At 46.8% G+C, this 143120-nt stretch overlaps 2 protein-coding genes across 7 annotated transcripts; both read right to left on the minus strand.

The window, feature by feature from the left end:
- Nucleotides 1-15406: 15406 nt before the first annotated feature.
- Nucleotides 15407-46604, minus strand: LOC142488014 (tyrosinase-like). The gene is made up of 5 exons (XM_075588342.1): nucleotides 46539-46604; nucleotides 37972-38790; nucleotides 24136-24349; nucleotides 23570-23711; nucleotides 15407-15676 (listed from the first exon to the last, which is right to left on the minus strand). Exons 2-5 carry the CDS (start codon nucleotides 38764-38766, stop codon nucleotides 15484-15486), a joined length of 1344 nt encoding a protein of 447 aa, XP_075444457.1. The 5' UTR covers nucleotides 38767-38790; nucleotides 46539-46604; the 3' UTR covers nucleotides 15407-15483.
- Nucleotides 46605-87028: 40424 nt separating this feature from the next.
- Nucleotides 87029-101446, minus strand: LOC142488015 (tyrosinase-like). Of its 6 annotated transcripts, none has more exons than XM_075588346.1 (6): nucleotides 101265-101446; nucleotides 96668-96820; nucleotides 92141-92959; nucleotides 89830-90043; nucleotides 88630-88771; nucleotides 87029-87988 (listed from the first exon to the last, which is right to left on the minus strand). In XM_075588346.1, the coding sequence occupies exons 3-6, from the start codon at nucleotides 92933-92935 to the stop codon at nucleotides 87808-87810; spliced, it is 1332 nt and encodes a 443-aa protein (XP_075444461.1). In that variant the 5' UTR covers nucleotides 92936-92959; nucleotides 96668-96820; nucleotides 101265-101446; the 3' UTR covers nucleotides 87029-87807. The 6 variants fall into 6 exon arrangements, with proteins under 6 accessions (XP_075444461.1, XP_075444459.1, XP_075444460.1 ...); XM_075588344.1 differs by having other exon boundaries at nucleotides 101262-101446; XM_075588345.1 differs by having other exon boundaries at nucleotides 96668-96831; nucleotides 101262-101446.
- Between the last annotated feature and the right edge of the window lie 41674 nt (nucleotides 101447-143120).

The following is a 143120-nucleotide window of genomic DNA, read 5'->3' on the forward strand; positions in this document are numbered from 1 at the left end:
GCCATGATCTCACCGCCACCACTGCCTTTCGGCGTCTGGCCGCAGTCAGCACTTCTGGTCTCGGTTGTCCGGGAAATGCAGACGCGTCTCCTCAGTTCTCCCTGCCGACCAGGAAATCTGGAACATGTTTCGCGGATTCACTCGGCTTCCTCAGGAGTTTAAGTTGTCCCTTGCAGGTAACCCTTAAACAACCTGGGTTCTCAGCTGTTCCATTATCCACAACTAGAATGTAATTACAATCATATGAACTAAATAATAGCAGTGATGTGTGAAATCACCTAAACCATTAGTCAGGCAGAAATGGATAAGAAGGGAGAATTAACCCATTCAATTCTCCTTGTCTTTCTGAGATATCTAGGTGCAGATACAGAAGCAGCCACCAGCATCCGATCAAAAAACTAAGACATGTCTCAACCTTTCTGGGAGATTCTGCTGCCAGACTAATGGCCCATCGGATTAACACAGCGGGGGTCCCTTCAGTCCCATTCAGTTTGATTCAGTTTGAATAGGACGGCAAGGACCCCCCGCTGTGTTAAACCGATGGGCCATTAGTCTGGCTGCAGAAATCTCCCAGAAATGTTGCCGTTTATTGGTAAATTGCCCCAGATTTTCCAAGGCAAGTGATCAGATACTGGTGGCTGCATCTGTACATGACTTTGATAAACACAATACTGCACCGACACACTTTATTCGAGCAAATACCCGGTATGTACCTGGCAGATACCTGGAATGCGCCGCTCCTAACCTCTGACAAGCCCCGTTGCATTTGCCTTCCCAGCCTGGGTTCGTGCCTGGCTGATGGGCGGCTGATCTGTTAAATGATAATGATTAGGATTTAATAGGCTGCAATGCTTCGCGTGTCTACCAGATGGCATAAATTCATGAATTGTAATGCAGTTTATATATATATACTGTGCAGTATTGCAGCCAGCGGGAATAAAATGCTTCAATCCCTGCTTGGAAAATAACTCAATGTACTCGGGCAGAAAACAGTCACAAACCTCAATACACCCGGGTATACCCGAATTCGAGGGACTAGCCAAGCTCGAATAAAGTGTGTCGCCAGTGTACATGGATGATGCAATTACACATCATACATATGTAACGGTATTTCTGAACCGGCCTGACCCACCCAATCTCACATTGGCCCCTGTGGTCTAACCGGCCCCCATTACAGTGTGGTAGTGTCTGGTGGTGCACCTGTTGGCAACAGGACTCCTGAGTCTCCCGCATGATGGTGTGTGGGGAGGACCCATCCAGACAGGCAGCTGAGGTAGTGTGCTGAGTCTCACCTAGTTCCAGTGCAGCGCCTCCACCTCATCAGGGTCCCTGCGTCCGCATGGGGATGATCCTGTTGAGGAACTCCTCCGTGGTGCTCCTCTCTGTACAGTCACTCCACACATGTACACGAGAGGGTTTGTGATTGAGAACATCTTTATTGCCTGAGTGGGCTAGCTGCCCCTCACAGTAGATATCTAGCCACTCATGTCCAGTCAGTGCCTCCCTTTAAAAGGTGTATCTCTCCTTAGATAGGGATTCCCTATCCCCGCAGGGATCACCGCCCTGTGCCAGGTCCCTGGACACAGTCTCCTCTTCAGTTACTATAACATAACTAGAACTCTCAGTAACTCAGGCTAGTACTAGAACTTGAACTCCTGCCAGAACTCCTCCTCCTCTTAGCAGAACTGGACGCAAATCTAACTTTAGACTCAGTGCTGTGCCTTATGTACACTCTGGAAGCTGACACACCTCTGACATCACTAACCATGGAGTCAGAGCATGTGACTACTCCCATCCATACACAGGGCACCCCACCAGGGTGTGAGGGCAAACCTCCATAATTACTGCTGGCATGCCCACAACTTACCAGGCCTTACTGTCAGCAGGAGAGATGACTGTAGCCATTTTACATGACCGCTACATTCTCCCCCTGGTGAATCCCATCGTCCTCGCTGGGACCTAAATTTGTATACCCCTTTTCCAGGAAGCACTGAAATACAACACATAATTAGGTTAACTTCACATACAAATTTCCATGGTACATAACAAAATGTCTACAGTACAATCCGCCAAGCCCGCCCCGACCAGCAGCCACGAACCCGCGTAATGTAGTAGTACGCCCTAAAAATAGTGACTCGGGTCAGGTTTCTTGACCTCTCTACCGCCCATGTCTATGACCGTGACGTGATAGTGCCTAGGCAGTCCCCTCTCAGGCCTATATGTCACCCTGTGTTTATAAATGTTTCTACCAATGCCCCATACACGCACTAAGTGCTCTATCCGCTCCTCGGCCTTCTTCCCTACTACTGCACTTCCTCTTCCTACTAAATGCATTTCAATGGCCTCCCTAAGCCACCTATCTCTGTTTTCCTCTATTTCGTCCATAAGAGGCTCAGGGACATACGGGTACTCCAACCCGTGGGATGATTTATACCGAGCCATTATGGTCCTCTCGGCCCTACTTATCCTGGTCAGGTCAGCCTTACCTGCCCTCCCAGGTAACACCCATGATAGGGGCTCATCAGGGTCCACGGGGTCTGATAGGATACTAGGACCCATGGGTTCTATCTCCCTATGCTCAATCTGCAGCCACCGCTCTTGCAACTCTCTGTCCCTTTGCTCAGGTGTAAATTCTCCCACAGCCCACCAGTAATCCACTACATCTTCTCGCCGGATGAGGAACCGAGTGCGGTCCATCCATGCGGAGTACCCTTCGAATAGTGGGGCCCACCAACGGTTCTCTCTAAATTTATGTGACCCCCCCTGACTCCCTATCATCTTCAAGGGAAAATACCCCCGACGACCGTTCAGATCGCGGTACAGACCACCTATAAGATCCCGGGGCCTTTTTCACCGTTGCAGGAACTGCAGGGGGCAACCACCGGCCTACCGCGGCCACTCTCAACTCTCCCCCTCCCCGAGAATCGCCCTCCGTAGCGCCACTGCGCTGTCTTTCCCCAGTCCGTCTCTCCTCCCCCCCCCGAAGGTATGTCCATGAGTTCCAGGCTAGGCGGGGATCCCGTGGAACAGGTGACAGGGGCAGGGGCTTTATCTAGGCCAGGGGATGGGGCATAGGGGCGAGTGATAGGCCCCCACGGGGTTACGACCCGTTCCTGGCTGTCCGTAGACTGGTCCAATGAGGATATCTCACCCTCCTCAGTCCTCGGATCGCCCATCCAACTTCTGGGCCTTGGAGGTGATCGGGGACCTTCCCCCGATCGCCGAAGCGTCGCTGCTTTGTTCCCAGCGGTTCCGCTGTCGCCACCGGAAGTGATGTCCTCCCCGGAACCGGAAACACCGTCATCGCGGGTTGGACCCTCATTCGGGATCTCTTCTTCGATGACGACATCCGGAAGCTCTGCCGTCGTCTTCACCGGAAGTGATGCCGTCTCTCCACGTGCGCCTCGGGCCTGGCACGGCCCTTCTGCTCCTACACCGTCTGCTGGGGCAAGGTAAGTGAAGGGACTCCTCTTACCCGTCCGCAGGGGTGCCGGCGTCTCTCGTCCGTCGCCGCCACGTTCTGAGGCGGAGGGACTCCGTCTCTCGGCTCGCCGATCTGCGGGGGACGTTCTGTCTTTCTGACAGCTGCCACTCACCCCACGGGGTGTCGTCCGTCCTGGGTCCCTCTTGGATCCCGATTTCGCCACCGCTAGTTCACGGAGGTCCTCGTCTGAGTAATCTCCCTTCCCGGATCTCGGGGTCACTGAGCGGGGCGAAATTCTTGTCTCTGCACGGTCGGGAAGCGACCCGACCGCCTCGGTCGATACTGACCCAGCCGACTTGGTCGACTCCAGTCCCCTTTCTCCGGGACTCGCACGGTTGAGCCATAGTGTGCCAGGGGACTCGGCGGAGCGCTTAGCCATGTCCCCCGGGGGGTCAGCAGGTTGAATGGGTATAAATGTGGGCATGGGCCACAGATATAATGTCCCGCAATGTGGGCAACGTGCCGCCGTGTTGACAGTGCCTCCGGGCAGCCCGCATTGTAGGCAGAGCCCGACCACCGTCTCGGTGTTAGCCACCCTTACTACTAGTAGCCCGCCGGGTACTGAGTAGGGCTGGGTGGAGACCATAGTTCCCACAGCGGAGGGGCAGGCCATTCTCTTTGTGGGGACCACTTTCAGTGTGGGTCTCTCCAGGTCAGTGGTTCCTCGTGACTGACCGGTAGAAGCTTCTGGGCCAGCCACTTCCTGCTTCGGCTCCTCCTTCCGCTGACATAGCTGAAACCCGCCCCCAGGGGTTGCAATTATGGGCGGGTCCCACAGGGGAATAGCATGCCCCTTAATTAAGGCCGCGCCTCTCTCAGTCCTGGTGGGCGCGGTCTGCGTTTTCGCGCCAGTTTCCTCCTCAGAGCTGGATTCTTTTCCCGCGGCTAGTTCCCGCCTTCTCCTTGCAGCGGCTTTGCGTGCAAAATATCCCTCTTTCTTGCAAATCATTTCCGCGGCCGGAACTACTTTTTGTAGTGGCGCCGTCTGGATATCAGTCCCTGGGCCCAGTGGGTGCATTCCCACAGGCCATAATTGAAAGTCACTCCCCCTGGTGGAAATCAGGGGAGGGTCCCATAGACTAAGCGGTTGACTCAGCACAGGGGCCGAGTGAGTCACTGTCCATGAAGGCGCAGCCATAGCTATCGCGCCATGCCCCCCATCAGGGCGGGGCTCTGCTGTTCGCGCCATTCCCGGCCAGCTCTTTGCAAGTTCTGCATCAGCCATTTTCTCTGTGACTGCCCCATGCGGTTTCCCTAGCAAGCGGGAACCGCCATTTTGGTTGGCTTTTAAGCCCAAAAAGTCAGTTTGTTTGCTCTCCTCGCGGGGTTCTCCCCCAATTATCACAATTTCCTCACACTCTTCAAGGGTGGCCCCTCGGTGTCCCAGACAGGATAAAAACGGGGCAGCCACGGCCTTGGCTCCGCTCCAGAGCAGATTGGTTAACGATAACTCGGCGACAGTTTGCTCTTCAGTGGGGCGCACGCCACGGATGCCCTCCCCATCAGCCTCTGGTCGCCATTTTGTGTTCTCCGCACCACGCGGATCCTCCATTCTCTCGTAACAGTTATCGTACATGGGGCTCCGCTCTGCGGGGCAGCCTCCACATCAGTACAATAAAGATTGCTCAGATGCACCACCACATGTGTACCTGATCTAGGCTGGACTCATGTTGCACTACCTCAGGCTAGGCTCACTCTCTCAGTGTCTGCTGTGACTCCTTCCTCCCAGTCTGTGCTCCCTATGGTAAGTGTCTGGAATGGGCTAGGTACTCTGGCTCTGCCATGGAGTACTTGGGGCATCTACCTCTCTTGGTCAGCCTAGCGCAGACCCTCTCCAGGATTCCTGACCAAGGCTATCCCTTCTGGCGTCCTACCAACTAGCACTACCTCAAGGTGACTCGGTCAGCTATAGCCCGGCTCCAGACCCCTCACTCCTTTCAGGCCCCTAGGTCGTCCCTGCGAACTGACAATATCCCGTCAGCCCCTTGACCAACCCTAGGTCCGTCCCTACGCAGCACAGAGTGGCAGCAGACTCTCTCCCTGTTTCCCAGTGTGCCTAGCTAGAGCCTGTCCTGATGACAGATCTGATCTCAGCAGCTCGCCTCCAAATGTAACGGTATTTCTGAACCGGCCTGACCCACCCAATCTCACATTGGCCCCTGTGGTCTAACCGGCCCCCATTACAGTGTGGTAGTGTCTGGTGGTGCACCTGTTGGCAACAGGACTCCTGAGTCTCCCGCATGATGGTGTGTGGGGAGGACCCGTCCAGACAGGCAGCTGAGGTAGTGTGCTGAGTCTCACCAAGTTCCAGTGCAGCGCCTCCACCTCATCAGGGTCCCTGCATCCGCATGGGGATGATCCTGTTGAGGAACTCCTCCGTGGTGCTCCTCTCTGTACAGTCACTCCACACATGTACACGAGAGGGTTTGTGATTGGGAACATCTTTATTGCCTGAGTGGGCTAGCTGCCCCTCACAGTAGATATATAGCCACTCATGTCCAGTCAGTGCCTCCCTTTAAAAGGTGTATCTCTCCTTAGATAGGGATTCCCTATCCCCGCAGGGATCACCGCCCTGTGCCAGGTCCCTGGACACAGTCTCCTCTTCAGTTACTATAACATAACTAGAACTCTCAGTAACTCAGGCTAGTACTAGAACTTGAACTCCTGCCAGAACTCCTCCTCCTCTTAGCAGAACTGGACGCAGATCTAACTTTAGACTCAGTGCTGTGCCTTATGTACACTCTGGAAGCTGACACACCTCTGACATCACTAACCATGGAGTCAGAGCATGTGACTACTCCCATCCATACACAGGGCACCCCACCAGGGTGTGAGGGCAAACCTCCATAATTACTGCTGGCATGCCCACAACTTACCAGGCCTTACTGTCAGCAGGAGAGATGACTGTAGCCATTTTACATGACCGCTACACATATTTATTCAAATGTATGTTTTTTTTAATGTATTTTATCTGATTTTTTATAAATATGTGTGACGGTAGGGGGTAACCAGGCTCTCAAATAACGGTTAAACCCGTTTTGGTTACCCCTGACCCGAGTGTAAGAGTCCAAGAGAGTTAGCTCTTGGTCCCAGTAACATTGCACCATTCCAAGGTATTGTATGTGTAGCCATGCATAATAATGACTGCATACATCTTCCCTGTTGGCAGTAAGTCCTGGTAAATACAGGCCTGCCAACAGTAGTTATGGAGGTTTTCCCTCACACCCTAGTGTGGTGCCCTGTGTAAGGAAGGGAGTGGCTGTACGCTCTGAGTCCCTGGATAGTGACCTCAGAGATGCGCCTGCCCCTGAGGTATAAAGGGCACAACACTGACAGTTAGTGTTGTTGTTGGTGGAGAAATAGTAACCAGAAGGTACAGAGATTGAAGAACCACTTTTGTGACCCTAGTGCAGTAACTAGCGGTAGCAGAGTGGTCAATCAAGTTTGTCTATGCCATACTGTGTCCAGGGACCTGGCGCAGCGGTGATCTCCCTAGGAGAAAGGGAATCCCACTTCAATACGGGAGGGCGTACCTGGCAAAGGGACAGCACGGAAAGATGTGCGGCTAGAGCCGGCAGCTGCATGGGGCAGTCTGCTACATCCCTGTATTCAATAAAGATGTCCTTGAGAAAAGAACCCCACTGTGTGAGTGTGAGATTACTCAACAGTGGATGGCACCAAGAAGGAGTTCCTCAACAGGACCATCTCCCTGCGGAAGCACAGATCCTGATGAGGTGGAGGCGCTGCACATGATGTAAGTTGGACTCGTACCCACTATCTCAGCTACCTGTCCTGATGACATCCCCTAATAACACCAAGCGGGAGACTCAAGAGTCCTGTTACTTGCAGGTGCACCACCACACACGCCTTGTAATGGGAGACTGGTTAGACTACACGGGCCAATATGAGATTGGGTGGGTCAGGCCAGAGGGATACACCCGTTACAATTGGAGGCGCTGCTGAGATACCTGTCAACAGGACAGGATTTTGCTAGGCACACATTAGGAAAGAGAGAAGTGTCTGCTGCCACTTTGTGCTGCGTGGGACGGAGCCAGGGGTAGTCAGGGAGATGCTGGAGCTGCATGCCGCAAAGACGCCTTGGGTCCGTAAGGGGTTAGTGAGTCTGGAGCCGGGGGCTATTGCTGTTCTAGTCGCCTTGAGGTAGCGCTAGCGGGGGACGCCTAAGTGGTAAACTGGTAACTGAGAGCAGGAATTCTGGACGGGTCCGCACTAGGCTAGCCAAAAGTAGGTCGACGCCCAAAGTACTGCATGGAAGAGCCAGAGTACTCTAGTCTCCATTCCAGATCACTTACCAAGGAGCACAGACTGGAGGAACGTGTTACAGTAGACACAGAAAGAGTGAGCCTAGCCTGAGGTAGTGCAAACACGAGTCAGATCTACGTTAGGTACACAAGGTGGTGCACAAGGCATGTTTATTGTACAGATGTGGTAGCTGCCCCGCAGAGCGGAGCTCCACGTACAGAAAATCGGTGTTCAACGATCACGAGAGACCTGTCAGAATGGAGGATCTGTACAGAACAGAAGGTCCAGGATGGCGGAGAGAGAGAACCACAAGAATGGAGGATCTGCATAGAGCAGAAGGTCCAGGATTGCGGTCAGAGGAAGAACACGCATTTGAACTGTGCGTGGATGAAGAACAAGCTACAGAAGAGACTTTTGTGAGTTTGTTGTGGAATGGCGTGAAAGCCGTGGCTGCGCCGTGTTTGTCGTGTTGTTGTTCTCGGGATGATACCTCTGAGAATAATGAGCAGGACAGTGTAATCCGATGGGAGGAACGAAATGGACTTTGTTATACCCCAATTAACAAACAGCCAGACGCTGCCTTCAATGAAAGAAAAGACAATGCTTACCAAGATGGCGGTTCCCGCGTTCCCGGGACGCCGCGTGGGCATGCTGCAGAAAGTCTTGCAACTTTGCAGTCTGCTAAATGTTGGCCAGGATTGGCGCCAACCAGAAAACTCCACCCCGCTGAGGAGTTTGGCGCGAAAGCTGGAGCCGCGCCCTCATGGACTATGACTCACTCCGCACCTGTGCTGGGTCAGCCTACAAATCTACGAGACATCCCCCTAGTTTCAACCAGGGGGAGTGGTTTGCGGTTACACCGGATGTCGACAGAGAAAATGGGAGGAAGGGTTGCTACATCAGCCCATGCCTTTCAGTTGCGAAGAGCCATTGATCAGTATAGACCTCTGAGACGAGTGCCTCCGCTGGTAAAGATGGCTAAAGCTGCTGACAAAGTGGACCAAGGTCCTGTGATTTCCACTCACCCTTATTCGGCTCCAGGAGGCTTCCTGATAATCCGGGTGGAGGGTGTGGAGACTGTGGCGTGTCTTTGCCTGCAGTGCAGACTGCCGGGCGGAGCCGTGGGCAGCGAGGCCCGATGCCCCACTGCGGACTGCAGTACATGTGGCCAATGACCACATTCGTACCGGTGCAAGCTGTGGGAGTGGCCGGGAATGTCCCGATTCCAATACAAGATCAGCCGGGAGCTCTCTGGAACAAGAGTGCCAGTCCCGCAGAGTCGGAGTCAGCTCTGGGGCTTCCGACGGAGAAATTCAGTCATCGGAGAGGTGATCACCGAGGAGCCCATCGCCGGTCTCCTACTGGGATGCCTCGGCCGAATTGCAAACTGGAATCCTCGGACGAGGAGTGTGCAAGGCTGGCGAGTAAGACAGTCATCAGACGAGATTGTCATACCATTGGTACGCCATGGAGGGACGAACTTCCTCGTGGTGTGGAGACGCGGAGTCGAGTGTCTCCCGTACCGTGACCATCCGATCGCCGGAGTCCCACTGCCGTGGTGACTAGTGGATCGGATGCGGGTCGATCAACCCCGACCCTGCGAGGTACTAAGACACCGTGCCTGTTGCAGAACCGAGGGGAGGAAGAGCCGGAGGAGCGAGTCCAGAGCCAGACTGGATCGCGCAGCAGACGGGCGTTGCCGGATGTCATGGTGGAAGAAGAGATCTCGATTGGGGATCCATCCCAAGATGGCGTCGCAGCACGTGCGTGTGCGGAAGTGGTTCCGGAGGATCAGAGCGGCACCGAGTGGGAGATGGTGGCGCCTCTGCGGTCCAGCAGCGGGAAACGATCCCCTACTATACGGGGGAACGGGCGCTCGAAGTGCAGAACCAAAGGCCCCGCTGAAGGAGACAAGAATGGACTTTGTGGCGACGTTAAGACAGGTATCGCTGGAGAGCAGGTCGAAACCCTGTCAGTACCTACTGTTCGGTCCCGTCCCCAAACCCCGTCCACACCCAAGGTTAGCCCCAAGGCCCTAGTTAAAGCCCCTGTACCCGTCACTATTTTATTTGGGTCCAGTTCCAGCTTAGGGTTGTCCGGGGAGTCACGGGGTCCTTCCGATGATCGGACTGGAAGCCTGGACTTGGGTACGTCGGATGATGGGTCGGAGGGAGGAGGGAGTATGTCCCGGCAAGTGTCGGTATCCAGCGATTGCCCTAGTGGGCTTAGTATCACCGTACGAAACCTCTCTCAGCATAAACGAGTTAATGAGAGATCTGAGGGTACATCTGGGGTCTCTTCTGGTGGGCCTGAGGAGGAGTCCATAGAAGAGAGTACAGACCCTAGCTCCGAGGAACGGAAGGAGACTAGGTGGTGGGCCCCATTGTACGAGGGGTATGTACCATGGTTTGACCGCACCCGCTTTAATTTAGAGAGGGAGGGGGTGGTTGATCACTGGTGGGCTGCCGGTGACTTTGACGACGAGTCATACCTTAGGGCCCTAAGGGTAAGGTGGGATCGAATCCAGGCAGGCCTTATTATTCCTAAGGGGTCCGCAGGGTTGGATGATCGGTAGAAACGGATGAGCCCCTGTCATGGGTGTTGCCCGGGGCTGCTGGGCAAGGTGGCTTGACCAGGTTGTGTCGAGCTGAACGGGCTATTGCGGCGAAGTATAGGAAGTCCCATGGGCTTGATTACCCTTATGTCCCTGAACCTCTAATGCGAGAGATAGAGGAGAATAGGGAGAGATGGCTCAAAACTGATATACAGTATTATATCGTGGAGAGAGGGGGAGCCATAAAAGGGATACAGGCCGAGCAGAGGGTAGCTCAACTGATGAGGGTATGGAAGATAGGGCGCAGTGTATATATGCACAAGGTGGTATACTGCAATGAGCGAGGAGTACCCAGAGAATACAGCGTGACTGTACATGATGCCGCGGGGCGAGAGGTGAAGAAGCCCGATCCTCGGCATTATTATTGAGTATCCAATAGAGTGGTCTGTTGTTTTCTTTAGCGCTCCTTGCTGGTCAGTGAGTGTACTAGGCTTACATTATTATGTTCATGTGATGATGTTTGCTATGTTATTTGTGTGTTCTTTTGCAGTGTTTCCTGGCGCAAGGTACACCAAATTTAGGTCCCAGCCGGGACGGTGGGTATCAACCAGGGGGAGTATGTAGCCATGCATAATAATGACTGCATACCTCTTCCCTGTTGGCAGTAAGTCCTGGTAAATACAGGCCTGCCAACAGTAGTTATAGAGGTTTTCCCTCACACCCTAGTGTGGTGCCCTGTGTAAGGAAGGGAGTGGCTGTACGCTCTGAGTCCCTGGATAGTGACCTCAGAGATGCGCCTGCCCCTGAGGTATAAAGGGCACAACACTGACAGTTAGTGTTGTTGTTGGGGGAGAAATAGTAACCAGAAGGTACAGAGATTGAAGAACCACTTTTGTGACCCTAGTGCAGTAACTAGCGGTAGCAGAGTGGTCAATCAAGTTTGTCTATGCCATACTGTGTCCAGGGACCTGGCGCAGCGGTGATCTCCCTAGGAGAAAGGGAATCCCACTTCAATACGGGAGGGCGTACCTGGCAAAGGGACAGCACGGAAAGATGTGCGGCTAGAGCCGGCAGCTGCATGGGGCAGTCTGCTACATCCCTGTATTCAATAAAGATGTCCTTGAGAAAAAGAACCCCACTGTGTGAGTGTGAGATTACTCAACAGTGGATGGCACCAAGAAGGAGTTCCTCAACAGGACCATCTCCCTGCAGAAGCACAGATCCTGATGAGGTGGAGGCGCTGCACATGATGTAAGTTGGACTCGTACCCACTATCTCAGCTACCTGTCCTGATGACATCCCCTAATAACACCAAGCGGGAGACTCAAGAGTCCTGTTACTTGCAGGTGCACCACCACACACGCCTTGTAATGGGAGACTGGTTAGACTACACGGGCCAATATGAGATTGGGTGGGTCAGGCCAGAGGGATACACCCGTTACATATGTATTAAAAGTATTGTTTGTGTTTTTCCCTTTCCGGGCGTGCAATCACACAGGGATTTCTGGTGCCGGAGTTTTAAGGGGGCGTTTGCAGAGAAAGTGGGGTCAGAATGTGCATATCAGGTCAGGGACCAGAGTTACCGGTTCCCCGATAAATGTAACTGACAATCATGCCTGATTTTCGGATACATGTAAACACATTGCCCTGGCAATATCTTCCCTTAAAAACGTAACCGCGACTCACCCATGGGGTACCCTGCTTCAGCATAGCTCAGAAAGGTGCATGAGGCACGGGGCTGAACAGGTATCCCTGTAGCTGAGGGAATCCCTAGGTTAAGGGGGTACCCCAGTTAGTGCCAAGGAATCCCAGAACCTGTATTGGGTTTGTGGGTGCCCCAACCGAATATAAGGTACCCCAAAATGTATGCTGTAATAAAGTATGACTTATGGTGTTTTTACATTTACTATAAGGCTCTATACAGGCAGCTCGGGCATATGTTTAAGGTGAAGGCTAGTCTGCATAGAGTCCATAGTTCAAAAAGGTGAGGATGTCCAGCGCTGGGAGAACCATTTGGTGAGCAGGGAAAGGCTAGGTGCCAGTTCCAGAGAACAAGGGGCACCCCACTGGGCCCCTGGTGTGACTGCAGATTTAGTGAAGCCGACAATGGGTTAGCTGGGGGGAAGATGCTGCTTGTGGGCACGTTTCCCATTGGCTAATTCATATTTCCCGCCCATTGACAACCTGGTCAGGAACTACAACTCTGCCTTATCCTCCTCTCTTGATCTACATGCCCCGCTTTCTCTCTGCCGTCCTCGCCCTTCTAACCCCAGACCGTGGCTAAATTCCCACACTTGCATGCTGCGTTCCTCCACTCGCTCCGCTGAACGCCTCTGGAGGAAATCTCAAACACTCGCAGACTTGGTTCACTACAAATTTATGCTGTCCTGTTTCAAGTCTGCCCTCTCTCAAGCTAAACAAACCTACTTTTCTTCACTAATCAACACGCACAAGTCTAACTCACGCCAACTCTTCTCTGTCTTTGACTCTCTACTCAAACCACCCTCGGCTGCCTCCTCTTCTTCCTCCATCTCACCTCAGGACTTTGCTGACTTTTTTAAGGAAAAGGTGGAATCCATACGTCAGAACATCCCATCTGTTGAAGCCTCCCATCCCACACCACTTCCTAACTCTCCTCCAGACTTTCTTGACTCTTTTTCTGCTATCTCGGAGGAGGATGTGTCACTGATGATCTCCTCTTCTCCCTCTACCACCTGCCCTCTTGATCCCATTCCTTCCCATCTCCTAAAACCTCTTGCTCCTTCTATAATCCCTATTTTCACACAGATTTTTAACTCTTCCCTCTACTCTGGTACCTTTCCATCCTCCTTCAAGCATGCAACCGTTATACCATTACTCAAAAACAGCTAGCTTGACCCTACCTGTCCTTGTAACTATCGACCTGTCTCCCTCCTGCCTTTTGCATCCAAGCTCCTTGAACGTCTTGTATTCTCTCGATTGCTCCATTTTCTCAACACCTATTCTCTTCTAGACCCTCTACAATCTGGCTTCTGCATTGCTCACTCTACTGAAACAGCCCTCACTAAAATAACCGACGACCTCCATGCTGCCAAAGACAGAGGTCATTACACTCTGCTCATATTGCTCGACCTCTCTGCAGCATTTTACACCGTGGACCACCCTCTTCTCCTCCACATTCTCCATACTCTTGGTATTCGGAACAAAGCTCTATCCTGGATCTCCTCTTACCTCTCCCATCGTACTTTCAGTGTCTCTTTTGCTAACACCTCCTCCTCCTCTATTGATCTCTCTGTGGGGGTACCCCAGGGCTCTGTCCTGGGACCCCTTCTCTTTTCTCTTTACACACTCTCTCTAGGTGACCTAATCACATCTTTTGGGTTTAAATATCACCTCTATGCTGACGACACACAAATCTACCTTTCAACCCCTGACCTTACACCTGCCATACAGGCCAAAGTTTCTGAATGTCTCTCCGGAATATCATCCTGGATGGCCCTCCGTCACCTTAAATTCAACATGGCTAAAACAGAGCTCCTCATACTTCCTCCCAAACCTGGCCCTACTACCTCCTTCCATATTACTGTTGGAACTACGATCATTCACCCAGTAGCCCAAGAACGCTGCCTAGGGGTCACACTCGACTCCTCTCTCACATTCGCCCCTCACATTCAAAACTTTTCTAAAACTTGTTGCTTTTTCCTCCGCAATATCACAAAGATACGCCCTTTCCTCTGTTACTCGACTGCTAAAACTCTGACTCAGGCCCTTATTCTCTCCCGTCTCGATTACTGCAACCTCCTGCTGTCCGGCCTACCTGCCTCTCACCTGTCTCCCCTACAATCTATCCTAAACGCTGCTGCCAGAATCACGCTACTCTTTCCTAAATCTGTCTCCGCGTCTCCCCTCCTGAAATCCCTCTCCTGGCTTCCGATCAAATCCCGCATCTCACACTCAATTCTCCTCCTCACTTTTAAAGCTTTACACTCTTCTGCCCCTCTTTAAATCTCAGCCCTAATTTCTCGCTATGCACCATCCCGAATCTTGCCGTCTTCTCAAGGATGTCTTCTTTCTACCCCCTTTGTATATAAAGCCCTCTTCCGCCTTAAACCTTTCTCACTGACTGCCCTGCACTCCTGGAATGCCCTTCCCCTCAATACCCGACTAGCACCCTCTCTGTCCACCTTTAAGACTCACCTTAAGACACACTTGCTTAAAGAAGCATATGAATAGCACTGTGGATATTCTGAACACATGATACATAAAGCTTGGCCCACTGCAGACGCACTTACCAGAACTCCCTCCTACTGTCTCTGTACGTTCTCCCTACCTACCAATTAGATTGTAAGCTCCTCGGAGCAGGGACTCCTCTTCCTTAATGTTACTTTTATGTCTGTAGCACTTATTCCCATGACCTGTTATTTATATATTATTTGTTATTTATATGATTACAACATGTAGTACTACTGTGAAGCGCTATGTACATTTATGGCGCTATATAAATAAAGACATACAATACTCGTTTTTTTTCAAGATGGCTTGGCACGCCCCCTCCTCTGGCATCATTAGCCAGATGAGCCCCACTCTTATTGGCTGTTGGGACGTGTTCTCATGCTCTGAGTGACTGAAAGGCTTTGTTCATGTTAAAACAGAGGGCCCTAAATGGGTCTGCTGCAGATCAGAGCTCGTCTCTCTCAGTCTTTTTAGACGTATAGATAATCTCGGGACTGGTCCAGTGAAGCGCTGGTAAGGTTCCCAGGGGCATTGCGGTGCCAGGGTATCCTAAGCCTAGCTGAGGGCTGGTTCTGAGGAGTAAAGGTACCTGTTCCAGGCTTATTCCAGCTGCGTGGAGTGAACAAGGTAAGCCTTTGCTGAAGCAGGCGCCATGCAACTAGGAAAGTCTAGTCCTCAAACCCCAGACCCCCGTGTGTATATTCTCTGTATTAAGTGGAAACAGGAGGCAGGTGAGCCCCAAAAGTAAAAGGGAGAGAGAAGAAAATGAGACGTCTCTACAGGTTGGGTGCAATAGCAGACCAATTTATTAGCTGTAAACTCGGTTATCCCTGCTGTAGTTCTTCTGGCTGCTGTACTTGCTGCTGCTGCTGCTGTTCTTGTTACTGTTCTTCCTTTGACTGTTGTGGTTCTACTTCCTGCCATGGTTCTTGCTGAGGTTCTTCCTGTTGCTGCTGCTCTCGTTGCTCTTCTAACTTTGCACTTTTCTGATACTGTATGTTGAATATCTGTATCCAAAATCGGTTGACTTCCGGAGGAGATCTTTGTTCCTATAACATGGGAAGTACGGGGTGGAGCACTCGTTGGGGCCTTGTCCCGGCTCATTGTTATCAGGATATGTATTAGGAGTTCCACTATATTTGGCTATCCATAACTCAAAGATCCTGCAAAAGAAAGACGAGAATATCTGATATGTCTTGTTATATGTGTCAAATAAATTCAATGTTCTCTACTAACCAACTCTCCACAAACCCACTGACAACCAGCCTGTTCTCCACTTAACCTACCCTAATCCAATCATTCAGCCACCTACTCTCCAGTAACCCACCCTCCAATGACCCGCTCTCTACTAGTCTGTTTTCTACCAACTTGCTCTCCTCTTACCGTCTCCACCAACCTGCTCTCCAACCTACACTCTATACTTTAACCAATCACAAGTCCTCTCATACTCTACTTTGTTACCTAACGTATACTGTATGCTCTAAAATTCATACAACCTGCTGTTTCTAACTTTCTCTGCTCTCATCCAAACCTCCCTTTGCAATCTACTATCTTCCCGTCTTTCATCCTCAATTTGCTCCTAATCCTGACCTATAATCTCCTAAAAACATAGAATTTGACAACAGAAACACTCTCACTTAATTTGCCCATTTTCCTGACTGCAGTAGAAGCATTGTATGCTGTGGGATAATGGGTTGCAGGCCTGTCTGAAACATGCACATGTACCCACCGGTGTTGTTTTTTATTTGCTGCTTCATACTTAGAAGAAGTAGAAGAATGAAGAGTATTGCACAGCCAAAAAAGGAGCAAGGAGAGGATCTAATAGGTGCAAAAAGGTTTATTGGAATAACAAAAGCATAGAGGATAACCTCCGTTTTGAAGTATAAGTTCTTTGTCAAGGAGTTATAATCACAATGTCCTGCAGTCTTTTTAAACCTTAATTCCGTACTCCATTTCACGCCCTAATTACTGTACATCCCAAAGCGCATGCGCACTGATCAGTAAAGTCCCTTGACGTCAGCACTGCTCTGGGAGAGAAAGGGAGACGGAGCAACAAAAGGATCAAAAAGAAAAAGGCAAAGCTGTAAATCACATACAAATCCTCCAAACACAGGACTGCAGTCATTACCCCCCACCCTCCCATCCCCCTGCTACAAGGGCAGGCAGAGAGGCGAAACGTCCACTATCACTAGTCATAAGGAGACCCAATAGAAATAAATCAAACAAGCAGATACCAAACACTAAATTATGCCATATATTGTGGACATGGCCCATATTTGGTGGTCATGTCCAGAGATTCAGAGGTACTGGACCATGATCCAGACACATCCGTGAGACCTCGGGGATCCTGCTCCCCCTGGATCCTTTGACCTTTGTGCTGAGCAAACCCATTGATGGCCTCCACCCGCCACTTTCCAGGCTGATTTCCGCTTTTCTGACAGCGGCCAGATGTTCGGTCGCGGCGGCCTGGAAACAGGTCAAAGCCCCGGCAAGAAGCACGGTAATCAGAAGGATAGACAAGGTAATGTCTATGGAGAAGCTCCCAGCCATGCTCCACAAAAACATGCCGCAGTTCTGGAACACCTGGGACCTCTGGCTAGGGCCGCAGTGTCCGAGCATTCTCAGACCTAAGGTCTGAAAAGACCAACTAGGACGGGAGCAGGAGGCACCAGGACTACCTGCCCCCACCCCACTGGTCCCCTCCCATCCACCCTCTGCCCCCCCGCACCCGTGCCTTCCTCCCCCGCCTGTATGTCTCCCCCCCCCCTCGTTCCTCGTTCTTCTCACTTTTCTCTTCGGAAAATGGAAAATGTATTGGTCAACGAAGTTGTGTGCCCATGACAACTCTGTATGTACATTTGTATTTGAGTGTTGCCAATAAAAAAAAGTGATTAAAAAAAAATTATGCCATATAGTAAAGGCCACATAAACATAATATAAACAAAAACTAAATCCCTATAATAACATTAATGACAATAAGGACTGCAGAGACATACAGTAGACTACACAACAAAAACTTAAAGGCATTGAAAAGATAAAAAATAAAGAACAAACTAGTTAAAAACAAAATGTGTGTATATAACTATATACCTGAAGCTTAATCTTGATGACGTATCAATTAATTAATAAATGTAAATCAATATATATAATGTGTATTTAATGCGTACATAAGATGACTCAGAAAAAAAAGAATATTATTACTATTAAATATAATGTTAAACCTTAATGAATAAAAATAATCTGAGAAAAAAATATATACAGTATATACTGTATATAAATGCAACACGGTTCCCCCCTCCCCCCAACCTCACTTAGGGACCAGTGTTTGGGAGATAGGCGTATTGCCAGGTGTGTGGTGCTCTACCTGTAGGCTTGCAGGAGTTCTGTGTGGTCTGCCAGATGGTAAGGAGACATGGCTCGAACAGGTCTCTGGGTTCTTCTGGGTTGGTGTTAGCGCCTCCAGCGGTGATGGAACCCATGGGGTGTGGGTGTCAGCCCCCATCACTGCACAATCATATCCCTCCTGCCCAGGAACTGACACCAGAGGCAGAGGTATCTTTGAACGGACTTTATTGCAGGGCATGCTGCATCAGCTCTTCTTTGCAGCACATCTCATTCTTCACTCGCCCCAGGCTTTCTAGACGGTGCATACCCATTAGTAGGGCTCTGATCCTGGTGGTCTCTAGGCAAGCCGGCCTAAAGTGAGCGTGCTTGCCCTGCCATGGGGAAGGCTGACAGCTCTGTCCTCCCTCACTGAGGAGCAGGGGACAAGGACCTTCTCTCCTTCCTCACTCCCTGAGGAGCTCAGAGGAAGCACTCCCTCACTCCCTGAGGAGCTGAAAGGAAGAAGCTCTTCACTCTCTGAAGGGCTGAGAGGAAGACCCTTCCTCACTCCCTGAGGAGCTGAGAGGAAGAACCACTATGCTCCGCGGTCACCCGGGGGCCCACTCCCAACACCCCTGGGGCAGTCCACTTACCCCTATTGTAGGTAGGTACTGGTCCTAGGCCTGGGACCGATGGTACCAGCATTGAAGGCTGCAACTGCCGTTGTAGGGCCCACGAGCCCACAGCATGCTTCGAAGCTGAGGTAGTGGTTGTAGCATAAGGTGGCACAGGACCACCGGAGCCTCCAGCCACATTCATAAGGGCACACGGGCCTGCAGCATCGGTGATGGAGGGGAACTGGAATGAGGCCGCACCGGTCGGGGTAACAGTTTGCGCTGGCGACAGACACATCTCTGCAGGCACTGGGCTAGCAGGCCGCAGATAATAGGTGCCACAGTGTTGGCACCGTGCTTCCAGGCTAAAAGGCCCTCCAGGCAGGCGACAATGGGCACACAGACATCGTAGGTGATATCTTCCTCCAACTCTCACCACCAAGCAGCCGTCTGGGAGAGAGTTGTTAGAGGCCTCCAAATCAGCAACTTCAGAAGAGACAGCCATCAGGGTACAGTGAAGCCTCACTTGTAGTCAGTTACTCCTCTCTCTTGCTCTGCTCACAGTACAATGGGCTCTGAGGTCTGATCTGCAGACTCCTCTCATCCAGCACAACAGCCTTGATTGGCTGTTCCTCTACAGCTCCTCCCCTGGGTGAATCTCAGAGCTGGGGCTATGATCGATAGCGTGACTTGGCTCTGTCCTAGGCCAATAGCTTACTGGGCGATACCCTCTGCTTGGCGCCGAAAGCTTGCAACTGATGTTTGCAACTTTCTGCAAATTTTGCACTGCAGCCCACGCGGTCCCATTTTTCTTGGAGTAAGCCTGAGGACTTCAGTACACACACACATGGTTCCACCACTGCGCAGTGGATGCCATCTTAGAATCTGGAACAGGCTCTAAACTGCAGGCTAGAGCTCTGCCCCTGGAACATATATTAAACTGCAGGCTAACATAATGTTCCACAATCACAGGTACACATACTGCTGGAGAAGGGTCTTCACGTTCCCTGGTAACATACCTTCATGGTATGCCCCAACTATAGAACTATACCTGCTGATGAAGGGTATCCACGTTCCCTGGTATCATGCCCTCAGGGAACGCCCCAACACAGTCTCTTTTAATGGATAGGTTCTGGGCTGATCGCCTCCCTGGTGCTGCTTCAGTGAGAGACTCCCCCCTTCCTTAACTCGGCTGGGTGCCCAAGGTCCCTGATGTAGCCTCAAGGGCCTGACCCCTTTCTCTTGCTGCTTTCTGCTGCTGCGTTCTGCTGCTGCTAAAAGCGTGTCTAGTCCCATCTCAGCAGCACCTCCAAATGTAACACGGTTTTCCCCCCCCCAAGCTCACTTAGGGACCAGTGTTTGGGAGTAGGCATATTACCAGGTGTGTATGGTGCTCTACCTTTAGGCTTGCAGGAGTTCTGAGTGGTCTGCCAGATGGTAAGGAGACATGAACAGGACTGGCTCGAACAGATCTCTGGGTTCTTCTGGGTTGGTGTCAGCACCTCTAGCGGTGATGGAACTCACAGGGTGTAGGTGTCAGCCTCCATCACTGCACAATCATATCCCTCCTGCCCCGGAACTGACACCAGAGGCAGAGGTATCTTTGAACGGACTTTATTGCAGGGCATGCTGCATCAGCTCTTCTTTGCAGCACATCTCATTCTCCACTCGCCCCAGGCTTTCTATTCGGTGCATACCCATCAGTAGGGCTCTGATCCTGGTGGTATCTATGCCAGCCGGCCTAAAGTGAGCATGCTTGCCCCGCCATGGGGAAGGCTGACAGCTCTGTCCTCTCTCACTGAGGAGCAGAGGACAAGGACCTTCTCTCCCTCCTCACTCCCTGAGGTTCTCCTGAGGAAGCACTCCCTCACTCCCTGAGAAGCTGAAAGGAAGAAGCTCTTCACTCTCTAAAGGGCTGAGAGGAAGACCCTTCCTCACTCCCTGAGGAGCTGTGAGGAAGAACCACTAACTTTTGGCTACTCCCCATGAAACTTCTGGAAAGAGCGGGCTCATGGACTGTACCCACCTACAAGTAGCTGTACACAGGACATGAGTCACCAGCTAACTTACTTCACTTTCAAGGGAAGCAGAAGAGGGGAGGGGGGGGAGGGGGGTCACTGGTCCATAGATTAACCTGCTAATGCCTGGAACTTATCAGGACTTACATAGCAGATACACTATGTGGAGAGAAACGGGTACTATGGAACATACCCTGTTATATAAAAATAAAGATAAGCAAAAACAACTTCAACATATGCAAAATATCCCAAAATCAATACAGAATACACATATACATGCATCAATACAGAATACACATGCATTCAATGAAACACCAGTAAAACAGACTGGGAATCCTCTGGATCAGCATGTACCGTGTATGCTCTTTGATAAAGTGCGATCCCTCGCGCGAAACATGTCAGAGCGGACATTTTTTGCCGTTTAATGTGCCAATAAAAGTATAGTTTGCTGATCCAGAGGATTCCCGGTCTTTTCCACTGACGTAGGCAGCTGCACCGCCTTCTTCTCTCCATTTGTTCTTTGCCAGCACCTCAGTAGGAGCACGCCGACAGCGCCAGGATCCCACACACCAACAGTGAGTCATGCTTTGATTCGTTCCGGTTTCTTCTTGCAAAGTGTTCCTCAGTGAAGAGGTTATAGAGGGTCCGGATACCACTGTGTTATAGAGTGTGGCCACGTGGGATTTCTCTTACATTGCGTTGTGTATATACGTCTCAATATTGTATCTGATCTAGTCTGAGTAGCATCGGTGAGGGAAGTGGTGTCCCCATTTCTCCTGATATTCAATTAAACACATACACTAGTGAAGGGTCTTCCAAAAATAAAATTAAATTTATCATGATTCTCATTATTTAAATATTTGGATGAAATATATATAAAGTTTTGATAATTTAAAAAAATAAAAATAAAGACAATACAAGTAACAATATTGTAAATACTTGTTAAATCTATTTGAGAAAGTGACCAAGATTCCACTCTACATTCATCCCAACAGGGAAGCGTGTTCTCAATGTAAAGATCCAAAACGCTTCCCTGTGGTCCAGTAGGTTCACACGGTTTCCCCCTCTTGTCTTCCTATGAACCTGCTCAATCCCCAAAAAGGAAAAGTTCTTGACACCACCAGAATGGCACTCAGAAAAATGCTTTGATACCGGGTGTGTCAAGTCCTTTTTGTGGTGGGCCGGAAAGAAAAACCGTGGAGGGTTTCATGTGTCGAATTGAAGAATGATAAATTGCTGCACACTATTATCAGAAAAAAAGGGGATACAACTACCGGTGCTCCTGGTTCAGGATTCTCTGTATCAATCCAGGGTATAACGAAGGGAAGAAAATCAGGGCTCCACGGATTTGCTCAATAAACTAATTTATTGCCAATAGACTTAATGTTTCGGCCACACAGGCCTTTCTCAAAAGCAGAAATGGCACCTGCTTTTTGAGAAAGGTCTGTGTGGCCGAAACGTTAAGTCTATTGCCAATAAATTAGTTTATTGAGCAAATCCGTGGAGCCCTGACTTTCTTCCCTTCGGGTTTCATGTGTCTACATATAGATATTACATCTAGTGTAACCCAAATGTATTGGTTGTCCCAATGGGCTTCTTTTAATTTAGCCAGTAAATCTCCTGAGTCCAAAATGAATGAGGGAAGCCTCCTGACAAATGGTTGTAAAAAATCATTGATATATCTTGAGAGCCCATCTCCCAAAGATCCAATACTAGAGACAATTGGCCGACCAGGAGGGTTGACCAATGTCTTATGGATCTTTGGGGGATGGTGGAAGATAGGGACAACAGGGTGAGGGTTGACAATAAATGTAAACTCTTCCCTGGACAAAACTTCTGTAGCCACTCAATAAGATCCCTTCGACTCTTCATATACTCAGAAGTGGGGTCTGAGGGTAGTACAGAGTAGGAAGACAAATCCTCAAGTTGGCGTAAAGCCTCCCTGAGGTAGTCTGCCCTACTCTGGACTACCACATCACCCCCTTTATCAGCACTTTTGATGACCAACAAAGAATTATCTCGTAAAGATTTCAAGGCCATTCTTTCATCCTTGCTTAAATTGTCATGATCAAAGTGTGAAAATGAAAACCTCTGTGCTAGAAGACGAAGGTCCCCGATAACTACATTTTCAAACATAGTCAAGAAATGACCCTTCAAGTGTGTAGGATAAAAAACAGATCTGCTTTTTAAACCTGAGTTCCATTCAGAAAAAGAGGGAATGGAGGATGTACATTAATGGCGCTATATAAATAAAGACATACAATACAATCCCCCAGGAGAGCCCCCCTGTTCAGACAAGAGATCATCCATATCTTGAATCATACAAAAATCTTTAAATGTGTGCAACTTCTCAGAACCAGACAAATCAACGGGTAATGGAGAAATGTCCCCCTCCAATGAGGGTTGTTCAAAATCCCCATTATCCCTTGAGTCACAAACCCCTAAATTGTCAGATTTACCAAAAAAATATTTTCAAGGATAACTTCTGTACAAATTTGTACACATCGATGGGGGTACCAAATAAATCGAAATCCATAGTGGTTGAAAATTGAAACCCTTATTAAGGAGACAGATTTCTGTGGGTGTGAGATCAGGTCCTGAAATGTTAATAACATTAGTTGATTCTTTCGAAACGTCTTTCTTTTTGTCGCAGATCTGTAGCCGTTTCCTCCTTTTCCCTCTTATTCTGTTCTGCTTTTTTTTTTTCATACTTAGAATAACCTTATGTCTATCCCAATAAGTTTTTTAATTCCCTGACTGAATTTGTCTCGATTTCCTCTGTTAGGAGATTATTTAACAAATCCACCCCCTTTTCTGTACTTCATCCATTTCCCCTAACTCTGTCACCCTCCCGCTTCAGCGCAGTGACCTCTGATTCTAGCACTTCTTTTTATGAAACATGCTTTCCTCCTGTACTTTGTTAATACCCCTCTTTCTCTTATCTTCCCTTCTAATATTTACCCTCTTCCTGTCCTCATGGCATCAACTGTGCCTCCCTCAGGCAAATAAGGCTGAGGAACATTTCCATACATCCAGCTACAGCCGAGGAAAGTATCTACAAAGGGTTTAAACAGCAGAGTTGATTTGTGCAGAAACTTACTTGTCAATGTAACAATGGTGCAGGATAAACATTGGGTCATTGGCAGATATTGGGACTTGACCCATGGTCCCTCCCATATACACGTGGATTAGATTATGCATGTTTCTTTCTAAGGTCAGCCCATCTGATGCCCTCAGGAAACCTGAGCAAAGAGAGAACATAGAGGCGTCAAAAGCCTGTTTGTATCATGTCCCTCTCTTACTGAAAGTAGTTGAAGGAACACAGGGCACAAACGGTTTTGGAATAACTAACTCATTTATTGAGTCAAACACACTCTCTTACTGATCCCATCCCAGTCACTGGATCCCAGCTCTCCCTATTTCTGTCAGTAGGTTTATAAAGGAAGGTTATATGGGTCCAGGAATACAATAGATATATAGATGGATCAATGTACAGTACGAGCTGCTAGAAACATTACATGGAAGTAAGAATCCATGACACATTGATTACAATTGGTGAGTTTTCACATATTCCAAAATGTACAGGGGAAAATATATGTATAATTTCTATAAAACGTGTTTAATCCTGGCACATATATTCAAACAGATTCAAAATGAGTATTGCACCTTCTAGGGCATTACGGAAGCTCCGTCTTGCTCTGCTGTTATATGGGGGAGTGTCAAAGTCTCTCCACTTGAGTGTGTCCTCCACATCTTGGAATGAGGGCAGCCTGTCAGCCAGAGGGTCGGTACCAGGTTTCCTGTGCAGTTTTTCCATTTCATATTCATTCTCAACCACCGGACAGTAAGCATCATCGTAGTTATACCCGCTGCAGATGGACTGAGGAACAGAAGACACAGAGATGGTAATTCTCCTGTTGCCTATTTGCTATTGCTGTAAATCTGAATGCTGCAGACCATGTTAATGCCCTAATAGGGCCAGCATAGGAAGACATCACAGGTAGATGCCAGGCATTGATTTCCAGTAAATGTAATTACAACTTTGAGAAAAAAAAACAGCACTCCATCAGGATTTGAGAGATAGAGATACTGGGCCTCATGCAGTAAGCCCCGATAAGGCTTTTTCGGCATTTTATAGCCGTTTTTTGCCCTCCTGATTCAGTAAGCCCCGATAAGTGGGAATTATCGGCAACTTTTCTTGCGAAAAAATTTTTTTCGCCACCCGGCTGCCGATAAGCCACTTATCGGGACTTTTTTTTCCCGCCTGAATTCAGTAAGCCCCGATCAGCTTTTTGGTGCTGATCGGCAGGCCAGATTGGAGATTTTATGGCCAATCCAGCCCGCCAACTAAAGTTGGCAACTTGCTGAAGGAGAAGCATCGGCAAGGGCGACACTTAGGAAAAATCAGCCCATTTTCCTGCTTGTGATTGATGCCGGGGGTCTCCGGAGCTGATACCCGCACCGGAGCCCCCCGGCATGCATCCGAGGCAGGAAAAAGGCATTTAAAAGCCACTACATTACCTTAGCGGCTAACCGCTAAGGCAATGAAGGGGTTAACCCACCGTGCCAGCGTTATTGTGGGTAGCGGGGATGGGTGAGGGGGGTATTTGGCCCTGGGTGTGAGTTTAGGACTTGCGGGGGGGTTGCGAGGGCACTTAACCCCTTCACGACCGTAGCAGTTAATACCGCTACGGTCCTGAAGGGGTTAAGGCCTCCCGCTACCCACCCGCAAGCCCTAAACTACCACCGTTGGGGCTAATACCCCTTTCACCCACCCCCACTAGCCACAATATTAAAAAAATACACACCCCAGCCCCACAATAACTACATAAATAAATAATTATATTATATATATATATATATATATATATATATATATACCCAACAACACCTATACCCCCCTAACATACTGTATAGTAATTGGTACAATGACTATTATCCACAAAAGGATAATAGTGCAGTTGTCCATTTACAATACATACACAACAATAAAGACTTTAAATACATATAGCACTCACCCATGTCCCACTGCCACGATGAAGGCCATCCTCATCTTCATCCTGCCCATGCCCCATCCGCTTCTGCAAAACAAACACAAGAATTACAACATCCAAATTAATGTCCCCTAACCCCTTAATCACCATAGCGGTTATTAACCGCTACAGTTATTAAGGGGTTAAGCCACCATCACCCACATACCCTCCCCCACAAAGCCCCCCAACCACCCTCACCCAATACCCACAGGGGAGTCCTACCAAATACCCTTGGGCCTAATACCCCCTCCCCCAGCACATACAGTACAATAATGTGCCAAATAACTATTATCCACATAGGGATAATACATTATTTGGCCATTATTAAACACATTCAATAACGTTAAAATGTAAATAAAATTGTACTAACCTCATCAATAAGAAGTCTCCGTCGCCAGCATCATCCTTGGGGTCCGTTGCCAACATTAGAAATAGCCACAACATTTCAATATCATTAACATAACACTGAACCCCTTAATCACCTTATCGGGTACTAACCTGAAAGGTAATTAAGGGGTGAAGCCATCCTGCAATGCCTACAACAGTTATGCATAACATCTTCAGTGAAATAAAAACCAATTGCCTAACCAAATTCCATTTAATCATTCAATCTGTAGGCTCACATGCCTCATAAAACATTGCATTTACAGTGTATACATGTAGCATAACATGTAAACTGCATGTACACGCTGCAAATCAATGTTAACAATACAATAATGCCACTCAAATCGCCATACATCACAAGAAGTATATTATTTAATACAATAAACTCACCATCAATGAATTACCACACATCAATTACATCCCTAAACAATTAAAATACCATCCATACCAATTACACAATGAACTAAAGCTATCCTAACAGAGAACCACTTCAAAACATAGAAAAAAGTACACCAACAAATACAATATACTAAAGCAAGGCTTTCCATATCCTATTGTACGGCCTGGAAGCCCAAAACTTACATCTGTCTAAAAATAAAATACATTTAGCACACATCAATGCATAGCCACAATGATTAACAATACAGAATTAGAAGCTTTAACAACACTATCATTTCTTACCCTGTATATATATCTGTACACATACATACAGACATACATACAGTGGGAAGAAATGATATGCATTATAAAAAATGAAAACATGAAAAAGCAACACAAAAAACAGTTACATTAAGTACATTTCTTTATTTAACTTACCATTACTTGCCCCCACCGACTCCCGTTGATCAGCTTACTCACGAACCAATCCACGACACCATCCACGACACCATCCAGGAACAAATCCACGACACCATCCAGGAACAAATCCACGACACCATCCAGGAACCAATCCAAGAACAAGTGCAGGAACCAATCCAGGAAGCAAGCCACGAAGAAATCCAAGAAACAATCCACGACACGATCCAGGAACAGGAACCCATAAAAGAAAAGAAAAAAACAAATTAAACATTAAAATAATAAAACATGACAATCAAAGGTTGTACTAGTTTTATTCTTAGTGAATCTGTATTACAATACCTTGTTCCGGGGTCTTCTTGACATCCGGTGCCACGCCCTGGTCTTCAATCTTCAGGAGGAGGTCCGTCCTCCTCGGCATCTGCCTTCAAAATGAGATGACATAGGCTTTTATAGGCCTATGACGTCACATTTGTCGTCATATGGTTCCCACGGCCCTGATTGGGCCGTGAAAACCATGTGTTTTGGCCGATGTAAAAAAATTGATGACGTCACTTAAAGGCAATGCCAGCACAGCCAATCAGAATGGCTTTGCTGCTATTGCCTTTAAGAAAACGTCATGAAATGACACATGGCCGGACTCACATGGTAAGCCAGCCAATCAGAGCGTGGGAACTCCATCCCTACTCTGATTGGTTCAAGTACCATGTGAGTCCGGCCATGTGTCATTTCATGACGTTTTCTTAAAGGCAATAGCAGCAAAGCCATTCTGATTGGCTGTGCTGGCATTGCCTTTAAGTGACGTCATCAATTTTTTTACATCGGCCAAAACACATGGTTTTCACGGCCCAATCAGGGCCGTGGGAACCATATGACGACAAATGTGACGTCATAGGCCTATAAAAGCCTATGTCGTCTCATTTTGAAGGCAGATGCCGAGGAGGACGGACCTCCTCCTGAAGATTGAAGACCAGGGCGTGGCACCGGATGTCAAGAAGACCCCGGAACAAGGTATTGTAATACAGATTCACTAAGAATAAAACTAGTACAACCTTTGATTGTCATGTTTTATTATTTTAATGTTTAATTTGTTTTTTTCTTTTCTTTTATGGGTTCCTGTTCCTGGATCGTGTCGTGGATTGTTTCTTGGATTTCTTCGTGGCTTGCTTCCTGGATTGGTTCCTGCACTTGTTCTTGGATTGGTTCCTGGATGGTGTCGTGGATTTGTTCCTGGATGGTGTCGTGGATTTGTTCCTGGATGGTGTCGTGGATGGTGTCGTGGATTGGTTCGTGAGTAAGCTGATCAACGGGAGTCGGTGGGGGCAAGTAATGGTAAGTTAAATAAAGAAATGTACTTAATGTAACTGTTTTTTGTGTTGCTTTTTCATGTTTTCATTTTTTATAATGCATATCATTTCTTCCCACTGTATGTATGTCTGTATGTATGTGTACAGATATATATACAGGGTAAGAAATGATAGTGTTGTTAAAGCTTCTAATTCTGTATTGTTAATCATTGTGGCTATGCATTGATGTGTGCTAAATGTATTTTATTTTTAGACAGATGTAAGTTTTGGGCTTCCAGGCCGTACAATAGGATATGGAAAGCCTTGCTTTAGTATATTGTATTTGTTGGTGTACTTTTTTCTATGTTTTGAAGTGGTTCTCTGTTAGGATAGCTTTAGTTCATTGTGTAATTGGTATGGATGGTATTTTAATTGTTTAGGGATGTAATTGATGTGTGGTAATTCATTGATGGTGAGTTTATTGTATTAAATAATATACTTCTTGTGATGTATGGCGATTTGAGTGGCATTATTGTATTGTTAACATTGATTTGCAGCGTGTACATGCAGTTTACATGTTATGCTACATGTATACACTGTAAATGCAATGTTTTATGAGGCATGTGAGCCTACAGATTGAATGATTAAATGGAATTTGGTTAGGCAATTGGTTTTTATTTCACTGAAGATGTTATGCATAACTGTTGTAGGCATTGCAGGATGGCTTCACCCCTTAATTACCTTTCAGGTTAGTACCCGATAAGGTGATTAAGGGGTTCAGTGTTATGTTAATGATATTGAAATGTTGTGGCTATTTCTAATGTTGGCAACGGACCCCAAGGATGATGCTGGCGACGGAGACTTCTTATTGATGAGGTTAGTACAATTTTATTTACATTTTAACGTTATTGAATGTGTTTAATAATGGCCAAATAATGTATTATCCCTATGTGGATAATAGTTATTTGGCACATTATTGTACTGTATGTGCTGGGGGAGGGGGTATTAGGCCCAAGGGTATTTGGTAGGACTCCCCTGTGGGTATTGGGTGAGGGTGGTTGGGGGGCTTTGTGGGGGAGGGTATGTGGGTGATGGTGGCTTAACCCCTTAATAACTGTAGCGGTTAATAACCGCTATGGTGATTAAGGGGTTAGGGGACATTAATTTGGATGTTGTAATTCTTGTGTTTGTTTTGCAGAAGCGGATGGGGCATGGGCAGGATGAAGATGAGGATGGCCTTCATCGTGGCAGTGGGACATGGGTGAGTGCTATATGTATTTAAAGTCTTTATTGTTGTGTAAGTATTGTAAATGGACAACTGCACTATTATCCATTTGTGGATAATAGTCATTCTGCCCATTACTATACTGTATGTTGTGTATTGCTGCTATGTTTATTGGGGGCATTTGTCCCCAATAAACATGCTACTATGCGTTAACCCCTTCATTGCCTTAGCGGCTATCCGCTATGGTAATGAAGCAGCATTAATGTATTTTAATAATATTGTGCGGAAGCAGGAGGCCCCCTGAGCTGAAGCGCATTTATTTGTGGCTCAGAGACCCCCTGCCTCCCGAGTTACAGGCCCCGGTTTGGGCCATCGGTTACAGTGTGGACGCCATGTTTATTGCGGGGACGCTATAAACATGGCGGCGACACTGCCACCCGATGACACATACCGGGGCCTGTAACTCGGGAAGCAGGGGGTCCCTGGTCCACAAAGCAATGCGGTTCAGCTCAGGGGACCCCCTGCTCACTGTACAGTATAATTAAAAAGACATTCATGCTGCTTCATTACCGTTGCACATAGCCGCCAAGGTAAGGAACGAGTCTTTATTGATGTGTGTGTGTTTTATTTATACTATACATGTGCAGAGGGTCTCCGGAGCAGAACAGCGTTGGTTTGAGGTCCGGGGACCCCCTGCCCCCCGAGATACAGGCCCCTTTATGGGGTGCCGGTATCCCTCTGGTTTGTTTACAGGCCGCGGTCACGTGATCGGGACCTTTAAACGCCGAGGGATACCGGCACCTCATAAAGGGGCCTGTATCTCGGGGGGCAGGGGGTCCCCGGACCTCAAACCAACGCGGTTCAGCTCCGAAGACCCCCTGCACATGTAGAGTATAAATAAAAGTTGTTTTTAAATACTTTTTTTGGTGCCGAAGTTTGCGCTGAGAGAGCGGCTTGTCTCTCTCAGCTGCAAACATCTATCGGCACCAAAGGCTTATCGGGAGCCTTATCGGGAGCCAGGCTGTATCGCCACAGCTCATCGGCAGCTTTGCTTTCGCAGTGCTTCAGCAGGGATCGGAAGGATTCGGCCCTTACTGAATACTGCGAGGGCAAATCGCCCAAAAAATACATTTTCGCAATTCGTGCCGAAAATTTTGTATCGGGGCTTACTGCATGAGGCCCACTGTCTGTTAGGACCAGTACAGTATGTCAGGCCAGAATCTGCATTTGTGTTAAGCATCCATGTTGTCTGTTTATAACTAGTTAAGTTCTGTAGTCAGCCTTTTGCTGAAATACAATTCCTAATGCACTCTGTTTCTGCCAAATTACATTTCCTTTCTTCCTGCTCAGGATATTGCTAAGATACTTTTTGTATGGTCAGTCTCCTGCTCTTTTAGTTAGAATACAAAGGCTGGTTCTCTGAAAGACGCAAAATAGTATAATTAGTTGCTAAAGATTCAAGGTCTCTTTTGATAACAGACAATGAATAAGCTATGTATTCAGACATTGCTTGTATTGGGAAAGACACATCCCAAAATCATGCCACTAATATGTTCTGCCCCTAAATCACGCCTCTAATCAAAGCTACGCCCAAGACACACCTAGGTTACGCCTATGTTATGCCTATGATACGCCTATGTTACGCCTCTAACCAATATCTTCTTTTTTCTGTATAAAAGTCATTACCCTATGAGTAATAAATTGAGACAAAGGATTTGAAACCTGGCTTGCGTTACGTTTCATTTCTTTCGTATTCCCGGGCCTGTAAGTTCAACAAAAATCGGAGATAACAAGTGTCAGGGTGTGAAAGCTTCCTGGGGAGTCTGCTGCAATATGGTGCAGAATGTGTATCCAGTCACAAGGCCTTCAGCTTTCTTGGCAGAGGAAAGGTTCCTCTCAGTTCTGGAGCCTAGCCAAGGAAGAGGTTTTTCCTTCACTGTCGGACACGCCAAACTCACTAGAAAAGTACTTCTTCCCAAATGGTAGCATTCCCATTCAGAGAAACCGGGGGTAGCTCCAATTTCTTTTTTTTTTAGAAATAGCGCTCTTCAGGTACCTCCGATATGCAGATCGTGGCTGCAACTTGCAGATTCTAATCTCGTCACCTGAAGGGCGAGATGGGATCCACGATGTGCATCTGGTGGAGAAAATGTATTCTTAATACAATGGATTGAAGCCGGGGGTCTCCAGGGCTGCCCTGCATTAATACCAGCTCCGGAGACCCCCTACATTAAGGATATGTAATAAAAAAACATTTACAGTCAGCTTCATTACCTTTGCGGCTAACTGCTAAGATAATGAAGGGGTTAAATACCAGTGTCCGGTTTGTTGGTGGTAGAGGGTGTGGGTGAAGGGGGTAGTTGCCCCATGGTGGGCAGTAGGCATGCTTGGAGGGTTGTGGGAGGAATTAACCCCTTCATTACCTTAGAGGTTACTACTGCTAAGGTAATGAAGGGGTTAACCACTCCCGCTACCCACTTGGTAGGCCTAAATATCCACCCGAGCCAAATACCACCATCATAGTTGCCCCAGGGTAGGTGTTTAGGCCTCCTGGGAGGGATTAACCATCCCATACCTTAGCGGTTACAACCACTAAAGGAAATGAAGGGGTTAACCCCACCTGCAAGGCCTAAACACCAAACCTGGGGCAACTACACTCTTCGCACCCCCCCTCTACTACCAACATCACACAGGAATGGGCAAAAGTGCTATTAGCCAAAGATGAATTTTCCCCCTTCAAACAATCATTACAGTGCAATACACTCGCATACTGCACATTGCTATAAAAAAACACATTACTACAGTATAAAATAAAACTTCAGCCATTTCATCCATTGATTGTCACTGTGGTAATTTATGCCCTCAATGGGTCAGAGATAGCCAAATTGGCACGCTATGCCCCCCCCACCCCCCATAACACACTCTGTATTGGGCAAAAGGCCTATTATCCACATTTCGATAGTAGCGCATTTGTCTATTAAAAATAAAACATTAACCAGTATATAGTAAATTAATGTTGTACTTACTCCTGCCAGGCTGAAGGTCGTCCTTATCTTTGGCCTTCTGTTCCTCCTCATCCTCCACATTTTCCATGGGCAGCAACATGAAAATAAAAAAAACGAACTAATGGCCACTAACCCCTTAATTACCCGTAGGTACCTAAGGGTACTTAAGGGGTTAACCCCTCACCCCTCTCCCCATGCTACCCACCCAGGAGGTCTAAGCACCCTCCCTGGGGCAACTATCACATCCCCCACCCCCTCTACTCCCTTGACCACACATACAAATGGGCAAAGCACCAGTAGCCAAATATGGCTAATAGCACGTTTGCCGATAATTTTTCAAAACAAAGTAAATACACAATAAAATAACATTTTCATAACGATACAATACATTACACAGTAAGCAATAAACCCACTGATTGTCACTGTGGTAAACTATGCCCACAATGGGGGCAAGGATTAACACAATGGCAATAAATATGCAACCTAAAAAAACATCCAAAATATAAAATACAATGAGCACAGATAAACACATTGCCAATCAATGGGCAACCTAAAAAAAATGCACACAAATAAGATACAATACAAGGGTTTCTTACCTTTGCCGGGATGAAGATTCATCCTTCAAATCCAACAGCGGCACCAACTCTTTACCCACAATGCAATGATCCTCATCAGCATGATCTGCAGAAGTCCACGATCCTCAGTTGCTTGCAGAGGAGGCCCCGGTGAGTAGATCTTCTTTCTTTTCTTCTCGTTGTGATGGTAGGGGTAGCCAGCCTCCCATAATAAAGCTGAAGCCTGACTGGCTGCCCCAATACCGTGTATAATGGCCACCTCTGTGAGGGTGATTTTGGCCAGTGTGTGACATGTTTTGTGTAACCACTTTCAGAAAAGAGCTAATCACTATCTGATGTCTAAAAGGGGGAAAACTATACAGGGATTGTACAATAAAGAAAAGCACTTTATCCCCCATTTTAGAGTATAGCATGTTCCCCATACATTAGTCAGCAAGCCAGAAATGTGATTTATATGTTATAAGCATTTATCTGTATCCAGACCCAGTAATTCATTTATCTGGGCTGTCTACAGAGAAATACCGGATCATGACCAACGGCTGGGGGCAGCTAAGTGCTGGGACAGATGGTGAGCAGGAAAGGGCTGTGTACCAGGTCCAGGGACAGGCTCTCAGTGGGGTAGAGCCTTTGTTCCCCACAGACACTGAGGCTCTTACCCAGCGGGAGATACAACACTTGCCAATTGAACCATTTGCCGGGTCTGAGCCTCGTAGGTATGATTCCCTACGTACAAAAGGTAAGTTTGAATTCCCAGCTTCCCAGCAGCACCGTCATCCAGGTGCGGCCCTGAGCACCTAAACCGGCTTCCTCCTCCCATTGGTGCAGCCGGGCGAGCCCTCGTCCTCTGATTGGCAGCACAGTCATGATCCTCGCTGTGATTGGCTGGCGGCTCCTGCTCAATGAAAAGTATAGCCAGCGGGGGCAATGTAAGGAGCACGGCCGGAGCAGGGAACCAGACTAGTGTTGGAGTCGATCGGAGACATGGCTGGCGAGAGATTTGAAAGTGCTTTATGGCAAATAGCACTGATCTCAGCGGAGAAGCGCCGGAGAAGCATGGGACGTTAAGCGGACAAGGTAAGCCTTCGGAAGCAGGCTCCTGCACCTAGTTGAGGCTTCCCCCCCAGACCCCTAGTTGGTGAGTGTTTCACGGTGATTTTGTATGCTTGCTGGTTTGCCAGAATAAACCTTTGTTTATTCAATTATTGTGTCCTGTCTGGTGACAGTGTTCCCAGTGGTTAACTCCCTGTGACACTCTTCTTTCTTTTCTTCTTTCTTGTCTTTAACAGGTCAAGGTGATTGTGATCCGCTGCCTTCTTGGGGTGAAATGAGACATGACAGGCCTTATATAAGGCCTGTGATGTCACATTTGACTGTCAAATGGTACATCCACCAATCCGATTGGTAAATGTACCATTTGATGGCTTCCATTTTTTGCTTTAGTGACGTCATCTTAACAGAAGGGAAGCATATGCTACCTGATTGGCTGGCTTTCCTCCCTTTAAGGTAACGTCACATAAAACAAAAAGGAAGCAATCCCATGGTACATCCACCAAACTGATTGGTGGATGCGCCATTTGACAGTCAAATGTGAAGTTACAGTTCTTATATAAGGCCTGTCACCTCTCATTTCACCCCAAGGATGTAGCAGATCAACATCTCCTGCACCCGTTAAAGACAAGAAAGGAGAAAATAAAGAAGAAAGAAGATCTATTCGCCAGAACCTCCTCTGCAAGCAACTGAGGATCGTGAACTTCTGTGCATCATGCTGATGAGGATCATTACATCGTGGGGCAATGAGTTGGAGCCGCACTTGGATGAGAAGGATGAATCATCACCCTGACAAAGGAAAGAAACACTTGTATTTTATTTGTGCCTATTTTTTTTTAGGATGCCCAATGATTGGCAATGTGTTTATCTATGCCCCTTTCAGGGTATAAATAACCAATTTGACACTCAATCCGATTTTTGGAAAATGTTGGTGTTTATGTAATTGTAATGTATTTTATTCTTTGGATTTTTTTTAGGTTGCCCATTTATTGCCATTGTGGTAATCCTTGCTCCCATTGTGGGCATAGTTTACCACTGTGAAAATCAATAGGTTTATTGCCTACTGTGTAATGTATTGTACTTTTATGTAAATGTTATTTTATTGTGTATTTATTTTGTTTTGAAAACAAATGGGCAAACATGCTATTTGCCATATTTGGCTGCTAGTGCTTTTGCCCATTTGTATGTGTATTGATGGCGGTAGAGAGGGTTGGGGATGGGGTAGTTGCCCCGGGGAGGGTGATTAGACCTTGCGGTGGAGGTTAGCTCCTTCATTACCTTAGCAGCTGTATCCACTAAGGTAAGGGAAAGGGTAATCCCTCCCGGGAGGCCTAATAAAACTCCCTGGGGCAACTATAACCTACACCCACCCCCTCTACCAACAAACTGGGTAGTGGTGGAACCCATTTGTGACGGTAGGGGGTAGCCAGCTTTCACAATAAAGGTGGAGCCCGGCTTGCTACCCCTAAAACCATAGTTCCCTGTCCGCTTATCAGCACCTATAAGCCAGGGACAATGTGTGTGTTTTAACCCTTTATGTGTTTTAGCTACAAAACTGGGATTTCGGGAACAGGACCCTAATAGTGGATACTGGGAGGCAAAAAGTGTTATAATGTGTGTAAAAGGTTTCTGGACAAAGTTACCGGTTGTCCCATCATTTTACCCATGAATCGCACTTGATTTGCGGGTACACGCATGCATTTTTATTAAGTTATGAACCCCTATGACATATTGCCCAGCCAGCAAGTTCTCAGAACTTGGTTTTAAAACTTGACTGCAAGGACAAGTTTTACCACCCAAGTTCCCGAGCCCAAGTTGTAGAAATGTAATATCCTGAAAATGTATATTCATCTCTATTGAGGCAGCCCTGGTAATTCTATTAGTGGGAATGACTGCATGCAGATAGTGGACCAAAGGGCAGGATGGGAGTAGCAAGGTGTTGGGCCATCTGGTTGAGCAGGGAAGAGTGGAGAACCAGGTCCAGAGACAAGGCTCCCCACGGGGAGACTCTGTTATCTTAGACTCTGTGGAGCTTAATCAGCGGGAGGTACGCAGCTGGCAAAGGGAAGTCATTGCTTGTAGGCATGGTTCCCTTTTGCCAGTTCAAATTTCCCGCTCGCCGGCTACCTGAGCCCCTCGGTACGCCCCTTCCTCTGACGGGTGTAACAATCCAAGCCTCCCGCTTGTGAGTGGTTGTTACATTATGATCCATACTCTCATTTGCCGCCAGTCTCTGTTCCATGTTTGACATCCAGTTCTATGTAAGGGGACTGCCCGATCAGAGTACCAGACTTTTCCAAGGCTTGGTCCGGTGAAACGAGGTGGGCTTTTCGAAGGTGCTTTGCTCGCAATAGCAAAGCACTCAGCATTGAGGTACCGTAGAAGCCTAGCCAAGCGGAGGACAAGTTCTAGACAGGGACAGCCCGTATAAAGCTCTAAATAACTGGCTTAGAAATCAGCACCAATCATGTTGTATGCACACTCACGGTTCAGTAGTCCTCTGAATGAAAACAAACTCCTCCTCCCTTGGCGGAAAGGCGGTGATCTGTGAGTGGTCCGCGGTACTGGCATGCGGTGTATGTCCGACGGGACTGTATCCCAAGTGGCACGGTCAGCAAACCGGAATGCTCCCTGGTAAATGATAGACAGCGAATACCCACGATGTGGAAGACCGGTGCACCGCCAAAAAGCAAGAGCTGGACAATTGACTGTTGTAAAAATGTATTGGTAAAACAGCATCACAGTAGAGTCCTGGCGGATCCTCTAACGTGTTTCACGCCGAAGCCCTTTGTCAAAGAGTTCGCTGTGTTTGTGTTTGTGATTGGCTGGCGAATTACACGTGACGCAAGAACGCTGCACTTTGCCGCCGGGGGTCGTTTTCTGTTTGAAAACTCCTAGAAAACTCCCACGTAAGCGTGCGCACGTCGCCTCGCGTGCTTTTTGAGCGAAGCCTTACAGTATGCTGCAGGCAGATCTCATGGACAGAGCTCTGAAAAAGAAATTGCTAACTCGATCGGTACGACAAACGATATCTGACTTGCGATAACTCTCTCTGAATACGGTGATAACACAAATGTCCGACCGTGAGGTAGGAATATGCCAACCCGATCGATATAGAAGTGCTATTATCGAAGCTACCTGAATAGGCCTCACAAACTTTTCCACTTTGTTTAATCCTTGCTACATTTGCAATCTTAAGAGGACAGCGAGTCCTTCTTTGTACAACTTCCTATATTTCTTATGGCTGGAAAAACAGAGATAAGTGAACAGTATCCATCTGGTACCTGACCTTAGAAGTTAAAGATGACGTACCTGACTGAGTGCAGCTCAGCAGCAGGTTACAAATAAGGTCGTTTGTCAAAATGAAACCAACTAAGATGTTACTGGACTCTCCATCTATACAATATAACTGTGAGGGTTCTAGAACCAGGGTTTTGCTGGAACTAATACTGTAAGGTTTCCAGTCCAGGGTTTTGCTGGAACTAATACTGTATAGTTTCCAGTCCAGGGTTTTGCTGGAACTTGCCCTTACGTGGCTGTTGTGGCCATCTTTGTTCTTGGCATATCTCTTCCTGGACTTGGTAATTGGATGCATCTGTTTCAGGGCTTAAATAGCCGTCAGGGACTCCCAGCCCCTGCCTGAGCAAAGTAGGCATTCCTATGTGTTCCTGAGTCTTGCTTGTTATTTTGAATTCCCTGTTGCCGACCTCAGCCTGTGACACCGACCACCGCTCCTGTGCCGCCTGCCTTGACCTCTGACTGGATCACGACTACAACTACTTTAACAGGACTCTGTCCACTGACTCTGGTCAGTGATCATTTACCCCAACCTCAGCCCTGCGGTCCGCTTCCTATCGGAGACGAGTTCCATTATAATAACTATGGAATTAACTAATTAAATGCCTCATGTTTGGTATTCATGGACACATAGGCAAACATTGGTTTAATATCTCTGCTTTCATCTTATCACTAATAATCTTCTTGCTGATTGAACCCTGAAAGGGGCCTCTGTTCTAATACTTTCAGTATTCATGTACTTGAGATTGATTTTACTTTCCATTGCAATCTTTCTTTATTTCTATTTATGCCGTTCTGATGGCCCTTTTGCAATTTCTGTTTGAATTTGGGAATTTGAAATAAAACATCACTCACCCTCCAGGAACCAAAGTAGGAATATGGGTTAAGGATCGCCTGCACATCGTTATCTCCCAGGAAGTCGTTAGTACAGATTGAGCAGTTCTTCTCTCCGCGCCAATCATAATATGGAAGAGCAAAGTATTCATCACTGGTCAAGAGCTGAATTTGTCTCTCTAAAAAGAGGAGACCTAGACGATGCCAGCCAGGGAAAGCAGGGCCTTGATGGGCATAGCTACGTGAGCTATCAAAGGAGCTGTCCATCATGATTGGCTTCGTTGAATAGTAATGAATCCAGGAGAAGACATTATAGATTGTAGCATCCACAAAGCGATACGTGTCTCGGTGATGTCTGTCTCCAGTGGTCAGGACAACAAAGTCTTTGCTCATTGTGGTCTTCGCTAGTGCCAAGAAACTAAATATTTTTTTCCTCTCCAGTAATGACAGCTCCCGGATCTCTCTCCGAACCACAGTCTTTTTCCGATCACATTTCTCTCCATGGTAGCCGTATCTGCAGTCACCGCAGTTGAAACCGCTGTATTTTCCGTTGCATTCACATGTTTTGTCATAGTAGTGATGGGGCCAACCCAGGCGGTCATCATCATACTGGGGAACTTTACCAGCTGCAAATGGGACAAATACCACCCAGTCCCGACATTGACCCCTCCCTGAGAGGGAACCACAGGGGCTTCCATCCTTCCAAGCCGGGCAGCAGCTCTTTGTCTTTAATGCTTCATCTGTGGTGCAGGCTCTGGGGAACTGGCTGTGCACTGCGCTGAGGCAGAGGGTGAGGAAGGTACAGAGGAGAATCATGTCTTCCTACAGTTACCAGCGATCCTATGTGTGGAGAGAGAGAGAGCGAGAAAGAGCAGGTTATAGATGACTCTCTGAGACCAGGAAACAGAGAACATGTCTGAAGCCAGTGGTGGAGAATTGGGCATTCGTGAGAGGAAGGATATTTTATTTATTTATAAAAATGTTTTACCAGGAAGTAATACATTGAGAGTTACCTCACGTTTTCAGGTATGTTCTGGGAATAGAGTTAAGTTGACAAATAATACATGGTTACAAATACAGTTAGATAAGTGAACAGGGTATACATTATATACAAGACATTGCATCCACAGTTAAAGATAATATATATTATGGGCGTATGTAACAGTTACAGACCAGATTAAAATGTGAGACAGCCTTAGTTTTGAAAGAACTTAAACTGGTGGTGGATGTGAGAGTTTTGGGGTGCACGGCAAGAGAAGGAGGAACGGCCGGATATTTTGTTGAGCCTTGGGACCATGAGCAGTCTTTTGGAGTCAGATCTCAGATGATAAGTGCTGCATGTGGTAGGGGTGAGGAGCTTGTTCAGATAGATGGGTAGCTTGCCCAGAAAGTATTTGAAGGCAAGACAGGAGAGGTGAACTTTGCACCTAGACTCAAGTGATGACCAATCTTGTTCTTTGAGCATTTCGCAGTGATCTGTGTTGTAGTTGCATTGGAGAACGAAATGACAAATTGAATTGTAGAGGGTGTCAAGTTTGCAAAGGTGGTTTTGGGTTGCCGAGCCATATACTATATCTCCATAGTCTATAATTGGCATTAGCATCTGCTGTGCGGTACACTTTCTGACCAGCAGGCTTAGGGAGTATTTGTTCCTGTAAAGTACACCTAGTTTGGCATAGGTTTTGGATGTCAGGGTATCAATGTGCATTGGGAGTTAATTGGGAGTCAAACCATATGCCCAGGTATTTAAAACTAGTAACAGGAGTTAGGGTGGTGTTAGTGTTATTTCTGATCTGGAGCTCAGTCACTGGAAGCTTTAAAATTTTAATCTTGGTCCCGAATACCACTGTTACAGTCTTGTCAGTGTTTAAAAACAGTTTGTTTTGGGAAATCCCATTTTCGAGTCTCAAAACGTCAGACTGAAGTCCGTGTTCAAGGTTGGAGAGGCTATGGCTGTGTGAATATAGGATTGTGTCATCTGCATACATGTGTATTGAGGCTTCCTTACAAGCTATGGGAAGATCATTGATGAACAGTGAGAAGAGTAGGGGCCCCAGAACAGAGCCTTGCTGGACACCACAGGTGATATCCAAGGGGTTGGAGTTAGAGTCTGAAATGGACACATGTTGGGATCTACCTGATAGGTAGGACTGAAACCAGTTTAAAGCATGCTTCCCTATTCCAGAGCACTGGAGCTTGTTAAGCAGGATAGCATGATCAACAGTATCAATCGCCTTTGCAAAATCTAGGAATATTGCACCAGTGAGTTGTCCTAGTTCCATTCCAAACTGGATTTCATTGCAAACTTTTAGCAGGGTAGTTACGGTGGAGTGTTTGGGGCGAAAGCCAGATTGGAATTGGCTAGGAAAATTTGACTTGGTATAGTAATCGCTTAATTGGAAGTGAACAAATTTTTCAATGACTTTGGATAGTATTTTGAGAAGAGATATTGGCTGTAGCTTTAGACAGTGTTTTTGTCCCCACTTTTGAAGATTGGAACAACTCTGGCAGTTTTCCAGGTCTTGGGAATATATATAGAAGCAATTGGTTTGGCAATGGCTGGGGCACCAAGTCTTAGGAACTTAGATTGTAGTAAGTCAGATCCACATTAGATGCTTAGTTTTAATTTGAGGAGCGCTTGTGTAATCTCCTCTTCGGATACTGGGACAAATTGAAAAAAATATGGTATTGCAATAAATATATGCTAGAAAAAAATGTGCAAATAGCACACAGCAGCGCACTGTCAAAAATAAGGAATACAGGTGTATAAAAAGTAAATGAGGATTTATTGCCCAATCAAATTGACAAACGGGGTAAGGACCCTCCTATGCGTTTCGCACAATTGTGCTTTATCAAGGTGTAGAGGAGTACTCCTTGATAAAGCACAATTGTGCGAAGCGCGTAGGAGGGTCCTTACCCCCTGTTTGTCAATTTGATTGGGCAATCAATTCTCATTTACTTTTTATACACCTGTATTCCTTATTTTTGGCAGTGCGCTGATGTGTGCTATTTGCACATTTTGTTCTAGCATGTTGACCTTCATTGGTGGCTGGACACGCCACTAAGAGACTCCATTTGGTGTTAAGAGTGGGCAAGACACAAGAAGAATTTCTGGATTCGCAACAAGGGCTACTTATTTGGGTGAGTGTTTTTCAGAACTTTATTTATTATTGTCTCCAATGAGGCACAGTGGAGGGGGTTTATCTTCCATCCACTGTTTCCTTCAGGAAGATATTTACAGGTTCATTGGAATTACTACCTCACCCAGTAGCTTACCCACGCCCATAGAAGCTTATGTCTCTTCACAATCTGGGTATATTTGTACTTTGGTTCCGGGCTTTTTAAGAGCACACATTTTCCCATATATGTTTTGCAATAAATATATAAAAGTTATAAAAGTTATGTTAATTTAATAACTACCTATTAACATATATTTACATCTGTTTATAAATTAGTTCGTTAGAATTTGGTTTGGGTCAAAGTGACCCTATATGTAGAGGTGCTGTGTGTATGTAGAGGTGTTGTGTGTGTGTGTAGAGGTGCTGTGTGTATGTAGAGGTGCTGTGTGTATGTAGAGGTGCTGTGTGTATGTAGAGGTGCTGTGTGTGTAGAGGCGCTGTGTGTGTGTAGAGGTGCTGTGTGTGTGTAGAGGTGCTGTGTGTATGTAGAGGTGCTGTGTGTATGTAGAGGTGCTGTGTGTATGTAGAGGTGCTGTGTGTGTGTAGAGGTGCTGTGTGTGTGTAGAGGCGCTGTGTGTATGTAGAGGCGCTGTGTGTATGTAGAGGCGCTGTGTGCATGTAGAGGCGCTGTGTGTATGTAGAGGTGCTGTGTGTATGTAGAGGCGCTGTGTGTATGTAGAGGCGCTGTGTGTGTGTAGAGGTGCTGTGTGTATGTAGAGATGCTGTGTGTATGTAGAGGTGCTGTGTGTGTGTAGAGGTGCTGTGTGTATGTAGAGGCGCTGTGTGTATGTAGAGGTGCTGTGTGTGTGTAGAGGTGCTGTGTGTATGTAGAGATGCTGTGTGTATGTAGAGGTGCTGTGTGTGTGTAGAGTCGCTGTGTGTATGTAGAGGTGCTGTGTGTGTGTAGAGGTGCTGTGTGTATGTAGAGATGCTGTGTGTGTGTAGAGGTGCTGTGTGTGTGTAGAGGTGCTTTGTGTATGTAGAGGCGCTGTGTGTGTGTAGAGGTGCTGTGTGTATGTAGAGGCGCTGTGTGTATGTAGAGGTGCTGTGTGCATGTAGAGATGCTGTGTGTATGTAGAGGCTCTGTGTGTATGTAGAGGCGCTGTGTGTATGTAGAGGTGCTGTGTATATGTAGAGGTGCTGTGTGTGTGTAGAGGCACTGTGTGTATGTAGAGGCGTCGTGTGTATGTAGAGGCGCTGTGTGTATGTAGAGGCGCTGTGTGTATGTAGAGGCGCTGTGTGTGTGTAGAGGCGCTGTGTATGTAGAGGCGCTGTGTGTGTGTAGAGGCTCTGTGTGTATGTAGAGGCGCTGTGTGTATGTAGAGGCGCTGTGTGTGTGTATGGAGAGGCGCTGTGTGTATGTAGAGGCGCTGTGTGTATGTAGAGACGCTGTGTGTGTAGAGGTGCTGTGTGTATGTAGAGGCGCTGTGTGTATGTAGAGGTGCTGTGTGTGTGTAGAGGTGCTGTGTGTATGTAGAGGCGCTGTGTGTATGTAGAGGCGCTGTGTGTATGTAGAGGCGCTGTGTGTATGAAGAGACATTGTGTGTATGTAGAGGCGCTGTGTGTATGTAGAGGTGCTGTGTGTATGTAGAGGTGCTGTGTGTATGTAGAAGCGCTGTGTATGTAGAGGTGCTGTGTGTATGTAGAGGCGCTGTGTGTATGTAGAGGCGCTGTGTGTATGTAGAGGCGCTGTGTGTATGTAGAGGCGCTGTGTGTATGTAGAGGCTCTGTGTGTATGTAGAGGCGCTGTGTGTATGTAGAGGCGCTGCGTGTGTATGTAGAGGCGCTGTGTGTATGTAGAGGCGCTGTGTGTATGTAGAGCTGCGCTGTGTGTATGTAGAGCTGCGCTGTGTGTATGTAGAGATGCTGTGTGTATGTAGAGGTGCTGTGTGTGTGTAGAGGTGCTGTGTGTGTAGAGGCGCTGTGTGTGTGTAGAGGCGCTGTGTGTAGAGGTGTTGTGTATGTAGAGGTGCTGTGTGTATGTAGAGGCGCTCTGTGTATGTAGAGGCGCTGTGTGTATGTAGAGGCGCTGTGTGTGTGTAGAGGCGCTGTGTGTATGTAGAGTCGCTGTGTGTATGTAGAGGTGCTGTGTGTGTAGAGGTGCTGTGTGTGTGTAGAGGTGCTGTGTGTGTGTAGAGGCGCTGTGTGTATGTAGTGGCGCTGTGTGTATGTAGAGGCGCTGTGTGTATGTAGAGGTGCTGTGTGTATGTAGAGGTGCTGTGTGTATGTAGAGGCGCTTTGTGTATGTAGAAGTGTTGTGTGTTTGTTGAGGTGCTGTGTGTATGTAGAGGTGCTGTGTGTATGTAGAGGCGCTGTGTGTATGTAGAGGTGCTGTGTGTTTGTTGAGGTGCTGTGTGTATGTAGAGGCGCTTTGTGTATGTAGAAGTGTTGTGTGTTTGTTGAGGTGCTGTGTGTATGTAGAGGTGCTGTGTGTATGTAGAGGCGCTGTGTGTATGTAGAGGCGCTGTGTGTATGTAGAGGTGCTGTGTATGTAGAGGTGCTGTGTATGTGTAGAGGTGCTGTGTGTGTGTAGAGGCGCTGTGTGTATGTAGAGGCGCTGTGTGTATGTAGAGGTGCTGTGTGTGTGTAGAGGTTCTGTGTGTGTGTAGAGGCGCTGTGTGTATGTAGAGGCTCTGGGTGTATGTAGAGGTGCTGTGTGTATGTAGAGGCGCTGTGTGTATGTAGAGGCGATGTGTGTATGTAGAGGCGATGTGTGTATGTAGAGGCGCTGTGTGTATGTACAGATGCTGTGTGTGTATGTAGAGGCGCTGTGTGTATGTAGAGGCGCTGTGTGTGTAGAGGCGCTGTGTATGTAGAGGTGCTGTGTGTATGTAGAGGTGCTATGTGTGTGTAGAGGCGCTGTGTGTATGTAGAGGCGCTGTGTGTATGTAGCGGCACTGTGTGTATGTAGAGGTGCTGTGTATGTAGAGGTGCTGTGTGTATGTAGAGGTGCTGTGTATGTAGAGGCGCTGTATGTATGTAGAGGCCCTGTGTGTATGTAGAGGCGCTGTGTGTGTGTATGTAGAGGTGCTTTGTGTATGTAGAGGCGCTGTGTGTATGTAGAGGAGCTGTGTGTATGTAGAGGAGCTGTGTGTATGTAGAGGAGCTGTGTGTATGTAGAGGTGCTGTGTATGTAGAGGTGCTGTGTGTATGTAGAGGTGCTGTGTGTATGTAGAGGTGCTGTGTGTGTAGAGGTGCTGTGTGTATGTAGAGGCGTCATGTGTATGTAGAGGCGCTGTGTGTATGTAGAGGCGCTGTGTGTGTGTAGAGGCGCTGTGTGTGTGTAGAGGCGCTGTGTGTGTGTAGAGGTGCTGTGTGTGTGTAGAGGTGCTGTGTTTATGTAGAGGTGCTGTGTGTATGTAGAGGTGCTGTGTGTGTGTGTAGAGGTGCTGTGTGTATGTAGAGGCGATGTGTGTATGTAGAGGCGCTGTGTGTGTGTAGAGGTGCTGTGTGTATGTAGAGATGCTGTGTGTATGTAGAGATTCTGTGTGTATGTAGAGATGCTGTGTGTATGTAGAGGCGCTGTGTGTATGTAGAGGCTCTGTGTGTATGTAGAGGCGCTGTGTGTATGTAGAGGTGCTGTGTGTATGTAGAGGCGCTGTGTGTATGTAGAGGTGCTGTGTGTATGTAGAGGTGCTGTGTGTATGTAGAGGCGCTGTGTGTGTGTAGAGGTGCTGTGTGTATGTAGAAGCGCTGTGTGTATGTAGAGGTGCTGTGTGTATGTAGAGGCGCTGTGTGTATATAGAGGCGCTGTGTGTATATAGAGGCGCTGTGTGTATGTAGAGGCGCTGTGTGTATGTAGAGGCGCTGTGTGTATGTAGAGGCGCTGTGTGTATGTAGAGGAGCTGTGTATATGTAGAGGCGCTGTGTGTATGTAGTGGCGCTGTGTGTATGTAGAGGCGCTGTGTGTATGTAGAGGCGCTGTGTGTATGTAGAGGCGCTGTGTGTATGTAGAGGCGCTGTGTGTATGTAGAGGTTCTGTGTGTATGTAGAGGCGCTGTGTGTATGCAGATGTGCTGTGTGTATGTAGAAATGCTGCGTATGTGGAGGCGCTTTGTGTATGTAGATGCGCTGTGTGTATGTAGAGGCGCTGTGTGTATGTAGAGGTGCTGTGTGTATGTAGAGGTGCTGTGTGTATGTAGAGGCGCTGTGTGTATGTAGAGGTGCTGTGTGTATGTAGAGGTGCTGTGTGTATGTAGAGGTGCTGTGTGTATGTAGAGGCGCTGTGTGTATGTAGAGGTGCTGTGTGTATGTAGAGGTGCTGTGTGTATGTAGAGGCGCTGTGTGTATGTAGAGGAGCTGTGTGTATGTAGAGGCTCTGTGTGTATGTAGAGGTGCTGTGTGTATGTAGAGGCGCTGTGTGTGTGTAGAGGCGCTGTGTGTGTGTAGAGGCGCTGTGTGTGTGTAGAGGCGCTGTGTGTATGTAGAGGCGCTGTGTGTATGTAGAGGCGCTGTGTGTGTAGAGGCGCTGTGTGTATGTAGAGGCTCTGTGTGTATGTAGAGGCACTGTGTGTATGTAGAGGCGCTGTGTGTATGTAGAGGCGCTGTGTGTGTAGAGGCGCTGTGTGTATGTAGAGGCTCTGTGTGTATGTAGAGGCTCTGTGTGTATGTAGAGATGTTGTGTATGTAGAGGTGCTGTGTGTATGTAGAGGCTCTGTGTGTATGTAGAGATGTTGTGTATGTAGAGGTGCTGTGTGTATGTAGAGGCGCTGTGTGTATGTATAGGCACTGTGTGTATGTAGAGGCTCTGTGTGTACAGGTATGTAGAGGCGCTGTGTGTGTGTAGAGGCGCACTGTGTGTGTATGTAGAGATGCTGTGTATGTATAGGTGCTGTGTGTGTGTAGAGGCGCTGTGTGTGTGTAGAGATGCTGTGTATGTATAGGTGCTGTGTGTATGTAGAGGCGCTGTGTGTGTGTAGAGATGCTGTGTATGTATAGGTGCTGTGTGTATGTAGAGGCGCTGTGTGTGTGTAGAGATGCTGTGTATGTATAGGTGCTGTGTGTATGTAGAGGCACTGTGTGTGTGTAGAGATGCTGTGTATGTATAGGTGCTGTGTGTATGTAGAGGCGCTGTGTGTGTGTAGAGATGCTGTGTATGTATAGGTGCTGTGTGTATGTAGAGGCGCTGTGTGTGTGTAGAGATGCTGTGTATGTATAGGTGCTGTGTGTATGTAGAGGCACTGTGTGTGTGTAGAGATGCTGTGTATGTATAGGTGCTGTGTGTATGTAGAGGCGCTGTGTGTGTGTATGTAGAGGCGCTGTGTGTGTGGAGGCGCACTGTGTGTGTGTATGTAGAGGTACTGTGTGTATGTAGAGGTGCTGTGTGTATGTAGAGGTGCTGTGTGTGTGGAGGCGCTGTGTGTATGTAGAGGCGCTGTGTGTGTATGCATACAGTAGGTGCAATGTTACCTGTGAGTTTCGGGTGCCTGTCTCCTCTCTGCCGTTGTCTCAGGACTGGCTGCTCTTAGCACTGTGCTCCTCAGGTTTATAAGATCAGGTGAGCGGTGTCAGGCTTGTATTCATCTCAGGAACACGAAGTCCGAGAACATTTGGAAAAACACTGATTCCTCCCAAACAGACCACATGTTTCAGGAATGATTGATGGATCAAATGATTGATGGACCGTTATTACAGGTGTTACAGTTAGCTTTAGTGCTGTAATTACTCACTACAAGATGAAGTAACAAGGAAAGGAACTCACTGAATTCATTAATATGCAAGACATCAATCCCGATTAAAATAAAAATTAACCTTCCCAGTGCTATCACACACTGGCCCAGAGCCACAGAAGGTGCTAAGCTTTAGTCCTACTCACAAGGAATGGGAGGAAAGGCGTTCTAAAGCTCAGCACTAGAGAGGGAATTATTTTCTAAGTGATAATGTAGAATGTTTTACCTGTAAGATAAAGTGAGGAAATGTTTCTAAGTCCAGCGCTTAAAGAATAAAAGCGGCTTTTTGCTAACTTTTGTTTGGAAGCTCCTAGCGCTCTGAAACTTGCTGTGCGCATAGTTCAGGAAGAAACATATAAAACGACCATACCGCAATTTTGAATGAATGAAAGTCATTAAACATGATAGGCATATTTGGGCTTTCATTCAGAACACTGAAGACAGGGAAACACTTAATTGATTATATCACTCCACTTAGAAATGCGTCTAGGGAATCACTGTAGATGAGCCTAGAGATCAGCAGCTCCGGACTTCTAAGGCAACCCACTGGCTTGCTGCCACAGTGTCTGTTAAGTCCGGAGTTGAAAGTCTCAAAGCTCCTCAGGTGTTATTTTGGGAGGAATCCCTCAAGTACCCCCCATCCTAGTGTAAAGTCCGGGCAGTTTGGCAAATGGTTGCCAGACCAGACTTCCTGTCGCCAGGTAGAGGGGCTGGGTCTCATATGCTAAGAAGCAAAGGGTGCAAGGTTCGTGCATGGCCTTAGCAGAATGAGAAGCCCCCTCTGCCATGTGACTGAAGTATTGGCAACTTCGGGATAGGTGGGAAAAGTTATTCCCACGGAGAGATTTTTTACCCTGGTTAGGTATTGGGATTTGAACTTTATAAAAAACCCTGCAGCCCATCGGTGCTATCCCCCCTTTTTTGTTTTAGTATGTTTTTATTTTAACCATGAAGTCCTAATAAACTTTTTTCAAAGGTATTTCATTTTTTCCTCTGTTGTATATGTAACGGTTGTTCTGGCCTGACTGACCCACCCAATCTCACATTGGCTCTTGTGGTCTAACCAGTCCCCATTACATGGTCGTGTCTGGTGGTGCACCTTTTGGCAACAGGACTCCTGAGTCTCCCGCATGATGGTGTTTGGGGATTGCCAACCCAGACAGGCAGCTGAGGTAGTGTGCTTGAGTCCTACCTACATACAGTGCAGTGCCTCCACCTCATCAGGATCTCTGCGTCCGCAAGGAGATGGTTCCGATGAGGAACTCCTTCTTGGTGGTGCCTTCCACTGGAGAGTAACTTCACACTCACACAGTGGGGTTGTCTTTGAACAGGGCATCTTTATTGTAGCTTGGTGGTATGGGCCAGCTGCTCCTTGCAGCAGTTAGCTCAGCCACCCATCTTGCCGTGCTGTCCCTTAGAAAGGTACGCCCTCCCAATGGAGTGGGATCCCCTCTCCCCTCAGGGAGATCACCCCTGTGCCAGGTCCCTGGACACAGTGTGGCCTTGTCAGGCTTGATGCTACTTGACGTAGAAATGGGCCACTAGTTACTGCATTAGTGGGCCCTTTACTCACAAGTCTCAACCCAGACTTATTCCTTCCTCCAACAACTAACTTTTGGCAGTGCTGTGCCTGATATACTTCAGGAACTGGCACCTCTCTGATGTCACTAACGGTGGACTCAGAGTAGGCAGCCACTCCCCTCCATGTATATGACACCTCACCAGGGTGTGAGGACAAACCTCCATGATTACTGCTGGCAACCCTGTAACTTACCAGGCTTACTGCCAGCAGGAGAGGAACTGCAGACCATTTTACAGCATGGCTACATATACAAAATCCCTACCAAGTGTTTCAAACATACCTTCGTTTATTCGTATCTCCCACCCGGTACAGATCAGATGTCAATATCCCCATCAACTACACCATACGCTTAACTGCATATCACAGCTGCTGTTTAAACTCCAAACTACGGACTCTATGCACTAAGCGCCGAAAAAATGCATTCGGGAAGTGTTCCCTATCGGCATGATTTTGGCGATTTGCCCTCGCAGTATTCAGTAAGGGCCGAATCCATGCTGATCCCTGCTGAATCACTGCGAAAGCAAAACACAGATGAGCCGGTGATAAAAGAGCCTGGCTCCCGATAACCTGGCGATACGCCGTTTCTGCCGATATGTGTTTGCAGCAGAGAGAGACCCGCCGCTCTCTCAGCGCAAACATCGGCAAAATAAATGTAGCCCCCTGTAAACAGCACGGGCTATACCTATCTTCCTCCTACTGTGGTAAGTCCTGTTAAGGGCAGGCACCAGTAGTTATCATGGGTTTTCCCCCTTCCTAGCCCTGCCCTGAGTGGTAGACGCAGGCCCCTGGCTCTGCTGCAGGCACGAGACAGAGGGGAGGCTCTGCTGACATCATGAGGGGTGGGGCTGACTCTATATTTAGCAGCCACTCCTGTAAGTGACAGTTCTGTTAGTCCTGGGCGAGTTCGAGTCCGGTGCTGTCCGAGGAGTTGGAGGAGACAGTGCGGTCTCACCTCCGCAGTCGTGCAGGAGCAGAGAGAGGAGCGGAGAGACTCAGCCACTTTGAGTAGAGCTGATAGCACAATAGACTCGGTGGACCAATGCCCCTCACCCCGCGGCTGGGGGTGATGGGGAGAATCCAGTCTCCACCCAGAGGCTAACCTCTGAGGTGGGCTGTGGGGTATTGACGCCCCAGCCCAGACCATCCTGTCGGAGGAGAGACTTGGAAGAGAGGAGAGGAGGAGAGTGAATACCGGGGCTTTGCTGTTGTTGTTGTGGCTGCTGGTCGCCACTACATTTGGAGTTGCGGATCTGACCAATAAAGAGACTATACTTTTATACAAAGACTGTGTTGTGAGTTTGGAGCATTCAACCCCTGGACCAGGGAGGTTCTTCTATACAGGTCCTATCCCATATTCCTGGGAGTATAGAAGATGGAGGCGCTGCACCACTAAGAAAGCATGGAGGCTACCACCCCAGAAGCCTGGTCCTGTCTCCCCAATAACAACGCGGGAAGCTCAGGCCCCCCTGTTCCACGCAGGTAGGCACCACCACTACGCATGTAATCTGCCCTCAAGCACCCTAGACACCACCGATGAGTCTGGGGGGGGGGGGAATAAGGGTTACATAAAAACATATCAAAACAACTTTTATTCATAGTGTACATGTGCAGGGGGTCTCCGGAGCTGAACCGCATTGGTTTCAAGTCCGGGGACCCCCTGCTTCCCGAGATACAGGCCCCTTTATGAGGTCCCGGTATCCCTCTGCATTTAAATGTCCCGATCACGTGACCGCGGAATGTAAACAAAGCAGAGGGATACCAGCACCCCATAAAGGGGCCTGTATCTCGGGAAGCAGGGGGTCCCCGGACCAAAAACCAAAGCGGTTCAGCTCCGGAGACCCTCTGCACATCTACACTATGTGTAAAACACACATATAAATAAACAATCATTCCTTACCTTAGCGGATAGCCACTATGGTAATTAAGCAGCCTTAATGTATTTTTAATAATAGGGTGCGGGAGCAGGGGGTCCCCTGAGGTGAACCGCATTGATTTTTGGCTCAGGGACCCACTGCTTCCTGAGTTACAGGCCCCGGTAAGAGGCATCGGGTGCCAGTGTCGCCGCTATCTTTATAGAGCCCACGTCGCGTCTTGGACGCTATAAAGATGGCGGCGACACTGAAACCGATGCCCCAAACCGGGGCCTGTAACTCGGGAAGCAGGGGGTCCCTGAGCCAAAAATCAATGCGGTTCAGCTCAGGGGACCCCCTGCTCCCGCACAATATTATTACAATACAAAGGAGATTATAGGTGGCACACCACTGTTTTAAAGATTTTTTTTTTTAAGGAGTTTACATTTGGTGATCACCTTCCGTTGATCCTGGCGTCCCAAAGCAGATCCAAAGTAATGGCAAGATAGGAGAAAGGAAGAGGCACACAAATTGTAGTGGAATCAAATGATTTCAAATGTATTGATGCATCAGAGCTAACAGTGGTAACGTTTCAGGACAAGCAGTCCCTTCCTCAGTCCTAACACCTGGAGGAAGGAGGTGTTTGGTCTGAGGAAGGGACTGCTTGTCCTGAAACGTTACCACTGTTAGCTCTGATGCATCAATACATTTGAAATCATTTGATTCCACTACAATTTGTGTGCCTCTTCCTGCACAATATTATTACAATACATTAATGCTGCTTCATTACCATAGCGGATAGCCGCTAAGGCAATGAAGGGGTTAAGGCATAATACAGTAATGGGCAAAACTACTATTATCCACAAATGGATAATAGTGCATTTGTCCATTTTAAATACATAAATAACAATAAATACATTAAATACATATTGCACTCACTCATGTCCGGCTGCCACGATGAAGGCCATCCTCATCTTCATCCTGCCTATGCCCCCTCCGCTGCTGCAAAACAGAAACAAGAATAAAAACATCCAATGTAATGTCCCCTAACCCCTTAATCACCATAGCGGTTATTAACCGCTACAGTCATTAAGGGGTTAACCCAACCTCACCCACCACTCGGGAGGCCTACATACCCTCCCCCACTAACCCCCCACCCCGTGAGGCCTAACCACCCTCACCCACTACCCACAAGGGAGGCCTACCCACATACCCTTGGGGCCAATACCCCCTCCCCCCACCCCCAGTACCCACAATAAAAACAATATACAGCCCCACAATAAACATCATTCTATTTATTAAATACATTACCCACCCCCTGTGCCCCCCCCATAAATACATGATTTATCCTTTTACATACAGGGTTTATACCCCAGCCCCACGCGAGTCCCCGGCGGGCTGACGGGTCACCTGACAGACCTACAGGGTACCAGCAACTTGTTTCATAGAGGTTCTGGAGGCCTGTTGGTGGGTCCCGCCAAGCGCCATGGCCCCCAGGAGGTCTCCGCGGGTCACCGTGGGCCACAATTGGGTCCCCACGGTAGGCCCGCGAATGTCTGGGAGCCCCGGGTCAGACCCACAGGTGTCTGAGGGGCCTCGGGTGGTTCTCACGGGGGTCTGGGGACTCACGGGTGCTCACTACGGGTCTGCGGTGCCCCCACGGATGTGAGGCCATTCTCTGTATTTTGTGTTTCCGAGGTCTTACCCAAGTAAACCTCATTTTATTTCACTGCTTTTGTTTTGCCTTGTGACTGAGCCCTTAAATATAAATGGTGTTAAAAGCAAAAATGAAAATGACCTACCTGGCAAAAGTTCCCAAAGTCACGCATGATTCAATGGAAGAAAAAATGTATTTAGTACATACTGTAAAGAGACCGACGCATTTCACTTCCAGCTGGGACCTTGGCTCTGGCATTAAATGACGAGCGGGGTCATGTGATGTCACGTTGTCATGGTAACGTGAAATCACGTGACTCCATGGTAACATTTGACGCTGCGTTGCTGTGAAGATGCGTTGTGACAAAAAATATATATCTCTGGCGCTTAACACATATAGATGTATGTAGAAGTAAAAAATATATACAACTAGGACTGGCGGATGATTCAAATCCCGGGATGAGCTCCAGATGGTGAGGAAATCATGTACATGGAATAGAAACAAACAGAATACATACAGTAGCGTAATACTGCAGAACTATAACCAAAATAACATAAACAGACACATATGCATGACACACAATAGGACTAATGGAAGCTAAAACGAACAACAGGTGAACTGATATTAATAAAAAAAAATTTAATAAACAACACAAAATGTGTAGCACTGATAGTATTATATATCCTATGGAGTAAGTCCCACTGGTGATGCGTCGCTGAAAGCCAAGGTAAGTGAGTTACAGAGGCCTTGTGCGGTCCCCCGGCATTTAATTTAAATGCTTTGGGGGAGTGCACGGTGTGATGGGCAAGGGTAACCAGGCTTCATAATAAAGGTTACGCCCTCTAGTTGCCCTTTGGTCCCGTGGGTCCCTGGCAGCTACCCAGCACTATGAGCCAGGGGCCAGATATCTTGGCATGAAAATATGAAGTGGCCCTGCTTTCCCACTTTCCATGTTCCCTTTACCCCAGACTCATGAAACTTGCTGTGTGTAAGTTTTAGGTGAGATATTTGGGTAAGAATGTAATTCTTTGGTTTGCAGGAGTTCGGGGTCCGGAGCTACCGGTGGTACCTTCATTCTACCCGGCGTGCAGGCACTATTTGCCGGTACGTGAGTAGAATTACATCGGGGCTCACCCCCCCCCCCTCTTGAACAACACAACATTCCCTCCAGGGGTTGGGCTCGAGCCGCTTTGACCAGTTTAAGAATACAAATATTAAACTGGTTGGAGACCTACTTGAAAAGGGAAACCATTAAGTCTCCAAGAGCTTAGAACCAAATACAACACCCCAGATCTACCTCTCTTCCAGTTCCTACAAATTAGGCATTTCCTCCTGTCCATCTCTAGGAACTCAAAATTCCCAGAGCTGACCAAATTCGAGCGTTGATGTAAAAAAGAATACCAAAAACGACTAACAACGTTGATATATGCAGGGCTATAATCGGCGGGCTCCGCTCCAGACCATGGATATATGACCAAATGGGCCAGGGACCTGGGGATGGAAATTGACAGAGAAGACTGGGAAGATTTCTGGGATAATGCGACCAAAGCCTCCATTTGCACAGTCACAAAAGAAAACATACATAGAATAATATACCACTGGTACCTCACACCAGATAAAACATCTTCCCAGAATCCTCTGACCAATGCTGTAGGACATGCGGCCAGGTGGGTGACATGGCCCACATCTGGTGGTTCTGCCTGGCAATACAAAAATACTGGAAAGTTATTCAGAGGATTATTAAAGAGACCATGGGCCTAGAAATCTCTTTATGTCCCCTGGTATACCTGCTACCCAAACCAGTAGAGCAACTAAGCCATCCTATTAAGCGCCTCATATCGCACATCCTGACAACCGCCAGAGGCGCCAAAGCGGACGCCTGGAAAAGCCCATCGCCTCCATCCAGGTCAATGGTAACAAATAGAATTAACGAAGTAATGTTGATGGAGAGGCTCACTGCCTTCTTTAAACATTCCACCGAAAAATTCCACAAGATCTGGATCTAGGAATAGATCAGGATACACGGACAGGGGCTCGGGTGGACCGAGTGCCCCCCTCTTCCCCCTCCACCCCCGACCTAGGGATAGGCCTGGAAGGGTGATACATTCCCAGTGACCAACATACCTCCAGAGCATCCAGACTTGAAGAACCACCGGATGAGGTGGTCACCCCAGAGCCTTCGTCTTAAAGGGAAAGGTGTGATGTGCAAGGGTAACCAGGCTTCATAATAAAGGTTAAGCCCTCTGGTTGCCCTTTACTCCAGACTCATGAAACTTGCTGTGTGTAGGTTTTAGGTGGGATTTTTGGGTAAGAATGCAATTCTTTTGTTTGCAGGAGTTTGGGGTCCGGAGCTACCGGTGGTACCTTCATTCTACCCGGCATGCAGGCACTATTTGCCTGTATGCGAGTAGAATTACATCGGGGCTGCCCCACGTCCCCCAGACTCCTGAGTTTCAAGCCCCGATATCCCAGTCCTAAGTCCCTTGCAGTAATGAGTCCCCCCAATTTCCCCCATGTATTAAAGTATGTTTTATGATATTTGAAACATTTCTTGTAAGGCTCTATGCAGCTTGCCTGGGCTACCATTTAAGGTGCCAGCAAGTCTGCATAGGGTCTGTAGTTCAAAGGGGAGAGGATGTCCAGAGGGGTGAAAACGTTTGGTGAGCGAGGAAAGGGTGAATGGTCAGGTCCGGACTACAAAGGACACCCTGCGGGGACACCTGTTGTAGTTTCCAGACTTGGTGGAGCCGGCACTGCAGGTGGCAATGAGTTAGCAAAGGATGATGCAGCCATAGAGCCTGCTCTCTTTTTGGCTAAAATCATATTTCCCGCGCACCCGGCATTTTGAGCCTGCTGGGCACGCCTAGTCATTCTGATGTCAGCCTGGGTCTAGCCCCTTTTTCTATTGGCTGACAGGGAGGAATTCCCAGGCTCCGATTGGCTGCTCCTTCCCCCTCCATTCTGGGGATAGCCCAGCGGAGTGTATGTAAGGTGCTGACCAAGAGAGGGAGCAAGTCCATCTCAGCCAACCAATGAGGTGAGTCGATGAAGCTACGGCGGGCTTTTCAAAGTTGATCTGTTTGAAATAACAGAGTGACCGGCTGCGTTTGGAAGCCTGAAAAGTTTGCCTCAGAGAGACTAGGTCCCGTCTTTTGCACCCAAGTTCTCAAACAAACGGAGCGGTTGTGGATATTGAAGCCGAAAAGAGGACCAGGAGAACCGGGGGTTTATCCCGGTCAGGGTAAGCTCATCCCGGGCACCCTGCACCTAGGAAAGCCTAGATTTCCCCCCTAGACCCTCAGTAAGTGTATTTTTTAACTGTTCCTGGTGTATTTCTCCTTGTTGTACGTGGGTTTACCAAAATAAAACGCAATTTGTTTTTACTATCTTATTCTGCCTAATGAATGATCCCGGTAATATATAAATGGTGTAAAAAGTACCTGGTCTCCCGTGACAGGTTTTCTTCTGGTGGCAGAGGTGGGATCATTCGGCTTGGACTATAAATTCCAGCAGGGTTTTATAATACAAAGAGGAGCTCATAGATTGTGAGCTCCCAAAACAAGTGGTACACGTACGCACGATTTACATAGGACAGGAGAAAGTACTCTGTTCTTGTCACAAATGTTTATTAGGTCAGAAGAAAGAAAGAATCCCTTTAATGTGGCACTAGAAGGAGTACACCCTAATTAAAACTTAATTATAACTTTATTATAACTGATTAAAATAAATTGTTTGGAGAAACCACATACATAAAACAAACATACAAAATGTATTTAAAAGACGGAGAGGTGTGATAGGGTGTTTAGTGGAGGTGTTATTATATATAAATACCTCTCTGTTAATACTTAATAAACCCTAGGATGTGAGTGATCTCTATACTAAATAGGTATAGATACATATATATCTTTCCCCTTAAACCAAAGTAATGGAAGGAGGTAAAAGCAGATGAATGTGCTAAACTATAAGATGAAATGGTGAGGCTGAGTATAATGGTGGCTGAGTTGAAACAGCCACTACATACCTCACTGGGTATATCAAGAATATACTGTTGTAAGCTCTATTGCGACCAGTCTGTTGTGAGCCCAGCCACATTCACTGCTGATATATATTTGATCAACCCTAGGGTCTGAGTGCTCTTGCTGCCCACGGATGCAGTCTACGAAGCACTCAGACGTGACTTCGGCTCATCGGTGAGGTGTGGGCCATACACTGTCTGAGTGCTTCGTAGACTGCGTCATTAAAGGGATTCTTTCTTTCTTCTGACCAACTGTGCACATATTCCCTGTGAGCACCACCCTCCCAGCAATTTTTTGGTTTACATTCCCTCCTTGCTTGAGCAGAGTTTCAATCTGCAGCTTCCAACTGCGTGCAGATTTCCTTTCTGTTCACAAATGTTTATTGCCTAAAGGTTGATATCTCAACGATCAGGACAGTGTTGGTCCTGGGATCACCTGAGAATCATGTCTCTGTGTGAGAGTTACTGGCTACTGACAGATTGTTTGGCTAAGACTCAACTCAAGGAGGATTTGGAGCTCCACAATGTCGGACTTGCTTGCCCTCTGGCTATGGAGGCAACCGTGGCTACTCCAGCCCAGGATGTTATTTATTTATTTATAAAATGTTTTACCTCATGTTTTCAAGTATGTCCTGGACATAGTTAATATTACAAATAATACATGGTTACAAATACAGTTACATAAATGAACAGGGTATACATTATATACAATACATTGCATGCACAGTTAGAGAAGATGTATATTATAGGTGTATGTAACAGTTACAGACCAGATTAAAATGTTAGACACCCTTAGTTTTGAAAGAACTTAAACTGGTGGTGGATGTGAGAGTCTCCGGTAGGTTGTTCCAGTTTTGGGGTGCACGGTAAGAGAAGAAGGAACGGCCGGATACTTTGTTGAGCCTTGGGATCATGAACAGTCTTTTGGAGTCAGATCTCAGATGATAAGTGCTGCATGTGGCAGGGGTGAGGAGCTTGTTCAGATAGATGGGTAGCTTGCCCAGAAAGTATTTGAAGGCAAGACAGGAAAGGTGAACTTTGCACCTAGTCTCAAGTGATGACCAATCTTGTTCTTTGAGCATTTCGCAGTGATGTGTGTTGTAGTTGCATTGGAGAACTGTTGCAGGGTACATGCAACTACACACGTGGGTTTCCTGCCAAGGCTTATTTATTTAGCCTTAACAGATATACAACACACAAAACAAAAATAGCTTTTCTTCAGCAAAAACAAAACGAAACAGTTTCTCTTTAGCAGACAGTGTGTAACTCAGGCAGCAATCCCTTTTCTAAGCAGGAGACAGACAGTTTATAATTCAGTTACTTTGTTTATCAGACCTTGTATCAGGAAATCTCTTTAGCAGCAGCTTATTCCTCTCTCATAAACAACCAAGATCCACGTGTCTACAGCCTGGGTTTTAACACACCTTGATTAGGCAGCTGGGATCCAACTAATTATCCTGAGGATCCCAGCTGAAGTTAACCTAGTCAGTGCTGCACTGCAGACTAGACATAGGTTTTCAAGGCATATAACTGGTGGCTTTTATTTACCCTGTCACAAGAACGAAATGACAAATTGAATTGTAGAGAGTGTCAAGTTTGCTAAGGTGGGTTTGGGGTGCCGAGCCATATACTATGTCTCCATAGTCTATAATTGGCAATAGCATCTGCTGTGCGATACACTTTCTGACCAGCAGGCTAAGGGAGGATTTGTTCCTGTAAAGTACACCTAGTTTGGCATAGGTTTTGGATGTCAGGGTATCAATGTGCATTGGGAGTTAATTGAGAGTCAAACCATACAGGTATTTAAAACTACTAACTGGAGTTAGGGTGGTTGTTGCGTTTGTTCTGATATCCAGGGGGTTGGAGATAGAGCCTGAGATGGACACATGTTGGGATCTACTTAGTAGGTAGGACTGAAACCAGTTTAATGCATGCTTACCTATTGCAGAGCTCTGGAGTTTGTTAAGCAGGATAGCATGATCATCAGTATCAAAAGCCTTTGCAAAATCTAGGAATATTGCACCAGTGAGTTGACCCTGTTCCATTCCACACTGGATTTCATTGCAAACGTTTAGCAGGGTAGTTACGGTAGAGTGTTTGGGGCGAAAGCCAGATTGGAATTGGCTAGGGAAATTTGTCTTGGTATAGTAATCGCTTAGTGTCTGCTCTGGGGTTTGTCTGTCTGTCTCCTCTCATTGCTCTTGTTCTCTGTCCTTATAGTTTCCTGCTTCCTATTTCTCATTGCCTTTGCTTTTTGCTGTGTCTCTGGACGTGTCCAACAGGTACAGCTGAGGACCCTACACCATCTACAGTCAACACAGTGGAGGAAACAAAAGGGCATCAAGTTGCAGGAGTTAGGCTGCAGGTCAATGATGTCCGGAGGAAGCATTTGCATCCAGTGACCATCGGAGATTGCCAGGCAGCCGGCCTGATTGACTCCTGTGCTACAATTACCCTGGTGTGACCTGATATGGTTAGCCCAGGGGATCTGCTCCCTGGACCAGGGATGCAGGTCACTATGCCAGACAGGGGACCTAGGTCAATCCAAGTCACCCGAGTGTTCCTTGACTGGGGTGCCAGTCGAGGAGTGAGAGATGTGGGTGTCTTGCCAGGGTTGAATAACGAGGTGCTACTCAAAATGACGTAGGATACCTCATCTACTCTTTTGCGAGTGAAGATGCTCCTGTGGCTGCGGTCACCATCAGCCAAAGTCGGGCAATTGCCCAGGCAGGGGAGCCCACTGAAGAAATCACCATCCCCCTGCATTTGGGACCACTGAGGTCTCCACGGAGACCAGGCAGGTAAGCCATGTCACGGGAGACCAGTACTTTTACACCGAAACCACTAGGCTCACTAGCACCAGACAGGACAAAGTTGTTGAATAAAATGTGGTTTATTCTGGCATGCCAGCAGACAAAACAAAGATGTACAAAACAATATACAATACCAACTGGGGGCCTGGGGAGTAGACTCTAGCCTCGCTAGGTGCAGGTGCCTGCTTCAAGAAGGCTTGTCCTGCCCGCTTCTCGTCCAGGATATCAGAGTGCTGATATCACACACAGCAGCCCCTCGGACATGTATCTCAAGCTGATCACTGTCAAGATCCAAACTCCATCACAGAATGTCTCTGTACGGGAGGGAAGAGGTTAACTCCCTTCCCAGGCATCTAGAGACTGCACAGGTGTCGAATTTCACAACTGAATCAGGAGGTGTGCACAATCAACTGCTGATGGAGCAGGGATAAAAGACAGGAAGTGGTCAGAGACAGAGAGACTGCTTTCCTCCACAGAGAGAGTGGAAGTGAAACTTCTCCCAGCCAGGAGAGTTTGGCTGTTATGGACCCTAGGACTGAAAGAAGCAGGTCTGTGGGGTCCAGCTGGGAATCACACCAGGATAAAGATTGCTCCCCAGAACCGGCGTTCCTGAAAGAGTGAAGGAGCGACATAGAGACCCTGTGAGGATATCCCTGCAATTCAGATAAGACTTTCTGTATTGCTCCCTAAATATTATTTCATATGTTTTGGGCTGGGAACCAGGTTAATTGGCCAGCGCCGTCAGCTAGGGACCTGCTGGTGTAGTTAATTTCCCTAACTGGAATAGGATTTTATTTTATTATTTTGTTTTGCCTAAAAGGGGCTGTAGCCCCAATGTTTTGGTTGCTGTTTGGTGGCAAATAAACCACCATAGTTAAGCTTTATAGAGTGTCAATGCATCTGTCTGACCTCGCCTACAGGCTGCTCCTTTACAGTCTCTCAGATAGTCCTCTGAGGTCATCTCAACACTCCTTCCCAGAGTGTCTCTCAGTCTCTCAGATGGTCCTCCTGAGCGAATCTCCACACTCCTTCCCAGAGTGTATATCAGTCTCTGTTATCCTCTCCTGCTCTAAGATGCTCTCTGAAGGTAGATCTGATTCTCTGATCAGCAGCATATATAGCCCTCTGTGGCTATCCTTTACATGGAGGGGGCTGCTGGACAATAAGAGCATGGATTAGGTTGGTGCCACAGCAACCAGAGGGCGTGCTAAGAGCCCATCCCCATCCCTGATGGTTCACTCTTTCTCACTCACCAAATGTCTGTAACACCTCCACGCTCCCAACCATTGTCTCAATAAACATTTATCTGTAGGAACCTCAGCTGATTAAATCACAGAGTCCTCTCCATAGAAATGTACACATGCAAATCACATTAAAGTCTGCTATCTTAGAAATGAGTACATAATCCAATTTACACTTTACAGGGCTGACTCCCAAGTCACATCACAGTGCTTACACATAGATCACAAATATGAAATACATTTGGCCAAAATAAGCCTTACATAGGTGGCCAACTTACATGGATTTAGGGGTAACTAGGTGGACTTCATCCCAGTTTTGCGATGCCAGCTAGCCCTACCGTCACAAGCCAGTCCAAGTTGACACTGTGTCCTGACATCCCTGCCAAGGTACCTGTTTCCCCACCCCCTGACTTAGTGACTAAGGATGAGTGGCCGGAGCTAGGTGCCAGGTTCAGAAAAGCAGTGCGGTCTGATCCCAGCTTAGAGGGCATGGGACTTCGGACGTCCGAGTCTGCCTCTGAGAGATGGTCGGATCAGTATCTCTGGCACCATGGGCACCTGTACCGAGAGCATGCCCCTGATGCTCCAGACAGAGTATGGACAGGTAGGAGACAGCTAGTGGTACCCAGTGAGTATAGGCAGCAGTTGTTACAGGTAACCCACTCTATCCCACTAGCAGGAGATCAGGGGATTACCCGCACAAGAACCCAGCTATTGCAGCGTTTTTACTTGTCGGGGGCATCTATGCAGTGGCAGATTTTTGCCACTCCTGTGATGCCTGCCAGTGAGTAGGCAAGGTCGGCGACCGTGTGAAGGTTCCCCTGAAGCCACTCATGGTGATTGGTGACACTTTACAGAGAGTAGCAGTTGACATAGTGGGACCCCTTCTAGTCCCTAGCTGGATGGGAAAGTGCTACATCCTCACGGTGGTCGATTTTGTGATCAGGTACCATGAGGTTGTGGCACTTTCATCCATTGAGGCTAGAAAGGTAGCTGAAGCTTTAATATGGATTATCACTAGAGTAGGGTTCCCTAGTGAGATTCAAGGGGTGCAATTCTTATCTGAATTGCTCCTGTGTCTCTGGGCTACGTGCTGGGTGACAGCCCTCTTTACTGCCTCTTACCACCCCCAGACCAACGGACTGTGTGAGCGGTTCAATGATACTCTGAAGCAGATGCTGTGGGCATTTGTAGAAGCTGAATAGAAAGACTGGGATATTCATTTATAGCACTTGCTGTTTGCATTCTGAGAGGAACCACAAGAATCTACCGGGCTCCCACCTTTTGAGCTTCTATATTTGGTCGCAGGGTCCGTGGTTCGCTTGACCTATTCCGTGAGGGATGGGGAGGGGAGACTACTGATGCTGATGCTTTTGTGCTACAGTAAGTAGTAGAGCTTAGGGAACAGTTAGAGATGCTCATGGGGTTAGCACAGGCTAACCTGAAGGATGGACTGCACAAGTTGGTGACCAAGGACCTTATTCACATGACTCATAGAATAAATAATTACAATTTGAGCTTCAAAGAATACCAAGCACTTAAGGATCTCTAAGGCGATGATTCAATAATCATAAAACCCTCGGACAAAGGGGGCAATGTGGTTATCCTGGACATAAAAATATATGTGGATGAATGCCATCGCCTCCTTTCTGATAAAAAGTGTTATAAGGTACTTACTTGAAAGCTGACTGGTCAGTTTCTGAACGAACTATCTCTGATTCTCAAAAATGGGGTTGATAAGAAGGTCATTACTAAGAATGAATCTGATTTTATTTTCATCAAAAGCCCCACCATTGCAACGTTCTACCAATTTCCCAAGGTACACAAAGGCAAAAATCCTCCACCTGGTAGACCAATAGTTTCTGGGGTTGATAACCTTACAGCTAATGCCAGCATCTATTTGGACCGATTTCTACGTCCCTTCGTTGAAACACTACCTTCATATCTTAGAGATACTAAGGCTGCTCTACTCAGATTGGATGGTATTTCCATTGACACCGGCACCATACTAGTGGGGATTGATGTAGAAAGTCTGTAAACAAGCATATCTCATGACTATGTGTGGCGGGAGAGGGTTAACCAGGCCAATAATAAAGGTATTATGCCCGGCTGGTTAACCCTACACCATGTTGGAAGTGAAGGGGTTAAAATGTATTATCCCCATAATATCCTGTTTTCCCCTACACTATCGTTATTGTCCCTGTTTTGCAGCCCAGCAGTTAGCTGCAGTAGAATGAATGAATGAGAAATGTGCTAACTGTATTTGTGACACAAGGGGGAGCCTCTAGCGCTGTGCTAAGCGTTAAATTGGAGAAGTGTGCCTGCGAGTAAGTAGCTGTATAAAAGATAGGTATCAGTTTCCAGACCACAGACAGCGAAACCGCAAACTCAATTGAATAAGTGGTCTGCGGTTTAACTAAAGTACCTTCTTGCTACAATCTTTCCGGCTATCTTGTTATCCACTTAAGCTGAATTGGTGGCGCTCGTCTGTGGTTATCGATCAAAGCACGGACGGATACATTGTATGCTGGCTTGTAACCCAGACCGATTATAGGTCAAACCGCAACACACATCATAGAGCCCATTCAATTAAGTGGATAACTTGCGCTAGCAAAGAGCTAGCATTCTAATTTTTGGAGTGCAGTCAGTTACACATGTTCCATGAACATAAATATGAGTTTTATATTTGTTACATATGCAGAACATACATTTATAAACATACTGTATTTCAATGATGTTTTAATACAAAGGCAGAAACCCTTTTCTGCCGGTCCGGTAATGAGTCCATTAACATGGCCGTATGTTATGGATGAATGAGCTGAGAGATTTTTCATCTCTGGATTCAAAGGGCACCCTGCTAAGTTGGTGCCCCAGTGTCTAGGGAAGTCCGGAGTTGAAAAGCCGCAGAGACCCTAGGTGTTAGGGTGGCCGGGATATTGTTAAGTACCAGATACCGGCGTGAAGTATGGGCGCTTCATACTTTGTAGCCAAACCTCAGACTTGCTGTCACCAAGTAAGAGGTTGGGCCCAGTATGCTAAGCAGCCTAGGTGTCAAGTTAGCACATGCTCTGTGCAAACCGGGAAGCAACTTCTGCCCTCTCTGTGAGCTACTGGCAAGTCTGGGATTGGTGGGAAAAGTTATTCCCACGAGAGGATTGGGTGTGTATGTTAGGTATAGGACCCTTAACCCTATAAAGATGCCTGCAGCACAGTCCCAGTGAGATTCATCTAAGATTCCCCTGATTCAACCAAGGAGCATCCAAGTACAGCATCATACAAGGCGTGTAACTATGCCCGCACACATACAAGGCGTGTAACCATGCCCGCACACATACAAGGCCGGTAACCATGCCCGCGCACGTACAAGGCCGGTAACCATGCCCGCGCACATACAAGGCATGTAACTATGCCCGCACACATACAAGGCGTGTAACCATGCCCGCACACATACAAGGCCGGTAACCATGCCCGCACACATACAAGGCCGGTAACCACGCCCGCGCACATACAAGGCGTGAACCATGCCCGCGCACATACAAGGCGTGAACCATGCCCGCGCACATACAAGGTGTGAACCATGCCCGCGCACATACAAGGTGTGTAACCATGCCCGCGCACATACAAGGCCGGTAACCACGCCCACGCACATACAAGGCGTGTAACCATGCCCGCACACATACAAGGCCGGTAACCATGCCCCACGCACATACAAAGCGTGTAACCATGCCCGCACACATACAAGGCCGGTAACCACGCCCGTGCACATACAAAGCGTGTAACCATGCCCGCACACATACAAAGCGTGTAACCACGCCCATGCACATGCAAAGCGTGTAACCATGCCCGCACACATACAAGGCCGGTAACCATGCCCCACGCACATACAAAGCGTGTAACCATGCCCGCACACATACAAAGCGTGTAACCACGCCCGTGCACATACAAAGCGTGTAACCACGCTCGTGCACATACAAAGCGTGTAACCATGCCCGCACACATACAAAGCGTGTAACCATGCCCGCACACATACAAGGCCGGTAACCATGCCCCACGCACATACAAAGCGTGTAACCATGCCCGCACACTTACAATGCCGGTAACCATGCCTGCGCACATACAAGGCGTGTAACAATGCCCGCGCACATACAAGGCCGGTAACCATGCCCGCGCACATACAAGACCGGTAACCATGCCCGCGCACATACAAGGCGTGTAACCATGCCCGCACACATACAAGGCGTGTAACCATGCCCACACACATACAAGGCCGGTAACCATGCCCGCACACATACAAGGCCGGTAACCACGCCCGCGCACATACAAGGCGTGAACCATGCCCGCGCTCATACAAGGAGTGAACCATGCCCGTGCACATACAAGGTGTGAACCATGCCCGCGCACATACAAGGTGTGTAACCATGCCCGCGCACATACAAGGCCGGTAACCATGCCCCACGCACATACAAAGCGTGTAACCATGCCCGCACACATACAATGCCGGTAACCACGCCCGCGCACATACAAAGCGTGTAACCATGTCCGCGCACATACAAGGCCGGTAACCACGCCCGTGCACATACACAGCGTGTAACCATGCCCGCACACATACAAAGCGTGTAACCACGCCCGTGCACATACAAAGCGTGTAACCATGCCCGCACACATACAAGGCCGGTAACCATGCCCGCGCACATACAAAGCGTGTAACCATGCCCGCACACATACAAAGCGTGTAACCACGCCCGTGCACATACAAAGCGTGTAACCATGCCCGCACACATACAATGCCGGTAACCATGCCCGCGCACATACAAGGCGTGTAACCATGCCCGCGCACACACAAAGCGTGTAACCATGCCCGCACACATACAAAGCGTGTAACCACGCCCATGCACATACAAAGCGTGTAACCATGCCCGCACACATACAATGCCGGTAACCATGCCCGCGCACATACAAGGCGTGTAACCATGCCCGCGCACACACAAGGCCGGTAACCATGCCCGCGCACATACAAGGCCGGTAACCATGCCCGCGCACATACAAGGCGTGTAACCATGCCCGCACACATACAAGGCGTGTAACCATGCCCGCACACATACAAGGCCGGTAACCATGCCCGCACACATACAAGGCCGGTAACCACGCCCGCGCACATACAAGGCGTGAACCATGTCCGCGCACATACAAGGTGTGTAACCATGCCCGCGCACATACAAGGCCGGTAACCATGCCCGCACACATACAAAGCCGGTAACCACGCCCACGCACATACAAGGCGTGTAACCATGCCCACGCACATACAAGGCGTGTAACCATGCCCGCGCACATACAAGGCCGGTAACCACGCCCGCGCACATACAAGGCCGGTAACCACGCCCGCGCACATACAAGGCGTGTAAACACGCCTGGCTGTAATGGCGAGTATATCAGGGAAGCAGCAAAAATAAGGGGCAAGGTTTATACAGAAGCACTCAACTGATTACCTTCCTACTAACCCGAAACACAAGCAATGTCCCACACAAAACCAGGTTACTTACTAGTGGGCATAACCCTTTCCTGCAATTCCAGTGAGGGAACAGTGCCAAAGATGAATGTTGCAGAGTCTCGCAATCCCCGCCTATGTAACAGCTCAGTGACATGGAGTTTAGAAGACATGCAAAGCGTCCTGCAGAGATGCCATGCTTCGTTCAAACCCAACAGACCTCGTGAACTGTGAAATCACCGAAGCCGCGTCGGGTAGGAGAAAATACCAGATGCGCGTTTCGCCACGTAGCGGGTTCTTCTGAACAGGACGCTCTACATGTCTTCTAAGCCCAACAAAAACAATTACTGAGCTGCTACATCGGAGCAGATTGCTAGGCTCTGCAACAATTCTATCTAATCTCATCACTTCTTCCCCATACCCTACATTTTCCAAACTCTCTTCACCTCTATTCCTTTTAAAGAGACTCAATAGAAGTACAAAGTGCACTACAGATACTTTGTAACATTGCAGTGATATAAGCTCAAATGGATTTATAGGGCAGCCTCAGGCTGTCTCTATTAACTAGATACTTTTAAGTTTTTCCAAAAATGTATGTGTTGGCATTAGAGCCATTAAGGTTTAGAACAGAAGCTCAGACCTTGTGTTTTAATCCCAGTTGGATATAATATGCACAAATATATTTGAAGTATTTTGATTGTTTTAGAAAGAATAGGAGATTGAAAGCTAAGTTTTATTTATACACAAACTACAATTCAATAGAGCGAGGTGACCCCACACTGTTCTCTTTTTGCTGGTACAGTGAAACACACAAACACTAATGACATATTGCTAGGATTGGGACATTTTCCAGCCCTCGAATGGCAACATTAACCCTTGCAGTGGGTCACCATCTTGAGAGGCAGCATGTGGGCCTAACCTTTATTTAGAGTACCAATGCTGCCCATGCTGTCACCCACCTTCAAGTTAAGACCCCTGGGGTAACTGGTCCGACGGGGGTATGTGGCTCTCAAACCTGGCTGGGGCATTCTTCCGGGATAAGCCATCAGTGTTGCTGTGGTCGCTGTCCTTATGCTGGTCGTATACTCTTGCAGAACCAAGCTCTACTGCAACATATTGCCATTTCCCCCAGACACACGGTTTGCCAGTGGAGAGGGTTGTGATCTGTTACTGCCGTAAACGCTTTGCCATTTGTGAAGTGCCCATACAATTGGTAAGCACTCCTTTTCTATGGTGGCGTAGGTGACCTTCTGATCTAGGAGCTTCCTGCTCAGAAAGACCACAGGGTGCTCAAACCAATCTGCATGTACATTGAGTCCAAAGATGCTGTACTAGTTAAACTTCATATGTTATCCATAGATTATTTTTTGTGTTAATTACGTATTTTTAATAGTAAACGGCGACCAAGGATTGAAGGTTATATTGAACGGTTGTTGCAGTGATTGAAGGTAATATTTGTGACCGATTGATAGGAGATATTACTCATTTGATAGAGCCTTCATGGAGAAAATGCAGCTAATGAGTCACGTGCTCGGTTAACTCTGTGTATTAACCCTTGTCACATATACAATTCACGTGCTTACAGGGGTGCCGTTCATGACACCCTCTACCCTACATGGTGTACTTTAGGTTAGCAAAGCCAAAGTTCCTAACTGAATCAATCGCCAATTGTTACCATGCGACAAATAGTGTTTTCTCAGGTGTTGGGCAGAGGTGTTTGCTCTCTGTAATATTACACAGGGAATCACTGTCACGGGAGACCAGGTTTATCAACACATTTTTATACCGGGATCATTGATCGAGCAAAGCAAGGAGGTAAAATAAATTGTAATTTATTTCAGGAAAAGACATACACACAATGTAATACAATTTACACGGTTAACACACTTACTGGGAACGGGGCTAACAAATAAATCTATCCTTTAAACTAAATTCACAAAAATGACCTCTGTAGGTGCCATTTCCAATGACCTGTAGGTACTCACAAAAGTCCTGGAACTGATTTCGGCATGCAATGCCAGATGCGACCACTACGTTCTTCAGAAGTGGGACATAGAAGAATTCTTGAGTCAAAATCTTTGAAGCCGGCTCGCGTCTATTCAACAAAGAGCATCTTTGAATTTGCTGCTGATGGTTTGGCGTTAGGAATCTCCGCTTCTCATTGGCTGTAAGGTTTCTTATGGGTTTCAGGGTCCCATTCACAAACCTCTACAGCCTATCGGAGCGTGGGAATTCTCCTGCCAGCCAATCACCGATTTGCCGTTATTGTAAAGCCAGGAGGGCACCTTTTCTTATTCTGCCAAGTGGCATGCGCTAACCCGGCACCTCTGCCTCTCTGCATACTGACCCCACCCGCTGGCCAGGCTCCACAGTCTGGGATATGGCAAATAGTGGCCGGAGAGCCCTGTGTTAGCCCAGGATGCAGGTACTCAAGCAGAACTGCAGTACCCCTCCTGTTCTAACACCTTGGCATCTCTGAGGCTTTCAAGCCAGGACTCCGCATAGACCCATAGGCACCAAGCTTGGTAGCCATCTGGTCTCTTGGAATCCGCGACTTGGAAATCCCTCAGTTCATTTACAGATTATCAGTACTGTACATATACCTATTAAATATAACTCTTTAATAAAATATACTATGTCCTGTCTTCTGTGTGATACAAATATATATAAGTCCCTGTTCTGGTGTCAGGGATGGAGTGAGAGTATATGTTGCCTACGCTCACTAGCCTCATTTTTGGCACACTTTAGAAATAACTTATAAAATATTTCCACAGAAGAAATCACTCTCCGCTTTATCATATAGCTGGAGCATCCCCTGAATCCCTATACTAGGTTCAGGGTACCTGGGCATGTATCTGGGCACCCCTCCTTATATTAGCTATCCCCTGTAGATTGCAGATATACATTAACCCCTACATGTCCCGTTTACCTTCTCTGGATTATGCTGCAGCAGGAATCCTGGCGTTGAGTCGAAAGAATGTTTTCAGGGTAGACGTTTGCCCGGGGCAATGTGCTTGGCTGTATCCGAGAATCTCACTTGATTCCCGTAACCAACTTTTGGGGTATCCCATAACTCTGGAACCCCGATGCATAGACACATTCTGCAAAGACTTTCTCCGACAAACCCACCCTGAAACTTACAGTTTAGAAATCTCCCGGTCCCAGCACCCCAGGAAAGGCAAAACACATAAATCTTTAATGTCGCATAATTTGCACAAAGTCACAGTAATGCATTTAGGACGTCTGGGTCCAAGAGCTGACACTCTAGGACCCCAACAAATGGATCAGGGGTAACCAAGTGAACTAGACTTTTCTTAGTGAGCCTGGTTAACCCATTCACCGTCACAATCACTAAATACAATTGAATTGTTCATACAAAGTGTGATCACAGCATCACATTTACTATAGTAATACAATATGATCTGGTGCTATATTTTGCAGTTTTCTTCAGGAGACTTTGATAAATAACCCAGATTCCTAACTTAGTATAAAAGATGCAGAATTCAGCCAATCGAGACTTTCTTAGGTATGTGACACCCCTCTTATATTCCTCTAGGGAGAGCAAAAGGTATTTGGGAGAATCACAAAAGAAACAGTGCTTCAAAAACCTCGTATGCAGTGATCAGCAGTAAACTTAGATAAGTGTTGCAAAAGAAATTGTATGTAACAAATAAAATATACATTCACATGAAGAGATACCGTTTCAATCCCGGTGTGTAGAGTCTCTAGTTTCAGATAATGGGGCTTATGCAGAGAGGATAGAGAAGGGAAATAGCGCCATCTTTTGGCGAAAATACGCACCAGAGAAGCTTGTCCTGCAGAGAACATGGTGAGATTCACAAAATCCGCCACAGCCGGTTTGTTTACTTTAAAATTAGCCAAACACGTGGCGAGAACGGTAAATTCGGCATGTTCAGATAGGGTGGTATGTGTACAAAAAACTTATCAATTGATGGCGCTCAGTGTATATGGTTTAAATAAACATCAAATAACCACAGTGTAATACATAAAATAAGGTAATTAATAGTGATACTTATACAACCACGTGTGATATATGCCGCTGTGACCTGATGCAGGACTGCTCTTTCAATCCTCGTGGACAAGTGAAGGGTAGAAATCATCAAGAAGCGCAAATCATGTGGAAAATAAAAGAAGACAACAAACTTATGGTGCAGTATTGTGTGAATTCAGTGTGGTAAATGGCACGGTTAAGTGTTCAGAATACTCACAAACGTGAGAGGTAAGTAGGCATATAAAGGTATCTTTAACCCATGGGATGAAGCCAGGTGTTAGAATAGGAACCGCGCTGATGATCAGGTACACTGTAGCGATCAGGTACACTTTAACAAGGGGCCCTTTAGGAATAAATTGAACCGGACATAGTGCAGACTGTACATAGGATATTTATAAAAGCAAGCAAAATCCAATCAACTCACATGGTGATGGAAATAAACAGGCGTATAGATCACAGTGTGGATCTCTGCAAACCGGAAGAGTGGTGTCTCGACTGTTCCTCTGTTCTGGTATGCGTGTCACGGATGCGTCTCACCGCGGACCGGAAGTGACGTCATCCGCTTCCAGAGGCTCCGGTTTCGCCTTAGGGCATCACTCTACGCGTTTCACCTTGTAGGTTTCTTCAGGAGTGATATTGCATGGTGTGTGAGCAGTTTAAGTACTCTAACCTCTACTCTCATATGTGGGGAGTAAATTGGATGATCGAAACACTTAATTGTAATTGAGATGGCCAAATGTTGCTGGTATAGACAATACTATGTTAATTTAATGAACATATCATGATAAAACCTAATTAAAAACAGATTTATACAATAAAGATAAAAATGGCATTAAATGGCCATGAGTAAGATAGCCTGAGCTATAATCAAAGTTAAATCTATTGCATCTGACATATGCAAAGACCCAAACATAATATAAGTGCATTTAATATTAAAAAACTATCACTAAAGCTGATAATATAAAATATATCAAATATAATGACGCAAATCTAGTAGAAAGAACAAAAGTGGAAAAACATAATTAGTGAACAAGGCAGAAAACATATTAATGTTATAAAAATGGTTTGAGATCAAAATCTAAATTTAAACCTGAAGGTGCTAGTGTTTTTAACTCAAACATCCAAAATGATTCTCTTTTAAGAAGGGCTACATTCCTATTGCCACCTCTCCAGTTGGGCATGACTTGTTCAATAGCTTTGAATGTTAACCCTTTAGGATCTGAGTTATGCATCAATAAAAAGTGATTAGAAACACTATGTGTCGATATTTTCCTTTTTATGTTACTAATGTGTTCTAATAATCTAGTTCTAAGGGGGCGAATCGTTTTGCCGATATATTGTAACCCACATGTGCATTCAATAAGATAGATAACAAAATTTGATCTACAATTCAGATGTTGTTGAATGTTATATTTTTTATGTGTCACATGTGATTGAAAGCTGTTAATATCCTTAGAACTAAACTTGCATGCAGTGCACATTCTACAGGTATAAAATCCCTTAGGGGGATCCAACCAAACAGAGCGAGTATGTACAGGACCCTTTCTAAGGGCACTAGGGGCCACCATGCTTTTAATATTGGGAGCCTTTCTATACACCATTTTAACTCTTTCAGGTAAGTGTTGGCCTAAGATGGGGTCATTCTTTAAAATAGACCAATGGGAATTAAGAATGTTATTAATCTTATGAGCATCCCTATTGTACTGCGTGATGAATGGTACATGTATCACATCACTTGGTGCATTTTTGGCTGCGGGGATAAGCATGGTTTCCCTTGGTGTATTCGTTGCCTTAACCCAAGCTTTTCTAACCACATCATCCTTATATTTTCTCTCAGCAAACTTCTTGGTCAATACCGTAGATTGTTCTTTAAATATTGTATTGTCATAACAATTTCTTTTTATTCTACGGTATTGTCCGTAGGGAATGTTTGCAATCCACTTATTTAGATGGCAGCTGGATTGCAAAATATAATTATTTGCATCAACTTCTTTAAAGAAGTTTTTTGTTTTGATGCTATTTCCCTCCAGATAGATGGTAAGATCCAAGAAGTTTATACTGGAAGAACTTATGGAAGATGTGAATTTGAGATTCAATTCATTATTATTAAGGTACAAGAGGAATAGATCAAGGTCCTCTGGTGTACCCTTCCATATAAAGATGATGTCATCTATATAGCACCGCCATGTGACCAAATTTGCGTCCAGACCTATCCAAGACCATATATATTGATCTTCCCACATGGCCATCAAAAGATTGGCATAGCTGGGCGCAAATTTGGTCCCCATGGCGGTCCCACACAGCTGTAAATAGAACTCCTCACTGTGCTCCTGAGGGCCTCGAAGTCTAAGAGAGTCATCTTTTTACTGCGTCTGCCTATCGTAGTAAGGTACTGGAATGGGGTCACTCCTCTAAGTCATCAGGACATCCAGGTACTAGGAGAATCATCAACTTCTTGGAACAGACTTTTTGGTGGCCAGGTATGCGGAAAGAAATCAGGGAATTCGTCGCCACGTGCTCTACATGCGCTCAAAATAAGACTCCCCATAACAAATCTACAGGTCTACTTCAACCTCTTCCTATTCTGGACCGTCCATGGACCCACCTATCCATGGACTTAATTGTCGAACTACCCATATCCAAAGGGATGAACAAAATCCTGGTAGTAGTGGACCGCTTCTCCAAGCAAGCTCACTTGGTTCCTCTGAAAATGCTCCCAAACTATCAGAGGTGTTAGTTAAGGACATTTGTCGTCTCCACGGGGTACCCCTGGTTATTGTCTCAGATCGGGGGTTGCAATTTATTTTAAAATTCTGATGGTCCTTCTGCCAGCAATCGGGGATCTCGCTTCATTTTTCTCTGGTTACCATCCCCAGACCAACGGCCAGACTGAACGGACTAACCAATTTTTTGAGCAGTTCATTTGATGCTTTGTCTCGGTGTCACGGTAGACCAGTTCTTACCAACAAATAATACCGGGATTCTAGACTGAGCAGTACAAGGCAGGTAAAAAAATTAATTGTAATTTATTTCCTTTTAAGACAAACACACAATACTTCACAATTACAGTCAATATACACTTACTGGGATGGGGAAACGAAATGAAATGTCCACGGAACGAAACAAAGTCTCTGGGCACCCCTGTACTTTCTCTGTAGATCCTTGTTTTCACGCTTTGCAAGCAAAGCATTTAAAGAAACCCACTGGTTTGGGCTACCAGTTGTTAGGGCTACTCCCCTTAATACTTTTAAACAGATTTGGATCCAAATTAGTTTTAATGTTTGCTGCCCTTCTGTATATGACTCTTGGTTGTTTTGGTATGCGATCCTTCAATACCGGATCCTTCATCACAATGTGCCAGTGTTTGCATAGTACTTCCTGAATCCTTTTGTGATCTTTACTAAAATCAGCAATGAAGGGTACCTCATAATTGCCACTCTCATTTTCTTTTTTTACCTTTAGTAGATCAGGTCTCTGTAGTGTCAATGTTTTATTAATAGTCATATCAAGGTCTTCTTTATATTTCATCTCTAAAAAGCGGTTCTTAAGTACGACTGCCTGATCCTTAAAAATTGAATCATCTGTACAATTCCTCCTTAAGCGTCTAAATTGGCCTGGAGGTATATTGTCCAACCACTTCTTGTGGTGACAGCTCATTTTTAAAAGGTAATTGTTGCAGTCTACGTTTTTGAAAAATGTTTTCGTTTTAATTTTATCATCCTCTATATAGACTGTCAAATCTAAAAAATCAATCGATTTCTTGCTCGTCTGAGTGGTAAAAACAAGATTCAGTTGGTTATCATTAATATATTCTAAGAATCTGTTTAATACCGCCTCACTCCCCTTCCAAATAAAAAAGACGTTGTCTAAATAGCAGCGCCACAGGACTAGGTCTGCGCCGAATTCATGGTCAGACCAGATAGTGTCTTGCTCGCATACATCCATGAATACATTTGCATAACTCGGTGCAAACCTGGTCCCCATCGCCGTACCGCATTTCTGTTGGTAGTTTGTCACCCTATCACCCGGCGTTTGGCGGAAGGAGATGGCCTTTGGCTCCTTGCAGAAGCGGATCAACGCCCCTGGAAGACTGGTTGTCAAGTCTGGTCCAGTGAGTAGTGCCCCGTTTGGAGAGGCTTCCTGGTGCTGAGCATTGGAGCTGAACGTTACCCAGATCTGGCTGGGTTTCTGACGGTGGTGAACACCAGATGATGGGAGGGGCCGGCATTTTTTACCTTCCTTCAGCGAAGGCGCTGGCTCTGCGTGTCCGCTAAGGAATCTCTTCCGCGTGAAGACCACAATTTGATTCTTGGTCTCCGGCTCCCTTTGTGGGTTGCGGCGGAGCGAACTGAGCCTAGAGATGGCAGGTTCTCTATTGTTCAGGAGGCATCTTCTTGGTGAACGGAATGGTAGCGGGTTCACCCAGCTGCCCGGTCCGTCTTTAACGAGCTCCTTGACTGTTAACCTCGGGAATCCTCTATCTTCCCTCGATGGTGTTTGTTTGTCGTCGTCCCTTGTTGTCTGGAACACTGTGCACCGTAGGCCATCGGTGCATTTCTCTTGCACGATAACATCTCCACGTAATTTGGTGAAACGCTTTTGTGTCTCTTTGTTGATTGCCCTCGGGAGGTTGTTTTCTCCTTGGACATGACGAAAAACAGTCTCTTTTGCCCTTGTAAATCCCTTTGTGAAATGTCTTTGCGGCTGTCTCTTTTTTGACGTGTGAGAGGACAGTCTTTTTGACACTGTGGCTTCACCTGTAGGGTGCAATCTTTTGCGGCTATGCCAGCCGTGACAGCTGGCTGCTTTGTCACTTGATACTCTGTGGAGAGGAACAACTGTACGTCTTAGTCGTGCCATTGCTCGCGAGAGGACTGTTTCATTGTTTATTGCCTTTTGGACGATCCCTTTGTCGGTCACCTTTGGGAGGTTACTTTCTTCCTTCGGTGGAATCGACTCATCATCCTTAGCTGTCTGGACTGCTGAGCATCCTAGGCCTTTGTCACATCCCCCCGATGTGAGGATGTTTTTGTTGATCTCAGGGGTATGACCTTGTCTTTTCTCTTCACGTGGCCCTTCGGTCACTTGGAGATGGCCAAGACATGGTTCAGAGAGAGATGTGTGTCCACATTCTGTTACCACCGTTCTGCGGGCGTCAACATAGTCTTGTCCGTGCTCTTTGTCGGTGCACGCGTTGCCCACTATCACCCATCCTAGGTCAAGTCTTTGGGCGTATGGCGCGTTGTGGGGTCCATTATGCTGTTTACGGACTTTATGTACCCTCATGATGTCCCTACCGAGCAGCAGCAAGATCTTGGTGCCTTGTTCTACCGGCAGGGTGTAGTTGGCTATTCCTTTGAGGTGCTGGTAATGACATGCCACGTCTGGTGTGGGAATCTCGTCCCTGTTTGTGGCCATGTGGTTGCACTCGATGAGTGTGGGGAGAGCTATCTTCACTCTGTTATCCACCGAACGTATGATGTAACCGCTTGCTCTTCTTCCTGTTGACTCAGTTGACCCTGCACAGGTTCTAAGGGTGTAGGGTGAGGCATTGTCCTATAAGTTGAATAGGTTGAAGAACTCCGTCTTCACCAATGATCTGTTGCTTTGGTCGTTGAGGATTGCATACATCCGAATAGCCTTCTCAGGTTGTCCCTGGGGGTGCACTGCGACAATGCATATTTTGGAGCAGGACATTTTGTCACCTTCTTTTCCGCAAACCTCAGAGCTGAGATGTGATGGATGTTGACTCTCCTTCTTCTTTCTCCCCACCATGCTCTGCTACGGAAGATGGGTTGTTGAGTTGGTGGAGTGTCAGCGCCTCTGGGTGTAACGATGTCACGTGCTAGTCACTTTCGCACACTTTCGCACACTAGTCTCTGGCTAGGTGAGTTGTGGAACCGCAGCACCTGAAGCAAACTCTGAATTCTCCAAGTAACCTCTTGCGTTCCTCTAGGGACTTCATCCTGAACCCAAAGCACTTGTTAAGTGGGTGTGGCTTCTTGTGTATGGGACATTCCCTGTTTGGGTCCCTTGGTTCCTCGTCTCCGGCGACCGACTGATCGGGAGTAGTTTGGGTCGTGGGAGGCACGTCCGTCCTGTGGACAGAGATGGGTGTTTGAGAGTTACCGTATCTTGTCACTGATCTCTCATTCCTCAGGCTGCTTGCACTGTGTGTGGTTTGCGCACCTAAGATGAAACTCGGATCGTTCCTTGTCCTTGCCGCTTCGCGGATGAAGCTCAAGAAGAATGAGAATGGGGGGAAGACGACTTGCTTCTCCCTTTTGTATTTGGAGCCTTGTGAAATCCATTTTTCTTGGAGGTTGTAGGGTAGCTTTTCCAAGATGGGTCTCACTCCACGAGCTGAGTCCAAGACGTTGAGACCTGTTAAGGAATGGTCTTTCCTTGCAAACTCCAGCTCTTGCAGCAGGTCCCCGAGCTCTCGTAACTTTGAGTAGTCTTTAGTTGTGATCTTGGGAAAGCTGTCGACTCTTTTGAAGAGCGAATCCTCGACTGCTTCGGTGCTACCGTAGCACTCTTCTAGCCTTTCCCACACTAAGTCAAGACCTACTTGGGGTTGGTTCGCGTTTGCCGCCCGAAGTGTCTTCGCGTGCTCCCTGGATTCGTTCCCCAGGAACGTGAATAGCAGGTTGAGCTCTTCCCTTGCTGAGAAGCCCAAGCTGTTGATTGCGTCTTTGAACGTGAACTTCCACGTCCGGTAGTTCTCAGGGCGGTCGTTGAAGCTGATGAGTCCTGCTTGCACCAGGTCACGCCGGATCATGTACTTGGCTATGTCTGTCAGGCCTGAGGCATCGGCGTGTTTGTCCCATTCTGAGGTAGTTGCTGGGAGGGTCTGTTCGGTCGCCTCTTCCTTGGCGTGGACGCGTGATGACTGCTGGTCGGTGCGAGGGGCTGTGTTTTCCCATGTGGGTGTACCTGGATGGCGAGCCTGTTGTAGTGCATCCATGTGCACGCTGGCATGTGGATCACTGTTTACGGCTGTGGCTATCCCAGGCAGCATGTACCTTTGACGGAGCAGTGTCTTCTCCTCGTGCACCTAGCAAGTCTTCGGTGTCTGTAGAGTCACTCCCTCCGTGTAGAGATGGTGCGCTGGTATTTACACTGAAGAGGCTCCTTACGTAGTCTTCAGTGCGTTGGGCTGGATCCTCTGAGGCTATCCGTCCTGTTGCGCGGCTGCTTCTAGGACTTCAGCTTAGGCTATGGTGGCGGCTTCCATCTCTTGATTAAGTGCCTCTAGTTCCGCATCAAATTCGGCTTTCCTACGCGTAGCAGTAGCGGCCGTGGCGGCGGTAGCAGTGGCGGCATTAGCGGCAGCAGTGGCGGCGGCGGCATTAGCGGCGGCTGTCTGTTCCTCCTCTTCTATGCGCGCTCTTCCTGCTCTTATGGCTGCCTCTCTGCGACTATATTCGGCCCTGGCACGTGCGGCCTCTGCGGTGGCTCGCGCCTTGGTAGCGTTTGTGCTTGTGCTGGATGCGTTAGATTGCGCTGATCTTGTTGACCTTGTTGAGTGCCTGGATGTGCTTGAGCGCTGCGATGCGGTCTCCAGGAGTAGCTCTTTTCTCTCGCTTTGGGTGTCTGCGATGGCGGTTCGCACGCGGCTGTCACGTGTCAAGTCAATATTGTGCTGTAAGTCCCTTTCATGCAGGCTTTCACCGGTATTAGCCCTGGCCAGGTAAGTGACGTATGCCTCTGACAGCCCTTGGTAGCATAAGTGGTCTATCTTTAATTGAGTTATTGCCTGCTCGAGCTGTTGTACAGAATTGCCAGCGGCGGCGACATTGCGTATCCCAAGTGTGGTAGTGTTCCAGGCCAACTCTAATTTAGCGCGGTGCGCTTCAATGTCAGTCTCATATTTTTCGTGGGCCTTTTGTGTCAGTGTGACTGTCCGTTTGGGCCTTGCGCCTGCCTGCGCCTGTTGCAGTTGCGCTTGCAGTTGCGCAGCGGTCTGTGTCTGAGTGATCGCTCTCCTGCGTGATGTCTGGTGAGGCTCTGAGTTCTGCCATGCTGTTGGTGTGTGTAGGCCTTTAACCTGTGCGTGTGGCGTGCAGTCTTTTACCTGTGTCAGCGATGGGCGTCTGTCTCAGATGATGCCGAGCGGTGTCCTGCAGCGTGCAGCGTAGGGGTAGCTGTACTCACAGGTGTCCGGTGGCTCTGACCCGTGTCCTGGCAGGTGTCCGGTAGCGTGGCCCTTGATGCCGCTAGCCGTGGGGACGTGCGCAGGGGTAGGTGAGATGGTGGCTCCTCACTATGGGGCTGTGCAGGGGGTGGACTCAAAAAGACAGAGAAGGCGATCAAGGCTCTGTGTGTAAGGTGCACTGTCTGTCTGCAAAGCTGCTGCCTTGTGTGCAAGGTTGTTTGCTGGCTGTGTCCAGTGTGAATCTGCTTGCTTATTTGTAAGGCTGCAGGCTGTATAAAGCTTGCTGCCCTGTCTGGCAGTGTAAAGCTGCTGCTGTCTTAAAGGCTGCTATGTGTTACCATAAAGTCTAGAGTAGCAGCTCCTGTAAGTGTCTGTAAGGCACACGGTATCCTTTGCACTATTCTGGAGGCCAGGGTCATGTGTATGATGATTAGCTCAGATAGTTTCAACTCTGCCTTCTTTTCAAAGCACAACAAGTTCTGTATCTTTTCTTCACTTTATTGAGGGAAAGCAGGGTAAAAGACAGGCACTTGTGAAGAGATGTTGGTGTTTAGATAATGCCTCTCTGTGGGTGCTTGGTAGTTAAGGGCAGGTGAAAAGGGTAATCCTGCCACTAGAGCAGTTACAGGGTACTCACTCATCCAGGTGGTGATGGTGGAAAAGGAAGTCCCAATGTATGCTGGGTAGCAAGATAGCCTGGGGACAGACCATCTGTGGGCAGAGCAGAGGGGGAGAAAGCAGACTAGCCCATTTGGGAGAAAGGCTGGGGCTGCTATAGCAACTCACAGAAATGTCTGAGGGAGCTACAACATGTAGCAATAATGTTGCATCTCTGATACAGCAAGCTGCTGGGATAGGGGAAATAGCACTGTGTCTGTCACACGGGCACTGTGTGTGTGCACAGAGCAAAACACATGCAGCTGGAACTGAGAAACTGACAGGCAGAACTGCAAGGAAAGGGAGGGGGATGAAACAGAAGTGCAGTTCTTGTTCCATGACAAGTACAGTGTTAAGGTGAGACTCCTGTGGCGGCTAGGACCTCGGTGGCCGGAACAGCGTGGACTAGGAAAAGATAGTTGGGGTCATGGGCTGAGGTCGGTGGCAGGCAGCAAACAGGAATGTTGGGGTCACAACGTTGGGGGAGGCAGGCAGGTCCCTGGTACATACCATCAGGGGCCTGTTCCTTTTTCTTCCTCCTTTTAGACCCTCTTAGAAGGTCCAGAGTCTGCCAGGTGCACAAGTCCCTACATGCACTGTAATGGCTTGTCCCTTATTAGCAGAGATGGGGTTCACGCTCCCGGGATAATTTTCCCACCGGGTGCGCCCCCAAAAACACAGTCATGATGAAAAGAAGTGCGGGGGTCACACTACCAGAGACACTGATCCTGGTGTGCCTCCCCCACAGCACAGTACATCATGCTAGTTTTTGTCACGGGTACCCAAGGGTTCTTCAGCATACAATGCAAGTTCCCTGGCCCCAACTTTCCAACTTTTCCAGAGGATGAATGGGAATAAGGTAACAGCTCTCCCAGGTAACATGCCCTCGGGGGGGGGGGGGTGTTTGCCCTTATAATTATCAGGGACGTGGGGGGGTCACACTCCCAGAGATAACTGATTCTGGTATTTCTCCCCACAGCACAGTCCGTCGTGCCAATTTTAGAACTGGGTTACCAGGTCCTGCTTCTTGCATTTCTCTGGCCCCAACCTTTCAACAGGGTACACTGGCGACACACTTTATTCGAGCTCGGCTAGTCCCACGAATTCGGGTATACCCGGGTGTATTGAGGTATGTGACTGTTTTCTGCCCGAGTGCATTGGGTTATTTTCCAGGCAGGGATTGAAGCATTTTATTCCCGCTGGCTGAAATACTGCACAGTATATATATATACTGCATTACAATTCATTAATTTATGCCATCTGGTAGACACGCGAAGCATTGCAGCCTAGGTGTCGCCCCAGGGAGAAAGTCCTTCTTCTACATGAATGGGTGTCCAAGCGTCCCTGGGGTAGCATCAGGGGCCCTGGCCCCAGCAACTTCTACTCTGGTATCTGCTGCATTATAAAATCCCTTTTAGCTGCTGCACTGCATTGCTGCAAAGCCCTGAAAGCCTGTCCTGATATCAGTAGTGCCTCCAATTGTAACATACGTACCCCAACCCTCTGGGAGATACTGCTTTAGTTACAAGGTGGTGTGGTGCGGTGTATCTGTGAGGGTCCAGGAGAGCTGAGCTGTCTGCGATGGTATGGAGACCAGGACAGGATTTTGATGTCATCTGATGTTCTTTAGGGTGTCAGCGCCTCCAGCTTCAGTGGCTCTAGGATGTGCAGAGTCAGCCCCACCAAAGCACAGTACTTTCCCCCTTATCCAAATGGACTGAACACCCAGGCAAGAGTATATAAAAGCAAAGGGGGTTTATTGGCTGTTGCAGTCACTGTGTTACGCTGTGCTCACCACAAACTAGACGAGACCCCTGTGCTGAGATGGGAATAGGCAAACACCAGCCACAGACACGGGGACCCCGTCCGGAATGTAGAATGGTCTTGCGTGAGGGAGACCGGCAACGCGGGGGACCAACAGCGAGTGTTGGAGCGGGCTGCAGGTAAGTGCGGGCGCGCGGGAACGCGTTTGGGCCCGCGAGTCCTTACACACTGCAGCTGTTCTTATACAGTGGATGCATGATGGACAGAGGATCCAAGGCCTCTGGATGGTGCTGGCTCTCTCTTAATTGGAGCCTCTTGATCTTTCCTGGCCAGCCAGCCCATGTGGGGCTGACTGGCCTAGCTCACTCCCAGCCAGGAGGAGACCGGCCACACACCTCCATTCCCTAGGAGGGTTGGATCAGCACTGACTTACAAATTTGCACTTCCTCCTTGAGGACCAGAAGGGGAGGGCACAGGATCTGTACCACGATAGGCTACACACAGATTCCTATGTCACCGCCACCTCTGTCACTCAGGGAGTCAGAATGAGGGGATCAAAAGCCCACAGGATTGCCTGTCACAGCCTGTAGCTATCAGGGCTTACATGACAGGAATAAGTGATATAGAGAAGCGCAAAAGTAAAACAAAATAAGCTTCTCTGTGCAGCTTTAAATAAACGATATCTAGAATATCATGTAAAAGTGTTAGTGGAAATATATAAAGCGCAATAGAGTGCTGGCACACAATGAACTTATACTAAGATTGACCCAGTGAAAGTGGTGTGAAAGTGGTTAAGTGAACAAATCACTCACATATGTCTGCATAAAGATGGTCTGATCACGCGTGACTCTCTTGAAAAACAAAGAGGAGTACATAGCATAATACAGTTTTAATGCACAAATGATTAGATTCAAGGGGGATGGACACACTCACATTCTCCCGAAAAGTAAATCACAATGAGTGCTTTAAGGGCACACTCTCGCCACTCTGGGACTGCCTCTGGAACCGAAAGAGTCACGGTGTAAGTCCCCGTTTGCCGGCAGGATACTGCGATCCACGTTGTTCAATGGCGACCATCAGCACTTCCGCGTCTGCGCGTGTATGTGGGGTGTTTAACCAGAAATGGCGCTCATATACATTTACAACAACAGTGATATAATCAATAAAATAGTGATAAAGTGATACTTAAACAAACACAATGGTTGATTGCAGCTGTAACCTGGTGTAGGATTTCTTTCTCAATCCTCGTTTGAAGAAGTGGCAAGTGGATCATCAGGAAGCGCATACCATGTGGGAACACATAAAAAATGCTTATGGTGCAATATTGTGCAAACAGTGATAAAAGAAATTGTCTAGCCCAAAATGTGTACACAGAATACTCACAAACGTGAGGTAGGATACAGACACATAAAGGTATCTTTACGAACTGGTGTCAGTCTGTCAAGTGTGTTGTTGCCAGAGGAGTGTGGTTCTCAGCTGACCTTAGGGTAGGAAAACACTGGACATAGCGTAGACTGTATGACAATTTAATAAATGAAGTAGTTATATTCCAATCTACTCACATGGTGCAAGATAAAAAACAGCATTTTAGATCTCAATGATCTCTGCAAATTTCGCTCTGTGCTGCCACCGGATGGAATCTCTCTCTCGGATCTTTCTCCTTCTCTGCTGTGCGTGTCACGGGTGCGTGTCAGCGACCGGAAGTGACGTCATCAGCATCCGAGGTTTCCGGTGGGTAGAGACAGCGTCACTCTACGCGTTTCACCTTTCTAGGCGTCCTCAGGAGTGACGTTGTGAGCAGTGTAGCTAGTATATATACACCCTCTAATTGGCATTAGATTAATTAACTGGAAAATGCTGGTAGACACTTTAAGGTTACAATGGCTCAGATAACTTCTCTGATGTATAGCTTGAGTGATTGAACACGCGATCATGCAGGGCAGTCAGTGAGACTTTAATGCTGAATGCCTGTCCATTTATATATTGGACAAATGTGTTCTGCAGATCGCGATCGCTCAAAGACCCCTGCTATATCTAACTTGTGCATAATAGAAAAAACATTATTAAATACCAGGATATGTAAACTGGCCAGGTCGCCTATATAAGCATGAACAATTGTGTAACACATGAACATGATCTCTAAAATACATCATATCCAATTAGTCAGATATATCTTAGTGATAATCTACACTTTAAAGTACTTAGTGCATAATAATGTTGGCATTACAAATAGAGGTATTATATTGCCACATGTGTTGGGCAATCCATGGGCAAAAATATACAGTTTGGTTAACCTCTGTATCGAACATATGCAGAGTTCAAAAAAACATATAGTAAAACAACTCAATCTAATCCTAATTTCTAGTGATCTTATGATCTATCTTTAATACAATTGATCGAAATAAAATAAAAAATTAAATGTCCTGGGGGGGAATAGAAACAAATGGTTAATGCAGGAAATAAAAGATTGAACTTATAAAATTTATAAAAATATTAAAAAATCTTATAAAAACTTATAAAAAACTTATAAAAAAGGTTTGATATCAAATTCTAAATTAAGGCCCGAGGGGGACATGGTATTTAATTCGAACATCCAGAAGGATTCTCTCTTTAAGAGAGCTGAATGTCTATTGCCACCCCTCCAATGTGGCATAACTTGTTCTATGGCCTTAAAGGTTAACCCTATTGGATCTGAATTATGCTTTAACAGGAAATGATTGGAAACACTATGAGTAGTAAGTTTCCTCCTAATGTTTCCAATATGTTCCAGTATACGTGTCTTCAATGGGCGAATAGTTTTCCCCACATATTGAAGACCGCAACTGCACTCAATGAGGTATATTACAAAGTTTGATCTACAATTGAGATGCTGTTTTATATTGTACATTTTCTTAGTAGCATAAGACGTAAAATTGTTGGTCACTTTGGACCTAAAATTGCAGGCTGTACACATTTTACAGCCATAAAAACCATATGTCGGATTCAGCCAGCCAGAGTTATTAGCAATATTTTTTTCTTTTAGTGCACTAGGGGCCACAATGTTTTTGATATTTGGTGCTTTCCTATAGACCATTTTCACCTTATCCGGTAGGTGTTTCCCAATGATTGGATCATTTTTTAGGATAGACCAATGTGAGTTAATGATGTTATTAATTTTAAATGCATCCTTGTTATATTGTGTGATGAATGGCACATTAATATTCATACAAGGTTTATCTTTCGGTTTAGGTGCTAACATAGATTCTCTAGATGTATTGGCAGTTCTTTCTAGAGCATTGTGGATGACATCCTCTCTGTATCTCCTTTCCCTGAACTTCCTCGACAAGACCGCTGATTGTTCCTGAAATACATCATTATCAGAGCAGTTGCGTTTCAAACGTCTATACTGTCCATATGGAATGTTGGTGATCCATCTATTGAGATGGCAGCTTGACCGTAGAATATAATTATTTGCGTCAACATCCTTAAAATATTTTTTTGTTTTGATGATGTTGTTATCTAAGTATATGGTGAGGTCGAGGAAGTTCACCGTGGAGGCACTAGAAATGGAGGTGAATTTAAGATTAAATTCGTTATTGTCTAGATTTTTGAGAAATATATCTAAATCCTCCTGTGGACCCTTCCACACAAAGAGAATGTCATCTATATACCTGCGCCATGAGACCAAATTTGCGCTCTGACCTGCCCATGACCATATGTATTGATCTTCCCACATGGCCATGAGGAGGTTTGCGTAACTGGGCGCAAACTTGGTCCCCATGGCGGTTCCACATAATTGGAGGAAAAATTCATCGCAAAACCAGAAAAAATTCCTACTGAGGACAAATTCTATGCATTTAATTAGAAATTCTATTTGGTTGATGGGCATAATTCCCTCCTTTTCCAAAAACAGCTTGGCGGCTCTGCATCCATCTTCATGTCTAATGGATGTGTACAGAGCCGTCACGTCTGTAGTGACCAGTATAAAGTTTTTTTCCCATTGGATATCCCTTAGCATTAAGATCACATCGGTGGTGTCTTTTAAGTAAGATTTTTGTTTTTTCACAATCTCTTGGAGATAGTGATCTATGTATTCCGATAGGTTTGCTGTAAGGGATCCTATACCGGAGATTATTGGTCTCCCTGGGGGTTGCATCAAATTCTTATGGATCTTTGGTAGGAAATAGAAGACGGGGAATATCGGATCCTGTACATTAAGAAACAGGAATTCATATTCCTCTAATATTCCCCGTCCTCTACCATCCTCCAGAAGGGACTGCAGTTCTTCCTTAAATTCAGCTGTTGGATTGCTACCTAGTTTCCGATATGTGGTATTGTCCCCTAGGATCCTATTGGCCTCCCTCATATAATAATTATGATCCATGATGACCACACCCCCTCCTTTGTCTGCCGGCTTTATTATAATAGATTTGTCCAGTTTTAGTTCTTCTAACGCTATTTTTTCATCTTTTGTCAGATTCGTATGCTGGTCACTTCTCCTGTATGGGAGAGCCTCCAGATCTTTGGTCACTAATTGGAAGAAGACAACCAAATGATTCCCCTTTGCAAATGTGGGAAAAAATTTGGATCTAGATCTACAATTTGAATGAATATATTCAGAGTCTCTAGAATCTGAAGTGTTAGGACTGTCTGTTTTATTATTTTGTGTTGTAGTCCAATTTCTGGTTTCTGCATCTTTGCTCAAGAAAAATCTCTTTAGAGTGAGAGATCTAAGACATTTGTGTGCATCTACATAAAGACCAAAAGTACCAAAAGTAAATCACAATGAGTGCTTTAAGGGCACAGTCTTGCCACTCTGGGACTGCCTCTGGAACCGAAAGAGTCACGGTGTAAGTCCCCGTTTGCCGGCAGGATACTGCGATCAACGTTGTTCAATGGCGACCATCAGCACTTCCGCGTCTGCGCGTGCAGCAGGGTACGGTGGCTCACGAGGGACTGGACTCTTCCTCCCCAGCTACGGAGTCTTCATTGGGCCAAAAACCAGAGGAATACTGGGCTATTAACCCATGGCATGCTGCTATAATAAGCAGTATTACTAAAGTCTAATGGCTAAAGTAGCAAATTAGAATCTTCAATCGTGTATGGTAATCTGCTAATATACTTCCCTTACAAACACTTGCTACTTAGGTAAATAGCATAGTTAGAAATAAGCTCGGCAGAATAGGAACCTCCTAAGTAGAGTCACACATGTAACCTTACACTGCTCAGTACATTAATACAGCGGTGCGCAAAGTGAGGGGCGCGACCCCCAGGGGGGCGGGAGATTGTGCTGGGGGGGCGCGGGCAGTTGCGGAGGCCCCGCGCTCTTCCCCCAGGCATTTAAATTAAATCGCGTGAGGCCCCTGCAACTATTTACTTACCGGGATTCAGCCGTCGGTGTTGCGTCGCCATGGCAACGCGCGTCCATGTGACCTGACGTCACACGCCCACGCAGCATCATCTGACGCGCCTGAAGGAAGGCAGGGGGGGCGCGAGAGCCGGGGGCAGAAAGACAGGGAGGCGCAGCACAAAAAGTTTGCGCTCCCCTGCATTAATACATACTTCCAATATTTTAGTAGGAGAGGGAAAGAAAACCTAGCAGTGTATCAGTTGTACTGTAACAGCCTTCAGATTGCATGCTGCACTGCAGCAAGACACCCCACGCAGTCTCAAATTAGTACACAGTGTGGCAGTAGAGGACAAGCATCACCTGTAATATCAGCCCACAGTGTAACTTGTAGTAACCATGCCACAGCTCGGCGGTATCGGCATCATCTAGTTACCAGCGCATAACCAATACAGTACGGCCATTAGATTTTGGTAATACTGTTTATTATATACAGAGTCAGCATACTATGGGTTAATAGCCCAGTATTGCTACACCCTTTTCTACCGCCTACCCGGGGATTTTAATTAACCTTTTATATATATTTTTTAAACGTTATTGTTGTGTTATATTGAAATAAAATGTTATTCTTTTTGATTAATTGTGAGAACAATACTCGCCCTGTTGTGTCGATTCTAGGAGGAATACACCACTCCTCCAGGGGGTTATTGTATACCCCTACCACTGTGGTATGTATACTATACTTTGAGTGCAGTAATTGGGGTTCTTATGCTAAGGGCATGCGCGAACCTCGCACCTTCACCGCTTAGCATACAAAACCAAGCCCCCTTTCCTGGAGACATCTTGTCTTCTTCGCCCGCACATCTGGACATCTGATAGGATGAGGGTACTTGTATTTACCCCTCCCCGCTTAACACCTTAAGATGTCGGAACCTTTTTAACTCCGGACTTTTCCTGACATCCTGGAACCATGCCAGCGGGATATCTTACAAGACTGGGGCTAAATTATTCATGACCCGCTCACAGGAATTCCCTGCTATGCATCCTTACAGCACGGTACTTATAATTAAGTGTTTCCGCTGTCCCGGCTGCCTGAATGAAAACCCCCTCACTCCTATAATGTTGGCACAATTCAAAGAGGGGGACTTTCATTCATCAAGTTTCATATAACGTTATAAAAATTGCGGCATAACCTGTTTAATGATTTTACTCCAGCAGCACTCACAGCAAAGCTCTAGGACCTTCCTAGCCGAAGTTAGCTAAACGCTATGCACTGTGCTGTAAGCTGCTGCTTTTTAAAAGCCCTTTTCCTTTGCCCGGGTTACAGGGAAACATGTGTACAATAACTCATACATTTAAACCATGATATTATTATCACCACCTTATACCTGGTGGGAAACACAAAGACATTTTTAATACAATTACAGTGTTACTGCCAGTACTGGGTCGCAGAGCTGGCACTCTATAATTCCCCAATATGGCTCAGGGTCACAGAGCCGAGCATAATACCTTTATTTGCTGGCCTGGGTACCCCCTCACGTCACAGGGATCACCTAAAATGAGCAGCGTAATTTGTTACTTGAAGGTGGTCAATTGAGTATAAAATACTAGAGCAACCACAAGAGTTTTAAATACAACACTGGCCTGGGAAGAACTGAATAAAACAGGGCTGAATATTATTCTTTATTTCCTCATAGAATAAGAAACAGAGTAAAACATTAATAGTCAGCTTTATATGTGTATTTTGTGCAATATGTCTGGTAATAGAAGCAATACATTGTCAGAAAGAATGCATTAAATAGAATACTAAAACCCAGAGCGCGAAAACATTACAGATTGCAGATTGGTCAGCACCAGCGCAGTGTCAAATATTTACATGAGGAATTGTGGACACTAAAACTTGGATTCAAATCTCCCCGGCGACACTGACAGGCTACGAAACGGAAATAGAAAAAAGCAAAAAGAAGATGTTTCCAGAACAAGAAAAGTAACAAAAAAGTTTGTCCATCATCGGAAACAAAAAAAAATAATGAAAAGAAGATTCCTGCTTTGGCTCACGGCCGACGTTACGCGGTGGGGGGTTGTTTTGCTCATTTTGTTCTCCTGGAGCTTTTCTTATCTTGTTTTCTCAGTTTGAGAGATTGTTACAATCACAGACAAAGAGAAGAACGTGGTGAGTCCGGTTACTGACTGGTCACTGATTACTTGCTCCCTCTCTGAGTGCGGACTGATGGGTCACTGATTACTTGCTCCCTCTCTGAGTGCGGACTGATGGGTCACTGATTACTTGCTCCCTCTCTGAGTGCTGACTGATGGGTCACTGATTACTTGCTCCCTCTCTGAGTGCTGACTGATGGGTCACTGATTACTTGCTCCCTCTCTGAGTGCTGACTGATGGGTCACTGATTACTTGCTCCCTCTCTCAGTGCTGACTGATGCCTCTGTTGCTTCACATATCCTGATATGTTGAATATTTGTATCCATAATCTGTTGACTTCCGGAGGAGATCTTTGTTCCTATAACACGGAAAGTATGGGGTGGAGCACTCGTTGGGGCCTTGTCCCAGCTCATTATTGTCAGGATATGTACTAGGGGTTCCATTATATTTGTGTATCCAGGTCTCCAAGATCCTGCAATAGAAATGTGCGTAAGAATGTATCTGAATATTCTTGTACAGAAATCTAGTGAAACCTGTAACCTTCCCTCTGACTAACGTTCTGCCCACCCCAAATTACTTCTTCCACCCTGTAACCTAATATCCACTCTCAATGTTTAGTCTAACCCACAACCTCTCATCCTCTCGCTAAGCTTTCTTTCAGCCTACACTCTGTACATTTCGTTTGAGCCTCATCATCCTAGGCTTTATCTAAGGTCATATATCTACACTTTATCCTCAGCTTCCCTCTCTGCATTGTTCCATAAACTCCTATCATAATATAGTCAAACTTTATAACTTTTCTTCCACTCAATCGAAACCCGAGTTCCCCACACTACAATATAATCTTCTGTCACTTGGCTCCCACCTTCATACAACTTCTACACTTCATCCACGCTGTCCCTTCTAGTTCCATCCTGACCCTTACCATGACTCCCCCTCTCCTCATTACCTTTCTTTAATTCAGTGTCCCCCTTCCTCCCAATTCTCACCAGCTCTGACACAACTCTTACAGTCACCATGAAGCCACCCGTGGTCACTTTTACATGCATGTCCTGTGGGGACCGATAACTGGGAATGGGTTACAATCGAGAGTTGCCTTGTGCTGGAACTTACTTGTCAATGAAACCGTGGTGCAGCACAAACATTGGGTCATTACTGGAGATGGGCGTTTGGGATATGGTCCCTCCCATGTACATATGGACCAGGTTGTGCATGTTCCTTTCCAAGGTCATCCCATCTGATGGCCTCAAGAAACCTGACGCACGGAAAGAATACATCTGGATATACTGTGCAATCAATTTGCAACATCATCAAAATGTACAACACTTGCTTTTTGAGGTTCTGCCCTCGGAAACCTAATATCTGAGCAAAAAAGGTTACAACAAAACCACGGACCTGGGGCATGTAAGTGATGCAAACAGAATGCACAACTGTGGGAATATTAATATATTTCATAGTAATATTGTGATGGCTGCTCATTATAACTCCCCCACTAACTGCTCCTATAATCCTTCCCCAAAATCCCCTCCCCTAATTGCTCTTATAACTGCTCCCTACAACTCCTCCCCTAACCACTCCTATAACCCCTCCCCTAAACACTCATAACCTCTCCATATAACCTTTTCCTATAACTCCTCTCCTAACTGCTCCTATAACTGCTCCCTAAAACTCCTCCCCTAACCACTCCTATAACGCTCCCTATAACTCTTCCCCTAACTGCTCCTATAACCACTCCCTATAATTCCTCCCATAACCACTACTATAACCGCTCCCTATAACTCCTACCCTAACCACTCCTATAACCGCTCCCTATAACTCCTCCCCTAACTGCTCCTATAACCACTCCCTATAACTCCTCCCATAACCACTACTATTACCGCTCCCTATAACTCCTCCCCTAACTGCTCCTATAACCATTCCCTATAACTTCTCCCCTAACTACTCCTAAAATCGCTTACTTTAACGCCTCCCCTAACAGGCTCCTATAACCACTCCCGATAATTACTTTCCTAACTGCTCCTATAACTGCTCTCTTTGTCTTCTCCCCTAACTGCTCCTATTTCCGTCCCTTCTAACTCCTCCAATAATTGCTCCTATTTCGTATACCTCCTCCCTTAACTGGTTCTACAACTGATCCCTATAACTCCTCCCCTAACGGCTTTCATAATGCCTCCCTATTATTGCTCTAAACCCTCCCTATAACTTCTCAATAATCACTTCCGGTAACTCCTCCCCTACCTGCTTCTGGACAGAAGGGAAGATGGTTCAGATCTCAGGGCAGAGAGACTCACTTATAGAGAGTAAGCTCTATACCTTCTAGGGCATTACGGAAGCTTCGTCTTGCTGTGTTGTTATATGGGAGGGTGTCGAAGTCTCCCCACTTGAGTGTGTCCTCCACATCTTGGAATGAGGGCAGCCTGTTAGCCAGAGGGTTGGTGCCGGGCTTCCTGTGCAGCCTTTCCATCTGGTACTCCTCACTAGCAACTGGGCAGGTAGCGTCTGGGTAATAAAACCCACTGCAAATAGACTGAAGGGTAAAGAGAAGACACAGAGATGGTAATTCCTCGTTTTTCTCTTGGTATAGAAGATGGAGACCCAGTTGTAATCTGGGATCCTGAATACTCTTGGCCCCTCATTCAGAAAGCCTCGATAAGGCTCTTATCGAGCACTTATCGACCAAAATGGCTACTCGTATTCAGAAAGCCTCGATAAGTGCTCGATAACGGCCTGTACCGACGCAAACTTTTATGATCAAAAGAAAATCAGCCGCTTATCGACCATTTTCGGGAGGATCATAAACTCGCGTGATTCAGATACCCGAGAGTCGGCTGTCACGGCCTATCGCAGCCCTAAAAGGCGATCTTCTCCACAAATCCAAATCACCTCAAAATGTAGGTAAATTGGTGGGGAGATGCCTCGATGAGCTGCGATGTGTCGGGAGAAAAAAATCAGGCCCTTTTCCTGCCTTGGATTGATGCCGGGGGTCTCCGGAGCTGATAGCCATTAATACCAGCTCCCGAGGCCCCCGGCATGCATCCGATGCAGGAAAAATGCATGTACAGCAACTTCATTACCTTAGCGGCTAACCGCTAAGGCAATGAAGGGGTTAAACAACCATGCCAGGCTTACTGGGGCTAGCAAGGGTGGGTGAAGGGGGAATTTGGCCCTTAGTGGCTGTTTAGGCCTTGCGGGGGGGTTGCGGGGAGACTTAACCCCTTCATTACCTTAGCGGTTAATACCGCTAAGGTAATAAAAGGTTTAACCCAACCGCTACCCACCCGCAAGTTCTAGACACCCATCCTTAGGGCTAATACCCCTTCACCCATCCGTGAAGCCTAAGCACCCACCCCGGACTGACTATACCCACCCTGTACCCATTGACACCCGCTAGTGTTAATCCCTTACCACATGGCCTAGCATGTAAATTGTATTTCCCCAAAGTTATAATGTTGCCGTTTTCTGGCAGGTGCTTGAAAACAGTTAGAGTCCCATGCAAAGGGGCGGAGGAGTTAGTCACACCCCTAGTATTAAAAGGGACTCCCATACAAATTAGGGCAGTCCCTGGGAAGCTGGTGCCTGGGAGTACCTGGGGATCCAGTCCCTGGTGGGTTTACTGTTCCAGTGCTGGATCTGGCTCCTCTTGAGCCTAGTCCTGCCCAGGGGAGTGGTGATGCCCCCTGGGAAAGGACACTACTACTGGTCCAGGTTGTGGAGGCCTATCTGACCAGAAGAGGGGTGGTTGTACCAAGGCCTAAGCATGGGGGTGTAAGGTGCATGGATATGGACTAATTGCTACCTGTACCCCTGCTCTCAATAAAGTCCCAGATGCACTGTTACTGGCACTCCAGAGTATTTCTTTTCTTCAAGAGTTCCTGCGGGGAATAGATCCCTGGCTCTGGCGGGGCCCTTGCAGGTGGAGGCGCTGCACCACCTTACCTACTTCAAGCTCCCTGTCGAGGAGGCCCAGATTCCTGGAATACTTACAGGTGAGCACCACTAACAACATATACCCATCGATCTCCTATTGGGTGGGGGGTGGGGGGAGAGGGGGGAGAGGGGGGAGAGGGGGGAGAGGGAGGGAGGGATAGCAGTGTTATATACATATGCTAGAGTTCAATAAAAGTTCTGGCTGTTATACCCCATATATAGTGTAGTGTATTTAATGTGTCCGTGTTCGTTAATGGGTGGGTGAGGACATATGACACTATTTTTTTATTTTTATATATTTTTCTATCAATGCCCTGTGCTCCGCTGCACATGAAGAATTAGAGACATGGAAGAGGCGCCCGTGGAGATGGTAGGGACAAATAAAGTAAAGAAAGGTTAATATACTTAAATATATATAATAAAACCGTCAAGAAGTGTAAAAGTGCCAGAAGTAAAATAGCGTCTGAGGTCTTAACAAATGGGATGTGAAATGGCATATTAGGCGAGACAGACGTTTAGTGAACACTGTGCTCGAAAGTTTGTATTAAATATATTTCCAGAACAAGTGAAAAGAGGAAGAGATTTATATAGAAAGAGAAATGTGGAAATGAGAAAATAAACCTAATCTACTAGACAGAGAAATAGAAACAAACCAGTTAGAAAGAGGATAGCAAGTTATAAACAAGACATGACTCACCTTCCAGAATGAGAAGTGGGAGTATGGGTTTATGATCCCTTGCACATCATTATCTCCCATGAAGTCGTTAGTACAGATTGAGCAATTATTCTCTCCACGCCAATCATAATATGGAAGAGCAAAATCCTTATCCCCGGTCATGAGCTGAATTTGTTTCTCTAAGAAGATGAGTCCCAGGCGATGCCAGCCAGGAAAAGCTGGGCCCTCGTGGGCATAGTTATGTGAGCTATCGAAGGAGCTGTTCAGGAGAATTGGCTTCATAGAGTAGTAATGGATCCAAGAGAACACATCATAAATGGAAGCATCCACAAAGCGATACGTGTCTCGGTGGTGTCTGTCTCCAGTGGTCAGGACAACAAAGTCTTTGCTCTTTGTGGTCTTCGCCAGAGCCAAGTAACTGAAGAATCTTTTTCTCTCCACAAAGCAAAGCTCCCGGATCTCTCTCCGAACCACAATCTTTTGTTGATCACATTTATCTCCAAAGTAACCAAATTTGCAGTCACCGCAGTTGAAACCGCTGTAGTTTCCATTGCACTCACACATACTGTCATAATAGTATAGGGGCCAGCCCAGGCGGTCATCATCATACTGGGGGACTTGACCAGCTACGAATCCTTGGAAAACTAACATATTCCGACATTGACCCCGTCTGGCACCGGTACCACAGGGGCTTCCATCCTCCCAGGCTGGGCAGCAGCTTTTGGTACGGAAAGCTTCATCTGTAGTGCAGGCTCTGGGGAACTGGCTGTGCACTGCGCTGAGACAGAGGGTGAGGAAGGTACAGAGGAGAAGCATGTCTTCCTACAGCTACCAGGAATCCTATGTGTGGAGAGAGAGAGCAGGTTATAGAGGCACCCTGAGAACTCTCATACACCAGGTTCAAATGCACTAGACAAGCTGGTTGTGCCCTTTTGATACAGGGAGCCAGGGAATGGAATGTACTCCCCTTATCCATCAGAAACATCAAAGAACCGCCCACTAACAAAAAATAGATCAATATTTGATATCTATGTGGCACTTTGAAATCACCTTTCCGAACCTTGATTGATTCTTCGCTCCACCTTTGGAGTTTTTAAAAAGCACGTAGGAGCTGGGTAATCTCTGTGTATGCGCTATGCAAGACATGAGATAGAATGACACTAACCTGTATACGTCCTGTACCATCACTAGGAGCTGGGTTATCTCTGTGTGTATGCGCTATGCAAGACATGAGATAGAAGGACACTGACCTGTATTCGTCCTGTACCATCACTCGGAGCTGGGTTATTACCTAATAAATAGGGACCACACACACACAGACCAGGGTCACTCACTGACACGGTCATCTGCTAATAAATAGGGACCACACACACACAGACCAGGGACACTCACTGACACGGTCATCTGCTAATAAATAGGGACCACACACACAGACCAGGGTCACTCACTGACACGGTCATCTGCTAATAAATAGGGACCACACACACACAGACCAGGGTCACTCACTGCCACGGCCATCTGCTAATATATAGGGACCACACACACACAGACCAGGGTCACTCACTGACACGGCCATCTGCTAATATATAGGGACCACACACACCGAGACCAGGGTCACTCACTGACACGGTCATCTGCTAATAAATAGGGACCACACACACAGACCAGGGACACTCACTGACACAGCCATCTGCTAATAAATAGGAACCACTGTGACAGTGAAGGGTTACCCAGGCTCACTAATGAAGGTTCAGTCCACTGGGTTAACCCTGATCTGTGTGTTGAGGTCCTAGAGTGCCAGCTCTTAGACCTAGATGTCAGAAATGCATTTCTATGACTGTGTGAAAATTTTGCGATATTAAAGATTTTTCTGTGTTTTGCCTTTCTCGGGGTGCTTGGACCAGGAGATTTCTAGGCTGTAAGTTTCAGGGTGGGTTTGCCGGAGAAAGTCTTCACAGAATGTGTCTATGTATCGGGGTTCCAGAGTTATGGGATACCCCAAAAGTTGGTTACGGGAATCAAGTGAGATTCTCGGATACAGCCAAGCACATTGCCCCGGGCAAATGTCTACCCTGAAAACATTCTTTCGACTCAACGCCAGGATTCCTGCTGCAGCATAATCCAGAGAAGGTAAACGGGACATGTAGGGGTTAATGTATATCTGCAATCTACAGGGGATAGCTAATATAAGGAGGGGTGCCCAGATACATGCCCAGGTACCCTGAACCTAGTATAGGGATTCAGGGGATGCTCCAGCTATATGATAAAGCTGTGAGTGTTTTTGTGTGTAAAAAGTTTAAAGTCATTTCTAGAGTTTGGCAAGGATGAGTCTAATAAGTGTAGACAGTATATCATCCCCTTACTCCATCCCTGACACCAGAACAGGGATTTACACATTTTTATCAAAAGATACAGGACACAGAATATTTTATTAACGAGTTATGTTTAATAGGTACAGTATATGATAACCTGTGAATGAACTGTGGGATTTCCAAGTCATGGATTCCGAGGGACCAGATGGCTACCAAGCTTTGTGCCTATGGGTCTGTGCAGAGTCTGGACTTGAAAGCCTCAGGGATGCCAAGGTGTTAGAACAGGCGGGGTACTGCAGTTATACTTGAGTACCTGCATCCTGGGCTAACACAGGGCTATTCGGCAACCATTTGCCCTGCCCCAGACTCTGTGGAGCATGGACAGTGGGCTCAGTATGCAGAGAGGCAGAGGTGCCAGGTTGGTGCATGCCCCCTGGCAGACTGAGAAAAGTACCGGCAAAATGGTGAATGACTGGCAGGAGAATTCCCATGCTCTGATAGGCTGTGGAGGTTTGTGAATAGGACACTGAAACCCATAAGAAACCTTGCAGCCAAATCAGGAGCCAAGCCAGCGCCAAACCATCAGTGGAAAATTCAAAGATGCTCTGTGCTGAATAGACGCATGCCGGCTTCAAAGATTTTGAGTGAGAACATTTTCTAAGTCCCGCTTTTTGAGAACATAGTGGTCGCGGCTGGCATTGCATGCCGAAATCAGTTCCAGGACTTTCGTGAGTACCTCCCGGTCATTGGAAAGGGCTCCTACAGAGGCCATTTTTGTAAATTTCATTTCAAGGATGATTTTATTCGTTAGCCCCCTTCCCAGTAAGTGTGTTAACTGTGTAAATTGTGTTCCATTGTGTGCAGGTATTTTCCTGAAATAAATTACAATTTATTTTATCTCCTTGCTTTGCTCAAGCAATGATCCCGGTATAAAAAGGTGTTGATAAAGCTGGTCTCCCATGACAACCACACACACACACAGACCAGGGACACTCACTGACACGGTCATCTGCTAATCAATAGGGACCACACACACACAAAGAACAGGGATACTCATTGATATTATCCTCCATGTATAAAACTAATAAAATCAAATATCAGTTACCTGTGAGCTGCAAATGTCAGCTACGAGAGCTGAGATATCTGCTACCTGTGACCTGCAGATGTCTGTATGTGTCCTGAGATCTAAGTTACGTGTCCTGTGATGTCAGCTACCTGTGACCTGCAGATGTTGGCTACATGTCCTGAGATGTAAGTTACCTGTGACCTGCAGATGTTGGCTACATGTCCTGAGATGTAAGTTACCTGTGACCTGCAAGTGTGAGCTACGTGTCCTGAGATGCCAGTTACCTGTGGGCTGCAGATATCGGCTACGTGTCCTGCGATGTCAGTTACCTGTAAGCTACAGATGTCTGTACGTGTCCTGAGATGTCAGTTACCTGTGAGCTGCAGATGTCTGTACGTGTCCTGAGATGTAAGTTACCTGTGAGCTGCAGGTGTCTGTACGTGTCCTGAGATGTAAGTTACCTGTGACCTGCAGATGTTGGCTACGTGTCCTGTGATGTCAGTTACCTGTGAGTTGCCGATATCGGCTACTTGTCCTGAGATGTAAGTTACCTGTGACCTGCAGATGTTGGCTACATGTCCTGAGATGTAAGTTACCTGTGACCTGCAAGTGTGAGCTACGTGTCCTGAGATGCCAGTTACCTGTGGGCTGCAGATATCGGCTACGTGTCCTGAGATGTCAGTTACCTGTAAGCTACAGATGTCTGTACGTGTCCTGAGATGTAAGTTACCTGTGAGCTGCAGGTGTCTGTACGTGTCCTGAGATGTCAGTTACCTGTGAGCTGCAGGTGTCTGTACGTGTCCTGAGATGTCAGTTACCTGTGAGCTGCAGATGTCTGTACGTGTCCTGAGATGTAAGTTACCTGTGAGCTGCAGGTGTCTGTACGTGTCCTGAGATGTCAGTTACCTGTGAGCTGCAGGTGTCTGTACGTGTCCTGAGATGTAAGTTACCTGTGAGCTGCAGGTGTCTGTACGTGTCCTGAGATGTCAGTTACCTGTGAGCTGCAGGTGTCTGTACGTGTCCTGAGATATCAGTTACCTGTGAGCTGCAGATATCTGTATGTGTCCTGAGATGTCAGTTACCTGTGAGCTGCAGATGTCTGTACGTGTCCTGAGATGTAAGTTACCTGTGAGCTGCAGGTGTCTGTACGTGTCCTGAGATGTCAGTTACCTGTGAGCTGCAGATGTCGTTCTCCTTTTCAGTCTCTGGAGATCTCTGAGTGTTGGGAAGTCAGAATCTGTGAGCAGCAGCTGAATCCTCTCAGGTCTGTCTGCTCCGGACACACATAGCTCAGATTGAGCCAGTGTTTTATAAGTACAGGAGCTGACATGTTTCTCACCAGAGGAAGAGGGAAGTGAGGATGTTTTTAGAAAGGGGGCTGTGCCCTCTATGATGAATTAAATTTAATTGTCGCAGTCTGAGCTGCCTCGTGTCATCATTCCAGAGGGGATTAATAAGGTAGCAGAGGTTTAAGTCACAGATATGATGCAGTGTAAGTAATAGGATGCAGTGTTATTCCATAGTAATACAGCTGTAGCTGTGTCACTGTCCCCTCTGGTGTGTTATTGTGCTGTATTCTGCACTAGCACGGAACGTAATGAAAACTCCGTGATAATCTGCGGTATAACAGGATATATTGTGTTATCTGTGAGAACAATGTCCCATGCTACGTCTGTATGTCTAGGATTGCTATACGGTGTTAATATACGCTACACTACACAATACTATCATACACAGTGTGTGACATTACTACCGTGTTATTAATATTATACCGTGTGTGTGACATTATTACACAGTATTATTATACATTGTGTGTTACATTATTACATAGTTATTATACAGTGTGTGTATGTGTTTGTTACATTATTAAATAGTTATTATACAGTGTGTGTGTGTTACATTATTACATAGTTATTATACAGTGTGTGTGTAACATTATTACATAGTGTTATTATACAGTGTGTGTGTAACATTATTACAGTGTGTATTTAACATTATTACATACTGTAGTGTTTTTATAGTGTGTGTGTGTGTGTGTGTGTAACATTATTACATACTGTAGTGTTTTTATACAGTGTGTGTGTGTAACATTATTACATAGTAGTAATTATACAGTGTGTGTGTGTAACATTATTACATAGTGTTATTATACAGTGTGTGTGTGTGTGTGTGTGTGTGTGTGTGTGTGTGTGTGTGTGTGTGTGTGTGTGTGTGTGTGTGTGTGTGTGTGTGTGTGTGTGTGTGTGTGTGTGTGACATTATTACATAGTGTTTTATAGTGTGTGTGTGTGTGTGTGTGTGTGTGTGTGTGTGTGTGTGTGTAACATTATGGCATAGTGTTATTACACAGTGTGTGTGTGTGTGTGTGTGTGTGTGTGTGTGTGTGTGTGTGTGTGTGTGTGTGTGTGTGTGTGTGTGTGTGTGTGTGTGTGTGTAACATTATAACATAGTGTTTTTATACAGTGTGTGTGTGTAACATTATTACATAGTGTTATTATACAGTGTGTATGTGTGTGTAACATTATTGCATAGTGTTATTATACAGTGTGTAGGTGTGTGTGTGTGTGTGTGTGTGTGTGTGTGTGTGTGTGTGTGTGTGTGTGTGTGTGTGTGTGTGTGTGTGTGTGTGTGTGTGTGTGTGTGTGTGTGTGTGTGTGTGTGTGTGTGTGTGTGCGCGCGAGTGTGTGTGTGTATAACATTATTACATAGTGTTTTTATACAGTGTGTGTGTTATTATATTTTTACTTTTACTGAACCTTGGCTCTCAGATTGGGACTCTGCTATAGAGGTTGCACTCTCTTGTGCTGCCCTTTCCTTCTGTTATACTCCTCACTGAGATTTCTTCTCTCTAGTCACTGCCATTTCCAGGCATAACCTGTTCCTCATAACTATCTCCTTTCTACCTCTTTCACTTCTACTGCTCTCTATAACTTTATATTTGTTTCCCTCAATGTCCTTTACCTGTAAAACTCCTTCACACTTGTTATCTACCAAGCACCTTCTCTCCCCACCATTAAGTTAAATCTGAAAACACACCTTTCAAAAGAAGCATCCCAATAGCCCAGACTCATGGCTACTATCCCACATCCACAATCACTCCTACCAACCACTGTGGCCACGCACTGCCATCTACAGCACGTATTCCCTCATCTGCTGCCTCTGTAAGTCTCCCATCACATCACTTAGATTGTAAACTCTCCGGGGCAGGGATTTCCTTTCCTTCTGTCTCATTTTGTATGTTGCACTTGTTGTATTATTATTCCCTGTATTGTATTCTCTCTTTTGTAAAGAGCCAAGTACTCTGTGGGTGCTAGATACTTACTTTCCTCCGAGTCGCAGAAAAAAAAAGGATTTTCCCTTGGCTCCGAGGTTAGGTGAGAGCCACAATCACTATAATAGCTCAAGGACTGCCTGCCGCTGGGAAATGCTGAGAGGCAGTCATGAGGTGTATCAGGGTGGGTGTGTATATATATATATATATATATATATATATATATATATATATATATATATATATATATATATATATATATATATATATACACAGTGTTCGACAATCCTATACATTTACTCGCCCGGGGCGTGTGGATTTAACCCCCGGGCGAGTAAATATTGGCCCAAGCAGCACACGTGTTTTTTTTTAAATTTCCCCTGTTCGCGCTCAAATTTCCCCCGTTCGCGGCAATTTATTTTTTAAATAAATAAATAAGTAATCTCCCTCCCTGATTGGAGGAAGAGGGCCGGCTGGCAGCTCTGGGTCCCCTCAGGTCCCCGGATGAAGGCTGGGAGGGGGGGTCCCCGGATGTAGGCTGGGAGGGGGGGTCCCCGGATGTAGGCTGGGAGGGGGGGTCCCCGGATGTAGGCTGGGAGGGGGGGTCCCCGGATGTAGGCTGGGAGGGGGGGTCCCCGGATGTAGGCTGGGGGGGGGGTCCCCATCCCCGGATGTAGGCTGGGGGGGGTCCCCGTGGCTGCTGCTGCTGCCCAGGGCTGGAAGACAAGGTAGGCGCTTCCCCTCCGTCCCACGCTCCTTTGGCACCCGCGCGGGCAGGGTAATAGGAGCGGGGAAGAAGGGAAGCAGCCTGGCGGGAGGTAAAGGGAGGGGGATGCGCGTGCACACGCGCTGGAGGGGGGGGGGGGGTTGGCAAAGTTCACGGCCACGTTTCCCATTGGGGAGGTTGGTGTGGCCCGTGCGGCTGTTCCCAGCATGGCTGCCTGACCCCCCTCCTGGCTGCAGCCTGGGCGCACGCGCAGCTTGCTACATTTCCCATCGGGGAGGTTGGTGGCCGTTCGCCTGTCCGGCTGTCCACCCACTGGTCCCTGATCCTCGCGCTAACCCCCCGATCCTCGCGCTGGCCCTCCCATCCTCGTGCTGACCCCCGATCCTCGCGCTGGCCCTCCCATCCTCGTGCTGACCCCCGATCCTCGCGCTGGCCCCCCCATCCTCGCGCTGGCCCCCCGATCCTCGCGCTGGCCCTCCCATCCTCGTGCTGACCCCCGATCCTCGCGCTGGCCCTCCCATCCTCGTGCTGACCCCCGATCCTCGCGCTGGCCCCCCCATCCTCGCACTGATCCCCGATCCTCCCGCTGGCCCCCCCATCCTCCCGCTGGCCCCCCCATCCTCCCGCTGGCCCCCCCATCCTCCTGCTGCCCCCCCCATCCTCCCGCAACTCCTGCCCGATCCCCTGACATGTGGAGCAGCATGTGGAGGACAAGCAGGCCCTGGAGGAACAGGTAGGCCCCCACCCTTCCAATGAATACCAACCCAGTCACCCACCCAGTGGCTGTGTGTCTGAGTGTGTGTCTGAGTGTCTGTGAGTGTGTGTGAGTGTTTGTGTGTGAGTGTGTGTGAGTGTTTGTGTGTGAGTGTCTGTGAGGGTGTCTGTGAGTGTGGGTGTCTGTGAGTGTGGGTGTCTGTGAGTGTGTCTGAGTGTGGGTGGGTGTGAGTGTGTGTATTTGTGTGTCTGTGAGTGTGGGTGTCTGTGAGTGTGGGTGTGATTGTGTGTTTGTGTCTGTGAGTGTGTGTGTGTGTCTGTCTGTGTGTGTATCTGTGTGTGTATCTGTGTGTGAGTGTATGTGTCTGTGAGTGTTTGTGTGTGTGTGTGTCTGTATGTGTCTGTGAGTGTATGTGTCTGTGAGTGTATGTGTCTGTGAGTGTACTGTATGTGTCTGTGAGTGTATGTGTCTGTGAGTGTATGTGTCTGTGAGTGTTTGTGTGAGAGTGTTTGTGTGAGTGAGTGTTTGTGTGAGTGAGTGTTTGTGTGAGTGAGTGAGTGTTTGTGTGAGTGAGTGTTTGTGTGAGTGAGTGTTTGTGTGAGTGAGTGTTTGTGTGAGTGAGAGTTTGTGTGTCTGTGAGTGTTTCTGTGAGTGTTTGTGTGTGTTTGAGTCTGTGAGTGTGTCTGTGAGTGTTTGTGTGTGTCTGTGAGTGTGTGTCTGTGAGTGTGTGTCTGTGAGTGTATGTGACTGTGAGTGTATGTGTCTGTGAGTGTATGTATCTGTGAGTGTATGTGTCTGTGAGTGTATGTGTCTGTGAGTGTATGTGTCTGTGAGTGTATGTGTCTGTGAGTGTATGTGTGTCTGTGAGTGTTTGTGTGTGTCTATGAATGTTTGTGTGTGTCTGTGAGTGTGTGTCACCCTCTCCTGGTGTCACCCTCTCCCGGTGTCACCCTCTCCCTGTGACACCCTCTCCCTGTGACACCCTCTCCCTGTGTCACCCTCTCCCTGTGTCACCCACTCCCTGTGTATAGGCATTGCGTGATAATAATCACCACCATCCGGTTCTTGCTTTCTGTCCTTGATGGAATCCGGTCTCAGAACAGGATGGGCCCACGTCCCAGCCGATATCAGGGGCCAACGGATGTGAAACATTCATCAAGAGTCCAAAAAAGTGTGGCTCTGTAGTTCTCAAGCCTCTGTAGCACCGGCGCAAGGATCGGTCCGTTCCTGCGCTGTGTGATGACGTAATGTCGTAGCGTCCGACGTGATGACGCTCCCTTACGCGTTTCGTCACTCAACGGGTGACTTTCTCAAAGGGCGATACTGAGAAGGGGTACGTCCGCTATTTATATATACAATCTAATGCTGCTTAGAGGGGATTTCCAGCACACCCGATCTGCCCTGGAGAGGCTCCCGCGGCTGCGATGCGGAGTGGAGATGGAAGAAGCCTGTCCCTCGTGGCCCCCTCTGCTAACCCGGTCTGAGCGTCGGGAGGTGTCCGGGTGGGAGCCGTGTGTGTGTCTTTTTCTTCTCCTTTCCCCCTCCTCCCATCAACCCCAAAAGCTCCTGCAACCGCCGTGAAATTGAAACCAGCGTGGCTATGAGGAAGCACCGGCTGAGCCGAGACACGGGAGCGGCGAACGGTCTGTGGTGGGGCCCGGGGGAGGGGAGGGTTGTTGTTTGGGGGGATGCCCGGTCTGAGTCTGGGGGGGATGCCCAGTCTAGCCCGGTCCCTAGCCCGGTCCCTAGCCTGGTCCCTAGCCTACCGATCCAGAGCACTGAGCCTGACATGGCTCCTGGCCCGTAGCTCAAAAACTGTTGAGCTATATACACGGTTTCCCCTGCGGCCGCACTCACGGTTACAATCAATGTTACACATACTGTTATGTTCACTGCAATCCCTATGGCTAAACTTTATTCTGCAAATGCCTGTATGTACATAAGTTTCTCAAGGGCAGTCTCCCCCCACCCCCCTCTCCCCTCTCCTCTCTCCCCCCTTTCCTCCCTCCCCCCCCTCTCCTCTCTTCCCCCCTCTCTCCCCTCCCCCCTCTCTCTCCCCTCTCCTCTCTCCCCCCCTCCTCTCCCCCCCTCTCCTCTCTCCCCTCCCCTCTCCTCTCTCCCCCTCTCCTCTCACCCCCTCTCCTCCTTTCTCTCCCCCCTCCTCCTTTATCTCCCCCCCTCCTCCTTTCTCAACTCCCACTCCTCCTTTCTCTCCCCCCTCCTCCTCCTTTCTCTCCCCCCTCCTCCTCCTTTCTCTCCCCCCCTCCTCCTTTCTCTCCCCCTCTCTTCTCCCCCCTCCTCTTCCCCCCTCCTCTTCCCCCCCTCCTCTTTCCCCCCCTCTTCCTTTCTCTCCGTCCCTGCTCCTTTCTCTCCCCCCTCCTCCTTCTTCCCACCCTCCTCTTTCCCCCCTCTTCCTTTCCTTTCTCTCCCCCCTCCTCCTTTCTCTCCCCCCTCCTCCTTCTTCCCCCCTCCTCTTACCCCCCCTCCTCTTACCCCCCCCTCCTCTTACCCCCCCCTCCTCTTACCCCCCCTCCTCTTACCCCCCCTCCTCTTACCCCCCCTCCTCCTCTCCTCCCCCCTCCTCTTTCCCCCCCTCCTCTTTCCCCCCCTCCTCCTCTTTCCCCCCTCCTCCTCTTTCCCCCCCCTTAGTTGTACCCACTGTCCCATATACGGCCATACTCAATGTTACAATTTCTGTTAGGAATACTGTTATGTCTACTGCTATATCTATTGTGTTATCTTATGCTGTGAATGCCTTGTATGTACAAAAGTTTCTCAAAAGCAGTCTCTGAGCCATCAGTTAACCCTTTACTACATTCCCCCTCCCCCTAGCTCCCTTCTCCCTCCCAGCCACCCCCCTCTCCCTCCCCCCTCTCCCTCCCCCCTCTCCCTTCCCCCCTCTCCCTCCCAACCCCCCCTCTCCCTCCCAGCCCCCCCTCTCCCTCCTCCCTCCCAGCCCCCCCCTCTCCCTCCCTCCCAGCCCCCCCTCTCTCTCCCTCCCTCCTAGCCTCCCCTCCCAGCCCCTCCTCCCCCCCTTGCCCCTCCTTCCCCCCCTTGCCCCTCCTTCCCCCCCTTGCCCCTCCTTCCCCCCCTTGCCCCTCCTTCCCCCTCCAGCCCCCTTCCAGCCCTTTCTCCCCCCCAGCCCCCTCTTCCCCCAGCCCCCTCCTCCCCCCAGCCCCCTCCTCTCCCCCCAGCCCCCTCCTCCCCCCCAGCCTCCTCCCCCTCCCCCCAGCCCCTCCTCCATTTCCCTGACCCCTCCTCCCCCTCCCAGCCCCTCCCCCTCCCAGCCCCCCCCCCCTTCCCAGCCCCCTCACCCTTCCCCTCCCCCCTCTCGTCTCCTCTCCTCCCCCCTCCTCTCACCCTCCCCCCTCCCTCCCTTCCTCCTCCCCCTACCCCCCAAAGATGGGGGCCACGTTGCCCCATTACTTAACCTACTGCTCCACAGCACAGAGCCCGACATGGCGCCTGGCTCGTAGCTCAAAAACTGCTGAGCCATACCTACTGTTTCATCTACGGCCACATTCACTGTTACAATTATTGTTATGCATTCTGTTATGTCTACTGCTATATCTAGAGTTATACCTTATGCTGCAGATGCCTGTATATACAGAAATTACACACAAGCAGTTTTGGAGTCACCAGTTAGCCCTTTGCTACCTCCCCCTCCCCCCCTATGGCCCCAGCCATGAGACTCCCACTGTTTAAGCTTGGACCCAACCCACAGACAGAGGCCGCGTAGCCCCAGTTCCTAACATATTGCCCTATAGGACTGAGCCCAACATAGCTCCTGGCCCGTAGCTCAAAAACTGCTGAGCTATACCCACTGTTTCATCTACGGCCTCACTCACTGTTACAACTACTTTGATGCATCCTGTCATGTTTACGGCTATATCTATGGTTACACCTTATGCTGCAAATGCCTGTATGTATATAAGTTACTCAAAAGCAGTTTCGGAACCACCAGTCAACCCTTTGCTGCATTCCCCTCCCCTCATCCCCCCTTCTTTCTTTCTCCCCCCCCCCCCCCAATAAGGTGCTGGAAGAACTGTTTCTGTGCACGACATGGGTTCTGATACCATATTCGTGATGTATTCCTCTGCTTTCTACCCACTTGGGTCTCCGCCTGCCCCCCCACCTCCCTGTCCCATTTCTCCCTCACCCCCCCACCGGTCCAAAGTCTATAAGAACGACTGCAGGATATAGGAGATAACTCGAGCTCCCCATACCGCCCCCCCCCCACTTCCGCACTAAAGAAGACCTTACATCAAGCAAATACCTGGGTCCGCGCCCTCCCTGCACGCCCGAACCTGAGCCGTTGGATCCCCTCCCATTGGGCCATACGCCCAAATGCCGGTACCCAATCCCGGCGGTATCCACTGGAGTTCCTTAGCAGACCTAATCCTACTTTACCTCTTGCTGCTGATTCTGTCCCAGCAGACTCTTCCCCCCCTCCCTCCGCCCCCCTACTCCCACCCCCCAAACCCCTCGTCTGGCCAACTTGAACCCCACATACAGAACACGACCCCCAAATGAGATTAAAATGATCTCCAATCTAAGATATAAGGATCCTCCCGGTGGAAAGGGCGCGATCCCAATGGGAATAACACTCCAACACCCAAATGGCTTGTCAGTCAGCAATCAAACTGGTTTCACTGAATGTGAAAGGTTTGAACAATAACAGAAAAAGAAGATTAGCGCTCCAGGAGCTGAAAAGGTCTAAGGGAGATATCATCTTCCTCCAAGAGACGTACTTTTCATCTTAAGAGCTGCCCAAATTAATTAGCAATGTATTCCAGACGGGTTTCTTCTCATCATTTAATAGTAAAAAGCGTGGAGTAGCTATTCTACTCAGACAAGGAACCCCATTCAATATTACCAAAACGACTTCAGATCCAGAGGGTAGATTTCTAATGGTATATGGCTCACTTGCGGGTACGGCGATCGCTCTGGTCAACATCTATGCGCCAAATGAAAATCAAACAGAATTCCTAAAAACAGTGTTAGAGAAGATTGATCCTAACTACCTATCCTCTTTGATTATAGGTGGGGATTTTAATATGGTGATCAACTCCAAAGAGGATAGAGTCTCAACTCTAAATCGCTCACAAAGAGCTTACTCCCAGAAAATGGAGAGACAATTCAAAGCGATCAATAGGGAATACTCCTTAATTGACATTTGGAGAATCCAACACCAGGGCCAAAGAGACTACACCTTCTATTCGGCGCCATACCAATCATACTCTCGTATAGACTATTTTTTTGCTACCAAAAATGTTCTGGAAGCCTCCACCAATTTGGACGTAGGCCCCATTACTTGGTCAGATCATGCCCCTATCACACTAACTCTTTCAACCCCATTTCAAAAATTGACCTCCTACACTTGGAAGCTGAATGACTCCCTACTGAACCACCCGGCAGTAGAAAAAGAAATTAAAGCGGCTCTTAGGGAGTATTTCGCTCCCAACGTAGGTACAGTCGAATCTCCGGCGGTACTGTGGGAAGCCCATAAGGCAGCAATCAGGGGAACTTTTATATCAATTGCATCTCACAGAAAGAAGGCCAAGGTAAAATTAATAACGGATCTGACAAATAAAATTATAAAGCTGGAACAGCAGCATAAATCCAACCCCTCGAAAAAAAATTACAAAATCTTGATGCAGCCAGAAACGAGCTAAAACAGTCCAAAATGGAAGATGTAGAAAAAGCCCTCACATGGACTGGCCAGAAATACTATGACAAGGGCAACAAGGTCGACAGACTTTTGGCTAGCAAACTTAGAGGTTTACAGAAACGCTCCCAGATCACTGCAATAAAGAACAGATCGGGGGAAATAATCTATAATGAGCAGAAAATAGCGGAAGAATTTACCGCATTCTATACTAAACTCTATAACCTCAGGGCTCAGGGAGGGAAGGCGGGGATACCCACCTCTGAACCCATTAGTAATTACCTATCGGATTGCCCCCTGCCCACATTGACAGAGGAGGAAAATCTGACGCTTAATGCAAAGATTACCCAAAAAGAGTTGGCGGACGCAATAAAAACATTAAAAATCTCGAAAGCCCCTGGCCCCGATGGCTTCTCCAATGTCTATTATAAAAGGTTCTCCCCGATCCTATCTAAACACCTGCTTAGCTTATTTAACTCATTCATGGAGGGCAACCCAATCCCCCCATCAATGATGCAGGCCAACCTAGCCATAATCCACAAAGAGGGTAGGGATCCACTGCTCTGTGGGAGTTATCGACCAATCTCTCTATTAAACAACGATCTCAAGCTTTACAGCAAAATCTTGGCAAATAGATTGAATCCGATCTTACTGAGACTCATCCACAATGACCAGGTGGGGTTTGTCTCAGGCAGACAAGCCTCAGATAACACCCGCAAAATTATAAATATCGTTGACCATGACCACCTCACAGCTACCAAAGTGGTTCTGTTAAGCTTAGATGCAGAGAAGGCGTTTGACAGAATCGATTGGCTATTTCTTGACAAAACAATGCAGAAATTCGGCTTCAAAGATACGTATCTAGAGGGGGTCCGAGCGCTATACCGCAGCCCATCTGCGGTGGTGAAATTCCCGGGCGGATCCGCTAAGAAATTCCACATAACAAATGGAACGAGACAAGGATGCCCCCTATCTCCCCTCCTGTTCGCCCTAACAATTGAACCACTGGCGTCTAAAATACGAGACAACATAAATATACAGGGGGTACCAATTGGCGGAAAAAATTATAAAGTCTCGTTATTTGCAGATGATATTATCCTAACGTTAACGCAACCCCAGATCTCTCTTCCCAATCTCCACAAGGAATTAATGGAATTTGGTAAAATATCAGGATATTAAATTAATAGTGATAAATCAGAAGCCCTCAACCTAAATTTGTCAGAGCCCGAGATGCGGACATTGAAACAAAACTTTAACTATAAGTGGAGCCCTTCATACATCAAATACCTGGGAGTACATGTATCAAGGAATTACGGCTCTCTTTACCAAAATAACTATCCAAACTTCTTTAAGAATATTAAAAAAGACCTGGATAATTGGGAAAGCTACCAGATCTCATGGATCGGGAGGATGATCTCAGTAAAAATGAATATACTCCCCAGATTATTATACTTTTTCCAGACACTCCCGATCCATATCCCTGGCTCTGAACTAAAGACTATCCAAAATAAAAAAAATTCAATTTATCTGGCAAGGGAAGAGACCCAGGGTATCTAGGTCGGTTCTTATGGTGCCCAGGACAAAAGGAGGATTGGGGGTCCCGGACATTGCTAAATATTATCAGGCAGCCCAACTAAGACAGGCGGTCATGTGGAACTTGGACCCAGACCAGCTCTGTTGGCTAGCAATTGAATCTCACTACTCCAGAACGCCTTCTCTGCAAGCTTATCTTTGGTGCGGTGACAGGGAACTGGTATGGTGCCCAAATTCGAACTGGGAGCGATGAGACATACATGGGAAATATGGGCGAAAGCCAAAACTAAATTCCAGCTCTCCTCCCTCAGTTCACAATTAACCCCACTATTCAACAATCCTAAATTCCCCCCAGGATGCGAAACTAAACAATTCGACACATTTAAATCATTAGGGATCAGGGTGGTCGCGGATCTGCTGAGCGATGGACAGTTCCTGAGTCTCCAAGAATTACGCACCAAATTGAAGGTACCTCACCTAGATACATTCAAATTTCTCCAAATTCGACACTTCCTACAAAAAAATGTCCCCAACGTTGAAATTTCCCCCTCCCACAAAATTTGAGAAACTGTGCCAAGAAGGAGCACATCAAAAAGGTCTTATAACGCAAATATATGCTGGCATGGAGAACCCAGCAAATCCAACCGTACACGATTATATGCTCAAGTGGGCAGCAGAATTGAACATAGTTATAGACCGGGAGGACTGGGAAGACATATGGGACGCAGCCTCAGGAACATCCATATGTACCACGGTGAAGGAGAATATTCACAAAATAATGTATCACTGGTATCTTACCTCAGTGAGACTAAAGCAAATCTACCCTCTGGCATCGGACCTATGCTGGAGAGGCTGTGGACATAGAAGGGACATGGCCCATATCTGGTGGCTATGTCCAGAGATCCAAAAATACTGGCTTATAATACAAGATTTAATAAAAGAGATCACAGGTCTCACAATTCCTATGGATCCACTGACCTTCATTCTGGGCAGACCGATAGAGGAGCTCGATCGCCCAGTATGGAAATTAATCTCCTTTATTTTGACAGCAGCAAGGTGCTCGGTAGCATACTCCTGGAAGAAGACAGCGCCCCCCACAAAACAACAGGTGAAAAATAGACTTAACGAAGTAATGAGGATGGAGAAACTTACGGCTTTCCTAAAACGATCAACTGAAGGGTTCTATAAAGTCTGGGAACCCTGGATAATCCAATAATTCGAACCAGAATAAAATTCCTTGAACCATAAAAACGACAATTGTGTCGTAAGGGAGATCAGAAGAAGCGCGGCCAGACGAGGGGAGGGATGAACCCTCCTCCCCCTCCCCCCCTCCCCTCCCTCCCCTTCCCCCCCCTCCCCTTCCCCCCTCCCCCCCTATCTTCCCCCCATCTCTTTCATCATACTTTTTCTCTCTCTTTCTCCACACCTCATGGACCATAAAGTGGCCCTGAGCGTGCCCCCCCTCTCCCCCCCTAATTGAACAAAGAAAACCTATATGTATTAGGCCAGAAATGTAAAGTAACTCAATGTATGTGAAAATAACTATGCCTAATAAAAAATGTTTGGGGAAAAAAAAAATGTTCCAAGGGGAGCGCATGAGCGACGGCGAGGTGGATGGTTGCCTAAAAACTTGGGCTCCGTCCCCACCGGCAGTAAAAATAATCTAAAGCAGCGGATAAATATCGCAAATCTGACAGCGGCTGCAAAATCAAGCATAGGAACATCCCGAGATGTCAACACGGGCCAAGGCCAAAAGGGGGACCCCGGTACTAACGGACTATTTTAATAGATCGGAGATGGCTAAGGTGGGAAGTTCACAGTCACGGAACGCGGGCTCCGATTCTGAAAGTGAGCGCTCCGAAGGAAGCAACATACCCGGAGATAAAGAACTAGTCACAAGAAGCGGCCTGAAAGAATTTTGTAGGGAGATGAAGACATTTTTTCAAAAAGAACTCTGGTACTTACGAAAAGACATAGACGGCCTGGGGGACAGAACGAATACCCTAGAGACTAAAATGGAGGACACTATTAAAACATTAAACAAAAACACCAAGACCACGGCTTACCTACAGGTGAAGATTGCGGAGCTGGGGGACAAACTGGAGGACTCGGAGAATCAGGAAAGGAGGAACAATATCCGAGTGAGGGGGGTCCCGGAGTCCGTCTCTTATCCAGAGGAGTTCGCGACGAAGTGGTTGGAACACATGCTCCCGGACAAGTCGGAGCAGGAACACCACCTTGATCGCTGTCATAGGACCCTCTGCTCCAAACCAAAGAAGAAGGCAACACGTTCTTAAAGAAATTAGGCCTTCCAGCGGCCTCCCCCGTGTCTCCTCACCTCACTCCTGACGGGGATCCAGCCCCTATGATGGTCTGGAGGCAAATGGGAGCTGGAGGGAGGGAAAGGAGAGAAAAATCAGCTTAATGGATTTCAATTAAGCCCAATTTAGCTCTTAAAGGAGTCAGACCAGTGTCTCCAGTTCCAGTTATATCAGTTAAAAGTCTTCCCTAAGTTTGAACAGTTCTCCCTCTAGTGGCTATGGAGGGAAAGTACGGCGGCCATCTTACCTCGTCGTGGAGGGGACGGGAAGCGCCATCCAGCGAGCAGATGATGCAGGAGCACATCCGGGCCTCTCATTTACTGGACAAGACCACCCGCAGCAGAGCCCCAAGAAGAGAAGGAAGAGAGTGAAAGGACGGTTGAGACGGTGCAGTTGGGAGGAGGGCCCTTGGGTCCAATCACATCCCTGACCCGTTACGCACCCACAAGAGCTAAAATGCACCTAACATGAGGGGCTAGTGTAGCGCAAATACACACCGCTGATAGGACACCTAGTTCAGATGCCGCGAGGCGGAACAACCTCGGCGGTTCACCTGCATTTCCTAACGTGCTACATGGCTGTTTTCCATGGGCACGTACAAGTCCCAGGGAAGTCTGAGCTCTGGGGCACCCCAGAGGTTTGGGTACCATTGGTGTAGGTGCCTATGTTCGGACTCATTCCCCGGGCAGAGGGACCAAGGTGGGGAATAACCTGCACCGGTCCCGCCAGGTTTGTTTTTTGTTACCCCCTCCCCCCTTTCTTTTCCTCCTCCTTACCCTTGCTCTCTCCCCGGCCGGGGGCCCGAATAACCACATGGTGGTGTGGACGAATTGGGAAAACTGCTTGTCACTTACGATGCGGCCCAGGTGTGGGCTGCTGGGGGTGACATCTCTGGAAAAAGAAGAGAAGGTGAGGGACAATGTCTGTCAACATAATCTCACACAATGCCAAAGGCTTAAATAGCCCTAATAAATGCAGGGTAGCTGTGGTGGATTATAAAAATAAACAGGCGGACATAGTGCTGATCCAAGAGACTCACTTTAGCAAAAAAAGTGCTCCTAAATCTCTTGATAAACATATTAGGCATTTCTTCTTAGCTTCGGCCACAGTGAAAAAAAGAGGGGTTGCAATTCTGATCCACAATAACTTCCCTTTTATAGTGGAGACAGTCAAGAAAGACAGGGAGGGGAGGTTCCTGATTCTAGTGGGCTCGGGACAGGAACAACCCCTGGCAGTAGCCACTGTGTTTGGCCCTTGCGACCAAGACCCAGGTTTTTTCACCAATTTCTTTCAGACGCTGAATAATGTGATTAAAGGGAATACAATAGTACCTGGGGATTTCAACATGACATTAGACCCGAAATTAGACAGATCAGGTTCACATAGACCCAATAACAAGGGGGCGTGGAAGGCAAAAACCAAGGGTCTGCAGATAAACCAATTTACAGATATTTGGAGAGAACTTCACCCGACCAAAAGAGATTATATCTTCTATTCCGACCCCCACAACACATGCAGCAGAATCAATTACTTCTTTATCTCTAGTAGACTGGTCCCCAAGGCCTCCCGGGCAGCGATCCATGACATTTCATGGTCGGACCATGCATGATTGAGCTATGGTGCGATCAAATTCACCTAGGCAGACCTGGAGCAAATTGGAAACTCAATGAGGCATTGTTGAAAATCCCAGAAATCCACCAATTTATAGGTGAAGAGATTGCCCAATTTTTTGAGATAAATAATGGCAGTGTAAACTCACACTCCACTCTCTGGGAAGCCCATAAGGCAACAATGAGAAGCACCTTAATCAGCATTGCAGCTAGACGCCAGAGAGAAAGAAATGCTAAAATAATGAGTCTTCAAGCTAAACTAAAGTCTCTAGACTTACATTGTTGTTTTATATTCTGCGCTTCTTTGTTTCACTGTATTGCAGGGAGGTACTAGGAGCAGATTTTACTATAGAAGAATTATCACAGGTAGTCGACGAGCTGAAACCATCCAAGGCGCCGGGGCAGGATGGCTTCTCGAATCTCTATTATAAGAAGTTCTTTAAGCAATTGGCTCCTTGTCTCCTTCGGATGTTCAATGCAGTCCTGGCCCCATTTCCCAAGCAGATGCTCCAGGCGTCCATATCAGTAATACATAAACCAGGTAAAGATCCACAAGATTGTAAAAGTTATAGACCAATTTCTTTAATTAACACAGATATCAAAATTTATGCTAAGCTGTTGGCCTACAGATGAAGTCACATCCTGCCCAGACTCATACATCCAGATCAAGTCAGATTTATTAAGGATCGACAAGCTGCAGATAACACCCAACGAATCATTGATCTGATTGAAATAGCCAATACAAAAAAAGATACCGGTAATGATGTTGAGCCTAGACGCAGAAAAAGCCTTTGACAGGATTGACTGGCCATACTTAAAGGCCACGCTTGGAGCTTTTGGTTTCGGGGAAAGGGTTGGGAACGCAATCTTATTATACTCGAGCCCAGCAGCGAGAGTAGTCCATCAGGGTTTTCCATAAGACACCTTCCAAATTAAGAGCGACACGAGACAGGGCTGCCCCCTTTCACCCCTCCTGTTCGCCCTGTGATGGCAGAGATCCGTGATAACCCGGATATTCCGGGCATAGCAGTTCACTCCCAGATCCACACGGTGGCCCTGTATGCAGATGATATTTTCATGTCAATATCAACACCTCTTACCTCCTTGCTGAACCTGTTTGACTTGCTAGGGAAATTTAATAAAATCTCCAGATATAAGATTAACCAAGTCAAATCTGAAGCTTTAAATATTAACCTCCCAAAAGAGATTGAAAAACTAATCGGCTTAATTTTAATTTCAATTGGAAAAGCAAAAACATCAAATATTTAGGGGTCTACATTACCAAAGATTATAGAAATATTTACGATGCAAATTACCCTAAGCTCAGCCGGACATTAAAAGAAGACCTGAGAAAATGGGCAACATACAGGATCTCCTGGTTAGGAAAGATTTATAGTGTCAAAATGAACCTCGTCCCTCGCATTCTATATCTATTTCAGACTTTGCCGGTGCCACTGAGACTGAAGGAAATACTCTCACTTCAGTCTGCAATCTCTACATTTATCTGGGGAGGTAAGAAGCCGAGAGTAAATAGATCAATTCTAAAGAAAACTCCCCTAACGGGGGGGGGGGGGGGCTGGCGGTACCTTGCCTGTTGTCCTATTATAAGGCGGCACAACAATGCCAAATTATAGAGTGGCAGTGTGACCCAGCATTGAAAAGACGGGTGGCTCTAGAGAGTGAATTCTGCTCCCCATTGGAGCTGAGTAATCTCATTTGGCTACCTAAAACAGCGCTCATGTCAGCTAACACGCCGCTTTCCTCAATGACCAGCTCCTTGTCTGTTTGGGAGGCATGTAAATTTAGGTGTGCTTTAACCAACAAGAACTCACTGATGACCCCTCTCTGGGGCAACCAGGACTTTGCTCCAGGTTTGAATAGTAGCGACTTCTCAATTTGGAAACAAAATGGCTTTAATAGATTTAGAGATCTGGAGAGTAGAAAGGGTATTAAATCATTTGACCAAATTAGATCAGATAAAATTGTCCCCACTCAGAATTCTTTAGATACCTCCAGATGAGAGCATTTTATAACAAATTAGCCCCCCATACCCCCTAAACTACTTTTGAGAAGTTCTGTGTCAGAAAAACTGACACACGGGGACTCAAATCGCAGATGTACAGAGAAGTGATCGGTTCTGGGCCAGGAGAACACCCAAAGCTAAACTACATGAAACAATGGGAGGCGGACTTAGGGGAAGAGTTAGAGGGAGAAACTTGGACGGCAATAGTCATGGCTGTGGCCAAAACATCGATTTGCACTACATTAAAGGAGAACGCAAATAAAGTCCTGATGAGGTGGTATCTAACCCCACTTAAATTATCTCGTGCCCTAGACAATGCAGAGAAGCGGCGAATCTGTTACATATGCTGTGGTCCTGCCCTCGGATCTCCCCTATATGGGAGGAAATTAGAAATTGGATCCAGAGGATTTTTGATCTCACAATTCCCCCGGACCCTTGGTTGTTCTCATTGAACAGACCATTGCCGGGTTTATCCAAAGCAGGTAATAAACTGGTTGCACACTTTGCAACGGCGATGCGAGATCGCAGCACTATGGAAACAACCGGAAATCCCATCCATCCCAAAGATTCGGAACAGAATTTTGTTTGTCTGCCAGATGGAAAAGTTAATAAGTCTGGTTAATGACACTGGCAAAAATTTCCTAAAAGTCTGGACGCCTTGGCTGTCCCAGACAGATATCCCCGGGGTTGAGGTAAGCAAGATTTGGCATTAATAGTTCCAGATGCGTTCTCTTTTGAGTAGTATCACAGCCTAAAGCGGAGGTATTATGCAGAGAAAGCCGGTTGAGGATAGCTGGTGGCATAACCGGGCCACAGCAGTCCCATCCCCCCCATCAGCGAGGTTTAAAGGGATTGATTCTCAAATGAGGCCACCCTCAGCGGGGGAGCAGACAAGGACACTAATATTATTATTATTTATTTGTTTTCCAAAACCAATATTGTATCATGAAAACACATTTGTTGCTGTATCCAGGTAAATGAATGGGAGTACTATTTGTTAGATGGTCATTGAGGCTCCCATGTAGGGCTATGTGATGGAGTTGATGTGTATGAGATGTCTAGGAAGCCCATGTGAATGGGGATCCAGACCCCTTAATCCGCTGACACAATAACCCCTAGAGCTAGACCAATATTATGTCAACTTTAAAGTCAATAGCATATCAATCAAACATAAAGTACTCACGACCTTTGTTTTCCGGAATTCTGGAGGGAGCGTGCGCTCAGCCCGAGATGATCATAAAAAGTGTTCTCCCAAGGGGGCGGGTAATGGCGGTGCATAGCTTGTCAAATGGTGCGGGAACTGCGTTCCAAATGGAGGAAGTGAAGACGGATGCTGGATCGCTACGTTAAAAGTTATTTATTGAACAAATGGCAACATATAAGCTAACAAGAGTCTTGAGAAGAACCCCTGACGCGTTTCGTGCAATCCGTGCACTTTGTCAAAGAGTAATGTTCTTCTCAAGATGCCGACATTTGATGGAGCCGTCGATCGGAATTCTCAGAATACTTCGTAGCAGTCGCGACTGGAACTGCATGCCAAAAAGAGTACCAGGACGTTTGGTACTCGCTCCCGGTCAAGGGATTTCAGCACCTCCAGAGTGGAAAGAGCGGTGGCGTCAGGAACTGCATGCCGAGTTCAGTTCCAGGACTTTTCGGGCTTAGTCCCGGTCATCTGAAAGACTTTGTAAAGACTTTGTTCTCTGTCCTATTTCAACTAGGAAAGGTTAATTTTGTAGCCCAGACCCCCAGTAAGGGTATTTTCTCTTGTTTACTGTAACTCACGGTGTGTACGCTTGTTCAATGGAATAAATGACAATTTGTTTTACTTCTTGGTTTTGCTCAGTGATATGATCCCGGTATAAAGGTGTAATTGCCTGGTCTCCCGTGACATTGGCCATTACTGATCGTGTGGTGTACTGCTGGTAACAGGAGGGCTGAGCTGTCCATCGGTGGTAGTAGGGACACAGGATCAGGTTTCTGGGGTACATTACCCACATGGTTGTCTAGCAGTGCAGCGCCTCCATCTGCTGTAGGCTCCAAGATGAATGGAGGCGATCTCCTACAGTAGAACGACCACCTCTCCCCCCAGTAAGATCACACATTATGCAGGAGTATAACAACAGGAATGGTTTATTCTCTTGGTCTGACAGTACAGGAACAAAGCAGATCTCTACCCACTGCATTCTCTAGGATGTCAACTTGAGGATGATCCCTGGATCTTCACTACAGGCCGAGGGCACCGCAGCAGTCCCTTTTGCAGGACCAGAGGTTTAGGGTATCATTCACTCTCCCGCAACGGGAAGGGAAACAGTGTAGGCCAAGCTTCAGGCAATCCTGTCTGATCCCTGCCTCCCTCAAGAGGGGAGAGGCAGTACTAAATTTAGGGCGGCACTGCCCTTAAGTACAGCTAGGAGGAGGGCACCAGGTCTGTCCCATGATTGGTCATGCTCAGGCCTGATGTCACCTCCTCCCACTGTCACTCCAGTGCAGCACCAAGGAGGGGGGAAACCCCATGTTGACTACTGGTAGCCTGATTCTAGCTGGGCTTACAGCCAGGAGTAGGGCAGGTTTAGTAGCCAAAGGTGACATGTCTACATATGTATTTGTTTTTTTTTATTATGTGGGGGTGTGGGGTTTGTATGTAGGTTGGGGGGTTGTATATATTTGGGGGTGACGGGTTTGTATGTGTTTGGGGGTTGCGGGGGTTGTATGTATTTGGGGGTGGGAGGATTGAATGCATTTGTAACTGGGATTGTGTGTGGCTAGGGGGCAGAATGAGTGTGGGGAGGGGGATTGAGGAAGCAGGATTGAGTGAAAGTGGGGTAATTGATGGATGGGGGGAGTGAGAGGAGAGAGGGGGTAAGAAATACATGGGAAGAGGGGGGGAAATAGAGAAGGGAGCTCGCAGGGTGTGAAATGGGGAGGCTCACAAGACCGCCAAAATTGGGTGGGGGGGGGGAGAGAGGAGGCCTGGTTGTATTTCTAGTCCTGGGTCACGGGAACCCTGCGGCGGCCATGTCTACTAATATGTGTCTCTTCTTCTCCTTCCTTTTCTCTAGTTCCTTACAAACTCATCCGATCAATTTCCTGACTGGCCTGAAACGAGGAATGATTTAAAATGTTACAAACGCATCAAATATTCTGCTAAATCGCTATAAATCTATCACACAGATTCCCACATTAGTCTCTTTTATTTACTTAATTACATTTAATGACTGAACACATCTCACAAAATCCCTATAATTGAAGGCACGTGAGCTGTTTCCCCCGAGGCTACATCCAGTGTGAGGTGTACAGACCTGCCCATAACGCTACAATGAAACCTTATTATTATACAGGAGCTTATTCTCGCAGTTCGGTGTGTAACACAATGACAGCGCTCACGTTAACAACACTGGAGACAGAAGCCACGTTTAAGTGATTATTTAGGCCACAGAACCAGGGACGATATCAAACCCTCAAACCTGGGACATTCATTCCTCACATCAATACCCTTCCGTATTCCTTAATGCCACATACGGAAGACCATTCCCTGGAATAACAAATATGTCCCAATGAGGGGTTTTTAGGGTAATTTATACAAGTTTATGTTATATATTTCCCTGCTAAAAAAAAATGCTCCAGTTTTATGAAAGAAAAAGGGTTTATTCCTCCCGATGGATTCACTCTTTGCTAAATCTGGTGCTGTTTTTGCGGTATTGCTTCAGCGCTTCTGTAGTTGGAAGACCTTCCCAAATATCTCCCTCTGGGGTCAGATTTGTCCAAACTACTATTACAGAAAAAAGTATAATATAATAATATATAATGATATATAGTACAATATTATTTTCATACAACAGATACAGTGTATATGGAGATACATGATAACATGTGTAGCCACATATGGATTTATCAGGCCTGTAAGCTCCTCTCTGTACATTATTATGAGGCCTCATCCTGAATGACAGCTTTATTACACATATTTGTGTTAATGTCACGTTATATCAGGATAACACTGCATATACAGGCACTGCAGTACTCTACGAGTTTTGCTGGAGGGGGGCAGATGGGGGGGGGGTGGTAATAGGACTGGAAGTTTCATTGACTTACATACCCCAAATAAATGATCCCCCATGCGGTGAGTTATCTGTGAACACACCTGGGGGTACATGGCAAATATGCTAATTAAAATACATATAGTTGCAGCCACGAGTAACGAGTATCCGAACACTTTTCTTGGAAAATCTGGGGCTATCTCCCAGTAATGCTACAACATTTCTGTGACATTTCTGCAGACAGACTAATGGCCCATCGGATTAACACAGCGGGGGTACCTGGCCGTCCCATTCAAACTGACCAGGGACCCCCGCTGTGTTAATCCGATGGGCCATTAGTCTGTCTGCAGAAATGTCACAGAAATGTTGCAGCATTACTGGGAGATTGTCCCAGATTTTTCAAAGCAGTGTTCGGATACTCCTAGCTGCATCTGTATATAAATTAGCATATTTCCCATGTATCTCAGGTGTATGTCTAGATATCAATGTCTTCCAAACATTGGATTTGATTTAACATTGATGCATCAGATCAGATCTAAATCACAGAAGAACATGCCAGTGCTTCTTGTCACTGTTTATACAGACGCCTGAGGGCAGCCGGACACATGTTCAAGGTCCCGTCACAAGGCGTTCCCTGGAGGGAGAATGTAACCTTCTGTAATTCCCGTCCATTGTGAGCCCTCTTTAATGAATAAACTCTGCAGGTGATGCATTGCTTACTCCAGTACATATAACATCTGCTAAAGTTTTATCCTGTGCTAATTACACTAATTAAACTAATTGCATCAGGTAAAGTTGCGCTCACAGACTAAGAACATTTAATAAAAGTCAACATGCCACAACCCACATGTCACCAGGATAATTACACAGGAGCAGGAGTGTCATCCCTTTATAATGCACATGATCTAAGACCAATGTATAAAACAGTCACAAGCAGAAGTGCGATGTGACACCTGGTCAGACACATGTTACGTAAAGTGTCATGTTTTGGAGGACATTGATGCATACTGTAGCTATGTTCTGATACATATTAATATGATACATATACATTAATATTTTATACTGGAGCAAGCTGACTATTTACCAATTTATTTCTATATATTTACGGTAAAATCACAGTCACAAAGTGTTACATATGAATTTCATTAATAAATGAAGACCAGAAATATACTTTTGCATGGGGCTGGGGGAGGGGGAGGGGGGGGAAGGAGGTGGGAGAGGAAGGAGGAGGAGGAAATCCAACATAATAGTATCTCCAGTTGTATCTATGTCCCTTCAAACCTCTCTCCAAATAAATTAGGGAGATGCCTGTGCTGAAAACACACCTGAGGCACTCAGGGATATGACTGTGTAACATCTTATGTGTCACATGTAGCCAGGTCCCCTCTGGGTCCCCGGTCCTCCGGTTTCCCTCCTGCGGGGAGGGATGTTGCGGGGAGGTGCAGGTGGCGACGGGCTCGTCGGTGGCTCCCCCCGCAGGGCGCTGCCATGTTGTGTGTGCGCACGCGCGGAGGCTCACACATGCGCAGAAGAGTCTGCGGCGGCCATTACACTTAGCGTCTGCGCAGTTGAGTGCCAGAAGAGTAGCGGGGGCCATTACCAGTTTGCACATGTGCAGTACGCTAGGCGCACGTGACTTCGGTTAGGGATAGGCTCCACGGGAACTACAAGCCCCATAATGCTTAGGGGCATGCACACACATGACCACAAACAGCCAATAGGGCTGCGAAGACCTCCTGTTGCAGAGAGAGATACATTTTGCGTGCTGGGATCCCTCACAGGTGGAGGCGCTGCACTGAGAGTATTGTATTATATCACCCCAGGCTCCCCATGGCAGAGGATTGGGAACTCCGTGAGCCAACAGGTAAAGGCAGCACCTGTAGCATATTTACAGCATACCCTCAATCTCACTTGGGGGGTGGGGGGGGGGTACAAGTGCTACACACATATAAACTGTCTGTGGAGTCAATATTGGGGTTGAAGTGGAGGTGAAGACTACATGAAGAACTGGACTCTGCCCTTCATCAACAACAACAACTCTGCCACTGTGAGAACTTGACTTTCTAAATGCTCTGATCATTTTAACTCTTCTATCCCCCAATACCTGGGAAGTCTCTCCTCCTGCATCTCATTATGCCCTCTCTATTGCTTTTTCTCTCTCTCACTCTTTTGTAAACATTTCTGTTATCTCCAACTTCCCCACTCCCCTCCTATCCACATTCCTTCATCTCTCCTCCCCTCCACCTATGCCGGTGCCCATACACTGCACCATTATTTATACACCTCTTTACCCTTCAATAAAAAGTACCCCTTTAGAATCCGGACTCCACGAGGAACGCCACCGTAGCTCCCCCACAGCTGCAGCTGCCTCTAGTCTCGCGATTGTAGCAAGATTATGACGTCAGAGTAACTCCATCGGTAGGAAGGATTACTGAAGCAGTCCTTAATACTAGTCAGTATTTAGCCAATTGGGATGAATATTAAAAGTCAATTTTAAGACTCAATGGTCATCAGAGAAGTCTTATGCAAACTATATTTATATGAGTCTCACCTCCTAAAATAGTTCCATAAGACCAATACTGACAAGTCTAAGGGCCCATGTGATCAAGGGGGTATTGCTTCCAGACCCAACAGGATCAGCACCTCTGCTATTCAGGGCAGCAGCTCTAGCATTGAACTAAACCAGGTGACGGGCACTCCACTGCCATATATCTCCCAGGTGTCACAAGGAACATTGAAGTTGAAGTGGTCTGATGTAAAAGGAAGCAAGGTTAGGGGGCTACAGTTGTGAGCCGCAGGGCTTAAAAGAATTCTGTGACAATAGCATTTCCCAGCATCCTTCTCCTCCCACCCCCACACTCACACACTTACCCAACCAAACAGCCACACACACACCACCTAGCCACACACACACCCAGCCACACACACACCTCCATTTACCCAACCACACAGCCACACACACTTATCCAACCACCACCCACACATATTCAGTGACAGGCAAATAAGGGCCACACACCCAGCCACACACATACACACACATACCCATCCAGCAACACACACACTTAACCGCCCACCCAGCAGTACACAGATACACAAACCCAGCCACACACACACTTACCCAGCCACACAAACACACACCCGGCCACATACTCAAGCCACACACACAACCACCCACACAGCCACGCACACCCAGTCACACACACACCCACAAAAGAGTAGATAATACAGGCACTTCGATACTTAGAATGACCGCGGGAACAGAAGCACTTTACTCGTCTGCTGGTTGGGGTTGTGTATGTCTTAGCCCTTCTCCTTCTCTCGATCGGCGATGTGTTTCCACTTCCGCGTTAGGTGACTCGTGACGTCAGCGCGAGTGTCGTCAATCGGGGGTTGGACTACGGGTAGCCACCAGCTCCCCCTCCAAACTCGGCGTGAAAAAAGTTTTGCAGTCCCACGTAGCTTAGTGTTCACAGCACACAGTAGCAACCATAGCAATGTCAGCCCTACGCGTTTAAAGGACAATGTCCTCTTCGTCAAGTGCCCCTGACGAAGAGGACATTGTCCTTGAAATGCGTAGGGCTGACATTGCTATGGTTGCTACTGTGTGCTGTGAACACTAAGCTACGGAGGATACGTGGGACTGCAAAACTTTTTTCACGCCGAGTTTGGAGGGGGAGCTGGTCACGAGTCACCTGACGCGGAAGTGGAAACACATCGCCGATCGAGAGAAGGAGAAGGGCTAAGACATACACAACCCCAACCAGCAGACGAGTAAAGTGCTTCTGTTCCCGCGGTCATTCTAAGTATCGAAGTGCCTGTATTATCAGGGCAGCAGCTCTAGCATTGAACTAAACCAGGTGACGGGCACTCCACTGCCATATATCTCCCAGGTGTCACAAGGAACAAATCCTTGTGAGCAGGGGGTTCCCTGAGCCAGAAATCAAAACTCAGGGGACCCCCTGCTCCTGCACAATATTATTAAAAATACAGAAATGCTGCTTCATTACCATAGCTGATAGCCGCTAAGGCAATGAAGGGTTAAGGCAGAATAGCATGTTTATTGGGGACATTTGATTTGCCCCCAATAAACATTGCAATAAACAACATACAGTACACCCCCTGTGTATTTAAAATACATAAAAAGTAAATACATTACATACATATTTTTAATGTGTGTGTTAAACCTCCCTGCCTTGACTGTAATCTATGTAAAAAACCCTCCCCCTATTGTGTGTGTTAAACCTCCCTGCCTTGACTGTAATCTATGTAAATCCCCCTCCCCCTATTGTGTGTGTTAAACCTCCCTGCCGTGACTGTAATCTGTGTAAAGCCCCCTCCCCCTATTGTGTCGGTTAAATCTCCCTGGCCTGTGTTTCTGTGAGTGCAGTGTATGTAAATGTGGGGAGGGGGAGGGGGATCCCATGTAAATATAATGCAGCGCCTCACTGCCAATGGCCCACCCCGTGAGGCCTAACCACACCCACACCCACTACCCACCTGTCCATGGCCCCTCCGCTGCTGCAAAACAGAGACAAAAATTAAAACATTCAAAGTAATGTCCCCTAACCCCTTAATCACCATAGCGGTTATTAACCGCTACAGTCATTAAGGGGTTAACCCACCCTCACCCACCACTCGGGATGCCTACTTACCTTCCCACACTAACCCCCCACCCCGTCAGGCCTAACCACCCTCACCCTCACCCACTACCCACAAGGGAGGCCTAACCACACACCGTTGGGGAACCCCCCCCCCCAACCCCAGTACCCACAATAAAAACAATTCACAGGCCCACAATAAACATCATTATATTTATTAAATACATTACCCACCCCCTGTGCCCTCCCATAAATACAAGATTTATCCTTTTACAAACAGGGTTCATAACGCAACCCCACGCGAGTCCCCGGTGGGCTGGCGGGGCACCTGGACAGACCTACAGGGTACCAGCAGCCCTTTTTAAACAGGTTCTGGAGGCCTGGTGGTGGGTCCCGCCAGCACCATGGCCCCCAGGTGGTCTCCTTGGGTCACCGTGGGCCACAATTGGGTCCCCACGGTAGGCCCGCAGATGTCTGGGAGCCCCGAGTCAGACCCACAGGTGTCTGCGGGGCCTCGGGTGGTTCCCACGGGGGTCTGGGGAACTCACGAGTGCTCACTACGGGTCCGCGGTGCCCCCACAGAAGTGGGACCACACATCATCATCCCCGCACCTACGGGTCGGCGGTGCCCCCACAGAAGTGGGACCACACAGCTTCATCCCCGCAGACTACGGGTCGGCGGTGCCCCCACAGATGTGAGGCCACCGCTTCATCCCCGCATGTGTCACCCGTGGAACCACCAGCCTGATACCCATGGGAAACCCGAGGAGATCCACAGGTGGTCTCCAGAGGTCCCACGCAGAACCACGGAACCAACCCTGAATGTAAAAAAAATAAACCTGGCCTATACATTCAATACATACACCCCCCCCCCCCAACACCTACAGTACAATAATGTGCAAAATAACTATTATCCAGATATGGATAATAGATTAATTGCCCATTATTAAAAACATTAACTAGCATATTCAAATAAATAAAGTACTACTGACCTCATCAATATGAAGTGTCCGTCGCCAGCAACATCCTTGTCTTGCCCACAAAATACATAGCAAATACAAAGCCAATACATTGCAATTACATTCAGATATCAATTAACCCCATAAACACCTTATCAGATAATAACCGCAAAGGTAATTAAGGGGTTAAGCCACACTGGCCCGATACCCACCTTTCACCCATGAATTTGTACAGTGGCTTCATCATGCAACTATATATACAGTGTATATATATATACACACAGAGAGAGAGAGAGAGAGAGAGAGAGAGAGAGAGAGAGAGAGAGAGAGAGAGAGAGAGAGAGAGATACCGTATATACACACACATGATGAACCAATATACAAATAAATGTAGAAGGGTTATCAAAACCATACTGTACTACAAATAACACTTCTCCATACAGACACACTACATTACAATGAATTTCCTTTAATAATCCTAACTGATCTTACAATCTAAATCATCAAATGCCAATGAAACACCTCACATTCCAATCCAAACATTGTATAAATGATGCATAAAATCTATGCACCATATAAATTCTGCAAATGAATGTTAACAATATCATTGCAAGCAAAATACAAATACCTCAAAACAAGTAAAATATTTTAACCAATCAAGTTAACAAAAATCAATTAGCAATCATTATTTACATCCCTAAACAATTAACAGTCCATCCTGAACAATGAAACAATTAACTAATTCACGCCTGGAGCAGAACAATTTAGCATGTGAAAAAATATAAGTACCAGCCAGAATACAAACTTTAAAACCAAGGCTATCCCTGAACACCATACACCACAAAATACATAGCAAATACAAAGCCAATACATTGCAAGTACATTCAGATATCAATTAACCCCTTAAACACCTTATCAGATAATAACCGCAAAGGTAATTAAGGGGTTAAGCCACACTGGCCCGATACCCACCCTTCACCCATGAATTTGTACAGTGGCTCTTGTATAGCCCTTTGTATGTTGTTACAATAAAGTTGATTGAAGAACATCCGGGAGCTTCATTGACTCAGGCATGCGCAGTTGCGCCGAATCCTCTCTTCTAACCTCATAAAGGGGGCTGTATCTCGGGGAGCAGGGGGTCCCCCGACCTGAAACCAACACGGTTCAGCTCCGGAGACCCCCTGCACATCTACACTATGAATAAAAATGTATTTCAAATGTATTTATTTATATTCATTTATTTATTTATTTATTTAGATTTTTTTTTTTTTTTTGGGCGGCTGCTGTGTGTGAGTTTTTTTTATTGTGGGTAGCGGGGGTGGGTGAAGGGGGTATTAGCCCCAACGGTGGTTGTTTAGGGCTCGCGGGGGGTAGCGGGAGGGGTTAACCCCTTCATGACCGTAGCGGTATTAACTGCTATGGTCGTGAAGGGGTTAAGTGCACCCGCAACCCCCCCGCAAGTCCTAAACTTACACCAAGGCCCAAATACCCCCTTCACCCACCCCCGCTACCCACAATAAAGCGGGCACGGTGGGTTAACCTCTTCATTGCCTTAGCGGCTATACGCTATGGTAATCAAGCAGCATTTCTGTATTTTTAATAATATTGTGCAGGAGCAGGGGGTCCCCTGAGCATTAATTTCTGGCTCAGGGAACCCCCTGCTCACTGTACAATATTATTAAAATACAGAAATGCTGCTTCGTTACCGTAGCACATAGCCGCTAAGGTAAGGAACGAGTGTTTTTTTATATATGTTTTTTATTCATACTGTACATGTGCAGAGGGTTTCCGGAGCAGAAACGTTTTGGTTTTAGGTCCGGGGACCCCCTGCTCCCCGAGATACAGGCCCCTTTAGGGGGTGCCGGTATCCCTCTGCTTTGTTTACAGGTCGCGGTCACGGGATTGGGACCTTTAAACGCAGAGGGATACCGGCACCTCATAAAGGGGTCTGTATCTCGGGGAGCAGGGGGTCCCCGGACCTGAAACCAACGTGGTTCAGCTCCCGAGACCCCCTGCACATGTACACTATGAATAAAAATGTACAGTACTGTATGTTAGGGGTTATAGGGGACGGCTTCAAAGAGAACAGCTCGCAAACGCCCCCATGTGTTTTTACACGGCATTGCAGTATTGCAGCCAGCGGGAATAAAATGCTTAAATCACAGCCGGGAAAATAACGCAATACACTCCGGGCGAAAACGACACAAAACCTCACATCACAGGGATATACCCAAATTTGCGGAACTAGCCGAGTGAGAATAAAGTTGGTCGCCACTGTATTTGTTATTTATATGATTGTCACGTATATTACTGCTATGAAACGCTACGTCCATAAAAAAGGAGCACTGTCCCGGCTAAACCAGGAAATCCTTTTCTTAAGTCAACCCATGCATAAGTGTCCAGAAATATACGTGCAAACCAGCCTCATAATATGACACTGAAATATGGGAATAAAAGACAGTAAAGTTGCAGCTAGAAAACGTTTGCTGGTGTGTGCATATCCACACTGCACCAATGTATATATAAATAAATCAATTCCATTGCATACTTGTGCCCAACATTACATGTGTAGAAGTGCCACACAGAACTTGGGACATGATGTCTTCTCCTGGATTCATTACAACTCTACGAAGCCAATCATGATGAAATGCTCCTTTGATAGCTCACGTAGCTATGCCCATAGAGGCCCTGCTTTTCTTGGCTGGCATCGTCTAGGTCTCCTCTTTTTAGAGAGACAACTCCAGCTCTTGACCAGTGATGAAGACTTTGCTCTTCCATATTATGATTGGCGCGGAGAGAAGAACTGCTCAATCTGTACTAATGACTTCATGGGAGATAATGATGTGCAGTGGAACTATGACCCATATTCCTACTTTGCTTCCTGGAGGGTGAGTGATATTTTATTTCTAATATACAGTATAACATCCAAAAGAAATGGCAAAAGGGCCATCAGAACGGCAAAAAATAGAAATAAAGAAAGGGATTGCAATGGAAAGTAAAATCAATCTCAAGTACATGAATGTTGAAAGGATTAGAACAGAACCCCCTTTCAGGGTTCAACCAGCAAGAAGATTATTGGTAATAAGGTAAAGCCAAAATATTAAAATGCAAATGTTTTGTTTATGTGTCCATGAATACCAAACATGATTCATGTCCCTATGTCATTCTATAGTTATGTAGCCCCGGTAAGAAATGGGGGCTAAATATCTTTCTCCTACTGGTGTAAGTCCTGCTAAGGGCAGGCCGCCAGTAGTTATCATGGGTTTCCCCCGCATCAAGCCCTGTCGTGATTGGTGGAGGTAGGCCCCTGACTCTGTGTGCAGGCATGAGACACAGGGGAGGGCCTGCTGACATCATGAGGGGTGGGGCAGACTAAACTTAGTCCTGCCTGTTCCTGTAAGTGACAAGCAGTGCAGTTTGGTCCTGGGAGCAGAGAGTGCAGGAGTGTCTGACCTGAGAGGTCATGATTAGAGTGACACCTGTGCTTGGAGGAGAAACTCAGGCCCAGCCTGAGTAGAGCGGATAGAACTATAGGCGGTGGACCAATGCCCCCCACCCTGCTCAGGGGGTGAGGGGGGGAAATCTTGCCTCACCCAGAGGATATACCCTTGGGGTGGGTGTCGGGGGTATTGAAGCCCCCATACAGCCCATCCTGCAGTGGTACAGCCTGGAGGAGAAGGAGAGGAGGAAAAGACCCTGTGTACATTTGGAAGCACTGCTGTGTATGAACTACTGTGTACGACCTGCTGTGTGCTGCTACAGAAAGAATAAAGAGACATTGCTGCTTTTATCAAAGACTGTGTGTGAGACTGAAATCTCTCGCCCCGAGACCAGGGCTTCTCTGGGAGGATTTCACCTTATTCCTTAAGGCTCGCCAGAGATTGAGGCGCTGCACCGTTACTGCTGTTAAAGATGAAGGTATACACCCCAGAAGCCTGTCCCTGTTATCCCCAATGCCACCGCGGGAGACTCAGGCCCTCCTGTTCCTCACAGGTATGCACCACCAACATACATGTAGCCAGCCCTCATTACACCCTATGGGCCCAATCTGCGACCGGGGGGAACATGGGTTACAGTTACATTGTATACTGTAGATGGAGAGTCAAATAACATCTTAGTTGGTCCCATTTTGAGAAACTACCTTATTTGTACCCTGCCGCTGAGCTGCACTCAGTCAGTTATGTCATCTTCATCCTCAAAGGTCAGGTACCAGTTGGATCCTGTACCCTTATCTCTGTTTTACCAGCCATAAGAAATATAGGGAGTTGTAAAAACAAGGACTTGATGTCTTCTTAAGATTGTAAAAGCAGCCAGGAGGAAACAGTGGAAAAGTTCTGGTGTGAAACTGCTTCACTGAGACAAAGGTGAGAATGTCAGCCACAATGGCCGCATTAACAACAGGGTTCAGTGTCAGGCAGACAGATTAGCAGCAAAATGAAATCTTTACTGAAAGAAACCTGAGATTTCAGTCCGACAAAATGTTCAACTCCCAGATCCTGAAGAAGTGTTGGTTCTCTCTCAAGAAAGATTTAATTACATTTGCTGCAAATCAATGGCTGACATGTTCCTGTGACTTCTTCCTATGCTGTCCCTGTGAGGGCATTAACATAGACGTGCCATGGTCTGCAGTATTCAGGATGGATTACAGCAAATAGGCAACAGGAGAATTACCAGTTTCATGTTCCATTTCCCCTGTCTCGGAGAGACTTTCTTCCCTGTAGAAGATCCAGGAAACCCTAAAAACTATTCTTCAGGAGGCTCAGGAGCGATATATAAGAAACGCTGAAAGCACCGCAGAGCCATCTCTATATTGCGAGTGGGGGATAACGTTTGTCTGTCAACAAGAAACTTACGTTTTAGGATCCCCACTAGGAAGCATGGACACAAATAATGGGCCCTTCGAAATTTCATTCCAGGTAAACCTGGTCATCTTTCTGTTACAACTCCTCGACTTGATAAGAGTGCACCCGGTGTTTAATGCTTTTCTCCTGAAGCCTTTCCGGGAGAATCCCTTTTCATTATTTCTGCTCCTGACCCTTTTCAAGCTGATGGTGAGGAGGATTTGGGATTCACTACCTCCTACCGTACATAGATATGGGGAAATAGCAAGGACTCTGGGAGGTAGAATGGGGGCAACCAGGGAAGCACCTATATTATATACAGATAATACTAGAAAACTTCTTACAGTAAGACTAAATCCAACTGGCGTAGAAAGGCAGGAGCAGATAAGATAATAGTAGATCGGGTAGACAGATTGTTGGGAGGGGCTGGTATTGACCCGGCGGTCTTGGTGCATGTTGGCACCAATGACAAAGTTAAGGAAAGATGGAGGATCCTAAAAAATTATTTGAGAGATCTAGGCCAAAAGCTTAAGGCAAGGACCTCCATGGTAGTATTTTCTGACATACTACCAGTGCCATGCGCTACTGCAGGGAGACAGTCAGAGATCAGGGAGGTTAATGCATGGCAAAGAAAGTGGTGTAGGAAGGAGGGGTTTGGGTTTTTAGAGCACTGGGACTCCTTTTCTGAGAAGTGCCATCTTTATTCTAGGGACGGATTGCACCTCAATGAAGAGGGATCTTCTGTGCTAGGGGGGAGAATGTTAAAAAGGTTGGAGGATATTTTAAACTAGGATTGAGTGGAATGAAACAGATAACGAACTAAATAGAATAGATGAGGAAACAAGGGGATATGGAGGTAGAATGGGATCCCACCTCTCCCTGCACAGCTCTCACAGGCAATCGCAGTGTTTTTATTAAAATTTGAATACTATTGTGTATGAGCAGGGGGTCTCCATAGCAGAACCGTGTTGATTTCAGGTCCGGAGACCCCCTGCTTCCCGAGATTCAGGCCCCGGTATGGGGTGCCGGTATCTCCTATGCGTTTAAATTTCCCGGTCACATGACGCGGGAGATTTAAACATTGCATGGGGATACCGGAACCTCATAATGGGGGCTGTAACTTGGGAAGCATGGGGTCCCCAGACCTGAAACGTATGCAGTTCTGCTCCGGAGACCCCCTGCTCCCACACATTAATATTATAATAGCTTTGTTTGGCCAATGACTTCTCAAAAGCCTCGATAAGTGAGCTATCAAGGCTACTGGTAAAGACCCCTAATGCCTGTTATCCCTAGATAAGGTTAGGACGTTTAGCACAGAAACAACAAAAGGAACTGTGGGTAAGGGAGGAAAAGGTACAGAGGAAAAGGATGCAATGCAGATAGAACTGACTCATCGATTTAAAATTGAATTTCATTTTTTTTTTGTCATTGTCTAAACTATATGTAAGGCTTAACCACCCTCCCAGGGGCAACTACCTCCATCCACCACCCCGCTACCCATTGATTGGCACAGTGATAAACCATGGCCATAAATGTCAATAAACCAAATAATTGGCACAGTGATACACCATGCCCATATAATACAGGCATGCTTTGCCACTATGGCAATAAATGGGCACCCTAAAAAAAACAAGCAATAAAAATACAATACATAACAATAAAATATCATTAACAGCTATTTTAATGAAGAAGTTAACCCCTCCCTCAACCTTCCCGGTAGGCCTTTGCACAAACGCTTGGCCAAGTACCCCCTTCACTCACCCCCTCTGCCCCAAATAATCCAGCTACTGTGCTTTAACCCCTTCATTGCCTTAGCAACTAGCTGCTAAGGTAATGAAGCTGCTTTAATATGATTTTTGCTAATAGTGTTCAGGAGCAGGGATTCACCTGAGCTCACCCGCATTGAGTTCAGTCTCGGGGACCCCCTGCTTCCCGAGTTATAGGCCCCGGTTTGGGTTGCCGGTATCCCCGCAATGCTTAATCTCCCGGTCATGTGACTGGGAGATTTAAACGCACAGGGGATACTGGCACCCCATACCGGGGCCTATATCTCGGGACGCAGGGGGTCCCCGAGGCTGAACTCAATGCGGATCAGGTCCGGAGTCCCCCTGCTCCCGTACACATGTATTAAAATGAATATTTAAACTGCACGATCGCCTGCAAGAGCCGTGCATGGAGACGCAGCGTCTCCGTGCAGCTCTTCCAGGGCGCAGTTTCAACAGACACTTTCAGTGCGACAGGACTTAGAAAAAAATAAACACGCGAGGAGTGCGATCTTGCATGTTCTGACCGCACTTTAAAAAAATGGTGTTTTTTCTTAGTGAATACAATTTTGACCCACATGTTTCAGTGTGCGGTAAAACAATGCAAAGTCACTCGGCATTGCACTGATTTTATGGAGGTTTAGTGAAGAAGCCCATAAGTGCCTGTGAACAAGCTCAATGTTGCAATTTGATGTTGTTTCCAGCATGGTTTAGGTTGTAATAACATTGGCTACATCTGTACGTAAGTCCCAGTTTAATAGAAGTGGTAAGGATGGGGTTAATTTAAGTATAGACCGTCCAAAACTGTCTGCTACATGTATGTAATCCCACATGCTACCTCCTGAGAGACTGACATGCACGCTAGACATCCGTGAATGGCACTGTCACAACCTTTATACAGTTAGTAATATACTGTAGCAGGTTTATTTAGATAATGTGTTGCAGGCAAAAGGGTTCATCTGTCTCTGAATAATCCTTATTATTGAAAAATGTCCCAACCCTGGTAATATGTAACTAGAGTTTGTGTACGTGACTCCCTGCACAGGCAGAAAGAGAACAGTGTGGGGTTACCTTCTCTCTACTGAATAGTAGCAGTTTTATTCTTGCGTGGGGGCTCCCTCTGCATTAAACCTGTACAAAGGTGCCTGCAAAAAGACGAGGAAAAGGGGGAGTAATCTATAACTGAGGTGCGCGCCAGAAAATGTTAAGCTATTTACATACATTTAGAGAAATCCCCACTACATCCCTCAGAGAGAAATTATTCCTTTATAAATTAAACTTTGCTTTTAATCTTCCATTACTTATAAAACAATCAAAACACTTAAAAATATACTTGTTATGGAACACTTAAAGATTAAATGTGCATATTATATCCAACGGTTATTAAAATGCGATATTATCGCCAATAATGTGCGTTCTTTTTATGGTGCAATACATCAACGTTGAATGACCAAAAATATCGCACTTTTTATCAGACGCATAAAAATATGGGTTCTGTTAACAAATAGTCAGAATACTGCGTTTTTTGGTATCATCGGGCCAAATATCAAGTTCCAAGATTTATCGGAATGGGAATAACGCTAGAAATATGTTTTTTCATCACCTTCTCCAGGCTGGCGTTAGCCCTATCTTTCCTATTTACTGTATGCAATGGCCAATGAACTGGCCATTATATACAAACAGATGCAGCGGCTGTTATTCGAACAAATCACGGCGCCGTATTCGTGTGCGCTGCTGTACTATACGCGGCATTAACACGGCCAATCACCCCAGGCACACGTGTTTATCGCGGTTGCTTTGTTTGAATTTCATGGATTGTGGGCAACTAAATGCAATGAAATGAATGAATTGTAATGTGTACAGTACTGTGCTACTGTGTCAATTTCAGGTGTTTAAAAACCAGAACACTAAAATGCCATTTTCTGCACTCGCGTCTAAAGGCGGTACGGTTGGAAGAAATCCCGCGCCATGAAGTGGGTATTCCGAGGTATACAACGCGTGATTTGTTCGAAGAACGGTGGCTGCATCTGTGTTCAGGATAGGCAGGATAAGCTAAAGCAGCATGGAATAGGTGATAAAATATTACTTTTTATACATACATGTAAATATTAACCCCTTAATAGCCCGAGGGGTCAACAAATCATTGGTTTCCATGACTAGCTCACTTGCATTGGCATGGAAGCATTGGCATCTTAAGAGTGATGCATTTAAAGTGATCATTTTAAGTGATAAATATAGTTAGACTACAGTTTGACTAGAGGTGACTGGGGACTGCATTCTTTCTGCAAACTCTTTTACTCAAGACAACAAACGGTAAGCTATTCAGATCACACTATGATCCCATGCTTGCTAACCTGCCTATTTCAACCCCCCACCCCTTTACAACTTATTCACTGCAGTCTCTCCCAAAACTGACTGCACGATACACTGAAAGCCTGAATGACTCTAGCATTGAAATACAGCTAAACATTTGACAAGGAACAGGCACACACCTGCTGTTTAGTCTGCACACACTCACTCTGCTCACAACAGCTCTTTGCAGCACTGTCTACCTCTAGCATCATGAACCTGCTATGTATTTTAACTTTTTTCTTTCTCCTGGCCTCATGGAGATGTTACTCCCTCGATCCACTACAAACTCCTCCATCCTGTCCCACACCCAACATCACCATACACCCTGGACTACTCAAAAGCCTTTCACTATCTACTGAATGTTGGTGGAGAACTCTAAAAACCAGCACACCAACCACCTCTCACTCAAATGGCAAACATCACAAATCTACAACTTGCAAACAACTACCCAAATTTCTACTCATACTATTACTCTCTTTAGCAGGTGATATTGAACCTAACCCAGGCCCTCCCATTTCAGCTCTGTCCCATGCCCCTGAGAATTCCACCTTTAAATTCCAAAAAGGGCTATCTATCGCCCATATAAACATCCGGAGCCTGCTGCCCAAACTGGACGAACTAAGGGCATGGAGCCTTATGCATAAACCCAAAGCCATCGTTCTTACAGAAACATGGCCATCCCCTAAAACCTCTGATGCAAATATCACCATCCAGGGATACTCCATTTTTAGGAGAGATAGATCAAAGAGAGGAGGAGGGGTGTTATTTTATATTGCAGACACATTACAATTTACACGGCTAAATTGCCCACCAAGCCCACCATCTTTTGAAATTCTAGTTGGCAAAATCTGCCTCCCCTTTTCTAAGCCCATCTTGCATCAATCACCGGAGCTCCATGGCGCCCAGACACTCACAGATTCAGCGCTCTCTGTGCAGCTCTTACAGACCGCGGAAAAATCGCAGCGGTAGAACTTGTAAAAAGGCTGAGATAAGGACACTGCGATCCCAAGCGGTGTTGGCATTTCCCTAGCTCACAGTTTCTGACTTGCGATCATTCTTTGTGAATACCGTGATAACACAAATGTCAGACCATGAGGTAGGGTCATGCCAAAACGTTCCATTTGGCAGTGATTTTACCGAAGGTGCTAGAATAAGCACCTAACACTAAGTGATGGAGCAATGTCATACGACACAAAAACTATCAATAAAAAGTTTGGAAGTTTTTCTATCTCTGTACGATCTTAAATGCAACCATAAGCAGGGACCGGGGAGTCTTTCAGGTGAGATTAGGGAAACAAATAGTGACTTGTTCCCTGCTAACCCTTGATAGAGGAGACAGGGAATTACTAAATAAAGAAACATGTTATGAGGTAGTATCCACACAGAGCTTAGAATCTCCCAAACACCTGGCTCTGACGGACTGTCTAATTCTGTATGTACAGTATTATAATCCGATAAATTGCAACTGGTCCCTTTTTTGACCAAATTGTTCAACTTGTCACAGACTCTCGGGTGCCAGGTGCAGGCTGGACCTCAGTGGCCAGAACAGCAGGCAGAAGCGAAGACGTAAAGGGGCACAGGCGAGGGTCCGGGGAAGACGGTGAAGTAGCATTGTTGCGTCACGTGTTAGCCAAATTTGTTCAAGAAATTGCATTATATGACATCTGGAGACTAAAGGCCCCAACCACAAGTTCTACTCAAGCCCTGAAAAAGAGACACTTCCCTGATACAGCGCTAAATTCTTCTATTTTCAGTTGGATTACATGGTCAGATTATGCACCCCTAACCTGCTCTTTAAAAATATTGCCCTTGGAAGAACCCTGTGTGACTCACTATTAAATAACCTCTCAGTAACAGATGAGTTACGTGAATACTTGAAGGACGTTTTTTTTTATTATTTATATCACACCGGAGATTCCATACGTGCGTACGTGCGATCTCCGCAGAGCAGAGAGACTACCTCATCTCTAAATGCTTAGACAAACTCAAAGAATTAGAGAAAGTACATAAAGAAAACCCTGCCAAAAATAATTATCACAAGGTGCTTAAATATAGAGGGGACTTGCAAATTCGCCAAAATCGTTTGGGAAGCGCTTCTTCCTGAGCGGTAGCTCTACTGCTCAGTCAAACTAAACCGGGAGCTCAAAAACAGCATGAACTCGCATTTCTTGTGAAATCGAGTTATTCTAGTAGCTACAGAACGAGAATCTCGCCGAGGCTGCCACTAGCAAGTAACTCGCAGGTTCTCATCTTGCTACCTCAAGGGCGGTGGGATGGGATTTGCGGAATTACTTAGAAGAAAAACATTATTTTTACTGTATCGGATTTAAGCCGGAAGTCTCTGGGGCTTATATGTATTAACATCAGCTTCGGAGACCCCCGGCTTTAATCCAATGCCATGAAAATACACTTACGGGCAGCATCATTACCTTAGCGGCTAACTGCTAAGGTAATGAAGGCATTAAGTACCAGTGTCCGGTTTATTTGGGGTAGAGGGGGTGGGTGAAGGTGGTATTTGGCCCGTGGTCGGTGTTTAAGTCTACCAAGAGGGTTGCGGGAAGAGTTAACCCCTTCATTACCTTAGCGGTTAGCCGGATGGCTGGCAGCTCAAGCCAGAGTTGGCAAAAGTAGAGGTCATCCTCCAGTGGTCGACCCCCATAACCAGAAACAAAGGCTCACTTTCTTGGGGAAAGCCGGCTACTATAGGAAGTTTGTGCCCGAATACAGTGCCCTTGCAAACCCTTTGATTCACTTGACCCACTAAATATTCCCCCACACCTAGTCTCTGAAATGTGAGACCGCATTCCAAACACTCAAACAGTGCCCTAGCCAGGGCTTATGTTCTGGCAGTCCCCGCTTACCACAAGCGGTTCCTTGTTCAGACCGATGTCTCTACATTTTGCATTGGTGCGCTCCTCTGCATGGTGGGCAAGGACGGGATTGTGCACCCTGTGGTCTATCCGAACAGGAAGCTCCTAGATTGGGAGTTATCCCCGAAAAAGAGTGCTTGGTAATTGTACAGTATGTGCACTGCGCAAATTGCAGACGTATGTATACTGCAGTATGTTTAGGGTGGTAACAGACCACAACCGCCTCAGCTGGCTGTACCGGGTGTCAAGGGAAAACGGCAAACTGCTGCAGTGAACCTTGACCCTGTAGTAGTACAACTGTCTGAACCAGCAGTTACCTAGCCAACGTCAATGGCTTATCTCATCGGGGTGACCCCAGCCCAGTTTGACAGCCACTTACCCCAATCGACCCAAGAGGCTGCTAGCCCATTCGACTTGGCACCGCAGGCGTTTCATCACGAGGGGAGGCGTTGTGATGGCAGCGACAGTGTGGCACTCCAAATACAGGTTAAGCACCCACGCTGCATCTGCCCACCAACACGTTGACCGGCTGCAAGGATTTATGTGTCCATCCGAGGTGTGGAAAATGTCCAAACCCTCTTAAAATATAACTAGTGTTTATGTGTTCATTTTACTGTACAACCCAATAAGAGGACAGGGTGGGGTTACCTTTTGCTCTACTGCATAGGAGCAGTTTTTACCTTGGATGGGTGCAACCTCTAGATCTAAGATGTACAAAAGTGCTGGCCAAAAGGTGGGGGGTGGGGGAGCAATCCATGACTGGGCTAAAATACGGCAGTATACTCCATAAATAGTCACCCTCCGGTCTAATGCAGCGGTAATGCTGGCAAACAGAGACCAACAATTAGGGTACAAAATGTAACACAGAGTAACTCCTATCCAGTCCATGTCCATACAGTCTGATATATCATATGGTCCGTTCAGTATAGGTGAATTGTTATTATTGGATCCTGTTCAAAGATAGCACCCCAGATTGTATTCCTCGTTTAGGCCTTTAAGTTGTCAACGTTGTCAAGTTGATAGATCCATCGGGCAACTCTCCTCAATAGCAACATGCTGGTGTCACCTCTTTGTGCTGGTCGGGGGACCTCAGTACTGTATATTATTCCTACGTTTATGCCATATCGTTTCTAGATATGATCCTGTATGTCTGATTAATATGTGCTGAGTATGGTCTAGTGACAACAGACTCATGTTTACCCCAGCGATATAATATGAATAACTGTTGGCATAAAATACTTGACAGAGGAGATAGGGGATGTGCTGTCCATTACTGAGTTTCCATCACCTGGATATGCGACTCACAGCCAGGCTCTTCTTTACCAGCTGGAATTGTGAATTGTGAGTCTAGGTCAATTACCGATAACATTTCTCATCTTCTTATATTCACTTATCTATATGCAGTGTGTATCCAACATTGTGTTGACTGTAGCACTTTAATTTTGCTTTTGACCAGGGACAGAGACTTTGGATAATCTGATTTCTGTTGTGTATACCGATACACTAACGCAGGACATGATGTCACACTCACACATATTCCCTCTTAAGATGTGCTGTATACTTCTGATATTGTTCGGATTACATATGTATGTTTTGAACGTATGTGTATCCCCAACACATGCTCGTATACATTTATTACTCTTAACTTTTCTTTACTGCCTTTGGATATCTATAGTTGTTTTTCTACATTCATATGCTCTGTATCTCTATGCCTATAATGAGGCTTTTACTTAATGAGTTTATTGGTATTTTAGAATAATTTGTTTAAATTTGTACTATGCCCTTTACCCCACTTGGTCGCTTCATTGCTAGGCTGATTTTTTTTTTGCAGCAATAGCAAAATGGTTGTTTGGTGCCCTTCTTCATTTGGCGCCATGAGAGGGTGTATATATACAGTATATATATATGTATACCATGCTTTTGTAGTTCACTGTATCTTGATAAAGGTTGGCGTACAGACCGAACCGTCGATCTCTGTTGAATAAATATTTTGAAACTCTGAAGACCACTGGAGCGCCGCTCTATTTTCATTCTAAGTGTTTACGCTGCTTGTTGTGTGTTTCTAAGTGTGTTTTTGTGTTTATGCTTTTGATCTTCCCTGTTGGCTTTTGGGGGAATAAACCCCTGTTTATGTAGATGCTTTCTCTGCCTTGTGCTGTGATCCCTGTGTTAGACGTCTGGGCTCCCGTGACACCGTTTCCTCTATATTAGTTACTATAGTGGCCACTGGGTGTAGTCTTTCCCCCCCTTGTATATCATTGGAGGGGTGGGAGGGTGCTCCCGGCTAGCTGGGGTGGGACTCCATCGGCTCCTGGACCTCCTGTGGGTCAAGTTGTAACAATTCAAGGTTGAGCTCGTATGCTGCCTCTGCCCATCAAGATGGTGACTCATTGTAAGGGTTAATGTTGCCATTCGAGGTTTGGAAAATATTTCAACACTGGTAATATGTAACTAGTGTTTATGTGTTTGTTTAGTGTTTATGTGCTTCTATGTACAAGCAGAAAACAGAACAGGGTGGGGTTACCTTCACTCTACTGAATAGAAGCGGTTTGATCATTGGATGGCAGCTACCTCTGGATGAAACATGGACTGTACAAAGGTGCTGCCAAAAAGAAGAGAAGCAAGGGGGAGTAATACATACTGCAACTGAGGTGCACGCCAGAAAAGGTTTCACTATTTAAATGATTTTAGAGAAATCCCTTTAGCTCCCCAAAGAGAAAAGTTATTTGTATGTAACGGTGTTTCCCCCACCCGGTGGGAGATTTGCCCATTACTACGTCATGTGGTGCATATACCTGCTGGTAACAGGAGGGCTGAGTTGTCCGTCGGTGGTAGTGGGGACACAGGACCAGGCTTCTGGGGTTCATACCCCACATATCTCTTTAGCAGAGCAGCGCCTCATCTGCCGTAGGCTCCAGGAACTGAAGGTGATCTCGCACGGTATAACTATTACCTCTCCCCCCAAGTAAGGTCACGCACCAGGCAGGAGGTATATTCAAACAGGAACGGGTTATTGTCTTCTGTACAGCACAGTTACACAGCAGGCTTCTGCCCAATGCAGTCGCACAGCTTCCACTGAAGGATGGTCCCTGGATTGTTACTACAGGCCAAGGGCACCCGCAGCCACCCTAGCTCTTCCCCACCTCCCTAACAGAAGCAGAAGTATGGTCCACACTCACTCTCCCCCTGAGGGAAGAGGACAAGGGAAGGTCCCAATCTCAGGCTCCCAGTTGTGTGACCTGTCTTCCTCATTAGGGAAAGGCACTACTAAATTTGGGCGGTACCTGCTCTAAAGTACAGCCAGGAGGAGAGCACCTGGTCTGACTCATAATTGGTCATGTCCAGGCCTGATGTCACCGCCTCCCGCTGTCACTCAAGTACAGTACCAAGGAGGATGAAAACCCCATATCAACTACTGGCAACCTGATTGTTCCAGGGTTTACTACCAGGAGGGAAGCAGACTAGTAGCCAAAGATGGCATGGCTACACTCTCCCTCTGGTGGAATACCAACGACCCCGCTTGGGTCCTAAATTGTCGGGTACCATCCTTGAATGTAGCCTGAACATAACAAGAACATTTCACACAATGGTTTTTCACATTACATTGCATAATATTTTGCAGTGAACAAAATGTAAACTCTTGTTTTGAATGTACATCACAAAATGGCTACCATACTGAACAGAGGTTCCTCCCACCATGGAGAACCTTGTTATTAATAATAATGATTATGATTAGGGTCTGGCTTGCTGACTGAGACCCCGAAACTATCGAGGATATCTACAGCGAAACCCCCCTCTTATGGTGGTCTGCCGTCTGTGGAAGGTATGATCCCCTCTCTCTAACTCAAGAGCATAGCGATACTCCCTGTAACACACTGAGCACCAACACCCATGTATTATCTTAAGCATGGACATACTTGGTCCCGGGGAACCATACCCAGATGACTCACAGGAGAACATCCCGGGACTACCATTCCCTTCCCTTTCGTTATACTAATTTTCATCGGAACCCTCAGCATCCCAATTCTCCGGGGAATTATCTGAATCCCAATTTTCCCTCGTACTACCCCGCTCAGGGACTTCGGGAGTGATACCTTCCTTGTACTTGAAGGCCCTAGTAGGGTATCTAGCTAAATCCTCATCAGAGCTACTCAAACTCAATCTAGCCCATCTAGTGCAACACTTAGATTCAGGGAATAGCGAACAGTCAGTAGGCCTGTTACCAGACTCTGGATGGAAAAACGTAAAGTCTCTTGGGCTTTGGTCAAAGTCTATAGTCTTACACTCTTCTGGGCTGGGTGTGGCGGTAATCACCCTAGCGGGAATCAAAGGTTTCTCCTCCGCCCCAGCGGTCGCCTTCTGGATGACGTCCTCTTTAGAAGGTGTCACAGTGTCCTGGGTCAAACCCAGATCCTGCACCGGAAGTACATCCATATCCAGTGGATTCTTGGCAGCGTCGCGCTCGGTGTCTGTCACAGCAGACCAGAACTTTTAACACCAAAATACCCAGATCCTTTGATTGCGCAAAGCAAGAGATAAAATAAAGTGTGATTTATTTACACAATGAACATACACAGCTTGATTTACAATTACAACGAAAAATACACTTACTGGAACGGGGACAAATTAAATCTCTTGTTCCATTTTGGCTTTATTTTTGTTAAATAAATCATGACACGGTGTAATATGTAATGTGTTGTTGTTCATCTGAGGTTGTATTTACCTAATTTTAAGACCTGCTAAGGAACATATGATTGTTATTATGTCCTGTTATGTAAAACCATAGAATTCAAAGAGGGTGTACTTTATTTTTCACACAACTGTATATACAATGGGAGATACAGTATTAGGTTAGGAAGGTCTCCTCCTCCCCCTCCCCCATTTCCCTCCCCCCCATCCTCATTTCATACCACGACTTCTGAACATGCCAACACGTTTCATGTAGCAAAGACAAAATTGAAGCCACTAGAACACTAGATAGCATTGTATCATATTCACACATGTAATAAAACAAGACACACTGCATGATAACATTGTCTTGTATTATTACGTGTGAATATGATACAATGTTATCATGCAGTGTGTCTTGTATTATTACGTGTGAATATGATACACACTGCATGATAACACTGTATCATATTCACACGTAATAATACAAGACACACTGCATGATAACACAGTATCATATTCACACGTAATAATACAAGACACACTGCATGATAACACAGTATCATATTCACACGTAATAATACAAGACACACTGCATGATAACACAGTATCATATTCACACGTAATAATACAAGACACACTGCATGATAACACAGTATCATATTCACACGTAATAATACAAGACACACTGCATGATAACACAGTATCATATTCACACGTAATAATACAAGACACACTGCATGATAACACAGTATCATATTCACACGTAATAATACAAGACACACTGCATGATAACACAGTATCATATTCACACGTAATAATACAAGACACACTGCATGATAACACTGTATCATATTCACACGTAATAATACAAGACACACTGCATGATAACACAGTATCATATTCACACGTAATAATACAAGACACACTGCATGATAACACTCTCCGGAGAGCGTTTGCTGATTCCAGGCCGCCGCAAATAGGAAGCAGCGCCAGCCAAGTGCCGGCGAGTTCCTCTGCTCCACGCGGGAGGGGTGGTGAGATCGTCGTTGCTCCAAACTTGTAGAACACTTTTGATATGCTCTTTAAGACTGCACTAATTGTAAGTGCGCCTCCTGGAGGGATTATTTTAAATGTTATTTTATATATAAATCAGTTCAGATATTCTGCGCTATGGTGTCTCCCTCTTTTCCATTATAAAGAATAACCAACACAGCGTTCAACCCCAGAGGTCACCCCGATCCCTACTGGAACCGATCTGCACACCAGAGGTTAGAGTGTGATATGCTCTGTTTACTCACATCTATGTGAGTATAATGATTGAAGATTAGTGGATCTGACTATTGCATTATAATGCTAGCAATACTACTCTATGTACATTTCTCATTCTGTTTTATACACCACGCATCCCGCTCCCTCATCCTGTTCAACTACTATCTGTGAGAAAATAAGAAGAAGTTTTTTCTGTTGGAGGTTCAGTGCGACACTTATTACATTCACTGTATTTATTGTATTTTTTGGCTTATTCCCAACAATTTATTCCCTTTTATTTACATTGGTGCTCTTACACAGTTCACCGCTGGGTGTCACTATTAGCACATTATTCAATTATATATACATATACACAATTTTGTTTATTAATTCACTGTACTGTATAAGAGCGCCAGTCCTGTTGTTTTTTTGTATTACACTGCATGATAACACTGTATCACATCCACACATGTAATAATACAAGACGCACTGCATGATAACCCTATATCACATCCACACATGTAATAATTCAAGACACACTGCATGATAACACTGTATCACATCCCCACATGTAATAATAAAAGACACACTGCATGATAACACTGTATCACATCCCCACATGTAATAATAAAAGACACACTGCATGATAACACTGCATCACATCCACATGTAATAATACAAGACACACCACATGATAACACTGTATCACATTGTGACAGTGCAGAAGCCCTGTGTAAAAGGGTTTTAATAGAAGGCCTGTATTGGTCTTAGGAATCCAGCAGGGAGCTGGTTAATTGCAGCAACAGACAATTAATGTACAGTATGAGAAGGAAAGCGAGAAGATCCAGAAACTGAAGCAGGAGCTAAAGGAGCAGAGAAGCTGCTCCATCCCCAACAGTCAGTACGCACAGGAGAAACAACCCTGGAAAAGGCAAGCAGCTGTAAATCTGCAGAGCTCCACAATATAATTTACAATGCACTGATGCACACTCAGAGCGTGCTCCAGAAACAGGATTGTCTCGCTGATTAACTAGACAGGTTGAAAAGGGATAAAAGCATTCGAATCATTCAGAAATACTACGAAACTCTTATCCAAGGTAGTCTCATCATACAGGCCGCCTACAGAGAAATGAAAACTTGTCAGCTTGGTCACCAGAATAAAGCAGCCTGTCTTCTCCAGTCAATATGGAGAATGCAACGACAAAGAGAGAACTATTAACATTTGAAGCAATCTGTAATTTTACTCCAGTCAAATGTTAGGAAGTGTCTGCAGCAAAGATGCTACAAAGAAATGAAGGAGGCTGCTGGGGTGATTCAATCCAGATATAGGTCCTACGTCACAACCAAGCAAGCTGTGCGTGGCTATAAGCGCACCCGCAATGCCATCTCAGTACTATGATCGGCCTTCCACACAATTCAGGTAAGAAGAACCGAATTACGATTGAGAAGCACAATACAAATCCAGTCATGTTACTGTCCCCACATGGCCCAATCCAGATTCCTCACAATGAAAGTCGCCGCTTTAGGGATTCAGTATTTGGCTATAATGAGACAGAGCTGTATCGGTGATCTCACCCCTGAAGATACAACACTAGTTGTCCACGCACCTTTTCAAAGGAAAAAGGCACATGACTACAGGTTGGCCAACTACAAAAAGCGTGGCCACGGGTAACAGTTAGGTGTGAGGAGAACTATAAGCAAACTGATGTACTGGAATTTAAGTATCCTGAACCACACGCAAATTACCCCTCTACTGATAAGGGGGTTGTGCTTTATTGCGGATAAGCTCATGATGAATGAGATATCTGTAGACCAGGGTCCCCTGGTATGAAGGAGCTTCAAAGCGGTGCTACTATAGCAGAGATACCCCACCAGATATCACTTGGGATTTCCACACACATTGAAGAATCGGTCAGCGTAAAAGAAGCAATACATCAAGACGATAAGTCTACCGACTACCAAACTGAGATGCCACATGGATCAATAAGAGTGGATAAAAACTGTGCCCAGGTTGAACCACCCATGATCGTGGAGACAAAACCCAATGCAGGTGGTCACCCTAGTCTCAGGGAAGAAAAGATCACCGACACATGGAAAAACTCGAGGCCAAGCGATTACAAGAAGACTTGGTAAAAGGGAAAGAGGAGCTTGAGTGACTAAAGCACACTGATTTCAAGCACCTTTTGGAAGAGATACCGGTAACTTAGAGAAAGTGCTCCTATCCCAGAGTGACTGAGGTTTCTCTTCCACCATCCATTCTCATTCGAACCGCAGGTACTGTACATCTCGAGTGAGAGTGGAGGGATGGGTTTCAGCCGTGGCTAGCCCGGGCTACCCTTAAACGGGGGAGGTATGTGTCAGGGCAGAACCCCTGTCTAAAAGGGCTTCCATAGAAAGCCTGTATTGGTCTGAGGAATCCA

The sequence above is a fragment of the Ascaphus truei genome, chromosome 2 (genome assembly GCF_040206685.1).
Source record: "Ascaphus truei isolate aAscTru1 chromosome 2, aAscTru1.hap1, whole genome shotgun sequence".
NCBI classification, from domain to species: domain Eukaryota; kingdom Metazoa; phylum Chordata; class Amphibia; order Anura; family Ascaphidae; genus Ascaphus; species Ascaphus truei.

Bases quoted from the DNA above. Each gene is read 5' to 3' on its own strand.
- LOC142488014 (XM_075588342.1), bottom strand. From the start codon at position 38,766: ATGATTCTCCTCTGTACCTTCCTCACCCTCTGCCTCAGCGCAGTGCAC. The intron at 23,712-24,135 runs GTGCAATACTCA...CTCTTTGCTCAG, and splicing joins CTTCCGTAATGCCCTAGAAG to GTTTCCTGAGGGCATCAGAT. The intron at 15,677-23,569 runs GTAAGTTTCTGC...TTTCTTTTGCAG, and splicing joins CACCATTGTTACATTGACAA to GATCTTTGAGTTATGGATAG.
- LOC142488015 (XM_075588347.1), bottom strand. From the start codon at position 92,935: ATGCTTCTCCTCTGTACCTTCCTCACCCTCTGTCTCAGCGCAGTGCAC. The intron at 90,044-92,140 runs GTGAGTCATGTC...TTTACCCTTCAG, and splicing joins CCCACTTCTCATTCTGGAAG to TCTATTTGCAGTGGGTTTTA. The intron at 87,989-88,629 runs GTAAGTTCCAGC...TTTCTATTGCAG, and splicing joins CACCACGGTTTCATTGACAA to GATCTTGGAGACCTGGATAC.